This window comes from Pseudoliparis swirei, chromosome 11 (assembly GCF_029220125.1).
Source record: "Pseudoliparis swirei isolate HS2019 ecotype Mariana Trench chromosome 11, NWPU_hadal_v1, whole genome shotgun sequence".
NCBI lineage: Eukaryota > Metazoa > Chordata > Actinopteri > Perciformes > Liparidae > Pseudoliparis > Pseudoliparis swirei.
This window is the reverse complement of record NC_079398.1, coordinates 14,495,249-14,639,427: the sequence shown is the minus strand read 5'-3', so window position 1 is coordinate 14,639,427 and position 144,179 is coordinate 14,495,249. Positions and strand designations below refer to the sequence as shown.

General features: G+C 44.9%; 1 protein-coding gene across 1 annotated transcript; it reads right to left on the bottom strand.

The window, feature by feature from the left end:
- Nucleotides 1–26,239: 26,239 nt before the first annotated feature.
- Nucleotides 26,240–137,235, bottom strand: LOC130201664 (ryanodine receptor 3-like). The gene is given in 109 exon segments (XM_056426752.1): nt 26,240–27,249; nt 28,070–28,121; nt 28,644–28,744; nt 29,551–29,615; nt 29,771–29,927; nt 30,014–30,148; nt 32,232–32,378; nt 32,495–32,555; nt 32,662–32,789; nt 32,893–32,935; nt 33,034–33,164; nt 33,921–34,114; nt 34,186–34,282; nt 34,396–34,567; nt 35,216–35,274; nt 35,385–36,697; nt 36,913–36,994; nt 38,250–38,354; nt 38,471–38,599; nt 38,688–38,776; nt 38,892–38,972; nt 39,602–39,619; nt 40,419–40,492; nt 40,893–40,969; nt 41,164–41,243; nt 41,332–41,431; nt 41,517–41,570; nt 41,656–41,707; nt 42,953–43,062; nt 44,796–44,895; nt 45,651–45,763; nt 46,288–46,422; nt 46,503–46,562; nt 46,736–46,906; nt 47,726–47,740; nt 48,316–48,408; nt 48,507–48,594; nt 48,692–48,932; nt 49,262–49,585; nt 49,853–49,983; nt 50,084–50,165; nt 50,498–50,736; nt 51,564–51,624; nt 52,374–52,423; nt 52,587–52,708; nt 52,812–52,879; nt 52,974–53,089; nt 53,223–53,346; nt 53,646–53,721; nt 53,869–53,931; nt 54,735–54,881; nt 54,984–55,073; nt 55,569–55,647; nt 55,797–55,960; nt 56,551–56,691; nt 57,455–57,545; nt 57,789–58,009; nt 58,692–58,861; nt 59,433–59,553; nt 59,638–59,746; nt 59,889–60,075; nt 61,439–61,574; nt 61,663–61,766; nt 62,627–62,759; nt 63,774–63,888; nt 63,992–64,265; nt 70,743–70,874; nt 71,450–71,552; nt 73,062–73,262; nt 73,647–74,451; nt 74,729–74,955; nt 75,286–75,372; nt 75,938–76,103; nt 76,487–76,647; nt 76,728–76,794; nt 77,084–77,283; nt 77,370–77,578; nt 77,941–78,115; nt 78,390–78,592; nt 78,903–79,050; nt 80,337–80,496; nt 80,729–80,812; nt 82,897–83,000; nt 85,038–85,040; nt 85,299–85,403; nt 85,497–85,713; nt 87,336–87,528; nt 87,785–88,026; nt 89,218–89,351; nt 90,871–90,989; nt 91,274–91,369; nt 92,614–92,749; nt 93,688–93,868; nt 95,004–95,125; nt 95,485–95,649; nt 96,224–96,380; nt 96,940–97,014; nt 97,835–97,928; nt 99,002–99,101; nt 99,447–99,559; nt 100,095–100,173; nt 100,350–100,424; nt 100,856–100,870; nt 103,434–103,454; nt 104,096–104,200; nt 111,117–111,200; nt 111,202–111,234; nt 137,015–137,032; nt 137,188–137,235. Coding segments are annotated over 109 exon segments (14,718 nt in total). The 3' UTR covers nt 26,240–27,153.
- Nucleotides 137,236–144,179: the final 6,944 nt, after the last annotated feature.

Sequence of the window (144,179 nt, the reverse complement as noted above, 5' to 3'; positions counted from 1 at the left end):
TGTCTGATAATACTGCTATTAGTGGGCTGAAATCTAGATAATTGTAATTTAATCATAGGAGGAAAAGAGGGAATACAAGTGTGTGCCTGAGCATCGGTGAACACGCACCTTCGGAACGGCATCAACAAAACAACAAAACAACAATACACAATACAAGTATGCTGAGCTGTGTTTGAGTATATTTCCCATATCACGCCATTGTCATATGCACGTGCGTGTCAGCGTATGTGCTCATGTGCATACGGACGCAGATCCTGTTGAGGGCGCCGTGTGCAACAGGTCCAGACTCCCTCCCTCCACTATCAGGTCGTCCACTCACCATCTGTTTGAATTATTGGCCACCAAAAAGGGTGTCAGGGCTTCAAATGAGCCCGGCCAATGCCGTGGAGAATCTTATCAGCAGAAGCCAAATTTCTACTGTGTGGAGAGGAGAAGAAAAAAATGTTAAAACCTTTTCAACAAAGCTTTCCCAGCCTAACTCTAGAGAGTCAAAGGAGGAGGGAAAAAAGACACTGAAAGAAAATGATAAATATCTGATCTCTCTCTCTCTCTCTCTCTGACTGTTTATCTGGGCACTGCATGCTATCATGTCACGCTGGCTTTGCTGGGCTGTCTGTGACTTTTTAATTACTTTTAATTCAGAACCACCCGCTGAATGCCTCCATCTGCCCCTCTCTGAGGGGAAAGATGGAAAAAAATCCTCAAAAGACAGAAGGCCTGACATCTAACCTCCAGTGAAATCGATCCATCATGATCCACAGCCAAGGAGAAGACACCACATTGCTGCTTATAAACAGGAGACTTTAACTTCCAGTTACTCTCCGTGCTCCTTACTCCTCTGGTGAGATTCATTATTGTGTCCATCCCCAGGTCATTGTTCTAATCTGCTTCAGAGCTGGAGAGGGAACCATCTCTCATGCAGTATCCTGAGGAACAGCATGTTTCAGTGAAGCCACTATTCCTATAAGCCGCCAGACAAAGTTTCTGCTCTGGCGGCTTCTCAGAGACGATGGTTGTCTCCGTGTGGGGAAGTTTTGTGATCATGTTGGTAAGTGGTGAATAAAAAGATGTATTGTGTACACCATTTAGAGCAGGGGTCCCCAAACATTTTCCTGAGAGGGCCACATAACGTCTCCGCGTCTCACTGCAATCTCAACGGCAGCGGGCCAGGTGAAAAAAATAATAAATCGGAACGCGTCTATTGTTCAGGGGGCCGGTCCAAATGTGGAGGCGGGCCCGAATCCGGCCCGCGGGCCGTAGTTTGGGGACCACTGATTTAGAGGTAGAGGATGAAGATTATCATGTCAATGTATGTGAAAATGTATTGATCCATGTCCAGTAAAAAAGGTTTTCTGTCTAGGCAGGAATGTCATTGTTGTCTATATTGTATGTTATATATATTCAAGTAACTTTGCACATCTATCCTCTCATATGTTAATATTAGGGCTGTCAATCGATTAAAACAAATTAACTAATTAATCGCACATTTTGAAATTCATTAATCGCCATTAAGTTTTTTCTTCTTCTTTTTAAAGACAAAACTTCACACAGAGCTGTGTTTTCAAAGAGGTTCCTACCTATAAAGTGCCAGCGAGGTATTTAATATTGTGGATGATAAATTGTTTCTTCAGTGAAACATCAGATTAGTAAAAAAAAAGAAGTATATTGAGACCCCATTGGTCCTGTCATCTTTAACATTGAACAACAGCAGAACCAGTGGCCTTGGTAAACTGACTGACATTCAAATATGTCATGTTAACCCTCTAGAATCAACCCTGACGACACCGAGCTACTATTCTTTCCAGGGAAAGGCTCCCACGACCTGACCACCACCTTCAACAGCTCTGTTAGCCCCGCCCCCTGACGGCCAGGCACCTCGGGGTGACACTCGATAGTCGACTCTCTGACAGCCAACATCACTGCGACAGCGTGCTCCTGTAGGTCCATGCTGCACATCAGGAGAACACGGCCTCTTCTTGCTCTGGTTCTGGTCCTGGTTCTGGTCCAGGCTCTTCCCAGTGGAGTAGCATCCGCTTCACAACATTGGTTCCCGTGCTACAACGGACCGGCCCCGTCTACATCCGAATATTTGGCAATAAATGGCTTCTTGTGACTGTCATTAACCTGTTTTGCACTGAATATCTGTTCAAGATGACAACAATAAAGTGCAACCTGTGAAAAACTAAGACAAAAAAGTTCAAATATTTGTCATTAAAGAGTTTTACTGTGTTTTACACTGCATATCTTTTTCAAAACCACAATAACATGAAACCAAAACAAAACGAGTTCAGATATGCGAGTCATCACGTGTTATCATTATTATAGCTGCAATGAGCTTTTTAAACCGGGGTTGCAGGCTTGATACGGCCACTCTCAATGCTCATTGAGCTTTTATTTTGAAAGGGAACGGCGAAAAGCCGATCTCGGCCGTCTCGCGCAGCGTAACCCGTTAACGCCGCAACGTAAACATTCACACGAAAGTACAGGCATGTCACTCTTTATGTATGAATGACTTCGTTTAACGTCCGTGTACTTTGTAACTAGAGGGGCGCGTCCCACCGTTGAGAACCCCTTAGCTAGGCTAACGTAACGGTTAGCTAGCTATCGTAAATCAAAGGGCACCGTTTAGTGACGTGGACAGAGCGCTCGCGCGTCAGTGAGCGAGGACGTGTTGGCGGGTGAGTGTTGTTGATTCAAGTCTTCTTCCCCACATAGCATCGACTCCGGGGCTCATCCGTTGGTTCTGTCGCCCTCGGTTCGGCCGCGCGCACCCGATAAGCCCCGCCCACGGATCGCGGACCGTCAAACGGCGGATTCTCAAATCGAACGCGCCTTTTCCCCGAGTTTACTGCAGGCAGGCACTTAGGCAGCCTATACCGTTAGGACCCATTTTGGGCAATGAAAGGGGGGGGGGCGGGGCTTTCCACTAGAATACAGCGCCAACATTCACGATCAGAGGCCGGAATGTGACGTCGCACCTACGTCACACATTAAAGGCACGACTTTCTATAAATAGGACTCCCACACGAAGCTACTTTATCCAGCTGACTTCAACATATGGTGAGTGCTGTCATTCTGTATTTACTAGATCAAAGACAAAAAGGCTTTCTAAGTTCATTTACGAGTGTCTTTTGGCTCCAGACAACACATTAACCCTCTGGAGTCTGGGGTCATTTTCTCGATTTTAAAAACAAAATTAAATTCACCTTTAAAAGGCTTTTGCATATGACACATATCCATGTGTTATACATAAAAAATTCCAGAACAATCTCAGCTCTCTATATAATGAGGCACAATTGACCTCAGGTACAAGTGGAAAGAAAAAATATATCCTTAAAGCTGAAAATGTAAGTTCGATTTCTAAAAATTCTTCATATCTCTTCTGAAAACACACCTTTACTCATGTGGACCAACTGTTTTGGTGTTTAAAATTGGTTTACCAAAGGTCATAGGTTCACAAAAGCAGTGAAATATGTGAATACAATGCTAGATACATGTAAATATATGTATATATGCCAGAGGGGGGTGGAGGTGCCAGAGGGGGGGGAGGGGCGCCAGAGGGTAGTGGATGCGGGGGGAGGAGGTGCCAGAGGGGTGGATGCGGGGGGGGCCAGAGGTGGAGGCGCCAGAGGGAGTGGATGCGGGGTGGAGGCGCCAGAGGGAGTGGGGTGGATGCCAGAGGGGTGGAGGCGCCAGAGGGAGTGGATGCGGGGTGGAGGCGCCAGAGGGTGGATGCTGGAGGTGGAGGCGCCAGAGGAGTGGATGCGGGGTGGAGGTGCCAGGGAGGTGGAGGCGCCAGAGGGAGTGAATGCGGGGGGTGGAGGCGCCAGAGGGGGGGAGTGGAGGCGCCAGAGGGGAGTGGATGCCGGGGGTGGAGGCGCCAGAGGGGAGTGGATGCCGGGGGTGGAGGTGCCAGAGGGAGTGGATGCGGGGTGGAGGCGCCAGAGGGGGAATGGAGGCGCCAGAGGGGATGTGGGGGGGAGTTGCCAGAGGGGGTGGAGGCGCCAGAGGGGAGTGGATGCGGGGTGGGCGCCAGAGGGAGTGGATGCGGGGTGGAGGCGCCAGAGGGAGTGGATGCGGGGTGGAGGCGCCAGAGGGAGTGGATGCGGGGGGTGGAGGCGCCAGAGGGGAGTGGGCCAGAGGGTGGATGCGGGGGAGGCGCCAGAGGAGTGGATGGGGGTGGAGGCGCCAGAGGGAGTGGATGCGGGGTGGAGGCGCCAGAGGGGAGGGAGTGGAGGCGCCAGAGGAGTGGATGGGGGGTGGAGGTGCCAGAGGGGGATGCAGGGGTGGAGGCGCCAGAGGGAGTGGATGCGGGGTGGAGGCGCCAGAGGGAGTGGATGCAGGGGGTGGAGGTGAGGGGAGTGCCAGAGGGGTGGAGGCGCCAGAGGGGAGTGGATGGCGGGGGTGGAGGCGCCAGATGTGAGTGGATGCGGGAGGTGGAGGCGCCAGAGGGGAGTGGATGCGGGGGGTGGAGGCGCCAGATGGGAGTGGATGCGGGGAGTGGATGCGGGAGGTGGAGGTGCCAGAGGGGGAGTGGAGGCGCCAGAGGGGAGTGGATGGGGTGGAGGCGCCAGAGGGAGTGGATGTGAGGGGGTGGAGGCGCCAGAGGGAGTGGATGCAGGGGTGGAGGCGCCAGAGGGAGTGGATGCGGGGGGAGGCGCCAGAGGGGGTGGAGGCGCCAGAGGGGAGTGGATGGGGGGAGGTGCCAGAGGGGGGTGGAGGCGCCAGAGGGAGTGGATGCGGGGTGGAGGCGCCAGAGGGGTGGAGGCCGGGGGTGGAGGCGCCAGAGGAGTGGATGGGGGTGGAGGCGCCAGAGGGGAGTGGAGGGGGGAGGGGGGGAGGCGCCAGAGGGGAGTGGAGGGGGAGAGGGAGAGGCGCCAGAGGGGGAGGTGGGGGGAGGCGCCAGAGGGAGTGGATGTGGGGTGGAGGCTGCCAGAGGGGGTGGAAGAGGTGGGGCGCCAGAGGGAGTGGATGCGGGGGGGAGGCGCCAGAGGGGGGGGAGGTGCCAGAGGGAGTGGATGCGGGGGGGAGGCGCCAGAGGGGGTGGAGTGGGGGCCAGAGGAGTGGATGGGGGGAGGTGCCAGAGGGGAGTGGGGGAGGTACCAGGGGGTGGAAGCGAGGAGGGGGCGCCAGAGGGGTGGAGGCGGGGGCGGGCCAGAGGGGTGGAAGCGAGGAGGGGACCATAGGTGAGTGGGAAGCAGAGGGGGGGGGGAGGCGCCAGAGGGGGTGGAGGTGCCAGATGGGGGGAGCGAGGGGGGAGGCGCCAGAGGGGGGGAGGCGCCAGAGGGGAGTGGAAGCGAGGAGGGGGGGAGGCGCCAGGGGGGAGTGGAGGCGCCAGAGGGGAGTGGAGGTGCCAGAGGGGTGGAAGCTGGGGGAGGTGCCAGAGGTGAGTGGAGGGGGAGGTGCCAGAGGTGAGTGGAGGCGGGGGGAGGTGCCAGAGGGGTGGAGGCGGGGGAGGCAGAGGGAGTGGAGGCCAGAGGGGTGGAGCGCCAGAGGGGTGGAGGTGCCAGAGGGGGTGGAAGGGAGGGGGGAGTGCCAGAGGGGGTGGAGGCGCCAGAGGTGGAGTGCGGGGAGGCGCAGAGGGGGGAGGTACCAGAGGTGAGTGGAGGCGGGGGAGGCGCCAGAGGAGTGGAGGCGGGGGTACCAGAGGGAGTGGATGCGGGGGTGCGACAGAGGTGAGTGGAGGCGGGGGAGGCGCCAGAGGTGAGTGGAGAGGGGAGGTAGAGGGGGGAGGCGCCAGAGGGGTGGAGATGCCAGAGGTGAGTGGAGCGGGGGGAGGCGCCAGAGGGAGTGGAGGCGCCAGAGGAGTGGATGCGGGGAGAGGAGGGGAGAGGGGGAGGCGCCAGAGGTGAGTGGAGCGGGGGGGAGGCGCCAGAGGGAGTGGAGGCGCCAGAGGTGGTGGAGGTGAGAGGGAGTGGAAGCTGGGGTGGAGATGCCAGAGGTGAGTGGAGGCGGGGGGAGGCGCCAGAGGGTGGAGGTGCGGGGAGTGCGCCAGAGGTGAGTGGAGGCGGGGGAGGTGCCAGAGGTGAGTGGAGGCGGGGGAGGCGCCAGAGGGGTGGAGGTGCCAGAGGGAGTGGAGGCGGGGGGGGGAGGCACCAGAGGGGGGTGGAGGTGCCAGAGGGGAGTGGAGGCGGGGTGGAGGTGCCAGAGGTGAGTGGAAGCGGGGAGGCCAGAGGGAGTGGAGGCGGGGGTGGAGGTGCCAGAGGAGTGGAGGGGGGGAGGCGCCATAGGTGAGTGGATGCGGAGGCGCCAGAGGTGAGTGGAGGCGGGGTGAGAGGTGCCAGCGGGGTGAGTAGATGGGGGGAGGCGCCAGAGGTGAGTGGGCGGGGGAGGCGCCAGCGGGAGTGATGGGGGGCTGGGGAGGCGCCAGAGGTGAGGAGGATGGGGGCGCCAGATGGGGGTGGAGATGCCAGAGGTGAGTGGAAGGCGAGGGCGGGGAGCGCCAGAGGGAGTGGATGCGGGGGGTGGGGGGGGGGTGACATAGGTGGAGGTGGAGCGGGGAGGCACCAGGTGAGTGGAGTGCGGGGAGGCGCAGCCAGAGGTGGAAGTGCCAGAGGTGGTGGTGGAGGCGGGGGGTGTTAGCAGTGAGGGTGGAGATGCCAGAGGAGTGGAAGCTCTGGGGGAGCGCGCCAGAGGGGTGGAGGTGCCAGAGGGAGGAGTGGATGTGGGGGCGCAAGAGAGGTGAGTGGAGGCGGGGGAGGGTTACAGGCGGATGCTGGGAAGCTGGAGGTGGGGGGAGTGCCAGAGGTGAGTGGATGCGGGGGAGGTGACATAGATGAGTGAGTGCGGGGAGGGGAGAGCTGAGGGGTGGAGAGTGCCAGAGGGGTGAGCGGGGGGTGGAAGGTACCAGGAGGAGGTGGAAGCTGGGGGCGCCAGAGGGAGTGGGCGGGGGTGGAGGTATGCCAGCGGGAATTGGAAGCTGGGGGGCGCCAGAGGTGAGGTGCAGGGGGGGCGGATCTGCGGGGGCGCCAGAGGAGTGAAGGCTGGGGGGGAATTAATCGCATAGATTAACGCGTTAACGCTGACAGCCCTAGTTAATATTATCCATTTTTTATAATCTTTGTTTACCTCTCTGGGCACCCTTATTTCGTCAATGTTTTGGCTTATGTGACTTGGCTGCTGCAAGATTGCAATTTACCGTTATTCATAAAATACTCTCTCTATGTCTATCAATTGATCATATGGATTATTTGATTATAGTTATAGCTTTTTCTCTTTCTTAAGAAGAGAAGCTTGAATCAACTCAATGTTGTCATTCCTACAGACAGTATAAAATGCAGTCAGTTAGCTTAGCATGAAAAGTAGAAGCATGGGGAAACAGCTAGTTTGGGATTTTCACCAACGGTTAAAAAGTTAATTCAAGCACCTCTAAATCTCATAACCAATGGACTGCGTGGTTTTCTCTCAGTAACAACATACTTGGGGATGTTCTTACCCTTCAGTGAGGCGAGCTCACTTTTACATCGACAGCAAATCTTGTAACCCAGTTACAAACAACTTTTTTACTTATTACTAAATCAAAGAAACCTGTTGAACAAAGAGAACTGTTCACTCGGCAGTCTCTGCTTTCCAGTGGATAACACTTTTTAATTTGGATATTCATCCTACAACTTGTGTATGTGGCCCGGATGTCACTATTACTGTTGATCCTGCAACCAAAAACAGCATGACCCATTTTAGAGTTGTTTGCCCCCAACAATGAGAACGCCGGCTGACCCACAGGCCTAGTTCAGTCTGAAAACACTCCACAGTGCTTCGGTGCTTCTGGAGTCATTCATAAGAAAAATCTGCTTACATACCCAGTTAAGCTGTGAGGTAGACCTGTCATTGTGTCATCTGGTGTTGAGTTTTGAGAGAAAAGGGGATACTTGTTCTTCACGTGCGAGTGGTTTCGCTCCATATCCTGTTCCTGACATGAAAGAGCGATGCTCAGAGGGCCATCTGCTCCCGGCTACCTGTGGGCTGACGGCCTGCTGAGTCAGGTGAAGGGCAGACGGGAGGTGCATGACAAACAGATGTCTCACTGACACCTGCATGAGAAGTTTTGAAGTCACCAATACCCAGGCAGGCTGTGCCATAAACCACTTAGTTATAACATGCCATGCAGTGGTGACTAAATGCATGTACTGTGAGTTCCCAGTCTACCACATTTTGTGCTTGTCCCTGTTTCAGAGAATCTACCCACATTTACTCAGGTTCTGACTGCTCATAGGCATATCACTGGTCTCTAATTAAATGAGGGATTGTTTGTTGTTTATATTTAATTGTCCCTGTTTATAACTGATCATCGCTATTGTTCCTCTCATTAGAAAGTCCACTCCACATACTTGCATTGGCTTCGGTGCTTCTGGAGTCATTCATAAGAAAAATCTGCTTACATACCCAGTTAAGCTGTGAGGTAGACCTGTCATTGTGTCATCTGGTGTTGAGTTTTGAGAGAAAAGGGGATACTTGTTCTTCACGTGCGAGTGGTTTCGCTCCATATCCTGTTCCTGACATGAAAGAGCGATGCTCAGAGGGCCATCTGCTCCCGGCTACCTGTGGGCTGACGGCCTGCTGAGTCAGGTGAAGGGCAGACGGGAGGTGCATGACAAACAGATGTCTCACAGCACACTGGGAAGTTTTGAAGTCACCAATACCCAGGCAGGCTGTGCCATAAACCACTTAGTTATAACATGCCATGCAGTGGTGACTAAATGCATGTACTGTGAGTTTGATCTACCCACATTTTTAGTAGCATCCCTGTTTCAGAGAATCTACCCACATTTACTCAGAGTTCTGACTGCTCATGAACGCCTCACACTGGTCTCTAATTAAATGAGGGATTGTTTGTTGTTTATATTTAATTGTCCCTGTTTATAACTGATCATCGCTATTGTTCCTCTCATTATAGTCCACCCACCGCCACTTGCATTGGGACTGTTCTGTTGACACAAACACGTCACTTCTCTCAATGTGACACACAAACAAGAAGAACAAAAACAGCCCATTAGTTTATTCAAATAACGCAGTCCAGATGGACATAACCATGGCACGATCACATTGAATTCAAACATTTATGAAATATAAAACCAGGTTTTATATGATTGAAGCTCATTTCTTTAACCGTGTCTTTAGTCCACTGATTCGGGTATTTATCACAATCTGGTATCAGCTAAACAAGGAAAAATGCCGTAATTGTTTAAAAGAATGTTTTAATAGACAAGTGCGAGATGACAAAATCAATAACACACGTGTGTCCATTATACAGGACTGTCTCAGAAAATTAGAATATTGTGATGAAGTTCTTTATTTTCTGTAATGCAATTAAAAAAACAAAAATGTTATGCATTCTGGATTCATTACAAATCAACTGAAATATTGCAAGCCTTTTATTCTTTTAATATTGCTGATTATGGCTTACAGCTTAAGAAAACTCAAATATCCTATCTCTAAATATTAGAATATCATGAAAAAGTATACTAGTAGGGTATTAAACAAATCACTTGAATTGTCTAATTAACTCGAAACACCTGCAAGGGTTTCCTGAGCCTTGACAAACACTCAGCTGTTATAAATCTTTTTTTTACTTGGTCTGAGGAAATATTAAAATTTTATCACATACGATTTTAGAGTTTTCTTAAGCTGTAAGCCATAATCAGCAATATTAAAAGAATAAAAGGCTTGCAATATTTCAGTTGATTTGTAATGAATCCAGAATGCATGACATTTTTGTTTTTTTAATTGCATTACAGAAAATAAAGAACTTTATCACAATATTCTAATTTTCTGAGACAGTCCTGTATATGGTAGTGGGTTAGCTTAGCTTAGCATACAGACAGGTATCAGGGGGAAACAGCTAGCCTGCTCTTTCCATAGGTAACAATTTGACCTGGCAGCATCTCTGAAGCTCACTAATTAACTCACTTTATTGTGTTTGTTTATCAGCACAACAACAATTGAAACTACGTATAGAAACAAAAAGTTGTAGGGCTAGCACATGTCCATCTGTTTCCACTGAGTGCTAAGCTAAGCGGCTGCTTGGGGAAGCTTCAAATGTAGCGTACAGATCAGAGTGATATCCAATCTTAATAGGAAAGCAAATTATTTAAAAGTAGATGTATTCTGTCACCCAACCAGGGTCATATGTTAGCGACATTTGATCACAATGAATCACTTTGATACAACAGTTCATACAGAAGTCACACAAATGCCTGTGAAAGTGGATCGTCTGGAGCATTTACTGAAATAAATGGTTGGACACATATATTTGGTCAAATTGCTTTTCCTCTTAGAGCATATCATGTCAACCCTCCAAAAATGGCGACAGAACCTAAGAGACACATATAAATGAGGTATACCATGCCTTCACACACAACATGAGAAATACCCTCAGGAACGGTGATAGGATGGCGCCAGGGGGTAGAGGGAGTCATAAATGACACAGCCAGTAACTGGAGTACAGAGGCAAGCAACATGCACCAGACAGAGCAAAGACATATCTCATTAACTTGGGATAATGTGATTGGGAAGTGTTTAAATGTGATTGGCAATCAAAGAGTCAGCTGATACTGAAGTGGACTGCAAGGGCTAATTCTTCATCCATCATTTGTCATTTTAATCAGTGTTAATGAATTGCTTCTCTCTGCTGCCCTGTTGTGGATGAGAAAGAGCAGCGTGGGAGAGGCGCCGAGCACGGCGAAGATACACATGTAAAAGAAAAATAGTCGCAGCCACGATGCAAAAAATATTAAATAATTTAATTACTTATTCTAAATTATGAAATAGCTTTTTCGCGGCTAGGAGTGTGCAACTATTTTTTCTTTTACATGTGGAAAGAAGTCAACCATTTTTTGAGAAATAATATAATCCTCTCATAAGTCATAACGCTGGCAAGGATCCTTTGCAGTTGTTTCTACTCATGTTACTCATCTATAAGAGTTTACCTCAAACATCCCCCAACATCAAGACACCAGATGCTTGAATCCATTTTAAATGGAAAACCTTGCGGAGGAAATGCGTCTTTACAAAGCGTTTCATTTAGAATCGCTGCCAGGATACGATGAGCCAGGACTGCTTTCTGCTGAATGTACAGCATTCAAGAATAAGATAAGAGGTCCTTTTGTTGTGAAATAGTTTCTCCTCTGCGCAAATACATATCGATCATTTGAGAAGAATGTTCTTTTCTTTAGATTATTTTGATTGTGCCACATTGCCTCTGAGTTTACTAACTTCGAACATTGTTTACATTAATATTGTTCCAGATCCAAAGACTTAACGTCAGAGAAAGACTGTTGCTGGTTCTCGTTTGCTCTTCGTTATTTGAGGCTCCACGTTTGAGCTTTAACTAAAAGGCCATGGCGCCTTTAAACAAGGATTTTGTCAACTAAATGCCGACTTTAAAAATGAGAAATAAAGCAGCTGAACAAATGGCACGTACACCTACGAGGGCTCAGATCCCTCTTGAGCAATGCATTCCCCCCAACAGCTTAACATCATTCATCAGCAAACCTGTGGAGACAACGCAACAGTACGAGGGAGAGGAAAGGAGAACAAGTCCAACACTGAATATATACAAGGCATCGTAAAAGGCCTGAATCACGTACTTTGGAGTTTTGCTCTTAATATTTGATACAAAACCAAATCATGACAACTTATGTGTTATCTATTGTGTTTTGACCACATACTCTAATATCACACTATACCATTAAAGTGTCCAACTTGTTTTACGAATTGAATTGTTGTTTATCGGTTTTGTGTTTACTTGTTGTGATATAGCTTACTTTGGGAAACTTTGACTCCAGTTCTGGAGATGCACTGTTGATGACTTCCTTCACTTGAGCGATACCAATGTGTTGTTGGTTCCCTAGAAATGGCCTCGGAGCACGACATTGATGCCAAACCGTGTCGTAGATAGGGTTGGGTACCGAAACCCGGTGCCAATATGGTACCGGTTCCAATACAACCGGTATTACCCGGACCGAAACGCAACGCACATTTCGGTGCTTCTTTCCGGTGCCTGAGCCGATTAAAATTGAAAAAAACTATTGTTGTGAACTTCTCAGGTGACTCCGCCCTGTCAGCAGGTTGCGAGCCTCTCATATTTAACTCTGACAGCGGAGGCTGCGCCGTGTGTGACTAGTGAACCCGTGTGGAGCACACCAGCGTCAGGCTGGACGCGACGGGGAGACCGTCACCGGTCCCCCTGAACACGTGGAGACCGATTATGACGAGCAGCCTGAACTCAGATTAGTACCGTAACGTTGATTGCAAGTCTTGCATTCATAAAAGTAGCCCAAGAAAGAATAAATTATCCATTATAACCATGTTTAAGCTAGCTCGTAGCTAGCGCTAGCTCCGAGCGTGACAGTCTGCTAGCAGATGTGTTGATGTCCAGCGGTCCCGGCTGTATACCCGGTGTTACCGGGAATATAATGACGGAGGAATAAAGACCGTGGGGCGTCACTTTGTTTCAGTGTAACTCTCGCTGTCAGAAGCAAAACTTTATTTGTCACGTGTCATCTTCAGTACCTCTGATTGGTTGTTCTCTTTGCCCATCAAAACAGTGACAGGATTAACCCTATAAGGTCTGCACATGACAATACATATCACATCATATAATGGAGAACATATATTGTGTATGTTAACAGTCTGATATCCGTTGTGTGTCAGTGCTCCATGATAACGGCTTCTATAGGGAATATGGCCAAAGAGGTTTTTAATGTCCTCATTGTGCGTTTAAAAAAAAAGAAATATCGGTTCAGGCACCGTTTAGGCACCGGTATCGTTTTAAAAGTACCGGTTTAGCACCGGTATCGGAAAAAACCCAAACGATACCCATCCCTGGTCGTAGAGGTGAATGCTGAGCTGCAGAAGCAGCCAGTGGAACACTCTGCCACGCTTGTGCTGAGTATTCAAATCACAAGCCAATAGGAGGCTCCGGTCACGCTCGCCGCTCTCAGCCTCCTGGGCTGACATTTTGCTGAGAAGTAGAGTTACGGTCAAAGTCTGGATTAATATTCGTAAATCGAGTGCCATCTCTCCAAAAGTGGCTTTTCCATCACACTATCTGAGTGCAAACGCCACACATCGTACGACAACGTGACAATAGGAACAACTGCATTCGTCCACTGTGACGCATCTCCACGAGAACAAACACAATGTGTTGTGTGTTCTGCACGGTGACTCGTTCACTTTTTCCGCCTCCTCTACCTAGTTCTGTCACTTTCATTCTCTATCTTTTCAACCTCTCTCCATATCTCTGTCCACATTCCCTCGAAAGCATTTCATGCCTGAGCAACGTGTGTCTGCTTCTCTTCATCTATACCCCATTGGCCTGCGTATGGCACTGCAGCTTCCCTGACTCCCAAATCAATGCATGTGTTTCATGCTTTCAAATGGCTGGGGGGGACAATCCATCATTCATGGCAACACTGTATTATGGAAAATAATTCCCGTAATCTTCAACGCCACACCCCAACCCGAATGGTAACACTGGCATTCTAGTATATGCTCACAGTAGCCGGGTTTCCATCCACATGGAAATGTAATTTCCAGAAAATCTGCAAAATAAAAAGAGAATTAGTTTGGGTTTCCTGCTACGACCAAGATGGTTGCTCAAGATAAACAAGTCGGCCGCCATTAAACTCTTGCAGTGACCTAATTAGAAGAACATCAGTCACGTCTAACACATGATGAACATATGGCATGTATGTGTTGTGTATATATTTGAGGAAAGATGATATTCTCCTAATCGCTCCACAGAAGTCTGATTTTTGCACATAAAAAGAGGCGGATGGAAACAACTTAATAACAATGCAAACGTGCAGATCTGTAGCAGGTAGATTGTTCCCAATGCCCACTGTCTTTGTTTAGCTCCATAGCATACACCAGCTGAGAGTAATGTGAATTACTTTTGCATTTGTTTTGCAGGTATTTGGAACAAAAACACAATTTTATTTGTTCTATATTTTCCTGGATGATTTTTTTATTTTTGGAATGAATTGAAATGTACAAATTGAACATGCCTTTTTGTTTTTTTGTGATATTTTTGGTCTATATGCACCTGTGTTGACACAATCTTCTCGGATATCGTATAAGGTCATGACGTCCATGAACTGTGGCTGCATCCCCCACCAGACATCTTTACAATAATCCCTGTTCTGCCACCACTACCACACAAACCTAAAATACATGTTCCTTTATTTGTATCCTTGTTCTTTGTACAAAATGAAAGAATTATGAATTATTTCCAGGGGGAAACACACAGCTGTCTTCACAGATGCCACACCACAGCAGAAGCAGCGAGGTCTTTTGTATGACTTTAGTTGTGTGGTCAGAGGAATGTGTGCAGAGGCAAAATGAAGGCAGCATGGAGGCTTTTGATGTCCGGTGTGTGCAAGCCTCATGGCTTATAATGAGGCAACCTGCCTCATTATCGGAGCTCTCCAAGACCCCGACAGCCACATAGTGGGACTGCCTCTACTTACTGTTCTGAAGCCACAAATTACCGCAGCTTAGCCCCTCACTGGGACTAGAGGCCAACTCGGTCGGCCTTTCTAATGGCACCCGAGGGACAAGAAGTTGTACATACGTTGGACCAGAACGAGCTTCTAAGGCGATTCCTTTGTCAGTCCCATCAGAGTTTAAGATGTGAGACGTAGATATGGGATGCTGTCCTTATCGATTGAGTGGAGGTATTCAGTAAGTTGTAACACAAAAGGAAGCTGTCGACTCTACTGCCTCTGTTGTGACTCGTCTTTGATTTTGTTTGGCAGTATTTTTCAAGTAAGTCTGCGGCCGAACTTTTCATCTTACAGGGACAGTTTACCAACAGCACACTCCGGCGGGGATGGAAATATAAAGTAAAGAATCCAATGAATACACTTAACAGTCTGTTAAATTCCTATTAACAGTTATTAATTTCCTGTTCTGTCAATCAGTTGCTTTAATCAACCTTTTTAAATATAAGTTTGTTCTTTGAACAACATAATTACCCCCATGCTCTGCACACTGAAACTTATTAATTACCCTCTTCATTATTGTATTAATCAAGAATAAATTCAGTTGGAATTCAATTTTTTAAACAAAAACTTGTAACAAATCAATCCAGAGCCTTTTATTTAATTCAATTCAATTCAGTTTATTTGTATAGCCCATTTTCACAAATACTAATTTGTCTCAGAGTGCTTTACAATCTGTACACATAGACATCCCTGTCCCAAAACCTCACATCGGATCAGGAAAAACTCCCAAACAACCCTTCACGGGGAAAAAAGGGAAGAAACCTTCAGGAGAGCAACAGAGGAGGATCCCTCTCCAGGATGGACAGGTGCAATAGATGTCATGTTGCAGGAGGAATCATTACACACGAATTAAAACACAGTAACAACACAATCAATAAATATGACAGAGTGTATGAATAGTTGGTAGTCGTCATATTCCACGATCCAGACCTCGATGATCCGAAGTTCATAAAGTCATTACCACTGAGGTCTATTGGAATACTCGGCTCCACAGAGCTGTGACTCTCTGTCAGCCTGGCTACAGTGCTGAAGACAAACCTGGGGTTGTTCTTGTTTTTCTCTATAACTGATGAGTAATAGGCTGCTCTGGCATTACGGAGGGCCTTCTTATATGTTTTAAGACTATCTCGCCAAACTAAGCGGGATTCTTCCAGATTAGTTGAACGCCATATGCTTTCAAGCTTTCATGATGTTTGCCTTAGTTTGCGGGTCTGAGGGTTATACCAGGGAGCAAACCTCCTCTTCCTCACTGTCTTCTTCTTCAGAGGGGCTATCGAGTCCAGTGTCATTCTCAGTGAGCCTGTGGCACTATCAACAAGATGATCCATCTGGGATGGACTAAAGTTAGACCAGGAGTCCTCTGTTATATTGAGACGTGGTATCGAATCAAATGCAGAAGGAATCGCTTCTTTAAATTTAGCTACAGCACTGTCAGTTAGACATCTGGTGTAGAAACTTTTGACTAACGGAGTACACTCCGGTAGTATAAACGCAAAAGTTATGAGGTTGTGGTCTGACAGAAGAGGATTCTGTGGGAAGACCTTCAAATGCTCAATGTCAACGCCATAAGTAAGAACAAGATCAAGCGTGTGGCCAAAGCTGTGAGTGGGTTTCTGTACTCTCTGACAGAAGCCAATCGAGTCCAACAATGAGATGAATGCAGCACTAAGGCAATCATTATCAACATCCACATGGATATTAAAATCTCCTACAATAAAAACTTTATCAGTTTTAAGAACTAGTAGTAGTGTTTTCCAGGTTGGATGTGAAAGACTAAGAACAAGGCTTTCAAATGAGTTGTAGTTTAATTTAGGTTTAGGATTTATTAATAGGCTCGTGTCAAAGATGGCTGCTACTCCACCTCCTCGTCCGGTGCCTCGAGGAATGTGAGTATTAATATGACTTGGAGGAGTCGATTCATTGAGGCAGACATATTCTGTTATGATTTGGAGTGTTTCCTGTTTTGTTTTGAAGTCCCTGTCTCGTTTGGATCGGATCGTTCTGTTCAGGGTGAGCAAGGCAGGAACCCAAAAGCAGCACAAGGAGTTCTTTCAAAATAAAAAAGGTTTCTTTAATCATGTACTGAGCAGAACCACAGTCTGGCAACAGGAGAGAAACTAACGATCCAACAACATCAAGGGGTGCGAGTACAGGTTAAGTAGGCAGCGTCCTAATTGACGATCAGTCCCAGCTGCTCGGCAATCACCGCCCAGGGGAGGGAGGAGACAGCCACACCCTCTTGGTGAGCCCTAGACAGGGTAAACACACAGGAGACAGAAGGACGGGGAAACAGGGAAAACTCTGGATTGTTTTGATGACAACATGACATATTCTTCATGACTCAGCCAGGTTTCAGTTAGACAACATAAATCAATGTGATTATCTGATATTAAATCATTTACTAACACAGCTTTAGATGACAGATCTAATATTTAGGAGACCACGTTTAATAGTCCTGTTTTGTTGCACTTCTGAAATTATGGTGTTAACTTGTACAAGGTTATTTTGTACGACTCCTATTCTGCTTACTTTTGATTTATTTAATTGAAGTGGCCGTGGGACAGACACAGTCTCTCCTCTAGAGTTGTGGGTGGGTAACTGCTCCAATGGAAGAGCAGAGAAGGGTGTAAGACTACAACTCTGCTCCCGGTTCCTGATCTGAACCCTGGGTTGTCATGGATTAAGTCCGGTGATCAACTTGGTCAATGTTGCGTCCAAAGTGGGATGAATGCCATCTCTCCTCATCAGATCAGGTTTTCCCCAGAAAGTCTTCCAGTTATTAGCAGTGTTTTCCTCATCAAGTAAACCAGCTTGCTGAGAAAACACCACAACATCACTCGTGATTATTTCTCCCCGTATTCAGGTAGGGTAATGTTGTTCTACAGCTTAGTGAAATGCTTGTATTGATTTCCTGATGAGTCCAAGGTGACGAAAGAATGTACATGTTTTAAAATAAGTTCAGAGAGAGAACATTGTAAAGGGTATTCGTACATGTGGCGCTAGCGCCGATTAGCTCGTTAGCTAGGCTCATCACTGTGATGCAGTTATGTTGGTTAATTCATCTGTTAACTAGAATGGGCACTCGGTAGAGCGCATATCACAAGATTGGGCATTGAATTATGAACATTTTGGCATTAGTTGCATGCCAATTGGATAAAAAGTTGACCGCGCTATGGTAAAAATAAGATTTTGACCTTTTCATGACCTTGACCTTTGACCCGATCGATCCCAAAATCTAATCAAATGGTCCCCGGATAATAACCAATCATCACACCAAATTGCATGCGATTCGGTTTAATACTTTTTGACTTATGCGAATAACACGCACGCACGCACGTATACAAATACACGGCGATCAAAACATAACCTTCCGCATTTTCAATGCGAAGGTAATAATGCATCTATGTAACAATGCTGTTTGTTCTGTAAATGTGTATATTGTAAATGTGTCTAAGTGTTTTAAGTAAACCAGCTTGCTGAGAAAACACCACAACATCACTCATGTGATTATTTCTCCCCTTATTCAGGAAGGTAACATTTGCATGTTGTATCCATCCATCAACATATCATCGCTAAACGTGTTAATAAGTTATATTCACGTAAGACTCGAAACATTCAGGTTATTCGTCACAGAGTGCAACAAGTGAAAGTTCTGTGCAGAGCCTCTATCATTAGGTCGAACATTATTTGAGTCCAACGTCAACGCAGAAATTTAATTTAAGAAATCATCTTTATGTAATTCATCTGTTGTCAGTGCGTTCATCAGAGCTTATAATTTATTTTTTTCAGAAACATAACAAGTGACTGTGTTCTGGGAACAATGTTCATAAGAACGGTGAGAGATAATCAAAACAGTTAAGCTGCAGTTGGCTGAATATCAAACATTACAACATTCACAAGGATGCAGGCAACAACTAAAACAGCAGAAGCCATCATGAAAAAGCTCAATAAAACCCGTAATGATCTCCGTCTAAATATCTTCTAACCATCTCACTTTGTGTGTTTGTGCACGGATATAGTCAGAAACAGGTTTTGTTTTGCGTGGGTGCCCACGCGACATGTTTCGTGACTCCGTTGCTTCCATGAAGGGAGTTAATCCAGGCGATGTTGAGGGCGGGAAGCTTTTCTCAGCCTGCAGAAGATGGAAAGCTGCGATGAGGTGGACTGATGCCGGGCACACCTGACCTTCACACTGTGGCATTGCGCCTCTTCAAAGCTCCTTGACCCTCAAGCTGACTCTTACGTATGAAATACGTACAGACTCTCCTGAATGACACTTTGATTGAATCCATCCTGAATCGGCTCATTGTCGTCCTCATCACTGAAGACACCTGCGCCTGGTCTTGTGCATTTTAAAAATCCCACTCAGAGTCGACCGAGAACATCTCCGAGCCGAGTGTGTATTTGAGTGTGTGAATGAGGGGCGTACCGCATTTAGCACACGCCATAGTCACCATGCTTGTTCTTGGTGAAAATTACACTACATTAAAATAGTCTGTTGCCCAAAGCTGAAGGCAAGGTGCCGAATGCTAATTGGGTGAGATGTCTGTCAGGAGTCCTCAGCGGGCTGATGCCTGCAGGCCGTTTCCCCAGCAACACACCAACTCCAAGGTGTTTATTTTGGGCATACAGCCAGTGCCCATCATGTGGTCCCTCATCCTACACACAGACAATTTAGCATCCCACCATCCACCAGCAAAATGACTTTCACAACCTATTTCAGGAATTTGGGATTGGATCACACAAACCCCGCTGAAGTCCCCATTTGGGTAAACCACGCTGCGTTTAGCCCGCAGCGAGTCTTTCTATACAGTTTCCACGATGCCGCGAGCCCTGCTGCTTGATCTTGTGACACACTAGCGAATTTAAATCAGTTAGTACAGTGTGTGAGGTTCCTTGTTGTTCATCAGTCAGATCAGCCCATTTCAACAACCTTAAATAATTCATTGATACATATAATGTAAAGTGTATCCTTGATGAGGAGAAAGATGAGAGAGGGGAGATGAGAGAGACACTCTTAATGGAAAATAAACACAGATGGCCTCCCCCAACTGCTGAGGACTCATGGTGCACCGGGTGTCACAAGTGTGACCTCATACCGCCGGGCCATCGAGTAAAAATGAAGGAAAAAAAGAAAAACGTTGAGGCTAATTCATGAAGTGCTGTTTGATGGTTTGAAGGGTCATACTTGTCTTTTTAGGAGACTCTTAAGCATGAATCTTTCATTTACTTCCTAAATAATGTTCCATGGTTTATTGATGAGATTCACTTTCCTGTGGTGCTGTGTGCTAATTGGTCAAAGTTGCACTAAGCTCCCGGCTGGAGCGGTGAGAGAAAAAAGCCAAGGTAGCTACTTTGGATAACTTATGCTCGGTGCGCTTCTGAAGGTTTTGCGCGGTGTAGGATTTATTTATTTTTTGTCAGACTTCTTTAGAAGTCGTTCAAGCAAACTGACGCTGACACGCTGTGCAGCATAATTTAAATCATGACAGCTTGAGCTCTTATTTTTTTAACTATGATGCTGGTTAAAGCATAGATAAATGTTAAAAGTGTTTTCCAAATAAAATAACATAATTTGTGTTTGTTTAGCACCTGGCTGATGATGGCACACTGTTGCAGTATTCTGTTTCATGTTGTGTTTAATACAGATATTTTCATAGCTTTATAGTTTTTTTTGAGGCATTGTCATTTTGGAATTTGTAATTGTAACCTTATAGTGAGTGGTTACAGCTCTATTAGCACTGAAGCCCTGATGACCCCCTTTTAAATCAGGCTCCCTGATATCTATTAGTCCTTTCCTTTAGTTCAGTTTTTGTTTCCTTCGCATTGAAAATGCGGAAGGTAATGTTTTGATCGCCGTGTATTTATTTATTTGTATGCGTGTTACTCGCATAACTCAAAAAGCATTAAACTGAATCGCATGAAATTTGGTGGGATTATTATTTATTATCCGGGGACCATTTGATTAGATTTTGGGATGGATCAGGTCAAAGGTCAAGGTCAAGAAAAGGTCAAAATCTTCTTTTTACCATAGCACGGTCAATTTTTATCCAATTGGCATGCAACTAATGCCAACATGTTCATAATTCAATGCCCAATCTTGTGATATGCGAAGGTATGCGCTCTACCGAGTGCCCGTTCTAGTTTCTATTGATTTTATTGGTCAAAATCCAAAGCAGCATCAGCAGACCCATAATAGATATTACAAACTAAATAACAGCTGGTCATTCGTCCACTGAAGCGATGTCGTGGTTGCCCATCACATTTCCAACATGATTCATAGTTGCTGTCGTATTACAATTCAAAAGTTTCATCATCAGTCAAAAAATAAAACGAATTAAAAGATTCACAATGTGCAGCCAAGGTTGTACCTTTAATCAATAACTTATTGTTCCATTTATCTCTACGCAAAATAACTGGCAACATAAAACCCATTTCACATAACGACGAACTTTATTACTGGATTTGGGTTCTGGTGACAACTGCCTGCTTGTTTTTATGTGCACAATAACCTAAAGCTGTCTCAGCTAACAGCCAAGTCCTGGGGCACAAAATGTAATAAAGCTGAGTGGAAAAACAACAGTAAATTGCCTCCCTAAGCTGGTGTCATGTGGAAAAGATCTGTGGAACGCACTTGTTGCTTCCACACAGGATCAAATGGCATTACTGTATCTGGTTCCCCTGTTCAGGGCTGTCTGGAGCCAACTTATATAATCGCACGCCACTTTATTAACCTTGGGGCGGCCAGGAGATATCGAGGTGCAGCAGCCCCTCTTCACACATCACTCTCCAGGCGGCAAGTCATCTAAAAAAGAAAAAGACAAAGGGGGTTAAAGAGTTGACACTAAGGAGCAAGATGGCCACTTTGTGTTTTGAATCGTGGTAAATCAGCTTCCCTCAGACGGCGGCCCGACGGCAGCAGCTGCTGTTGCTGCCTCCTCACATGGAGCGTCACGGCGCCCTCAAGATGAGGTGAGTTACCGGTGGTGACCCATCTCATCCACCACTGTTTCACTGTGAGACTAATGACGTTCTCTTCATCCTCATATACTCGTGTTGACTGACAATTGGCCCGTTACCGCAGTAACAGGCTAAACCAAGACGGAAGTATGAAGCGCACGTTGACATTGAGCCGTGATGACCTTCCTCTGTGAGAAGGGGTTGCATCCCGCTCTGAACGCTGTGTTCAGGACGCTCGGTGATTGAAGACAAAAGCAGGATTACCGTACTGATACAATCTCCAGCACCTTGATTAGAGTCATCCATTTCTTTCTGTGTCCGTATCTTTAGGCTGTCCAATTTGGGAAACAACTTTGTTTGCATTGTTTTTCAGAAATGGTCTTTTCTGCATCAGATTGCATGAAGTGAGATTAAAGATAAAATGGTGATATCCTCGATGTGTGGTGTATCTCATATTCTCTCTTATCCTCTCTGAGTCGCTCTCATCCTCTCTGTGCTCGTCTGCAGGATTAAGCCCCGTATCCGTGGATCATATCGAAGGGTTTGTCACCTGCAGAAAAGTTATCAGCATCAGGGACCTGGAGTCCATCTTTTTCATATCAGATTCATCGGAGGAATTTCTGACATTTGGAGAAATATTACTACATTTCTTGCCGAGGGTTAAAAGTGAGCCAGGCTCTGGCACATATATGTAAATGTAAATATAAAACGTTGTATAATAAATCGACTTGTCACAGCACAGCACACAGTGGGCTTTAAGCTGTCCTCGTATCCAGAGCAGACAGAACTTTTCACAGGTTAAACCCGCCTGACACGCTGATCTGTGAGAAAAGATGCCCTCATGACCATCTGTGCATTCTGTGTTTATTGTCTTCTGACGTTAGCCGTAAGATCGCCTTCAACGTCTCTGCACGGCGTTGATGTAGCAGTTGCATGAAGATCCGGGAGATTCACCAAACTCCACGCTGCCATGAACCTGTTCTCGTCGTGCAGTAGCCGGCTGCAAGCTGTCATTTCATATTACAAGTTAATGGACATAAAAGATTGATTTCCTTTTTTAACTTTCAACAAAAAGCATGGATGCATATTTCCCAGAATGACGACGCACACGTACACAACACAAGACAGAGCTCCAAGTTGATGAGCACAGTCTCTCAGCAAAGGTGTGTCCCCCCAATCATAATACACATGCCTGGAAAGTCCCATACCAGCCGTCTTAACAAACTGGTTAGGAAGGCTGGCTCCATCATCGGCTGCCAGCTGGAGCACCTGGAACAGGTGGTGGAGAGGAGGACGTTGAAGAAACTTGTGTCCATATTGGACAACCCGGACCACCCTCTCCACCACCTCCTACAGGGACAGAGGAGTACTTTCTCCAGACGTCTCCTCACGCTCCGCTGCCACAAGGACAGATACAGGAGAACATTCCTGCCGGCGGCTATGAGGCTCTACAACAGATCACCTCTTGCCAGATCATAGTGCAATAACTACAACAATAACTGAATACTTACACTATGTTGATCTGCACTTCACACATCTCATTTGTTTGCACTACACACATACACACACATTTCATTTGCACTGCACACATATACACACTGCATTTTGCACACTGTCTATATTTAATATTTTTGAATTTGATTTGTCATTGATGTTGTGTGTTGTGTATGCATGTGTGTTGTATATGTACATATATATTTTGTTTTGTTTACTTTGTATACTTCTATATCTTTCATCCCTGTTTTTTATATTTGTGTTTTGTTTTTATTCTTATGTGTTTGGTTTATTGGTGCTGCTACTTGTAACGACAAATTTCCCCTTGGGGATTAATAAAGTATATATCTATCTATCTATCATTTGCACATGGCGCTCTAATTTCTCAATCGTCCTCTCCAGTTTGGCGGCCTGATGCCAGAGCTGGATCTGCACTTGACTCGTCCCTTGCCGTATCAGCGCAATCGAACACTTCACCCCTCGCTCAGCAGCGCTCCCCTCGCATCACTGCGCCCATTACAGCGTTCAGTTACTCAGCGGCCGCGGGCGAGAGTGCCTCGGTCTGACCTTGGCCATGTAACGGATCCCCCTGGACAACGACCTCAGACCTGGTTCTCTGCACGAGTCCAAGGACAAGGACATTAAGGATGGAAATATAATTGAGTCAGGATTTCAGAACATCGCGGTTTGTGGTGTCATTTTTTGCGTCAAACATTGTTTTGTCAGCAGCTGTCAGCGGTTTTGAAACTGATAAAATATGTCAGTTCTTGGAGGGGCTCTGTGTGAATCCATCATAGGAAGATGAAGTAAATAGGAGCTGAAAGAAGAAGCTCTTTCTCTCACACAGACAACAGCGAGTGAAGGGTTTCCCACTCGTGCTTTGGAAACCAAAACCACCCTGAAGATTGCCTCAGTGCAGCAGGCGTGTCCCAGAAAAACCACAGAAGAAGTAGTAAAACAACCCAGATCTATCACTGCCAACCGCTTCACAGCCAGAGGAGAAGCTCAGATGATGAAGATACGGGACGTTGTGGTTGATCATTCAGACGGCCAGAGAAGCGTCTGCGCTCCTCTCAGAGCACCACATCGAGCCTCCCGGTGGCCTTCACCCTTCACTCAGCCACGGCCCGAGCAACAGAAGTTAGTTTAGTGAGGTGTTACAAGTGTGACTAGGTGTCATTAAAAGATATCACTTGAAGATAAATGAGGAGGTAATACAATACACGATGTCATTGTTTTAAGTCAAATGAAGTCTGATGGAGTGATGTCCTTCTTGACGTCACACACATGAGGTTTGACCTCATCACGTGGTCTTCATCAGCGGATGGAGTTGCTCAGTTGTCAAAAGAGCTGAAAGGATTCGTCGATTAATCTGCAACTATTTTGATAATCAAGTTTAGTAATTTTTCATTAAAAAAAGAAAAGACTGTACACTTTTCTCCTGTTCCAGCCTTTCCTTAATAGATATCTATGTTGCTCCTTTCTGTTACGTGTTTTACAAGCTTGACATTTTTGGGTCTTTATTGGACAAAGTTAGTTATTTAAGATGTCACTTTGGGCTTTGGGAACATTTTTCTGAACTATTTTACATTTTGATCCTAAAGTTATGAGGATAAAATCATTATAGTGAATGAGCTCCTTGTCAACAGTCCTCGTGATAACTTGGTCCCAGGTAACATCCTGGAGTGACCGTGAAAGCCACTTTGATGCATCAGAGCTGCTCAGGGGAGTCCGACTGACACCGGTGTTGTTGTCACCGTGAGTCCGCGTGTCGTCATGGTCCCCGGTGGTCCTGGAGACACCTGATGTAGCAGGAACCACCAGAGAGACAGTTCTGAGTTCTACGCCAAGGGTTTCTAATTCTGATAAAGTGGCAGTTGTGCAAAATGACAGTAAAAAAAACGTGGTTGGGTTAAAAATGAAGGACAAGTTCAGAGATAGGTGTGGTTAGAGTTAAGGAGCTGGAATGAGGGCCAGGCAAGGGGACTTTAGGACCCTGGCCCATTTTTGGCATTGCGGCTGGGGAGATCCAGTTACAAGATGGTCGTTAGAGGAAATGTTCTTATATTTCTATAAAGCATTTATAGCTTGAGTCTGAATTGAGCAGTGAGTGAGCAAAAGTAGACACAACCTCATCTCTATTGTGCCTGTACAGGGTATATTACATAAAACCAGATTATGGGTTCTCTAATTGTATATCACATTGGCATATTTCAGGTTTGTTGCATGATATGATACTGCAAATGTGAAAAAGTCAAATATTTCTAATATTTGCTGAAAGCCAACTAATGGGGAATAAATTCCACAAAAGTTATTTGAGAGCAAAATTACAGGCCTTACCTCATTGTGCTGCCACCAGAGATAATACATTATAATTGAATAGGTATTATATGTCTCCAGTTATTTGATGGCTTAATTGTTATCATTTCATGTTGAGAAAGGTTTCCCACAGCTTTCATTAAGTCAAATTATTGAGAAAGATCATATCCATGATTTCACACATTATTGTTTTCTCCCATTCCCACAATGGACACATAGGATGCTAAATATTGCAGAAGCTTATTAGAGCATATAATATGATAAGTAAAACTTTCAATTGAGTTTATTAATTCTCTACACAGTGCACCCAAACCCACATCAACAGAAATTAACAGCTGTCATTTCTTCCTCTGAGAAAATAGCTATCCATGGGAATTTACAATCTTGCAGTATTAAGTATTAATTTTTAATTAAGCTACTTTTTTCTCACCATTTCCTGGAACCACAAGAGCCAGCTAACATGCGGGCACAAGTCGAGGAGGCAGAGCCTCTCTCAGCGGGAGGCCGCCGCACCGCGTGCAGCCTGAGGTGTGGTGACATGATGCGAGCTGACAGCTGGCACCACGGGTAATAGGGCTAAAACTTCCACCATGCAGCCCGCTGGGGTCTCGTCCTAAACCTCTCTGACCAAACCAAAACGTGCACATCTACGTATTACACTGTAATTAAAAGCTGCAGGACGGTCACGGCTACTATAGCTGTGAGGGTTGGAGTGAGTCAGATGAACTTAGACCTAAAGGCTGTTTGCACACAGTAGGTATCTTATTTTGAAAAGATTTGGATTAGCTGCAGAGGATCAGCTGTTGCATCTCTCCGATGTTGAGATTGATGTGACTCACTGGCTCAGAGCTTCAGGGCTTGATACAACTTGTTCTGATGCTCATGTGAACGGCGAGGTGAACAGTATAAATGTACTTATTGTATTTAAAATATAAAATCCCAATGAATGGCACACACAGATATTTCTTGCATTGATTTCTTTATTTTTTTCCATCAAAAGAAATGCACAGATCCGCGAAGCTACTACATATAAATGGCCATACAATAGCAATTACATTTTTGTTCTGTTTAAAAGCGATCAGTAAACTTTGTACCTTGAACATTTGCAGTTAGGCTGCATTCAGCGAAACAAAACCTGTCAAATCAAAGAAATGCTGTTGAAAAATGAGAAAGTTCAGCCACAAACTACCTGTTACTGCTCCAGAAGAATTACTGTACTTACATACAATAAAGAAGAAACAAAGGTTTTGCATAGCTTCATTGTAATGTAGATACAGTACTGTAAGGCACTTCATGAAAAAATTAGGCATTTTTTTTATCCTACATTAGAAACCTTTTTGCCACTTCATTCTAAAACTGTATCTCAAAATGCAAGGTTACAACATCTGAAAAAAAAACTTCTCACGTCACTTTTTTTGCGCACAATGTAAATCTACTGAACTCCTCCACTTATCTTTTGGCATTAAGTCTCAAGTTCAACATTCTCAAAACATTGAAGTTGGGTTCTTGTGCATAATATGACTGACACATTGCCCCATGACCCCACACAACCCAGGGCTTCTCAAAAAGACAAAAATAAATAATTGTGCAATGACTCGGGGTTATGTGGAGTAAAAGGCAACACGCTGTCAAAGACGAGTCCCAAAAACTAAAAACTCAACAAAATGTCTGGGAAAGTTACATATCGCCTCCTGTTGGACTGGCACCGACACGGGGAGGAGACGGTTCTCTTTTTCACATTAAAAAAAGTAGTTTGTCTCTCCGTCGGCCAGCCTGAAGCGTCGACTGTGTGGTGTTGTAGTCCAGCAGCTGTGTGTGGAACTACATGTCCCAGCAGCCCACTGAATAAGAAGAGAGGTAACGAGGAGGCGTCGCTCTACCCAAGCTGGTCTTCGTACTGTTTGCGGAAGCAATCTCCCGCTGGGAAGAAGTCCCAGCAGCGCTCCTGGTACATCTTCCACACATAGGACTCCTGGAGGTGGGGGAGGGGCGACAACCAGTTACAACCTGAGTCATAAAACATTTGGACATCACCCAAAGATGAACTATGACATTACTTCACATCAAATTGTGATTTGAAAAAATATATATTTTAATAGGGTGTAGATGTTAAAGTTTAAGTTGATAACTGTTAACTTATCTCGCAAAAATGCAACTGTAATTGTAGCTTGATGTCATTAGACACATGAATGCCTACATTTATTCAGAAGTAGTCAAATAACATGAATTCTGTGAGCTGACAAAACTACAGAGAATGTATTATGGCGGTTGTCTGATTATTATGTTTCAAAGCCTGTGTGTGTACATGTTCGTAAAACAAGTTTCTGTATTATTTTATTTATTTATAATGTTCAATATCAATTTCAGACCGGTAGCAAGCAGCTGCTACGTAGTTAAAGTGGTGAACACATTTATACAAATGTGACAGGTCATCTTTTAAGCACATCATGTGATTGTTTTATTTTATATATATATATATATATATATATATTTATCTATTTGAATATGATTAATAAATGACTGTGTTGAAAAAAAATGTAATATCCAAATAACGGTGAGCTAAATTGATCAATTGTTGTGTGGCACATTGGACTGAAACAACAAGTAACTGCTTCATTTATCTGATTCCATACATGTAGAAACCAGATATGTTTGTGAAATGCGTATCCAACTTATTCAAAACCAGGTAGACAACACATACAGGTGTGCAGTTAATATGAACAACCCTTATAACTCCATTATTTCCGGTTGATTGCAGCCGGCTGGCGGTCTTCGGTGGAGTGGTACTGTACCTGGCCCGTGTGCTCCGTCTCGTCCTTGTTGATCAGGTACATCAGGAAAAACCTTCAGAGAAATCCCGGACAATGAGACAAAACAAAAATGTCACACCGACAAAAAAAACCCTGACAAGCTCTCACATTCTCCCGCCTACATATCCGAGAGTAGAACAACGCCTCTGCTGAGGCACATCGGATTCCTCCAACATCGCATTAACAGCAAATGCCACAATTTCAGACGCGTGTCGAATGAAGCAACATCAGCGCCTGTTGTTTTACCAAATCAAGTGTGAATGTCAATCGGCCCGGGTGTCTCAGTGGCTGTCGCAGCCTGACCGATACCGATGAACACTGGATAAGAGCACGCGATCACGAGCCTATCGCCCAAAAAAGTGCTCAGCATCAAATAGTGATGAAGCAACATAATGTGGATCACTGCGGCCGCCGGTGTCTGTGGTCCTGATGCTGCGGTAACGCGCTAGAGCCATCAATCACGTGGCTCCATTACAGAAAAGATGTCGGTGACAGACGATTATCGTCGTCGTCATGGTGATGATTTGCGTAAAGTGCCTGGGAGCAGGGTACTTACAGGTAGTTGGCCAGGTTGTGCTCTTGTAAGGTGTGCGTCTCGAAGCCGTGAGGCGTCGTGTCAAAGTAGTCGTTACCGATGCCACAGATGAAACATTTGGTCTGCGGACAGAGGGGGAAAAGAGAATAAGAGCAGCTGCTCTTTTATCGACGTTGTGCTGTATTTAAAAAAAAAAAGGGGCACTCATTTTACGCCTGCAGGTCAGTTCACTTGGATAACAGTTGTAGAAAATCTTTCAGAAAAATAACAATTATAATGCTGTCATCCGGGCTAACTTCATTCACTTCACGTCCCCCGTCTCCGGCACCGTGTTCCTAAAGCTTCCTCGTACGAAGAGTTACTTTCATTACAACAGTTCTGAGATTATTTCCTTACAGTTTAAACAAGATCCGCCAACAATTAATTGATCACAACGCTAAGATATTGGTCAACTGGGGAATGCTACAGTGTTTACTGGTTTATAGACGTACACGCCGACCAACGCCGCTCTATAAACGATGAACGATGAGCCGCTATGCCCCGTTGGGATCAAATAGATGAAGCACTTAGTTTAGCAGCGCGGTGCTTCAACGTCACAACTGTCATCATGTGAAGAGGCGACGGCAGCGAGGGGCCAGTGTGTCATGAACATAGCATTCATGAGGACACCACGTCCAAATAGAGACTCGATGACATGTTGTTTCACTCTCTGAGCATGACCACGACGAGAGGGCTTTCTTCTTCCTTTTTGTTTGATCCACCAATCATTAAAATAATGTGTCACACCTTCCACTGAGGTCATGTACAACATACACTAGTGTATATATTAATCAGTACATGTAAAAAAAAATGCAATCATACAATGATCTGCTTTATTTGAGTACATGTCTCGACCACACAGTGAATACCCCCCCCCCCCCCCCCTCACCTCCATGTCCTCTTTGACTTGCTCCTGCTGGTCTCTCAGCTCTCCAAAGGCATCGATGATCAAACCTGATGATCAAAGGATTTGCTGTGAGCACATCACACGCTGGAACTGTGAGGCCACAGCGTTACACACGCCCTCCCCTTCCTAAAGATACGGCATGGAGTGTCACGCGATGAGGAATATCGGCGACGTTGTATTTCTGGCTCCAAGAGCAGCGTACCCTGGATGATGGCCAGGAGGATGACGATGACGAAGAAGAAGAAGGTGATGTCAAATAGGATGCGGTAGAGCTCATAGGGGTCACCGGCCGGGTCCTCGATCTCGTCCCCAATGCCCCCTCCTGCCCTCACCCCGACGTACATGTGGAACAGGTAACACTGTGGACGCAGAGAGGGAGGGCGGGAGCAGAGTGAGTCGGAGCGTCGGCGCCTCTCGCCAGGAACACATGGCGATTGATACCTACGGTCATCATGTCGTCACACTTCATGTCCGGCTCATCCTCATCCTCGCTCTTGTTGTAGAACTTCCTGAAGAAGTTGAAGGCCACCACAGTGTAGAGATAGACCACGACTGCCAGCAGACCCACGGTCAACACCAGCTTTGGAGAGACGCAGATGGCAGTCAGTGAAACGTCACCAGCGACTTCCTGTCCGCGTACTCCGGTGTCGGAACACAGGAAACAAAGCTGCCAGCTCTCATTCGCTGTCTGTGTGCAACGCTATGGGACTGCTGGCGGCGAGCGGAGAGCAGGCGGTGAGAAGGGACGAGTTTAAAGGGGTGGAAGGGATGAGGAGTAGCCGATCGCACACACGCATCGGTTTTATATTTATAGAGCTAAATGTTGTTTCTGTCTGATGTAGAACTCTATTCAGAAACAGTTTCCACACTCATGACACCAGCGGACGCATCGCTAAACTGCGCTTGCGTCGTGCGATTGATCAGCACACAGATTCCTTGTGGCCTCGCCATTTAGAGGAGGTTCCACCCTTTGAGATTGAGGTGACATTGTATTTTGATGTGTGCCTCTGGGCAGTGGACATGAGAATCCCCTTAAAGAACAGACAGTCAGCATCGGGAGTGAGCCGCTTGAACTCAATCGTCAAAGATTACTGAGTCTAAATTCACATTCACAGGACGTATCCTCACTTGTTGCTAATATTCAAGCATATTAAATTTCTCTGCTGGTGAAAAACTAAGCTTTAAGTGAGAACAAAAATTCAAAAATCCTGCAGTTAACACAAATATATTTTAAGTAGGGCTGGGCACGTTAACGCGTTAATCTTGCGTTAACGCATCAATTAATTAACGCCGACAATTATTTTATCGCGCGTTAACGCAGGTTTTATTATTTATTTTATTCTTGTAAGTGTGTTGCTCACAGGCTTTTATTTTGTAAAAGTCTGCTACTGATTGCTGCGGAACCGGAAAAGAAAGTCATTCGCGGTTTAACAAACATGGAGAATCTCAACAAATGACGGCAGGTATGAGACGCCCTCAAGACACACATCACACGGAGAATACACGAGTTGTATGAAAAGGAGAGGACTGCAAAAGCGACAGCTTCACAACGTGCACCCTGTTGCTCTCACTGGGGACGACTGGACATCGGGTGACCAGACGTCCTCTTTCCCCAGACATGTCCTGCTTTTGAGACCTAAAAAATGCGTCCGGCAGGGATTCCAAAAACGTCGGGATTTTGCATCGTCGGATATTTGTGTTTCTCTGGGTTTTCACAAACTAGTATTTACCCCTTACAAGTTTTGGAAATGGTATCTCCCTTACGTACCACCTTCTTGCGTGAGCTCTGACAGAATAGAGAACAGTCATTGGTCGACCGATCTCAGGGTTGCCAGATACACGATAATTATCCTCCAAATACAACCATGTTGAGCCTTTGGTACGATACTTCACCATCTCCAACCTGGCAACACGGAGCACCTTGCCGCCTCCACTAGTTCATTGTTGTTTGTGCTATAAACGACAACCAGCGCCGCCGCTCCCATAGCGCACTACGCGCTGTGCGTAGGGCACCAAGTCCTGAGGGGGCTCCACAAAATAGGCAACTAAAAAATCCTCATAGTTATAATAATTATCATGCCGATATTATTTCAGTCTAGAAATATTTGGCACCTTTTAGGCATGTATATCACAAAACAGGCAGAACCTCTTTTTCACTTTAGTTCATATGGCAGTCCATTTAAAATAAGTGTCAAGTTCTAGGAATTGACAAACTGCACTGAAAGTGTTTTCTGGTGTCTCACTCTAACAGGGACAACAAATGTTATGGCACTTTCATTCATATGGCAGAACATTTAAAATAGAAGTGCGCTATACACTACTTTTGAATTAATTATTGGATTTTGCGTAAACAAATGCGATTAATCGTGATTAATCGTGATTAATCAGGGAAATCATGTGATTAATCGCGATTAAAAATTGTAATCGTTGCCCAGCCCTAATTTTAAGTTGTTTGTTTCTTTTCTTAGGGCTGCACGGTGGTGTAGTGGCTAGCACTGTCGGTTATCTTTTGTGAAGTAACATGAGACTAACAAACGCTATCAGAGGGGCCGGAGTGTGGAGACCGTGAGGGAAGTGTCTTGTGGTTGTTCATCAGGGAACAAACAGGAGGCGGTTACGCCCCCTGCTGCTTGGAGGAAGACCTGCATCCTCCTCATCCTCACCTGTTTGCCGTTATGCGTGACAGAGGAGAGGATGGTGCGCAGCGTCTTGAAGCCCATGGCGATGTCCAGCAGATGAGCAGCGAAGAAGAAGTTGTTGTAATGGCCGAGGATGGACATGGTGGTGTACCATACGAGATACAGGAAGGACTGGCAGAGGAACACAATGAGACGTTGATCAGACAATAAAAATCACCCATTCCCCCCCGCCACCAAATCCTCCACTCATCCGTAAAGAAACGACTCGTCCCAGTATTCAAACTCACATTGTCTGTAAACACCACCCCCATTTTCCACACGTGGTACTTTGTGTCGATTGAGCTCAACCTGGCCAAAAATAAAAGATTGATTATGAGGGTCTCGTATTTTCTATTCGACCTCTATTCAGGCATCTCCTCTAGCCTGACTGCTCTGTATCCGTCTGATCTCTCACCTCGACACCAGTGAAGCCTCCTTGGCAACCGTTTCCTCTGTCGGGTTGAAATCCAGGGCAATCTTATCCATCCCCAGCAGCTCTGCTATCCTCTCAGCTCCATACAGGTTGCCATACTTTTTGATTACCTACAAATAGCAGCACAATGGATCCAAAGGGACACAAATAAGTACCACCAGATGGCTTTGTGGTGTGTTTGCATTACAGATTACACAAAAAAAATAAGCTTACTTTGCGTTTGACAAATTTATCCCAGTAGTTGTTGGGGAAGGAACTGTTAAAAAAGCACACAAAAAAACAACACTTCAGCAACTATACGTTATTTATAAAAGATAATGACTCCGCAGAATAGCTAGACTGCAGGTGACTCACGGAGTATTGATGACCAGTCGGTCCCATTGTCCTTTAATGTCATCATCTGACGGCTGCTCTGTGATGTAAAGGCCGGCAAACTCCAACTTCCTCGCTATCTCCTTCTCCCGTTTAAACACGACCAGGGGCACCTTGGACAGAAAGGGCAACGTGGCAGCATCATGAATGCAGAAAAGGAAAGAACATAGAGTTACATACATTGCAGTGTTTTACATCAACAGGCTGTATACAGGACTGTCTCAGAAAATTAGAATATTGTGATGAAGTTCTTTATTTTCTGTAATGCAATTAAAAAAACAAAAATGTCATGCATTCTTTTATTCTTTTAATATTGCTGATTATGGCGAAAACTCAAATATCCTATCTCTAAATATTAGAATATCATGAAAAAGTATACTAGTAGGGTATTAAACAAATCACTTGAATTGTCTAATTAACTCGAAACACCTGCAAGGGTTTCCTGAGCCTTGACAAACACTCAGCTGTTATAAATCTTTTTTAACTTGGTCTGAGGAAATATTAAAATTTTATGAGATAGGATTTTAGAGTTTTCTAAGGCAATATTAAAGTTGATGCAGTTAATGAACCAGAAAATGAGAATGCATTTTTTTTTTTTTTTAATATTATTAAAAAAAATAAACTTATTTAATATTCTAATTTTCTGAGACAGTCCTGTATATGCAGTCTGTCTAAAAGCGACAGGAAGTGCATGACCGTGTGTGTATGTTAGCGATCACAACAAAGGGCTGATGCTGAAAACAAATCTTGTCAAACATGTTTATTGTTCCTATTTTTGATCAATGAATATAAGAAAATAGCTATTTTCATTACAACAAAAATACAACAAATACTAGCTGTATTTCTTTGGTCAGTGTGTGCTGGTGTACCTTCAGGTAGTAGTACCCCACTACACACAGGAAGGATATGATAGTGTGCAGCACAGCCAGACAGCGCAGCGTGGGCGCCATGTAGCCGGTGCTCTCCTGCAGGACAAAATACTCAAGTGCACCATCATCTTCCTCCCCAGCTCTGCCTTGACCATTCCAGGGGTCTTCATCGTCTGCGTAATCACCAGTTACCTGAAAGACATGACGAGAAACATCACCAAAGCATATTGCACCCTGATGCTGGACACATCATTAGACCTTCATATCAGACTCACTTTGTAGAAGAGCAGAATGAAGTTAATAGCAAAGGCGACAAAGAGCGCCAGGAAGCGGAGGTTGTAGAAGTTTCTGGCCAGGTAATTCTGTGAAAACAATACGTTTAGAGTAAGTTGTATATATGCAACAAGTATTTATTCTCTCATATTTTATCTTATAGTACTCATTCGATGAGTGAGCTGTGAGGGAAATATCTGACCAGCATCTTGGTTTGGTAGACCTCCAAGCCAGCGAAGAAGCTGGCCATGAAGACCTCCGGTAGCTCTTTCTTCTGGCCGATCCTCTTCTTCGGGGCTTTCTTCACCGCTGCAGGCTCAGGAGGGCCTTCGTCTTTAGACTTGTCGGGGTCTTTCTTCTCGCCGTCGTCTGAACTGCAACCGGAATGTTGCTATTAATGGCAGACAAATACATGCTGCTGCGAGGTAATGCATGGAGACTTATGAGGATATGACCGATGAGAACCACAGGACAGCCAGAGTCTTACATCACATTGCTTCAGGACAGAACAGGTTCTGTTAAATATCTGACATTTACTTTGGACGACTTGAACATGTTTGAATGCAACAAAAAAAAACTGTGGGAAACAGCAACACGTCATTAGAAAATGTTTAACCCTTGTGTTGCCTTAGGGTTTTTTTGAAAAAATATTACACCCTCCCCGCTTTAGGATTAATTTGACCCCATTCAATGTTTAATGTCGTGTTTCTTTCGTCATCAAACAAACACATAAAAGCCTCACACCTAAACTTGGAAAACAATATTATTTCTAATAATTTTCTGGAGGGTTTAATTGCTGGGGCCAAATTGAACCCAAAGGTAGAATATGTGAGTAAATATAAAGGAAACAGGAGGGTGAAAATTGAATCGTCAAAAAAAAAAAAAAAAGGCGGGGAGGGGGGTGTGATGATTTCAAAAAAATGACCCGAAGGCAACACAAGGGTTAAAGATGGTCTCGTCACACAGAAGACTAACCAATTGATCCACTGAGGAAGAACAATGAACCAATTAAAAACACTCACTCTCCTTTCTCTGAATCCGACTTCTGGTCTCCATTTACAGGACTCTTCTTCGCAGCCAACTATAAGAAACACATCAATCACTGAAACACGGTGCTCTGATATGTATGTATAGATATGGAAACGATGATTCGGAATATAATATTCAACTGGATTTAACATGGGTACGGACCTGCGCCTTCTTCTGCCTGACGGCGCTAGCAATGGATGGAGCATCCCCCACCACCACCTCAGACACATCCCCCAAACCCGGCTCCGCCCCGTGCTTTCCCTCCTTCTTGGGCTGTATGTTCAGCAGCTCGGCCATCAGGTCGGCCTCTCCTGCGTCCCCCTGCGCCATCTGACCCATCTCCGCCAACGCGGACGCTCCGCTCGCCTCCATCTTTTCCATCTCCAGCACGTCTCCGTGGATCCCGAACTGGGTGGGGTCTGGCATGTTTCCCAAAATGTCCGTGACCTTCATGTTCTTGGCCCCTTCGACGAGGCCACCCCCAAACATAGTGGTCCACAAGATATGGAAGAAACCCCAAACCAGGCTGTAGACAAAGTGGAAGAGGCCCGTGATGATCATCCAGAAGAAAGAAAAGAAGCCTCGCACCATCTCCTTGATGCTCATCTTCCTGAACTTTCTGTACTGCCGCCTCATGCTCTTGAGAGTGAGCAGCTGGCGGAAGTGACAGAGGCTTTTTTTCAAGGAGATGCAGGCAACTGTAAAAGCAGAGGAGGACTCAAACATCACAATCTCCTCCTCTTCCTCTTCCTGGTTTTCCACCACAATCTGCTTGTCTTCCTCGTCTTCCTCTGGACGCTCCACTGGGTCCGGCTCCGAGATTTGAGACGCCAGCTGCATCTCAAAGATTGTGTCCTCGCAGAATTTGACAAACAGTTCCATCTTCTCGCTCTCCCCCCCTTCGTTGACGACATCGAAGATGAATTGCCGCTTTGACTCCTTCACCTGAGGCTTTTCCCACTGGGTGCGACTCGACTCACTGATCTCAAAGTAGACTCTCTCGATGCGCTTGGCTCCGCCCATGATTTCAATACGACCCAGGTAAGGCTCGAAGTAGCTGAGGACGCTCTCAGCCAGGTTGAGGAATGTCGAGAGGCGAGCATCGTGAGGCATATGCTCAGAGAGATTCGTCAGCAGCACAGCTACGTTAAAGCCAATGTCCTTGGCCGGCACATGAAACCTCTCCACAAACTGCTCGTAGTTGAACATGTCGTTCTCGTCAGCCTCGGCGCAGGAGAGAAGAAACTCGATCTCAGACTGAGAATACTGTTTCTGGTTCTCCATGGACTTTTGGAAATCTTTCTTCGAGATGACCCCTTTCCTCTCGGGGTCGTACTCCTTGAAGCTGTCCGAGGTGGTCAAGTCCTTTAACTTGAGGAACATGTCAAAAAACTTAAGGATCATCTCCACGTTGCTGGAAGATTCCACCAAGGTGTCCACCATTTGTTTGCCAATGGTACCATTGACAACATTACCTGTGAAGTAATGGAGAAGGAGACACACAAGGTCAGTACACACCATGACAACAACAAGCCGCACTAAACCACGCAGATTAAGCTGAACTGCTTTGGTAAATATTTAATTACATTCCACACAAACAACGCTGTTTGATGAAAGTCATTTAGGAGACGACAGCAAAGTAGTATTGCTGGGGTCAAATGCATATATGGTGAGCTATCAAAAAGTAAACCTTCGAGAAGGGAGAGCATCATGACGATCATGTCCTTCTGCAGGTCCAGCAGCTCCTTCAATAATTCAATCTGGCTGGAGTCCTGTGAGGAGACGACAAAAGAGAAAGGGAAACCTCGTGACACGCTACAGTACATCATACAGACTAATGATGGCCTTCCTGTAAGAGATGGGCCATCCGGTTTAATATCCCTGAGAGATCAAGGCTGACCCACAATGGCCGCGCTGGGGCCCAAAAAGGCTTTCTAGGCAACGTCCATCCATCGACACCAGAGTTAATGTTATTGTGCTGTCTAAGAGCCGATGGCTAGGTCAGCCTGACTCATTTAGGGTCTCAATGTAGTCGGTATTCAGCGTGCCATAAATCTGAGGTGTACTTTGATCCGCTAAATTTGAACCCCTCCACCTGTGCTCTCCCTCTTACTGGTTACTTCTGTCCTTTCTGATGACCAGAAGATAGGGTTAGGCTGCCGGATTTCATCCCCTTCCTGGATTAATGGGCATGGAGGAAATATAGATGATGGCGTTATACATCATATAGCTGAGTGGAATATCTTATCCGATAGTACTGCAGTAGCCCTGAGGCTATCCCTGAGTGTGGAGAGACCTCTAGTGGCTGCAGATATTCTGGCTGACGAAGACAACATTGGTGGATGAAATATTCAGATTTTAACTTAATTAACAATACTACCATTCAAAAGCACTCTATTACAAGTTAAATTCCTGCACTTAACACTTCTCTTTCTCACAAAAAAATATTACAATGATAAAAACCTAATCATGCAGAGTGGCCTTTTATTGAAATGTTTAATCCTATTTGATTATTATCAAGTATACAATGAATCTTGGGAACATCTGTGAGCCAAATGATTAATAAACATACCACACAGTTAAAGCAGTAGAATGGCTTACGCAGTAAACACTTCCCCAAGAGGAAATATATCTGATCAAACATTAATGCAAACCCTTTCGATTCGATTGCAGCAGGATTCCACCGTCGCATGTCACACCTCCTTCTCTCCCGCTGTAATTTATTTCTATATTTATAAAATAAAACTGTCCAATCGAGACAAAAAGATAATCTTTTTCATAAATTCACTCTAGCAGTTGATGTCGTGGAACTAATATCACCACTTTATCACGCGTACTTTAATCTCCAAAGCAGTATCACATTTAACAAAATGATCATGGTTTGAATATCTTAAACCTCGTAGGTACCAAAGATTGAAAGTCGATTGACAATCAATTTACACAAGTACAAGTACTTAAAAACTGTACTTCAGTGCAGAACAAAAACGTTGCAGCACCACCACTTTATTGCATTGATAAAACACAAACCTGGGATAACTTCATCTGCATGTTGGCAAAAACATGCAAGAAGCCCACCACTGCGTCCCACAGCCTGCTGTGGGCCAGACTCTGTTGGTTCCCAATACATGGACCCTGGAGCACCCGGCATACAGCACGGAGAGAGGAGAGACAATCACAGAGGGTCAACATCAGACTCTCTCCGGGTTTCAATGAGTGCTTGTTTGTGTGCCGTGTGCCGTGTATGGTACCTGTATGTACTCCGTTAAAGAGTTGAAGACCTGCTTGGCCACTGCCAGTGCTTTGGAGAAGTTCCTCTGACCTGCCTCATCTATAATATCCTTACCAGAGTAGTACCAGTAGAAATCACTGATGGATTCCTAAAAAGAGCAAGAACACAATGATTTAGCACATGAAATAATTCATATCATATACATATATGTGTTTTATAGATGTGTAGTAATATACCTGAAGTCTTAGTAGGTAGTCTACAGTACTGATGATGATGTTAACTGTCGTTGTGTTCCCTGTCTGAGTCCTCAGGAAGTTCTGAAAATCTAAAACATTTGACCAAATAAGATGAAACGATTGCAGCCGAGTAGATTAACACCGCCCGGCTTGTAACACACGGTGTTGTTTAGTGACATGCAGTTTTTCTAAGTGTCGACCTACCATTGTTGTGGCCCTCGCAGAGAAGTTGCAGGAACCTAAAGAGATCCTTCGTGAACTCGTCATTCTGCAGTACCTTGGAACCTGAGGAAAGGAAGTGAGATTAACTGCCTCCTTCAGTGATAAGAAGGTCAGAGACCCATCATTGTAGTGTCCGTACAGGCATAAGGGCTTGCTTGGCTTTCACTTCCTTATGAAGCTGCTATCTACCGGAAGCAAATTATGTGCACTATATCTGAGGTTCAGACAACATAAAGCGCATAATTTCACAAATTAAAACAACGTTAGAATAGGAATAAAACTGGGCTTTGTTGTTAAACACCAGCAAAGATGTGTCGTTTCTTACAAACAAAGCTTTGGGAGATTTATTTCTTATTACACGCTGGTTACTACCATCAAAAATCAATAAATAAATAAAAGGTCCCACACAGATGACAAGCACTGTCTTCTTACAAAACAAGAAGTGGAGAGATTTGAATCAGTTTTGGGGCGTCTGGCCGTAGACTGAACAATCTATCCCAATGTCATAGAAGCATGCATGCGTTCCTTCGGTCCAAGGTACAAAGAAAGTGTCTGTAATGCATTCAGGACAAGGCAGAAGGAGGAATGGGGGTAGAAAAGGATTGGAGGGGAATGAGGAAAGGGAGTTGAACGGAGAGCAATCAGGATGTCAGCATTGCAGAGAATGAGTAGAATCTAAACCGTGTATTTACCCCGCTCACTCACGTTGACTGCGACCGATGAGATTTAAAAACATGATCAGAAGAAAACAAACAAAACAAAAGCAGACATAAGCCAAGGAGAAGACATTGATATTCAATCAGAAGAAGTAGGAACAGGAGAGAGTGATAACGCCATAGATATATCTTAACATACTCACATTGATTGGAGACATTGACATGCGGTTACAGTTAAACAAAGACTCAAAGTACATGTTGCCGCTCGGCAGGTGGACTGCAGCTTAGACAGACGTAACAGTCACCATCACTTATGCCTGACCTCATGGAGGTGGAAATGAGCTGGAATATGCATGAGAAAAACATATTTTTAATACTGTATGCAACCCATCAGATCGAATAGACCTCTGATTAAATGTGTATTTTCATGTGTATGTACTTGTAATTGAGTGCTTTTGAGGCCCAGACAGAACTTAGACACACAGTAGGACAGGTTCACCCGCATGAGGATGACATACAACGAGGCACACGAGTGACACACGTGACGTGGAGATGGGTTCGCACAAACGGCGAGCTAAAGAGCAGCTGTTTCGTCACGCTAACGCTGTCATTGGTCCTGCAGCTCATTACAAGCCTGACTAAAAGGACTAACTCCACGGGCTAGAATGAGACACATAATGCCACAACAACGTTTCCACTCGGCGACATCTCTGATCACTGGCGCCGTGGTCTCGACCACATCTGTTAGAAAGGTCAGTGTGCTGCAGAAATACATCTGGAGATTCCATAACCTCTGTTTCAGAGTCAGTTTACAAATATCTCAGTCTCAGAGACGTTTAGTATCCTCACTTACTTGATCCTTCTTCAGTAACCATCCCCAGACCTTCAGCTTTATTTTGCCTTTCAAATGCATTTAAGTCCAGGACACTGGAAGAGATAAAATACCAGACATATAATACATATCATGTCTAAATTTTGAATTTCTGCAATATGCATTTTAAAGAGGGTACTCTCCATGAAGTCATTATCCTGACTTGTAATCCTTAAAATATGTTAAAACACTGGATTCTACATGTTTTCACTAAAGCCCTCCTGATTGGTTAACACCCACAGTCTGTAAATAAGACCTTCTGTTATACTATCCTACTACCAAAGCTCAAACTCAGATTACCAAGATGACATCGTCAGGGTTAATTTCTCAGATCACAACATTACACAACCGTGACAAGTAAACCGACCCTTAGTGTATACGTTGTGGAGTTACATTGCAGCTGCGAAACACGACAACATTTAAACGAGGTGTCTTGTGTGTGATCACCGGTTGTACCTGCAGGACATCATCAGTCCAGACAAACTTTTGAAAAAGCCAACGTCTCTCTTCTCCTTCAGGTAGTCCAGCATTTTCTGTATCAAAATAAAAGCACAAAAAAGTGTGACGCTGCAGATTCTACTTACTAGAGACCTTTTTCATTGCCCATCAGTTGCTGAAGAAAAATGTTTGGTCCAAGTTTACGCCCTGTCAGCAAAAAATGACCAAACATTGCAACAATAAATCCACATTTGGAAGGTTGATGGTGTGCGTGCCGATAGACGTGTACCTGCTGCACCAGTATGTTCCCGCCGTTGAGGACGGAGATACCGAGTTTGAGGGTGAACGTCACCATCGCACCGAGTCGACCTGATGGCCACAAATCAGACATCATACAGTGGCGATACCAACGGTGGAAGTTATGAGAAGACGTACAGGTAAACGTGTCTCTTCCCACCTTTGCTGGCACTGATCATCTGAAGCACCATCTCTGCAGCTCCTCGGTCATGTAGTCTGGCTTGCTGATACAGCATCTTTTGCTTCTCCATTTCCTTTTCCTGTAGGAAGTAAAACAGTCAGCACCACTTCTGAATGATGCTTCAAAAAAGAGAGAGAACAGTGTTCCTGAGGAATCAAGAGCACCTCAAATGTTTTCTCTTTTTCCTCCTCCTCTTCTTCTTCACCTTCATCGCAACTCTGAAAGAGAAAGCAGAATGTCAAACCTGTGGAATTTAGCTGAACAGCACGCATTTTAGGAAAATCAATTTAGAGAATGAAGTACCTTTGCCATCATATCTGCATATGCAATATACAAGGGATCCTCCTCCAAGGAACTAACACAAACAGGAAGATAAACATCTGGTGGTTAACCTATTTGTAACGCACAATCACGTCTTATCCAACCGTAAAGTAAGGACTCTCTTCCTGTTGATCTGATCTTGGGAAAGCTCGAGAAATGCTCAACGGGACACACGACACATAGAATATTAATAAACTATGAAACAAGCAAACAGCGCCTCCAGACTCAATGACTACAGTTCACGATCAAACTCTCCTTCACTTTCCTCTAGTCAACTCGACTGGAGAGCCGACTGCAATCAGCATGAAACCAGACGGTATTCCCCAACGGGATCGTGAGCTGGTTGTGTTCTTCCCTTGCGAGTAAGACTGTATTTCCACTTGGAGTGACCTCCGACCTGTGTGTGCTTTTCAGGGATAGATTGAGTGAATTGGGGTCGCCAGGGAAACGCTCACTTGCTTTTCGGCCTTACTGTAAATGGGGAGATGGGATTGGCAGTGGAAGAAGTAGTAAGAAGTGTTCTAAAGATAAACTATTAATAAGAAAACTATTAATACCACACAGTTAAAGTCCTAAATGTTCACTTTAAGTGTAGAATGAACATTTTACTTATTTTACTTAAGATTTGGTCACGGTGGAGCTGATGTTGGATAGCTTAATAAATAATAATGCGTTATAATGTAATCGGCATATCTTTAGGAACAAATCTTAATCTGTAACCAGGCGGTATCCTCCGGATTTGAAAAGACAAGCGCTGCAGGAGGCGACTGATGCAGAAAGTGATTTGATTGACGAAGTACTGTAAATGAGAAAATGACCCTTCTTCCACTTACCACACTAACTTGTACAAATGAGTCTGCCTTTTGATTGACAGGTGGGAGTGATATGTGTTTTTGTGACTTCAAACAGTTCTTGAAACGCATTAAAGTTTGAGGCGTTATTCAGCATTCTGTTGTCCTGAGGTTCACCTCCTCGTGTTACTCGTAGATACAACTAAAGCCAAGATGACCAGACTACCGAACTCAAGGCTTCAAAACAGAAGTCCACAGGCCGATGGTTGACGGCACGGCGAAGCCTCTGCGATGTTTGTCCAGTAAGCAGCAAGACAACAGAGGAATACTAAAACACTGCTTATGTTTCTGTCCCAGGACAAAATGAAGAGCGATGATCAGACTCGATGCAGCTCTTTATTGGCTACGAGGCCCGCCCAAACTATTCTGTAGCACAGCTTGAGCAGAGTGTGTTGGTGCCAGGTGTGCAACGATGAGTGTGAACTCACCTGCACTCAGTGAGAGCGTTGTGGCTGAAATGCAGAATGAGCTGGTGAAGAGGGTCTGGCTGCTTTCTGACCTCCTCCTCTTCCTCATCCTCCACTTTGGGCTGCGTTTTCTGGACAAACCCAGGCAAGTAAATACTGGAGCACAGGCAGGTCGTCTCAATATCAACCATATGAGCTCAAAATACTTTGCAGGAAGAGGAGTTACAGTAAGATTTAACTGCTACTCAACTATACATCGCTTACCTTTAGAGAACCAGGTGTTGGCATAAACAAACAGTGGTAAGATACTTAAAGCGTGCAGACAATAAACCACGAGCGTGCACATAATGGCAGACACACAAACACAGCGGATGATGTTCAGCAGCGTTAAAAATGGAGTTAAGCATGACTCCATGGGCCCAGTTTGAACTCATAAACTTCTTACCATTTTACATCAGAGCAACCGATCATGATCGCAGACACATCAGAACTATTCTTCTCTTAAGTTGCTGCTAATGTGTATGCTTTGCTGGCTGGATCATAAAGTTCTTCATCTGTCACACCTCTAAATTGTTATGTGGTGCCCTGTGGCTTTCATTTCATATAATGTGGAAAAAGATTTTTTTTTCTTCTTCTTTTTCAATGATGAAATGGCAATAAAGATTAAAATGATGACTTTTGAAAGTCTATACACCCATTGGCACAGTAGGGTGTGTTGACTACCAGCGGGCCTTCATGAGTGTTTCTTATTCCAGAAAAGTGATGTTGTTAAACTCTTTCATTACCTATTTAATAATTATTTAATCAATATCTGCATATTACACTGTAGGATATCATGGGCCACAAAGTGTAGTCACTTGTGTGAAGTTGTAAAGAAACCATCTACGTGTTGTTGTTGTTCTGCTTTCTCTACACATTCAATGCATGGCTGGGATGTTTGATGACAGTTCAAATTTAAGAAAGACAACACAACTTTCAGAAATGTCATTGGTAAGTTGCAGCGCGGAGGCAGGATGCCATCTTACCGACAATGGGTGGGACAAGGTGGTCAAAAATACATCAGCTGGCTCTGACATCAGCGGTGATGTCATGCTTGCCGTAAATGAGCGGCTCTGGTAGAAAGACATGAATGGATGACTGAGTGCGACCCAGTGGTTCATAGAGGAATTGGGGCTTTTTAAGGATGACACGAGTACTTACAGCAAGATCCTGCACTAGCTTCTCCTCAAAAGAGTACTCCTCTGTTTCTATCCATATTCTCTGATAGGCCAGGAGGAAGAGGTTAATAGAGCGATGCCTGAGGAAGGGTGAGAGGAGATTAGCCTGAGTTATATAACAGCAGAGCAGAGGAGGGGACAAGACCCTTGAGGAGAGGTTAATACTGGTTAGTTTAGGGTACTGGTACATCCAACTGGTCACCGTGGAGTGAAGCGTCATGTTGCTTATAAATACATAAATATGACACGCATGCTCTCCGCCAGACCGTTCATCCAGTCACAATAGTTTTTTCATCAGCAGGCAGAAATTGCAATTCTAGCCTAAATTAAGGAATTTATCTGAATTTTGATTATATTATGTACCCATGTATCTGCACATAGGAATAGTTTGACATTTAAGGGTTGGGTCCAGGTTCACATTGAGCGCAGACATGAGATTGGCATTAATCTTCTCATTTAACTCTTACGTAAGCATTCCAAATAACTCCCAAAATGTCAAACTAGTTACTGTACAGATATGGACCAGTGGGAAAACCAGCGGGAATATTTGAAGAGGAGTTACATTTGCAGCATACAAAGTGCCTAAAGGAAAGCAAGGGACAGTTAGGAAAGGCAACAGGACCAACAAAGGAACAGCGCTACGTTACCGTCAGCACGGAGAGCAGACTGTCATAGTCTCTGTTCTCATGCATTATCTCCAGCCAAATATGTCGGTAGGCTTTCAGGAAGTAATTATTATTTTTGTGCCTGAGGGGATGAGGTACAATAGAGTGTGACATTGTGGAGAGAACAAAGGGTGAATAGAGAGACAAGAGGGGAAAGATGACATCTGAATGGGTGAAACTCCGGTAGAGTCGTCACATCTCAAAGCTTCACGTCCAGCCCTCAAACTCACAAATCTATTAACCAAGACAATAAATGCTCCTTGCATTGTAAATACCGTCTAATACTTATTCACTGTGCCGTGTCATATTTCACTGTCAACAACTCTGAATAAATGAGTCATGCTGTCAGGCATGCGGGCGGCCGCGTCTCAGCACATATTGAAGATGGCCACCCCCAGGTTGCCTCATAATTGTTTTCCTCCCTCGTGTAGCTCTCTGTCTGACTTGCTGTGATTGAGTTACAGAGCAGCAGGGCATGAAATTGCTAGTGTTCCTTTTTTCAATTCCTTGATAACAGCTGCAGGCTCGACATTTGTCCTACCGACGGAGGGCGGGAGGTCGTGAGTTAATGCAGGGTCAGAACCCAACAGAGAAAAATTAGGGTTTGTGAGCCGGACCGAAGAAGAACAAAGTGAGGTGGTATTCGGCCAGCAAGGATAGAGGTGGTGTTACAACAATAGCTACAGTTTCCTTTCTACGAGTGAATCCACAAGCAGCTCTCTGCTAACTTTGAACGTGGAGTGTTGGATTCAAGACTATAAGGCTGTTTAAATGTTTTTTGGCTAAACACATCGAGCAGAGATGTAGAGACTGGAGGTGTAATGTATGCAGTTATACCTTGGCAGATTATAAAGTGGAGCCATGCGGAAGCAGGCGACCACCGCTCGCTTCCTCTGCTTGGACAGCAACTTCTGCCAGACACATTTCTTGGATCTCAATGGCTGCTCCACCTAATGGGAGTACAAGAAGTCCGTGTGACGATTACATGATGATCAACACTGGAAGGGCATTCTCCACCAGAACTGGCATTTTCATAAAGGTTTGTCCTCAGCGCGAGTATTTATTTCGTAACTCATTGTGAGCCTGACTGTGTCCGAGTGAAGGGAGGAGCGCAGTAGAGTCAAAAGTACTTTTCTTCCAAGTATTACTGCAATTTGTGTTTTGTTGTCAAACTAAAACACACAGGAAGCAACATGCAGTTGATTCTATGCTTTGTTGAGGCTGCCTCAAACTAAAGTGCACAACAAGGAGGTAAATATTAGGTTAAATGTTTTTTTGATTTACTACTGCAAACACAATAATGTGAATAACCAGACTTTTCATTATTTGCAATGATGAATGGAGAGGTAGGTGTGGAGGTGACTGTATCCCACTAAGATGTCCAGGACTGACTTGCTGATTCCCTTCCCACAGTGTCATTTGCAGCTCTATATGCTCGATATGTTTTGATTATGCACAAATGTTTCAGTCCGACCTGCTCCAGGTTGAAGACAGCAGCAGAGATCCTCTGGATACGGTCCACCACCCTCTCAGGGTCTGGAGGCCCCTCACTTATCATCGCTATGTCCTTGTACAGGTTTAGCTGCCACCTCACTGCAGGGTCCTCTGACTGAAAGCAGGATGTGAAAAACAATAGTCATTACAACTTAATGACCACTTACATTCGCGATATTGAGACCGCACGCTCACCTTTTCTCGAAGGTGCAGATTCTGCCGAATATGATCTTTGACTTCTTCGTCTGTGTCTCTCTATCAAACAGCAGGAACGGGAATGTAAACCTTCGTTATTGTAAAATGTATATTGACGTTTCAAAGTGTTCTTGGTTGAATGCGAGGATGAATCTTTACTTGAGGTGAGCTGTGATCTCATAGGACTGGTTTCAAATGTGTGACCAGTGCATGTCACATGAAAGTTGTCTCACCAGGAGGTAGCGAGTCTTGGCGAGAGAGATGAGCTCCTGGTCTCCTGGGGTACACATGTTGAGGCCGATCGGCAGCATCTTCTTGAGAGCGGCAACAATGAGCGACGTCTGGATAGAGTAGAACTCACCGCGCCTTTTCTTGTGTTTCCTCTCCTGGTCTTGTCCTCCAGACTGAAAAAAAATGTGTTCAGCCGCCAAGTTATGGCGGCTAATGAGCTGGTCTTTTCTTCTGTTAAAAATGTCATTTTTTGCTGAGTTGCACTGAAGCACTTTAACATTTAAACTGATAGATTTACACTATTTTATTGGAGCTTAATTCACACAGGATGTACCGGTACTGCACTCCCACTACAAAAGGCAACTGAGGCAATTAATTTTCAGGCCTATAGCAAAAATCTGTGACTAGACTGAATCTGTGCCACTGAAGCTCTAAGAAGTGTCACACCTCAGCTGAAAAGCAGATGTAGCAGACTGAGGCTGTTAGAACAGCAAGGTGTTACCATTGAGGGGAAATTGCACTGTTGAGCCAAATTAAAGCAGCTGGCTCTGTGAAAATACTAATTTCTATATTAATATATATACGGAACAAATATATACACACACACTGACAGACACACACAGAACCGTATCACACATCGACTACAACATCATATAAATAGCATGAGGTAACTGTTGGCCAAACACACCAGGGTACCACAATCAACTGCAAACACACTGGTGGCATGTGATCACATGATCAGCTACAGAAGGGCTGGGCTACATTACTCCGGATGAGACGTGTTCCGCCCGTAAAGCAATGAGGAATGAGCAACGTTACCATGTAACACATGGTGATGAATGGTGGTCACAAATAATCAGGAGACATACTATTTAACTACTCTATAGACTATGTAGCACAGCGGCACAAGCTATTGGCTTTTCTGCTTAACGACGGAAGCATATAAGCCAATGAGCTGGCAGGTAAACAGCACATGCACTGCATCACTCTACCTTCTCCTTAAAGGACTGTTTGAGATAAAGGGAGAGGGAGAAAGAGAAAGGCAGTTGAGAGGGCAATTAACTGAGGCACACAGTCCTCACATGGACGTGCACTGCAATGAAAACCATTAGTTTGACTTTAGACAGCGAAACAGACAAAAGATGAAATGTTCCAACCTCGGTAACGCTGACAAGGGCTGAAGGCATGAATGTTAGTTTCTGTCGTCTGCTGTAACAAGCGTGCATGCAGAAATTCATACACACACACAAGTCATAGGTCAAAGTTAATTTAATTATTGTAATTTTACTTGCGAAGAGATTATCTACTCTCATTCACAAGCCGGTTTTGTTTGTCACGTGTGTGTGCGTGTTCATTTTTTACATGTTGACGTCAACACAAAAGTGGCGACGTTAACATGGCTGAGGAAACGTTAACATGTATCTTGCTCATTCTATTCATTCTGCTTATTTATGGACGTTTTTCAGCTTTCACACACACGCTCAATTGGCCATCGTGCAATTTCACGCAACTGAAAGGGTTGTAATGCGCTGCCGGAGGAAGGAAATCAAGCTAACATGGTTTAAAGGCATATAAAGCCTACCTTAGACATCTTGGTTTTATTGTCTCCAGTCAAGAAGGAAAGGTTGTTAATTTCATTCTGGACCACAAAGTTCTGCTCTTCTCTTTTGAAATTCTGAAAAAAGACAAACGTCAAAGAAAGATCAGGGTTCTGATGCACAACGGATGCCTGTTGTTTTGTTGTTGAACATATATGGAGACGAGAAAACGTACGTGTGACTTGCACCAGAGGATGAATATCTCAGCGACCATTCTAAAGAGATCATTGGAGTGAGCGTCTGGTTCTTTCAGCCATCTTGACCTGCAGAAAAAAGGCAAGATTAATACATTCTTTATATTTCTCCTGCAGAAACGAACATCTTTGAACAACTCCATCGCGCAGTGCTCAGTGAGCTAACCTGTTGTTGTCCACATAGCGGATAAGCATGGGGTAGAAGGCGTACAGGTCCCTGCAGAGTACGGCAAACTCGTCCAGGATGAGCAGCTCCGCCTCCTGGGTGTCTCCTTTACTGTCGGCCTTCAACAGCTCTTCCTCAGACACCACCTTCACGGTTTTCTTCTTGAGCTTCTCAAGTGTAGGAAGGAAGTGGCTCTTCAGCAGGTCTGCACGGGCCTTGCTGATGATGGGCTGCACATAAACTAAACAGGGCAAGAGAGAGAAATTATCACTTTATTACGGTTTGGTTTTATATTAAATATTCATGTATATCAAAATGTTGCCAGTGTTTAACCAATATTGTCATTAGAAAATGCCCCATTTTCATAACAATAGAATACAAAATGAGCAATTCAACCATGAAAGCTTTTACACATGATACACTTCCTGTTCTAAACTCAGTGATGGAGTTATTTTGCTGAATAAATACAAGAAAATAGGGTAGTTAACATGAGCTAACTAATCAGGAGATGATGCAACTGCAACACTGTCATTTTTTAAAGTGACAAATATAAAAGAAAAGCAAACCTACCTGCAATCCTCTTCATCCAGGAAGCCTCATCGATGCCCAAGTTGTTGTTGAGGATCTTGAGGATGTTGCCAAGAATTAGGCTGAGGTTTTCTGACGTGACGGTGGTGCAGCAGATGCTGCCCCCGCTGGCTGGCTGGTTCTCAGACCCCCTCTCCCACCAGTAGGACAGGTAGTTGCATAGCATGGGCAGCACCACCTCGATAACGTGAGGCATCTCCGTGTACCGAGCTCCCGACTCGGCCATGTCATTGATGTCGTTCATCAGTCCGTCCAGCCGCGGCATCCCAGGACACATCTCCTCCACCGAGTCTGGGATGCCGAGGTCTAAAAACAATTAGCGTTAACATTATATACGTTAAGAAGGGGAGGGATGTTTTCTAACTGATTATTTGAGAACAGCAAGAGTGTCACATAATGTACAAAATGTATGATTACATTAAAAATATACATCAGGCATTCCTCATATGGACATCTACAAATAATAAGATGGTTGTAAAAGACAGACATTTTTATTATCCATAATAATATCTGTTTAATTGGTCCACTGCTGGTAATAAACTTTGATTTTCTAATTATTACGAAATGACTCACTGGCTCGTTCTCTGGCACTCTTGGTATTAAAGACGGAGCAGGGGTTGTAGGTGTTGAGGAGCGGCTCCAGGAAGGCCACAGGCATGGCTCCAGCCAGGGTGGCCAGACACTGACCGAGAGCTGGGAGCTGTCTGAGGGGCACAGGGGATGAGAGTTGGTTGAAAGCTGCACTAAGAGTCGGTTTCTTCACTCAGGTTTTAATGACTTTACGGCATGTTGAAGAGGAGATACCTTTCTACGTAGATGTTTTTCCCAGTACCCAGTGCGTAGAGACTGGTTAGGATTCGATAGCAAGACACTTGGACATCATCCACTGGAATAAAGATAATTAAAAGTCCCTTGTTATTGTGATAATTCATGTTTATAGGGTTTAACTTTTATTTGTGTGAGTAGATAGATAGATAGATAGATGGATACTTTATTAATCCCGAGGGAAATTTAGGCCATCCAGTAGCTTATACACTTAACTTAACTCACAAACATACATACACAAATCACAGTAGAAAAACAATACAGTAAGTGACAGCTGTGTTCCAATGAGTGTCAGGTACAAGCAGCATGCCACCACTGTATTACAATAAACCTTTGAATCCCATGTCTTAGCAGCACAATATGTTGGATCATCGCTCCGCTGTCGGGACTTACAGAGCAGGTCGACTCCAAAGTGATGTTGAGTGATGTGTTCAAACAAAGCGGTTAAAATGGGGAGCAGGGCTACGGTGGTGTAGTTGATATTCTGCGACACCCCTTTCATCTGGGAGCGGGAGTGAGTGAACTTCCCCAGCTTCAGGTTCTCGAACGTCTTCTCCAGGTCTTCTGCAGCATTCTCAAAGAACGTCCTCAGCCCCAGCCTCACCAGCTCTGAGCCCGACTTCATCACCGTCCTGTTGGAGTGAAAGGTAGAGTGATAAACGGCTATCACCAAATGAGGAGATATGCAAGTGCAGGGCTGTAATAAACCACTGGATACCCGTTGGTATGCAGAGGACAACGCTGTGTGCCCAGTCGGACACGGTCATATGTGCACATTCTTCACTCTCGCATACCGGGAAGGTTTTATTCATGAAATATGAGACGTGACAATCAACCCGACCGCCCTCCCACTGCACATCAATTATTTATTTAATGAATTAGGTGAATATTTGAATCCAAGGTGAGTTTGCCAATGTTGTTGGCATACTGATTAATATGATTAGTCTTGCCATCTTCAGGTATTTCACAGTTCATAATATTACCAAATGAATTACTCTTTGATAAGCCTTGACGTATCTCACTGGGAAGGAGAAATAAAAGCCTGTGGGCATCAGCTTCAGCTCTTCAGCACAAACAAGACAATAGTACATTTCCCATCCAGCCTCGTTATGCGTGAGCTGCATTAACAAACAGGACATTGTCTCTAAAGAACACGATGAGCCTCGGGCAATATGTGCCGCATGAAATTGGTCTTGCTTATTTAAATACCAGAGGACGGTTAAGGCCAGTGCCTCCCACAAGACACCGCAGGAATAACTGTTAGAAAAGAAAATGTTCATTTCAAATATGCTCCTCCTGCATAAGGGTCCTACAGGAGTTATTCTACATCATTGCGTGACACTGGACGGATTTCATTTGTTTATTACACAGTCATTATTGAACAAAGATTGTAGTTAACATTTAAGATTTAGGAGAAAAATCAAATGTTCCCGGTTCCCTGTGAGTGTTGAGAGCTCACCTGGTGTCCAGGGTGTGTGCCAGGATGTGCAGACAGCTGACGATGTTCATGGAGTCGCTCCCTACAAGACAACACATCAGACTTAAATATGAGGTGAACACACACACACACACACACACACACGCAGTCATCCATGTTTAAGGGACTTTCTTGACCTGAACTGAGCCTTTCATTGCAGCAATGATTTCATGTGTGTGTATGTAGCGCACCTCAACAACCCACAATCATATGTTGGGTTACGAATTCAGTTAAATTATAGATGTACGGCTCGTGGATCAATATTTAGATCACCACTTCTGTTAAGGGCGAGATGGGTTAAAGTACTGTATTTCGTTTTGTGTCCCTTTAGTTGCAATTACTTAAAGGACTAGTTCAACATTTTCTGAAATATGCACATTTGCTTTCTTATCAAGAGTAAAGAAGACTGATGCCACTCTTGTGTTTCTGGCTAGCCACAGTTAGCTTATTTAAAGATCTTTAATTAACATGCATTATTTGTTTTAAATTGTTTATAAAAGGGCGGTTTTATGGAAAATTCCTCCAGTATTTGGGAGCCAATACGTTGACTACAAAGCTTTCAGTTTGTGGTGCAGTCAGAGCTATATTTTTAGACACAACCGAAAACACGTTTTCTAAACCAACCTAAGACATGATCAAACCTACTTATACCTTATACCTTCAGACTTGATAAAATGATAAGCAATCACTTTTACAAAGCACACACAGACTCACACACAGTCTCACACACAGACTCTCTCTCTCACACACACACACACACACACACACTGCTGTCAGGAGTAATCAGCTTACCAAAGAGAGAAATCCTATGTCTGACAAGAGCTGCCAGTTTACAAAACAGGCTGGAGGTGTGATGGATAGACAAGGAAGGAAATCAGACAGTTACATTGAGTAGATTCTTAGAGAGTAGATTAGTAAAAAGGTTACAAGAGTTTAGGATTTTGAGTAAGGAATGGCAAAGAGTTACTGGCATGCTATGTTACAGTAAGTGTCTTCATTTTGTACCTGGTGACCATCTCCTTCTCCTTGTTGGAGGCGTAACCGCTGCTGCTCAGGTTCTTACTCGGGGAGGACAGGAAGTAGAGAGAGTGGTTCTTGAAGTACTGGTCGATGAGTGGAAGGAGAACCTGAAGGAGGACATCGATGATGACAAGATAAGGTTGATAGAAATGTTATTTTAAAAGCCTTATCTCAATATGTACAGCAGCTGTATTTATATCACATCCTTACTTTGGCAAAAAACTTGATTTCCTTTTCATGAGGGGACCTGTCTGTTTTGCCGCTGGCAGCCATGGCCTCTGGATTTAGAGCATGAATACATATTTAATAGTAAGTAATGAGGCTTCTTCAAGTCTCTTGCAGTCAGGTCCTATGTAATATTACCATACATACCCAAGTGAGCGATGAACTCCTGAGCCGAGTCGACGTACTTGAGCAGCTTCTTGAGGAACTTGTAAGCGAACCTCTTTTCCATGGAAGAGGAATCCTGCTCCAAGTCCTTCAAACCTCTGCCACACATATGGGATATTAGCTATAAATCAACACTTAAAAATGTGCAAGTTGGAAAAAAGTGTAAAACCCGACAAACATCAACAGAATAATTATAAAATAATAATAAAAAACAGATATCCTGATGTTGACCTTGTAATGCTGTAGCCATTGATCTGCAGGAAGCGGAACAGGTCCTGGGCTTTCTCCCGGTCCCGGGCCTTCTCTTTGGCCGTCAGCGTGTCATAGGGCACCAACAGAGGGTGTGTTCCCCCTCCTGCAACCACAGACAACCCAGTGTTATGTAAGACTTGATCCGCCACGGCTCTCTACTGTGCATTTGTGTGAAGGAAAATGGTAACATGAAGAAGATGCGTCACTCAGCCGAACCTATTTAGTCACGTACGGCTAGGTATCCATATGCCCACAGGCACATATTAAAACAACAATGAGCAGGTGGCACCTTACATCCACCCACACACACACACACACACACACACACACATATGGTCTCTTCCTCGCTGCTTTGCAGGTATCTCTGTGGCTTGTCTATGATTTAATTCATAAGCAAATCACCTCTGCTTCCAAGGTCACTCTTTTTCTTCTTGGCCCAGATGTTATGATAATTTTCAGCCACCACCTCTACCATCCCCTTGGACCAAAGACAAACGAGACAATCAGTAGATCTCAGAGGAGCATGTCCCGCACATGCAACTCATTCCTATTCAAGAATTATTTCTTTTCATCTTGTATTCAGACTGAGAGATCGTCTGATGAACACAGAAGTGAGGTCACTGACCTGCAATTCTCTGGATAAAACCACGTTGCTTGTGTCTATGGGGCTTGGATTGAAGCCATTTGCCTAGAAATGTTCAAAAAGATGAAGATTTACAATGAGACACTGTGTTCTTTGTAAAGGTTTTAAAAAGTTGAAAACACAAGATTTGGAATTTGTTAAAATGACAAATCTGCTTTCAGTCTATTATGCGAGGACACTAGCAACACAATCAGCTTTTTGTCCGTGGTAAATAATGTGAATTTTAATAATTGCATATATGCTGACAAGTGGTACTGTTCTGAAAGTATGTAGATATGCACTGAAAGCACCAGTAGGGCTGGGCCAGGGAGCAACTTAACTAAAATGAGAAATTATAATCAGCCAGATAGAATGAACAATTGGTTCTCAAGCTGAATCAGTTGCAACACAGAACCCCACGTGTTACGATTGAGTGTGTGAAAACGTCTAAGCTCGCAGAGAGGCTGGAATAGTTAGCTAAACGAAGCAAAGGAAGGAAACAGACGATATAAATAGCTAAAAGTAACAAATAAACGGTTGAAATAGATTGATAAAAGTAATGGATAAACAGTTTAACAGTTAGATAAAATAAAAAGTTACACAGCAATGGATTAACAAATATTAAGCTAAAAGTAATGGATACATAATTGACCTAGTTAACGTTAGCTAAACATACAAGCTAAACCGTTGAAATTGTTTGTTGTGACAAGTAAGGAAAACTGTTTCAAATGTTGGCCAGAAAATAATGGCTCAAATAAAACGTCAACAAGTAAGGAACAGTGGTTGAAAGTTAGCTAATGCTTTTTGATGATTGGTTGAAACTAATGGAAAGTTAAGCTAGTTAAGTTAAGTCATTCTTTGCTCTGTACCTGTGAAGCCTGAGAGATCTTTCTCATTTTCTCATTCTCCCTCTGTAGAGACATGCTTTCTCCATCTTTGGTCCTGTCGATTCTCCAGCGCATCGCCAGCAAACTCTTCAGGGACTCTCGAATTGGCCATCTGTAAATCTCTTTCTCCTGAAGCACAAAGTTAGAAATGAGGAACAAGGACTCAGCCTAGAAGCTTTTAGGTTCTCTCGTTAATGCTACAATCCTTCACAGATCTCACATTCTTCATACCTTCTCTGTTAGGGCTTTGTAGATTCTGAGCTGAGGGTGAATCTTGGCCTTCTCATCAACACAGTCTCCATATTTCCATCCCCACAGCACCTGAGTCACACGCACAGAGGGATGTACTAGTATGAACAATCGTTATTTTATTTTTTATTTTTTTATTTGAAAGGCTGGGTAAGAGATTAAGTCAGCACAACACAAGAAGGAGTCATAGTGCATTCAGTTTTTGCCGTACTCAGTTTTTGTTTTTTGAGAGAACAATGCAGGCTAAGCAGTTGGCACAAAAGAGAGCAAATGCCCTCGACACAGACGAGCAGAATTATTGTCAGCATTTTCAAAAGATCTATTACAAAACTGAAACCAAAGGAGACAATGCTGCGATATTGGAAAAGAAAAGAACAATCAAAAATATTGAGCTGAAGTATTTTGCATGTATACGCCTGCTTTTCTGCTGCTTTTGAATGCAGTATTCCCAAAAGAACAGACAGTTTTAAGCGTCCGCTGGTTTTCCTACAACACTGAAGACTTGTGTCAAGTTCAACACGTGCAATTTGATACCCATTTTCCCATATTTCTTATCTTTGACCTTACCTTCTCTGCAGACCATTTCTCATGGGAGTGTTCTGCAAATTTGTTGGCAAATTGCTCAAGCTTATCTGGAAGAGCAATGCTGGGAAAATAAAGTGTGTGAGAATTAGTCCGCTTGTGTATGCAAATGCATGTACAGTCATATAATGTGCATGTCATCACATAGTAATGACATGATAAGTCAGGCTTATACTATAAATCTTATTGATGTCTGGCTCCAACACGCCTTACTTAGCAGTACTGATGGGTTTGGGGTCAAAGTTGCCCTGAGCATTTACAGAAACGGGTTTCTCCACAGTGGTACTGATTGAGGTGTCTACGTAGTCCGGTGGCAAAGCTCCAGCTATGGCACTGAGGCAAGGCATGGCCATCTTGAAAAGCTCTGCGTCATATTTCTACATGGTGAGGAAAAGAAAGATTCTGAGCAAATGCAAAACATAGCTCTTAAGATTTAAGTACAGTTATGAAAATGTTATTATTATTTCACAAATACAAGAAATGTGCTAAATTGTTAAATTAAGGTGGGACTTAAATAAAGCTACACAGCCTCTCTAGATAAATTGTAACAGTGCAGTGGGACCAGGAGAAGAGTCGTAAATAAAGAATTATTCTAAAAGACCCAGTGTGCTAGAGGCTTTGGGATCAATGTGCGGATATTGATGTTTTCAGGCCGGCCCTTTGCACAGCCTCCTTTCATGAGAGATGTGCTGAGTCCAGCCACTTGCATCACAAACAGACTTCAAGATACGTGTGTCCATGACTTCTTCGCATACATGCATGTCATTTACAATTGTGGTAAAATAAGTAACTTTTATTGAAGTGTTTATCACTTTTGTGGAGCATTTCTGGTATTACCCTCTCTTACATAATGTTTATCAAGAAGTAGATGTCAGCCTTTTGCCAAACAGACGTTAATGTAGCATAATTAAGTCACAATGACATTGCAAAGGACACACACAAAAAAAAGAATTGAGTGACGTCTCACCCTCTGGGACAGAGAATCAAAAACTCCCCAGAAGATTTTCTTGGTGAGCAGGAGTTCATCCTCGGATGCTGTGCCGTAGCTGCCCCAGCCTGATGGGAGGCAGTAGTACTTCCAGTTCTGCTCGTAGTGGTTGGTTAACAGCTAGAGGACACAAAAAAGCAGAGGTCAACACAAGCAGGGAAAAGATCAACACAATTTAGTAAACAGAGGGATTTAACTGTGTTTTCAATGACATGACACGAGTAAGCAGCCGAACATATGCTCGCCACACACTGGCACTGGGCCATGCATGTATAGGGCACCTCAAAGGAAATCAGTTCTCCCACAAATCAGCACAGATGAAATCCAAATGTGTACATGAAGGTACAACAAGTGTGTGAACCCGTACACAGCCCAATTACATCTTCAGTATTTCTCTTGTGTGTTCCAGACTGATTGAGTGGAGCAGTGAAGTCAACAAGCCTGTAATCACACAGTCCAATACTTCAGCGCCTTGCTTTCCCTCCTGCAGCTGCCCGCTTCTTCCACAGCAGATGATTAATACTGTGGGTGTGTTAGAAATGTTCACCTTTGAGTGTGCTTGTGTGTCTGAGAGAAAGAGGTGTACACCAATAATGTTTACGTTAAAGGTACACCGGCAATAGAGTCGGTGGAAAGTAGCTGTTGGTACTTCACCACCAAGCTGACAATCTAATAAACTGAAGGAGTAAATTGCCACCAGCAGCGACGACAGACAAAACACAGGTTCAATTATGGAGAAAAGTAAAGAAAAGTAAAGGAAAGACCATGATGCAAACAGGAAACGACTAAAACTGAGTCATGCAAGCAGATCAACAAGCAAAAAGAGATACGGCAATATATGAGATGGCAAAGGGATTAAAAAAGTGAAGAAATCATTGCCCACTCTGAGAGGCATCTTGCAGTAATCGGTCAGCAAGGGCACATCAAAGACAAGGCGGTGAAGGAGCTGCTGCAACATGGCGGGACGAAGGTGCCTGCAGACAAAGGTTAAAGATAAGAGTGCGGCTGCCCTGAGCTGCCTTTAACAACAATCACATCTTCAGACTCACTTCAATCCCACTGATTTAGAGGGATTATAAAGGAACAAGGCCCTCAGCTATCATAGAGTTTAGCTAGAAAGCAGATCACATGTGCTGTTGATCTTTGCTATTCTGGCCGGCTGAATGTTTGGTGTATCACCAGTCAAAGAGTACACAAGCTCCTCTAATGCTCCTCACTTGCAGACAGCCAGCAGGCACTCCTCGATGGCGTCTCTCTGGGCCTTGGTGAGTGAGCGGCCTTTGGAAAGGCGGTAGATGGTGTGCAGAGTGGAGTCAATGAGGGTGGCGTAGTGCTCGGTGCCGGCAAAGAGAGGGGCGCAGCGGGTGAGGAGCGGGAGCATGGCTGAGCCGATGAAGCGGTTCATGGCCAGGGCCGTCTCCGTGGTGCATAGACCCTCCTGTGGACAGAACGGTCACAGGCCATACAACATGAGATTACTTCATTTATTTAAGTAAGAATCTGTAATTTAAAAAAGGAAATAACACATTCTCCCCCTGAGAAGAGGTTTTGTGTTGCTACAGCATTACTTAGTCTGGTATGACTGCTGGCTGACGTTCGCATGTTGCTGTTTAACTGCGATGACAGTCATCTGACTTCATAACTATTCTCTCCTTGTACTCCGACAGTATGTGTTAGCATCCTGTAGGTGTTACTTTACTTCAAGATAAATTATATTACCTTGCATGTAAATGAATGTGTGTTTTTGTTGACCATTTTTAAAAGAGTACCATTTAGCACTATAACACTGTCTTGTAAATAACCTTGCGAACGATATTAGAAACTCCACTAACTAAATAAATAATAATGTGTATTTTAAATTTGACATATTATATGATGGATTAATTTTAGCCAAAAGTCTGCACACTATGGATTTGAGAGTTTAGAGAGAAACATCATAAAGGTATTCTTGATAATTGGAGTAAAGAAAAATTAATAATCAACCAATAATCAACTTGATCTGTGGTTAATGAGGAGTTAGTATTAGTATAAAAGGTTGCCCAATCATATTGATCTCAAAAGCCCTTGATGAAGTTCATGTTCCATTACTTCTCCCCTGTGTCGCTGTCAGCTTGACCCACCGTATCCAGAGAGGTGGCAGCCCTCAGGTCCGGAAGGAAGCCGACTTCGAGCAGGTGAAGAAGAAAGCTCTGGTCCTCGATACCATACACACGGTCCAAAAACAGCACCATGGGGGCCTTGTGATCTGGACAGAAGCAGGCCGACATGTCCGGCTCGGTCACCGACCCATCTGAGAGAGATTGAGACAGGGAGAGGAAGGCACAACATATAGAGTTACCCACTCAGGTGTGAGGCAGTGAAATACTCGGAGAACAACCCACAGCGCATAATTGAAAGTCTTCTGTGATTAGGAAAGCCGTGTGTATTCATCAGGCAGCGTGCAGCAACGTGACGATCAGAGTTCTTTCGGAGCCTGAGCCGTGGCACGCCGTCCTCGGTCTTGGCCTGTTGACAGAGCTTCTGTGGCCGTGCTCTGGGCTGAAACTTTCAGAGGCCAGCCCTGAAATACTTATGCAGATCAATCAATAGAGCAAGACAGCTTGCTATAGAAATGATCGGGCTTACTCTGAGCTATGAGAGAGTGCAGTAAAGCGTTGTGCTGATTAAAAAGGCATGAGCAGTGAAATGTAATCAATAACCTTCTGCCCTGCACTGAATGTGCAGACCTTCTTCGGCCGCTGTGCCTTCACATGAGCGAGACACAGTGTAGTAGCACAAGCATAGGGTGTGTCCTCCAATGGAAGTATACAGGTGTGCTGTATGCTGCCTTGCATCTTTCGAGTCCACTTCCTGACCAGTACCTTTGTTGATGATGGGCATTTTGAGCGGTATGCTGATGATTCCCACGAGGTCTTCAGTCGGCACCAGAGAGCGCAGGATGGCACGGATACGCAGAGCTTCACCTTTCCCCTTGTTGATGAGCTGAGGAAGGGAAAAGGAAGTGAAAAAAGGGGAAATCTGTCTCAGGAAAACAACAAATACAATCACAATTTCTCGCAAACATACATGCATCTCTGGAGCGCAACGTCCCAACAGGTCGATGAGTGCAGAGTAGAAGGACATTATGGCGTTGCCCATGTGTACAACCTCCTCCTCATCATCCCCGTCAGCAGACCTAACAGTGGGAAAGGGAGAGGTTTAGGAAGAACAGACGCAGGGTGAACATTTCTCAGGAGCATCACAGCAAAGATGCAAGCGAAGGTGGATCAGCAGCTAATCCTAAAGGCCCCGGTAATGATTCGGTACATTTTGCTTACACGTCAGAGCTGACTCCATGCACAGAGCCCGGCAGGTCCAGGGCTGGCGTCTCAGAGATCTTGATGGCTTCCTTCATGGCAGCCAGCAGGCCGTTCCCTCCCTCCCCCCTCAGGGCAGGTCCAAAACACTCTGGACGACGAATGAGCAGCTTGACCACAACACTGGAGTTCTCCTCGACGCTCTCGCCTGCAGCACAAACGTAACGTCAAAGGAGTACAGACATAAAAGAACATACATCATTAATGTCAGCAAGAAAATACAACACGTAAACACATTGCAGCTCGAACATAAACACCCCTATCCCCAAATATTCGGACAACACATCAAGTACACTTTGCCTATAGCAGCAGAATGCTTCGTTGGGCCTTTGGCCGCTTTTACGACATGTCTAGAGAGAGAGGGAGAGAGAGAGAGAGATACAGTAACAAGAGAGAGAGAGCTACAGTAACAAGAGAGAGAGAGATACAGTAACAGAGAGGGAGAGAGAGATAGTAACAGAGAGAGAGAGAGATACAGTAACAAGAGAGAGAGACAGATACAGTAACAGAGAGGGAGAGAGAGAGAGAGAGATAGTAACAGAGAGAGAGAGAGAGAGATACAGTAACAAGAGAGAGAGAGCTACAGTAACAAGAGAGAGAGAGATACAGTAACAAGAGAGAGAGAGAGAGAGATACAGTAACAGAGAGAGAGAGAGAGATACAGTAACAAGAGAGAGAGAGAGAGATACAGTAACAGAGAGAGAGAGAGAGAGACAGTAACAAGAGAGAGAGAGAGATACAGTAACAAGAGAGAGAGAGCGATACAGTAACAGAGAGAGAGAGAGAGATACAGTAACAGAGAGAGAGAGAGATACAGTTACAGAGAGAGAGAGAGAGAGACAGTAACAGAGAGAGAGAGAGAGAGAGAGAGAGAGAGAGATACAGTAACAGAGAGAGAGAGAGATACAGTAACAAGAGAGAGAGAGAGACAGTAACAGAGAGAGAGAGAGACAGTAACAAGAGAGAGAGAGAGATACAGTTACAGAGAGAGAGAGAGATAGTTACAGAGAGAGAGAGATACAGTAACAAGAGAGAGAGACAGATACAGTAACAAGAGAGTGAGAGAGATACAGTAACAGAGAGGGAGAGAGAGAGAGATATAGTAACAGAGAGAGAGAGATATAGTAACAGAGAGAGAGAGAGATACAGTAACAGAGAGAGAGAGAGATACAGTAACAAGAGAGAGATACAGTTACAAGAGAGAGAGACAGATACAGTAACAGAGAGGGAGAGAGAGAGAGAGACAGTAACAAGAGAGAGAGAGAGATACAGTAACAGAGACAGAGAGAGAGATACAGTAACAGAGAGAGAGAGACAGTAACAGAGAGAGAGAGAGACAGTAACAGAGAGAGAGAGAGAGAGACAGTAACAGAGAGACAGAGAGAGAGATACAGTTACAGAGAGAGAGAGAGAGAGACAGTAACAGAGAGAGAGAGAGAGACAGTAACAAGAGAGAGAGAGAGATACAGTAACAGAGAGAGAGAGAGACAGAGTGGTGACTGCAGTCTTACCGTTGACAAAGACAGCAAACCGCAGGAAGGAAAGGTAGCGCTCCCCCTCAATGGGGTTCCAGCCGATGTCTGGGTAACCTTTAGCCAGGAGGATTGGACAACTCTGGAGACCACAGCCTGCCAAGTAGGTGACCACCTGCATGTAGACCACATAGCATCACATATAGATAACCTTTTCAAATGGTGTCTCTCCTTTTACAGACTACGGCGTCACAAAGTCTCACCTTGTCCAGATCGGGCTCCTCCAGAGCCAGGGCCAGGCCGTTGTTGTCCATCACCGAGGAAGCAGCCACGTCGAGAGGAGTGGAGCCCCTCATTGCTGGGGAAGCTACGACACAAAGCACACCGGTGGGGTCGACCGTTCATTCTGTTGGGTTTCATTTAAGCCTGTGTCTGTGTGCTTATCTCAACAAACAGCAGGGGGTGATGTTTGTCACTCCTTCCAGCAGCTGGTTAACATCCTTGTTAAAGGAAAGTTTCCTCACCAATTTGCTCTGAACACACACGGTCATATTGGACTCCACAGGGTTGATGGGAACCAATGTGTGTCACACTCTGCACACCAACGCCTCGTCTACAAGGCCGCGGTGCAGCTTCTATATTTTAATTGTGAATCTTCAGGATTTAATTCTTTGATTCCATTTTTGTTTAGCTGTCACATGACTTGTTGCAACTTGTTGAATGAGCACGCCTGGCTGCATGTGTGTGTGTGTGTGTGTGTGTGTGTGTGTGTGCATTCAGGGGAGACACCCTGATACTCTGAGACTGTGGCACAGGCGTCTTCTAACAGAACGGAGGATGAGTCGCTCTCTTCGCTGATAGATTCTCAGCTTTCAGACTCATAATTATACGCACGTCTTCTGAGGTACAAGGGTAATATATGTGAGCTCACAGGTCCTATTCTGGCAAAAGGCTGGTGACGATGTATCACCCATACTGAGGAGTAAGCTGCCGTCTATCATCCATCCCAGGGGGGGGTTGTACAGGGCTCGGCCTGCACCATCAATCTTCTTTAAGAATATCCTCGAGCATGTCCTACAGTCTGTGCGCCTTGATTGATTCCTGATTATGTCATGTGGTCTTCACCCAGTAGAATGATGTTTTAGCTCAGCATCGTTTGGCTAATCCTTCAGCAGAATGATGATGGGAAATAGTGTCAGTTGAACAGGGACACGGAGATGGACCCACCGAGGCCCACGCTGCTGTTCTCCAGCAGGTAGCTGAGGTGGTCGAACATGGCCTTCTGGTTCTGACGGCTGATGCGGCAGAAGTAGCACAGGAAGCGGCAGCAGCTGGCCACCATCTTGGGGAAGGCAATTTCCTGTGAAATGGTACATACAGATGAAGTCAAGAATAAGGTCAGACATCTGCCCTGGTTGGGTTTGGTTGAATACGTCTCATGTATTTACAGCCTGAACACAACTAACTTGAGGAGATATTTCTGACAAATTGTCACTGTAATTTGATACCAAGTGGTTTTCGAGAGGTTGTTGCTTTACATTGGGGTGCAGAGTTTATTGTTTTAACTTTCTGCCGGCTTGTTACTGTAAAGTCTCCGGCATGGGTTGAATCCTAATTCACGTCTAAAAAGCTCTCTGCCCTTTCTGCCCTCCTTCCCAGACTCTGATGCCGTCAGCCTGAGGAGAAAGCTCACCTACTGGGTCCACTTCTTCATTAATGCATGCTTACAAATGATAATGCACACAAAAATGCACTCAGACACAAACTTTCTCAGTGAGCCAGATACACTACCGTTCAAAAGTTTGGGGTCATCCAGACAATTTCGTGTCTTCCATGAAAACTCACTTTTATTTATCAAATGAATTGAAAATTGAATAGAAAATATAGTCAAGACATTGACAAGGTTAGAAATAATGATTAATATTTGAAGTATTAATTTTGTTCTTCAAACTTCAAGCTCAAAGGAAGGCCAGTTGTATAGCTTATATCACCAGCATAACTGTTTTCAGCTGTGCCAACATAATTGCACAAGGGTTTTCTAATCAGATATTAGTCTTCTAAGGCGATTAGCAAACACAATGTACCATTAGAACACTGGAGTGATCGTTGATGGAAATGGGCCTCTATACACCTATGAAGATATTTCATTAGAAACCAGACGTTTCCACCTAGAATAGTCATTTACCACATTAACAATGTATAGTGTGTATTTTTGATTAATGTTATCTTTATTGAAAAAACTGTGCTTTTCTTTGAAAAATAAAGACATTTCTAAGTGACCCCAAACTTTTGAACGGTAGTGTACATGTTTGGCAGGATGGAGCACTGAACTCTGTGGAAGCAAAGACAAATATTGATAAAGAAGTAGTTCAACCTGGGACTTGTGTCCTCCGAGCACATTGACCATGACCTCCATAACAGTCTCATGCATGCCCAGTATTCTCATTAGGTTAGGGTGCTGGTAGAAGACTTTATTGTTCATGATGTCACTTGAGGGGGAAACACAGACATCATTGATTTATATTCACTAAAAACAGATAACTCAAATATATTGAACACAAGTAGAGCTCCTTTGAGGCAACCGCAACCTACCCAAGTCCATCAATCATGAGCTTCTCCTCCTCTTTCCCCATACGAACCGACAGCAAAGATCTGATCTGACCGAGGGCAGCCAGGAGGTTGATGGTGTCCTGCACCGAGGCAGCGCTGATGGTGTAAGTCTTCCTCATGGCCCGGAGGAGCTCCCCGATGCTGTCGTACTGCCTCCTCAGGAGGCTGAACATCTTGCGAATCAGCTCTGAGTCCTGGATGTGACACTCCTGGGCCCAGCTGACCATCGTCTGAGAAATCAGCTCCTTCAGATTAGCTGGAAAGAAAGTTGTGTCAAGATGACTTGTTTGGATTCAATTTATTGTCATTGCACAGAGTACGGGTACACAGGAAACAAAATGTATTCTCTGCATTTGACCCATCCTTAGTGATCAAGGCGCAGTGGGCTGCAGTGATGCGCCCGGGGAGTTCAGTGGGGGTTCAGTGACTTGCTCATGGACACTTGGACTCGCAACTAATGGGGAGAGCGGGGATCGAACCGTCGACCTTACCCCACTGAGCATCAGTTGAGAACAAACAACAGATTTCACTAAGTAGGTGGACTTCTAAAAGTAAAGCATGGCCAGTGGAATGGCACTTTAATATTTGGTAACAGCTGTTAACTCCAAGGCGAGATGTCATACTTCCCTTTAACAAAGTTAAAGCAGCAACATTTGTCTTGGTGGCAGCGTAACTAGCTTTAAACACACAAGTGACTTATTAAGGCCTGATGAAGTTGTTTTGGGGAATGTGTTAACAAACAGTTCAAACATATTTAAACATTCAGCAGACATGTTTGGGTTCTGAGAGCAATCACCGTGAATAAAACAGCAACAATGTGGGGCAGAAAAACCTAAAAATAAGCGGAAAGATGCTAACATGCTCAGCAGAGCGGAGGAACTGAAGGACTAACACTTTAATGACATGGAGCCGCTTTAATGATGCATAGTGAATGAACAGAATTACTAATTCAGCTGTGAATGGGAATATTGGTTAAAACAAAACAAGCTTTTACTGATTTACTCAAATGAGATTCACCTTGAAAATAGCGGAGCAAGACTTGTTTTAACAGTTAAGTGTCTCCAGAAAACACACAGACACACACACACACACACACACACACACCACAAAGCTTTATTAGAATGATGTTTAAAGGTCCTCCACTTGACTGGTTGCTCCTTTCTGTATAAGCCATGCTTGAGCAGTACATTCAAAGGATGCATCCCCAAACTGTCTCTGTGATGTAAATAGAACCTTGAGCACAGAACAACAAAAGATCTGAAGCTCCATAAAAGTCTTTTGTGTGGCTTGAGTCAAGCCAATATAACTGCACGCATGTATCTGACTCTTGTACACGCAAAAGCCTCTAAAGGGGAGGTAATCAGCTGTGTTTCAACAATGACAGATGGTTATTTTCTTCAACTCTATCAGAAAGAAAACACAGCTTGCGATCTCATTCATGAAAAGGCATATTTTCAAGAAAGTGGAAGTCCTATTGGCTCACGGCTGAGGGAGGGGAAGTGGAAGTATTAATAGTCCTGTAGGCCTCCAGTCCCGTATTCTGCTTCCGTGGTTAAACTGAGACCTTTGCTTGGACAGCTCCTCTCTATATGGGTTATAAGGCTTCATTAAAACTGGATTTAATAGTCTTGGTGTATGAATACACAAAGGACAGAAAGACATCAATTCATAACTGCAAACTCATGAGGGGTGAAAAAGGTGACAAGGGGGGGGGGTGCAGGTGACTTTCTTTTTTTTTGTCACCACACCACATCCACGTTGTTTGAAGCCTCAAAGCTTTTAGAACCACAACTACAGTCATTTTATTGTTCTGACTACAAATCTAAATAATGATAATAAACAGTTTAAGAACAAAAGGTCCTCCGCTCTGACTCAGCCCTATAATGATAGTAATAACAAATATACATTGTCATTATATATAATATGGTTAAAGTCATTCATGAACCAACTTCCTTTTTTTTTTCCTGAACAGTCCTCATGGACTTCTCCCTGAATCTGTTCTGTCTCTACCTGTTTGTCACGATACTCATATTATAACTTCTATACATATTACATACCTGCCATAAATATCATGATACCCAATACAATACCATAAAAACAATATGGTACCATAAATACGAGACTGGTATATTTATGTATAATAGTAATAAATAAAACATCTGTATGGTTCACTTTTTACCAACTTTTTCAACACTTAACAAATGACAGTAATATTAGTATTAATACAGCCAGATATGAATGAAACTAGATGGTTCCATCATAGCATTGATGATACACTATGAGGCCGTTAGTCTCTGACCAGATGATACACAGTTCATCAGGATGAGCAGCTGGAGAGTTACACAACTTTACAGACTGAAACATTTCACTTCTGGCATCTTTTTATTTTTTAAGCCGAAGTCTCTAAAGCTGCGCCACTTCTCTCGCTGTGAGCTGCGCAGCGCAGTGTGCGCAGACAGCTCGACACGGAGCAGCGCGTGCGCTCTGATCGCTCTCTTAATGAAGTATCGATACTAAAAATATGTTAAATCACATCGTGTTTAACGTACGGGTATTTTGTTAGCATCGCTACACCGTGCAGCGTGACAGCAGCAGATGTAGCGAGCTAACATTCAAGCTAACCTAACTTCCCAAACGCTGTGGACATCTGAACGCTGATTGGCCGAGACGCGACACGTCCCATCAAAGATGTTTTATTGCGAAGAGCACCACTTCACACTTTTCTCCGCGTCTCACTGCAATCTCAACGGCAGCGGGCCAGGTGAACCCCCCCCCCCCCCCCCCCCCCCAAAAACAACCTCTTCGGATCTCCACGATTCACGTGGATGACCTATTTTGAGTTCAAAACGGTGAATTTCACCGAAAGGTGACAAGTTTGCAGGTATGTCAATTAAACAACTCGAAACCATAAAAGATGGAGCCATTTATACACAATTGATTCCTTAAAAGTATTGCAATTAGGTGATTGTGTTTTTAAGACCCCGGTGTCTGTTTGGTTGATTGGATCTGTTGGTTTTCCAAAGACTATTTGACACGAGGCTGTCAATCACTGCAAAGTGTGTGTGTGTATGTGTGTGTTCTGTGTGATGGGTGGGGAGCCAGCAGAATGCCACTGTCAGCAGTAACCGATCCTGCCGCAGAGACGTGTGTGGGTGTCGGAGAAAGGGCAGAAGCACCAGCTTGCTCCAAAATGAGAAGCAACATTTCTTCCTCTCAGCCAAGATGCTTCCTCAGGCTCATTCTGTCACACGACCTCACGCTCTCTCTCGTTCCGCCGGCGTTGCTCGAGACTAGACCCCTCCAGTGTTTTCTCTTCGCTGCCCCCCTACAAAGAAACCGGACCGGTCGACTGGACCTGGAAGCAGAGGTTTTTATGGCGTGAGAGACCACACACCATCCCGATGCTCTCACACACAATTCTTCTAGGCAAGTCATCATGTGCGAGCATTAAATGCTTCTGGTGGATAAACCATTCATCAGAGGAGGAAAGCGACCTCTGCGCCCCTCTCGCTTCATTCCGATGAAATAATGGCAAAGACGACAATGACTTTAGTGTCTTCAGGCTCTCACTGTGCAGGGAGGACAAGTTATAGCTGGCGTAACAGTACAAAATGTATCACGTCATCTTAACTCTGGTCCGTCCTCCTGCATCCTGGCAAGCAATCATCTTATAAAACATCCTATTCTCAAAATATACCACCTGTCCCAGTCGTTTCTTAAATACTATTTGTGATAGGCAGGCTTTCAGCCTGGTAGTGCCACCATGTCAGCATTCCTCTCTCTGGAAGCTCTGACCTCGGCCTCTCTCACCGGAAGACACACACCTGGACATTATTATTGTCTCATCGAGAACTGATATACACAGGAAGGAGCCAGAATCTGTAGGAGCCAGAGATATAGGGGACTACCTGAGTGCTACCAGGATACACACACACACACACACACATATGCTGTTATATAAACATAACAAAACCACACAATAGCGACCTATATAAAAGTACAGTTACCACATCACAGCATCACACCACCCTATTTGTCTGGTAGGAAACATACGGGTAAGAGGGCTGAGGTCAGTTAATGCAGAAATGAAAACATTATTAGCAAACCATTGCAGATGGCTGCGACCTTTCGATAGCTCATCCACCTATTACATCGGCTGGGTTTAGCGGCGAGTCCACAGATTTCACAAAAGTCGTATCACTCCCACCAAAACTCACTGAACTAGCAGCCGAAGAAGAGAAAGATAAGCTTTACAAAGCAAGACCCTGAAATGATGTCTTACTTTTGCCTTTTCATTTTTAAAAGCTGTGTTAGAGGGCATACCTCTGGACCATTCCTGAGCCGATTCCAGCGGTCTGTATTAATTTGCACGGCAAAGAGGAGCATCGTCTCCTCCAGCACCAGCTCGCTCATCACCAGCCGTCCATGACGAATCACAGTCTACGTCTCAATCGGCTGCACAGCCCTCATCCTAAAGACACTGGTCAGCAGATTGGTCCTAATAGTCTCAGCTGATCAAATAGATCAATGGGTTAGAGTTTACTTTAATTGATTGATTTTTCAAAACAAACACAGTTGTATTGATAGTGATATGTAAAAATAAATTAAATGAGTTCTACAGTTACCTGGGAAAAAGTCCAATCACACAAATGGTTCCCAAATGGGCAATTTAATTTATTTAATTAATTTCTACTAAAACCTCTCCAGCGAAGCTCTTTTCACTGCATTGGCATCAGCCTTTGCACAAGTAATGTTCGGATGTGCTTTGCTGAAGGTTTTGGGCTGCAACTAGATATTCACTCTAAATGTGTGAAGCATAAATTAAATATTTCACATATGCTGTGTTTTATCTTAATTTACTTATAACCGGTAACATATATGCTGATGCTTACCCCTCTATTACATCTACTATGATACCAAGATTATTCAAATATAACTTGTAGTTGCATAGATACACTCTATTCATGTTGGGCATGTCCTCTTCTAACTAAGATGGTAAACATTACCTGCGAACAATCAACATGAGCTTGGTAGCATTCCAACTTTAGCATTTAGCTCTGAGTGCAGCTTCACAGAGCAGTTGGTTTGGCTGAAGACTCCTCGGCCTGTTATCGAATCGTAAAATGACATCTTGTGTCTTTACCCTGACCTCAATGGAAAACCTCTTGAGGTCGAGGAAAGATATGAAGGATACTGTTTAGGGACTTAGGAAACAGCTCTTATCAAATACGTCTAGCTCCCTCAGTTTGAGCAAAAAAAAGACTCACAGCCTTCGTCGTAAAATCTGTTTTTTGGAAAGCTCTTGTTGAATATCAATGAAAACATGAATCACTTCAAGCTTCAACACTTACTATCAACATGCATCATGTATACTATAATGATTCAAAGAAAAATCATGTTTGGCAGATAAGAATTTGCCTGCATAAATTATTCCACTGCCTTCTCTTGCCTTGCCGCCTTCAGCTGTTAGACAAGTAGATGTGCTGCTCCTGAGCTGCCGTTGCCACCACACACCACCTTCTCATCAATCATCCCGCACACGAGAGCCTGCAGAGACCATCAGCATCCAACGCACTCTTTTCAGGAGGAATACACACTCCTCTCTGTTCATCCAGCCTTGCTCCTCGGATCTGTGTGGTGGTCTGACATGCTCCACATTCAGGGTCACACCAAATCCCAATGGAGAGATAGCCTTCCAGCATCACGGACTTTAACCCAAATGAACCCATTTGCATCTCGCCCACTTCCTGTTACTGGTACCACTCGTGAATAGACCGCGATGGTATGTTGACGGACAGATTCACTTTAGTTCGTCCGTATCTACAGAAACGTCATTAACCGTATAAGAGAATAATTACTGTCATGAATGAAGATATATGATGATTAATACAACTCAAACACAGTGATGAGTCGTTTCAAATAACACTGTTGGTCTATATTGAAGACCAATCAAACTGGTAACACAATATATTCTAATTAGTTAACTAATAATCTGCAACTAGCTGCTTGATTTGGTGGCCCCTTACGCAGAGTGGTACTTGAGATAGGAAATTCGATACAATTTGTTCTGCAATTATACGGCTGTGGCACCCTGATTATTAATTGCTATGATGGAAATCTGTGTGTGTGTGCTCCTGATTGTGTATTTGTACACATGCGTCTACTGGTTTCATCAGGTGAAGGATTCTCTCTTATCGCTTCTTTCTCATCTTCCGGAGCGGCTGACTGAAGAAGCTCTTCACTCTGGAGCCTCTCCTCCACCCGGCTCCAGATTACCATCATGAAATCGAAAAGAAATTGAAATGGAAATGACTGCCCCCCGGTGACTCAGTCCACATGACACCGGCAGACAAGAAAAGGCAAACCCGAGGGTGCTCGAGGTGCAATACGGGCGCTGCTGCTTTGCTTTCTTACGACTCTCCAAGCGAAGATCACAGACAGAGAGCTCGTGAGAAAAGGAACGAGACCAAAAACCAGTAGAATGTAGTGCAGAGGAAAGGGAGGACGCGTGAGATGCTTTTTTTTTTGACATTGTGACTTCCATCAGTACGTTGCTACGGCGACACGGCTATTATTGGATCAAAGATTTCTTGAAAGTGAATTTACATCAGAAACTAAATGTGTGCATGAAAAAAGCTTTAGTCCACATCCATCCCATCAGACATGTGTGTATAACCCAGAGCCACAGGTACTCTGGTACAGCAGGTATTATGAAGTCATAAAATTTCCTCACATGGTGCGGCTTGCTCCTTCTCTGTGGGCTCCTCCGCTTTGTGAGACTGGCCTTTGATCTTGTTCACCAGCATCAGCAGGCGACCTTTGATGGACGTATCTTGCTCGTATTCGTCTTCCTCCATAGGGATTCCTGCACAACACAAACAGACATGCTACTGTATATACAGTAAAGGCATAGCAACGCCTATTACAGCAATAGCTCTACTATTCCTGTGTGGCTAGGAGGAAGAGTAGAGATATGATGTGGCGTATTGTGTGCCCAGTATCTCATATTTCTTGTTAATTTTAACTTGGTTTTCATAGCCGTGAAGGGTGCCAAGGCAGGTTGGTGCCATTAGACCCTTTGTACTACAGAGGGTTGGGCATTTCAATGATTTATCACAACATCAAGATGTCAGGGCAATGTGAGAGGCACTGGACTATAACTCTGCTGGGAGACAGAGAGAGATGCAGATTGGGGGGGAAAGCATTTCTGAGAGCAAGTACTGGAACAATTCAGCTGATGTTGACATAATAGCAGCGAAAGCAATAGATGGAAAAGGCTCTGTTTTACATTGGGTTTTTCACGCTGCCAGTTCATGCTGTCTATGTAAAAAATCTGTAATAAATTATACAATCAATCCAATTTGATCAGGTTGACTTCAATGATACATGGTAAAAATAACCAATGAAGCTGCACATGAAAGTGTTTGCTCTGTATCTCACCACAGTGGAGCTGCAGCTGGTTGTGGAAATCATACAGTTCCTCCTGGATGTCTGTTGGACACGGACAGTCCTCGCCCACACTGAAAGTCAGCAGCATGTTGATCTGAAGTATGGAGACATAAAAGCAGACATTTACTACATCGGGTGCTTTAGTTTCAACGGCAATCTGAACATGATGTGATTTCATTGTAACGTTCACAGAAGAAAAATAAACTAAACAGCTTAAGTGGCCAATTCTCCCTCGGCACTCACAGACCGAAGTCAAGTAGCTGTGGAGGGCTACTGTGTGTGTGTGTGTGTGTGTGTGTGCGCTCACACGGACTGGTGCAATGACACCACAGAAATGAAAGATGAATTTGCCCTGAGGCGTTGTTCATAGCACACAAAGAGCCTCCATTCACTCTGGAACCAAAATGAAAGAATTCTGGGAGAAACTAAAAAGGGAATCTGAGTGTGGGGAGATAAATTAGCGATGCATGTAGAACATTCCAGAAGTTATATAACAGCTCCCTCTGGATTATCCCGTTTCATGCATCATTTGAATCAATGAGCCTGTGGGCTTTCTATGCGGTCAGTTATTGTAGATTCATGTGTGCGTAACCCGATTCATCCGGGTTAGTCATGCTCAGTTTCTTGCATTTGCCCTCTGTGGGTTAGTTGGAACTTTTAGGACACATAAGAATCGATAAGATCACGTAGCAGAGTTGTCAGAATCACATTAACAAAGGTGCACATTGATGTGAAACTGTGTCACAACAGTAGTTTGAGTCGGTGGAAGGAGCCATTTCATTTCCCAGAGTGGGGAGTGACAGTCTTACTGAAATAAACAGGACCTTCCTCCGGTTGAAAATGTTCATCTTGTCACACACAAGAGAGTGAATGATGTGGTTTTCAAGAGGGTACGCAGTGTTGATGCTGTTTTCCTTTCGACACGTCTCTCTCACATATTTTTTAACTCGGGATGATGATTAGAGCTCTTGTGTGCAGGCTGTGTTTGATTGACATCTCCCTCACTCTTCAGTCAGCTGTGTTGCAGCCGCCAGATTTACAAATTACATTTATATCACCTCATTAGTACATGGAGTCTAATCGGGCCAGCCTCACCCTGAGCAGTAATAAGCCAGGATACGCAGAAACACCTGTGTGGGGCCTTCAAGTATGCGGATAAGATAAATGAATTAATTAATTATGTTCAAAAAGTTAAACTAGCTTCATTTTTTTGTATTCAAGGGCAAAAACAAAAAAAACATTATGCATTCCATATTAGTGCTTTAGGTTACTAATATGGAGATGTCAATGTTTATTGCATATTTCTTTCTAATTTGATATGTCTGAATATAACAACATTATATAATCTCTCAATCATAATAATCAAAATCGGATGGGATACAACTTTAAAATGTAAATGTTCCCTTGTCTTTGGTGTTACAGTGAAATACATTTAAAAAGCTCTGCCTCCTTTGCATAAACATGAGGAAACCAGTGGTTGTGATACAAGAAACTGATGAACACACATGTTACCTGCAATGTGGTGACCTGAAGCTGCTTCCACAGCCAGTGTGAACATATGATTTAGTTTTGCAGATGTAACTAATACGCAGCCTCATCTCACCTGTTCTTGAGGGGGCGATCTAAACTCTTTGGTCTTCCTTGCGGTGACAGCTGCTGACATATTGAGGGCCAGCATCAGCTCGTTGTAGCGGAACTTCTGGTTGTACTGCAGCTTGGAGACAAAGCTGTCAGAGAAAGACACGATCGCCTCGATGCGGTGCTTCAGCTCGCAGTCGCAAAAATAGTGAAGCAGCTCACACATCTGGGGTACAGACAAGGGGAGGAGACAGGCAACAAACAGCGCTGCATCACTGTTTCACACCTGGAAGCAGCTGTTAGGAGCAAAGAACTCAGGAACACATACAAGCAGCGTATGGCGTCACATCATCCCACTTATTAAAGACATTTAAGAGATCATTTGTTCAATACCACTCATTGTATATTTGACTGATTTCTGAATGGGTCTATTGCAGTGGCACGTTTATGGAGCACAGCTGTAGATGAAGGCACTTCATGTTCATTGATTTTACATCTTTTGAAGATTCATCGGTTTATTTTAAAAGCTTAACAAATATATGATGATGACAGATCTGTTGGTGCGTGTGTGTGTGTGTGTGTGTGTGTGTGTGTGTGTGCGTGTTATTACCTGACGTTTGACAGGCTCAGGCAGCCTCTTCTCCAGCAGTCCTTTCATTGGCTGTTTAGCCTCCTTGGCGGCCTCCTCTTCTCCAGCTTCCACTGCCTTCTCCTCCGTCCCTGTAAGTCCTTCTTTGTCTGGGGCCCCTATGGTCCCTGTGGCCCCCTCTCTGAAAACATTTGGGTCAATGAGCAGTAAGATCTTTTGAATGTCCTCGCTGCCGAGTACACCCATAGTCAACAAGGTGCTGATGAGCTTCAAGATTGGGACGAACTGGTACTCCACTCCTCCTCCGACGGGATCTCTGATGTGGTGGCCGCCGCCCTGAACGGCCTCTGTCAACATTAAAATAGATTTCTCCTTCAATGCATCCAGTGGGATTTGGGGACTATAAAGATGTTGCTCCCGTTTGGTGCTGATAAAACAGGGCGGGGCAAAGTTGAGGCGGGGTTTGAGCGAGGTACTAAGCCCCACCCCTGGCGGGAGGTGCTTTTTGGAGGCATCCGAGAAGAGGCGAATGGAGCGCGTCTCGGCCGTGACGGGGATGATGAACTCGTCTTTCATCGTGAGTCGAGCCTCTTTCGCTGTCTCCAGGTGGGTGCTGATCAAGACATTGTAGAAGCCTTCACGTAACATGCCGGACAGGTACTGATTGTCGATGGTGTATAAGAGCTGTGATTGGTCCAGGTGGCTGCAGAGGGCGTGGGCCACACGGGTGTTTCCCAGAGCGCAGAGGGCACAGTAGAGCTTCAGGGTGTGGTAGTGGAACTTCTTCATGTCCTCCTGCTCTGACAGCTCCATGATGTCGACACACCTTCGGAAGGAGTGAGAGACGATTATTAAAATACATGCTGAGGACCGACAGATGTTACGTACCACACAGGATAATACAATAACGATGTTAAAAGGCTCCCTGTAGAGCTTTTGTCCTCTGAGCTGATTGGTTTTTTTAGAATAATTGAACAATTCTGTGTGTGCAAAGGTTTTATGGGGCGAAAAATAGGAAATACGCACACATTTTAGATACAATGTCCTTTGGGATCAACTAAAATGCACTGCATTGTTGAATCACACTCAGCCATGCACTGCACCTGTTCTCCTCAGGTATATGAACGGCCAACATCTGCAGGGGCTCCACACACTGGACCACCCAGCCGTGTCTCTCATTGACCCTGGCTGTTTCCACCTTGAGGAAGGTGTTGGGCATGCGGCTCCACAGCACGGCGCTGATGGTCTGGACATCTAGACGGGGTGGGCACTGAGGCACTGGGTTCTTGTGTTCACTCTTAAAGATGGCGGATGACAGAGGCATTGCATTCTGCAGAGATAATCAGAGGAATATTCCTGTTGTTCAATGCCAAACAAGCAGTTAAACACAAACTGTTCTTCTTTCTCATCGAAAGTATTGACCTAAGCACCCATTGTGTTTGTGAAGCTCTCGGTATCTTGTATAGCTCTAAGCATGCCGAGACATTCAATCCACCTGGCGAGGGGTTTGAAGCAGCATAATCCTGGATGGAGGCTACATCTCTGAACTCAGTGTGAGGTAAAATAAGGTACTGTTGGAAGAGTTCAAATGGAGATCTCGTCCTCTTTGTACAATGTTATCATATTGCGGAGTAAACCATGGACCATTAGGGGACTCTACCTTTATTTTAGCCAGCTCAAACTGGAAGAGGTTAGGGCTCGTGGGTTGCACAAACACAGCAGGGAAAAGCTTGGTGTTGGGTTCCACCTGGAGCAGAAACAAAGAGCAGCACGTTCAGAATAATAACTCCAAACAGGAAGTACACATCAAAAGCTTGAGAAGCAGCAATAGAGCATGACTAGCTAGCGATGCATCAGGACATTTCTCACTACTTAGTATGTGTATGCACCATCATTCAAGAGTGTCGGCCGGCAGAGTGAAGCCTCATAGAGTTTCATTGAGGGAGAACATAAGAAGTTTATATCCTTCTTTAAGATTTAGTTTAGTCTAAATGAGCAAATTCTAAGTCTGAAATTGCACAATACAGACGTTAAAAAGGAAAATATGAAAATACAGAAAATGAGTTAATCTCAAGGTCAACAGGGTGAACGGCAACATTTTTGAAAGAAAAGTGGAAAGAGAGTTAGACATGCAGTGATTGTGACTTACAGGTGGAAGGAAACGTTAATGGCAGAAGGTAGAAATGAAAGAGTGAACAAGCAAAAATCACAAGGAAGTGTACAAGATCTTAAAAAGTATAACATTCAGATTATTCCTTCATCACACACTGTATCTACTTTAAACAAACACATACCGCATATGTATTCAGTACCTGGTAGGATGTGGCTATCTCCTTGCCATTGACAGTGAAGGTCACCATGCCGGTGGCCAGGTCTATGAAACAGCCAATCTCAAGGTCCACGTTGCTGCGACTGGATGCGTGAGCCGCGTTGGTGACATCGCCCCCCCACACGATGTAGCAGTTACTCCTCCGGACACTATGAGTGTGCAAATATCAGTCGACTTCTATGATATACACTACATCAACTATCACTCCAGTGTTCTAATGATATCTGATTATAAACCTATTATGTTAGCACAGCTGAAAACAGTGATATGTAAGCTTTACAACTGGCCTTCCTTTGAGCTTGAAGTTTGAAGAACAAAATCATTATTTCTAACCTTGTCAATGTGTTGACTACATTTTCTATTCAATTTTCAATTCATTTGATTAATAAAAGTGAGTTTTCATGAAAGACACGAAATTGTCTGGATGACCCCAAACTTTTGAACGGTAGTGTACATTACATGTTGATGGAAAAAAATGATTGCTGTTGGAAGTAAAGCACTTTAAACTGTTTCCCCTAAAAAAAGGTCTCACCTCTCGTGGACTCGTCCTCGCTCGTCACCCAGGGTTACGGTGACCGATCGGTTTTTGCTGAGGTTGAAATTGTTGCTAAAGTAATGGTAGTCGGGGGTAACCCATCCAACCCACACACCGGCAGGGTCCTGACCAGCGAAGACCCTCACAGAGTGGTAGTACTGTAATGACATGTGCAACAGTCAGACAACGTTGTCGCCGTTGCTGCCAAATGGTCATAAATAAAACGGTTCTTCAATACCGTGGTGATGCTGCTGTAGTCCACTCTTCTGCTTTCATCACTGTGCCTCACGGATCGCAATGGATACCTGTTGGAAACCGCATTCAACAGGTGATTCTCAAGCACACACCAGTTGACGGATATTTAAATGTTACGCTCTAATTGGAGTAATGTCATTAAAGACATTTTAAGATCAATCTAAAACATCCCTAACTGCATCATAATAACGTACTAATAATAAAAGCATACTAACCAACACTGAATTTGAATGTGCCGAGTGATATTATGCTCGTCAACATTCTAGTAGAAGTGGACCAGCAGATAGCGATGATGCTTTGGAAGGAGTTGCATGCAGTGTGGACGACATTCCTGCTCACCTGTGTTTGACCTTTAGGGCGTCATCCTCGTGGACTCCGTTCATGTCGACAACAGGACTGGATTTGAAGATGGAGTGGAACTCGACCGGCATGCTGAGACGACAAAACACCATGTCAGTGTTGCTGTTCTGGGATCCAAACGTCTTGTGGGTGACTTTAAGACACGGGGGGCTGTCAACGGTGCCGTCGATCCTGGTCACCTGCAAACAGGAAGAACGTCTTTGCATTTATCCAGAGACCAATTTGGTGACATAACCACCAAATATCACACCGCTTTTGTTCCCACCGTGATGTGGTTATGGTCCTTTGGCACATTGACAAAAGTAGGCAGACGCTTGCTGAACCACATGGTGACCTCTCGGTTCATGTTGACAGCAAAAGGCTCGAATCCCTCCTGAAGGCCACACATGGTGTAGTACTTGAAGGAGCTGGCGTCTTTCCCCAGATTCATCCGGCCCACCTGAGCCAGACCGAGGCTACACACTGGAATAAACCCTGAAGGATGGCCGGAGGAAATAAAAGGAGGGAGAGGGAAGAGGAGATAATAAATAACCTCTAAAAACACACACAGCAGGCGGGGAGGGAAAATCAATCCAGCTTTTGCCAAAAGGCAATTTACAATTATCACAGTAAATAAGGGTGATTTTATGACAGGGTGACACTTATTTGTCACTTATATTCCCAGCATGGTCATTCTAGTGTCCTGCTCCTTGCTCTGATTGTGACGGCTTTATTAAAAGATGAGTGAGCAACAGCTCTTTCTAGGATCCCGTCATCAGCCTCACACGCCCAGACCTTTAGAATCTATAACTGGCTCGGTTATCGCACACATCATATTCACATGTGAACTTTCTCACCATCCTCAGTTTCAAAGTCTGTGAAGCAGAGCTCAGAGCCCTTGGTGGTGATCAGGATCTCTCCGTTAAGAGTGAAGATCATGGACTTGTCCTCCATGTTGATCATACAGCCCACCACGTCCCCAGCATGCCAGCACCGCCCGAACAAACGGCTGCCCATATTCAGACATTGACCCTATGTACAGTTCACAAGCATAAACATTAAACACCCAGGAGCAAGTTATGGCCTTCATAGTACAAGAAATGTCCATCTCAAGTCCTTCCTTTTCAAGTAAGTCTATAATATTTATCCGAAATAAGTCTTTATTTTATTTTATTGGAGTCACTTTAAATGATGGAAAATGATAAGTTAGAACAACAGTGAAGAAAAATACAACTTCCTGTATGAATCCCTATGACATGTTGAATTCTTCAGTATTCAGCGACTCATTTTCTAGTTGACAGCTTACCCTGAATCCATCAAAGACGAAAGCGAGCTCATCCGTGCCCAGCTCCACATCGGGCTTACACCCTGGTCTCGCCCAGCCCACTCTCATGTCTCCTCCTGTCACAGCCTCAAATTCAAAGTACCACTTCCCGCTCTTCACAGCGTACGTCCTCTCCACTCTGAAGAAGCGGATCTTGTCGACGCTGAGCCGCTCGACTACTTGTCCTACAGGGGACAGTCACAGTGTCAGGTTGTGGATCGCTGCTTCAAAACCAGCTGAATCTTCTCCAACAAGTATGGAAATCAAAACTGGAACTCTTAATTGTTAGTCGAACTTTGGGTGAGCTTAAAGGCAATCAGTTCACAGCCCTAATCTCTTTCAATGGCAACTGAAACAATCCTTTATCTGGGCTGAAAAAATTAAGTCACACACAATGTTCCCATTCCTCTGTAACAAGCATTGGAACATGTACTATACAGTATCATTCGAACATCAGTGCATTTAGATTGGCATACATCCATGAGTCAGACTCACCGCCTTCCTGGTCCGAGGGCTCGATGTTGTATCCGTAGCCGATCAGAGTACGGATGGCCTCCCGCAGGCTGTCCCGGTTCGACTTCTTGGTGCGCTCGTCCAGCAGAACGTAGGGAACCAGGCGAGGGTTACGCTTACTCTTCAGATCCTGCACAGATGAGAGGCAGTCAAAGAAGAACACATCCAACTATCCCTGGTTATCTCATTGAAAATACTTCAGGCCAGCTCAAACACACAGCTGTTAGGCAAATGTGTGGTCAATTCCTGTAATTGAGTACCGATAGTTAATAGTCCATTTATTGCCACTGTGCTACTGCTGCCCATCACTTCCGATATCTTTCGTGTGTCACTCACTCACCACAGCCGTTCTCCATTTGGGCCTCGAGGCGCACCCAGGGAAGCATCGTATTAATAGTATTTAAGCAGATTTGTGGAGCTTAATTTGAAATCTTGTGCTGGTTGTACAGATCACAAGCTGTTTGTTTGGTCTGGCATCGCAGCTTTTCCGGATATCACTGAAGGGCTTAATTGAATTTTGCATTATCCAAACCCAATCTCATGTTCTCAACAACAACAATATGACCAAACATCTGCCTTCAGGGCAGATCAGGTATATCGTTATCTAGGTAAAATGGCAGAGAAGGGACATATAAATAATAATTGACAAATAAATAATTGATTTTTAGAACTATATCTCTATCTAGACTCTTACTTGCGTTCAGGGACCAGCGTTCATACAGAAAGCCTCTTTTTCCACACAAAATATTGCAAAATGACTGAGCCTTCATTCACTTCATGTGAGCAGAATGGTTACACTCAAATCATGTCGCAATAGATGTTCAACATTAAGTGGAAAGCAGCCGTCACCAAAAGCAACCGTCCAACAGTAATGCAACAGTATTGCATTGAAATATATTTAGTTTCCACCATGATGAAGCATTCGTCACCACATCGTGGGAGAAAACATCTGTCGAAAGAAAATGATTTCAGAAGAGGGCGCGTCATGGCAACGGTACCGAATACACGAAAAAAACTGAGAAACAAAAGCTAGCAGTCGTGTACATCATTCAGTTTTAGATTGTGTGTATTCTGTACAGTGTCTTGTTTCCTCTTACGAGAGAACATCTCGTTGTGTATTAAATAATGGCATATAGCTCGGAAATGTCAGACTAAACAAACGGTCTGACATTTGCTCCGATAAGGTAGCGACTGAATGGGAGGGGGGTTAATGAACCATGAGGGAGCATCTGAGCACAGATAGAAATACAGAAACAAAGCTGGACACAGAAGGAGAATAAAGCTGCATCTTTGATTTAAAAAATAAGAAAATAGAGGTGTGAATTTAATTTAATCTAAAAGTTAAATTAAAACTTTCATAGTCTGTGTGGGTCCCAGTATATTGTACATGAAGACCAACATGTCAACATGCAGTACCTGCTGAATGCCGTAGGTCCATCCCTGTTTGATGCGGTCCTTGGCCCACACGTTATGGGCATTCTCGGCCAGTTTGTCCACTAGCAGCTCCTGACCTGGAGTCAGTTTGATGTCAGACAGGTCCAGAGGAGACGGCTTGTAACCATTGGACATCATGTAGCTAAAAGGAAAAAAGATTATGGAAGTAATAAAGGGAAAATCCTCCAGCACAAATTTACAATCATTTCTGATATTGCGTGTCAACTGATGGTTAAAATATAAATCACCTTTCTCAAATAAAGTCTCTCAAGAACATTTTGTAGAATCACAAACAGTTTATTCTGAGCTACATTTAAATGAGAAACATGTGTTCTGATGGACTTTATACAGTTAATAAAAGCATGCACACTTACTTCTTAGGGAGTTTTATCTTTTTGAGGGAGCTCTCAACATTTGGATTGACCTGAACTACCCGACAGCCCAATGACAGCAGGGTCCTGAGGGGAACCACAGCAGCAAGTGAGAGAGCGAATGCAGCTGCTGAGTGTGTTCAATCAGCACCTCGACATTACTTCTGGTGTCACAGTGCATGCAGATCCAACAGCAGCGATTGAGGTGCTGGGAGTGTTCAAATGGAGCAGTGAGGGGTTAATTTGTGAGTGTCCTAATCTGTCAGGAGAAAAAGGCGAAAGAATACCCAGAGGAATGCAGTGGTGTGAAGTGCTTTGAACAAAGTTTCTTCACACCATGTGTGAGGAAAAGGTGACAGTAAAAAATGTAGTTTGATGTCCCTCAGGAACCCATCAGTGTCACCCAGATGTGCAGATTAATCACAGCAGAAACCAATTTCTCCTGTATCATTTCAAGAGCATTTAAAGAGTCTCACTGGGACCTTTGTGAGCAGCACCAAGTGTTGAGCAGAGCACCGATGAACGGAGAAGACAAGCAAGAGTCGTTTGGTTGAGCGACACTGGAGATGATCATATCTCTGAGCGTGCCTGACTCCACCTGCAGGTGGATCACCGACTTCCTGTCTGACAGGAGGCAGCGCGTGAGGCTGGGGAAGCACGTCTCTGACTCCAGGACTATAAGCACCGGTTACCCTCAGGGCTGCGTTCTTTCCCCTCTACTCTTCTCCCTGTATACCAACAGCTGCACCTCCAGTCACCAGTCCGTCAAGCTCCTTAAGTTCGCGGACGACACCACCCTCATTGGGCTCATCTCTGGGGGGGATGAGTCCTCTTACAGGTGGGAGATTGATCATCTGGTGACCTGGTGCGGGCAGAACAACCTGGAGCTCAACGCTCTGAAGACAGTGGAGATGGTCATAGACTTCAGAAGGAACCCAGCCCCACCCACCCCCATCACCCTGAGTGACTCCCCAGTCGACACTGCAGAGTCCTTCCGCTTCCTGGGCACCATCATCTCCCAGGACCTCAAGTGGGAGCTGAACATCAGCTAGGGAGCTGATGTTCACCAAAAGAGCTCAACAGAGGATGTACTTTCTGCGGCAGCTGAAGAAGTTCAACCTGCCAAAGACAATAATGGTGCACTTCTACACCTGCATCATTGAGTCCATCCTCTCCTCCTGCATCACCATCTGGTACGCTGCTGCCACTGCCAGTGACAAAGGCAGACTGCAGCGTGTCATCCGTTCTGCCGAGAAGGTGATTGGCTGCAATCTGCCATCTCTACAGGACCTGTTCGCCTCTAGGACCCTGAGGCGGGCAGGTAAGATTGTGACCGATCCCTCCCACCCGGGTCACATCCTCTTTGAGGTCCTTCCCTCCGGCAGGAGGCTGCGGTCCATCAGGACCAAAACCTCACGCCACAAAACCAGCTTCTTCCCGGCTGCCGTTGGCCTCATGAACAAGGCCCGGACCCCCACCTGACGTGGTCACCTCCCCTCCCCCACACCTCAAGCCTGTGTTATGCACACACTACTTTGCACACTGTACATTGCACATGCACTTTTGCACTCCTGCCCTGCTTTTTGTTTTGTATTATAGTACTTATTGTGTTTGTATGTTTTATGTTCATTTTATGTTCACTGTATGCACCTATACACCAGAACAAATTCCAGGTAGGTGTAAACCTACTTGGCAATAAATACAATTCTGATTCTGATTCTGATTCTGATCTGACCAAAGGCATATGCGCACTGAGTTTGTTATACTTTATGTTTAGAATTTGAACTCCTTCATTTGGACTGTAGGTGATGTGTATGCCGTGTATGTGATGCTCCTAATTAATGTTTATAGGCGACTGTGGCTCAGTGGTTAGCAGGTCCGTCCTTTAAGAAGAGGATCGGGGATTCGATCTCCTTGAGCAAGAAACTTAACCCCAAATTGCTCTCCATAGCTGTGTCTACTGTGTATGAATGTATGTCGCTTTGGATAAAAGTGACAGCTAAATGTAATGTAATAGGCAACTGTTTAAAAAAAAAAGCAAAAATATCGTCTCTTGTATGTCTTTGTTTACAATGAACATGTCTGTTTCTATCTTTGACTCAGTCCCACACACTTTTTCTTGATAAAAAAAAGAACCGTTAGAGAAAATCAATCCATAAAGCTCAACATACTTCAGAGTTTCTGTTGACATCTGCAGATTGTAGTTCTTTTCCGTATCTGGCAGCTTGGAGAAATCCACCAGGCACGGATGCTGCCGCTTATTATCATCCCTTATCTATAAGAAAAATAAGAAATCAAATTTCAACTTCCCTTTGTTGTCTGAAACTTTGATCCACGGACCCTCTATTTGTCTGTGAATTATGTGGGAAAGTTGACCAAATATCTGCATATGAAATGCACAGCCTTGTAAGTCAGAGTCAGTGAGAACCAACAAGGAGGGTTGGATGTGGCTTAAGTTCAGGGTGCTACTGGTTGCAGTGATAAGACTATCCTAGTGAGAATGTTATGAAAGAGGAACAAGGGAGCATGTTTTCTTGGGGGAGACCGAAAGGTGTAAGACTAGAATACCAAGTGAGAGGTGTAATCACGCTCTGGAGGCTGCACCGTATGCCCAATAATCCTTCTGGCAATGCTGCTGCGAGGAGGCGGCATGGCGATGGCGGATGTTTACCAAGAAAACATGCAGGGCTGCGTACAGCAATGCAGCTGTGTGTGTGTGTGTGTGTGTGGTGTTTGTTTATGTGTGCATGTGTGTGGGTCCAATGAAAACCAGCCAGCTCTTTTGTGAATAGTACAAGAACTCTGCGGGAAAATCACTTCTGGAATTACATTTGTGGAATAAACATTATTATTATTTTTTTATAACGTAGTTTTATGACACCCGGGGAAAATAACAAATAACAAGTCGCTCTGTAGAACGTCTACTGTGAATGCTGCTATAATGAACTACAATGAATGCCAACTACAGAGCACATAATGAGCTGCAGAGTAACCACATCCACAATGAATGTACACTGAAACACTATGTGCAACACAACACATCTCACGGTCCGGAAGAAAAACGTACATGTTCATGCTACACTAAAGATTCTGTTGAGGTGCCGCACCGCATGATGGCCCCTCTAGAATCTGGCGGATTAATGATATAGGGATATTCTGACATACGTTTGTGTAACACCCTGTTAATGTTGTGTCTGTCTCCCCAGTAATTGGTCATTCCCTGCACCTGCCCTCAGCCTCTCCTGATTGTGTCATTCCCGTCACCTGGCCCAGCCACTCCCGTCTCGCTGATCCCTGATGTCCCACACCTGTGTTTCCCCACCTTATATATTCTCCCAGTATTTGCTTTGTTCCCTGCCAGATTGTTGTGTGTTTTGCTCCTCGTGTCAATTCGCTGATGACCAGTCTGGTTTCAAGTAAATCATTTGTTCCTCAAACCCAGAGTCGGACATTTCTTCTGCACTTGAGCTTACCCGTGTGAATCTGTGACAGTTTGTATTATCAACATAAGAGCTGTGTTCCATATTGTGTTTGTGTTGTCATCTGTTCATTGGAGGGCAAAACAGGCACTTTGGCATTATCCTTTAGCTAATGCACAATAAACCAAGAGCCATCAATCAAAACATAAAGGACAAACTATTTATGTTTTTGACTATAGATTACAGGTAATATAATTAGAATTATATAATTTGGTGTAATAATGCATAATAACCACTGTTTTTCAACTGATGGCATTAAAAGCATACAATAGGTGTTCTACTTCTGTGTTTACTTGTAATCAAACTTTGGTGGAATAATTTGATATTTTGGGAAATTCCCTTTCTAGTCAAGAGAACCAGGAGAGTGTTAGTTTACCATAATCAAAAATGTAAAAAAAGAGGAGAAGCAGCTGGTCTGACTCTGGTGTGATTGAACTTTGAACAGAGCCGTTCTCTCTGTTTCCCGTTGCTTTGAGTCTCATGGTAAGCTAAGAGAATAGTATTGATCTGCTCATACAGGTCAAAACAAACAATCCTTTTCCCAAAATGTCAAACTATAGCTGCATCCTTAAACCCCTGGGGTCACATTTGGATGGCAGATTATGTCTTAAAAGAATCAGTTAAACTTCCTTTAAAAGAGGAAGCACTAACAGCAGACTGTTAAAGCACGGACGTTGCTCTTGGTGTATTGCCTCACAGAAATTGCCAAAACACCCTGTTCTGCCCTTTGGTGAAACAAGACTTTATTATTCATGACTTCTACTAAAACACAGACACAATGAAGCATCTACATGAAGAGTATGAAAGGCAATTAGAGTTTTCTTTCCACTTACCCTCTTTTTGGCGTGAACAGCAAATTATAAAAGAGAAAGCAAGATGACGTACAGGCTTCTGACGATTCAGTTCTAATACTACCAACATCTTCTGCTTTTCAGGCAGCTCCGGATCTCACATTTGTCAAGAACATGTGCAATCGTGATGTTTATTTTATCCCCAAACATGGCAAAAAATATGGGTTATGCTTTTTATCTTTAGATCCAGAGTGATGATTTTATTGAGTGTTATATGAGTAAAGGAATCTGCATATTTCTCACCTTGCCGTACATCCAGCCCAGCTCGATTTTATTCATCCCCCACAGTTCATGGATGTTCTCTGCTAGCTTGTCTCGAACCTTCTCTAAATGAGGCAGCATCACGATCTGAGGAAAAAGGCAAAGTACTTATCGGAATAAAACAGTTAAACCGAGAGACGGTTCTCAACACGTCGGTCTGGTTGTCTGCGGTTGGTTTACCTGGCTCGTTTCAACAGGTGTGGGGATGAAGCAGGCCTGCGACATGAACTGCGTGGTGCCCAGCAGATCTCGGACTGCATTCACATCCCTCTTGTACTCTTTCACTGGCTCCACCTTCATCTTCTCTTTCGGTAGCAGAGCTTCATAACACGGAGCATAACTCGACGGAGGCAGGAACTTAAAGTCTCCGTGTCGGCCTCCCAACAGGAAACGCACCCTAACGTGATCAAATGTTATCAGAGCTATTTATTCTGCACAATGCACACACGTTGACTAATAAGGGGGAACAAATGTATAATCAAAAGCGATAATTAGAAAGATATTAATGCAAGAAGCAGTCAGGGAAAATAAAACCTACCATGCAGCTAAATATAAAAAAAGTTCTCCTCTATTTCCGTTTCAATCAGTTCCAGCCTCTGCTCTAACAGGCACACGTTTAGCTCCGAGACGCAGGCCATCACTGTGAAGAGGTTCTCCTGAGGATGCCCAAAATAGCTACTGAAGAAGTAGCGGTGACGCAACCGAGCCCACTGTGCGACTGCAACCCTCAATTATTGTAAATCTGCGGGGATGTTCAACACCCGCTCAGTGGGTCAGTTTCAGGGATGAGCACGGAGGCTTCACAACACACACTAAAGTGGTTGTCAGGTGACTCTTTCCTTTTGAAAGGCTGTAAATCAACAGATATTGAAAAGTCTCAACTGCAGGATGGAAAGGCATTACATGTGGGACAGACCATCATGTCCCCTCTGGAGGAAGTCAGGGAATCAAAGATGATTGTCATTCCTCCAGTGCCGTCATCAATCAAAACTCTATCTTGTCCAACTGTTTGGTTTATAACCACATACCTGCAAAACCAACAACGTTCCCATCATCCTCGACTGTACGTTGTGTTAGTGCGAAATTTGCAAATTTTAGCATGCTAACATGCTAAACTAGGATGGTGAACAATGTCACATTATATCTGCTTAACATCAGCATGTTAGCATTTTCATGTTAGGATGCTGTATACAGCACAGAGCTGCTAGCATGACCGCAAACCTGTTGACTGTTGAAACAAAGTCAAGACAGACACCGAAAATAAATTAACATTCTCGAAAGGCAATGGCATGTTGCGTTTCAAACTTTGAGGAAGATCATAATAATAATAATAATACATTTATTTTATAAGGCGCCTTTCAAGGCACTCAAGGTCGCCGTACAACACATTAATAACAGTTCAATTGATGGACACAATTAAAAAAGCAGAACAATTAAAAAAGCAGAACAGTAAAAACAGTCTTCAGAGATTGTCGAGTCCACACTCCTACTTTCCTGAATCCCATTTATTTTACTGCTCACAAGCCTTCGGGTTTGGAATCACTTTTTGAGAATCCATTTTCATCACGTAGCCTAATAAAGATTTCAAATCGCTTACATGATGAAACCTCTGGGCTTCAAGGTCTGAAAACTGTTACTGCAGAATGAAGCTTCGCTCTACAGAGTCAACGGTTAATCACGGAATCACGGGAAGACGACTGGAGCTTAGATTCCATTTTAAAGTGTTGTCAATCAGACTTGGTCACCATGGCAACAGAGCAGAATATGTGTCTGTATACTTCATATTCTGCTCTGTTGCCATGGTGACCAAGTTTGATTGACAACACTTTAAAATATATATATATGTATGTATGTATGTATGTGTGTAGGGGTGTGTGCATGTGTGTGTGTGTGTGTGTGTTTGTTGGGCTTGTCTGTCTCCTCTGCCTCTGCTTCTCTGTGTCGCCCATTCATCGTCGAGACCCTTCAGGGAGGCTGTTCATCTCAGACAAGACACAGGAGAAACAAACACACACTCACTTGACTCCTGCAGAGAAGCTGACGACGGGGAAGAAGAGCCCGTCTGTGTTGAAATTCTCAAACATGCCCTGAACGGGCTGTCCGTTGATCCTAAAAGAGATGCTCGGAGCTCCCAGGTCCAGGCAACAGCTCACCACATCCTCAGAGGTCAATATGTGCTGGTTTATGGACGCCACAGCCCGCGGGATACGACCTGTTACACACACACACACACACAGTTATGTGAAATATGACCGAGTGAGTGATGCTGGCACAGATCCCGTCACTCTCACAAACACACATAATTGAAAACGCAAACTTGTACACAAAGTCAAACACACACTCTGGGCAAGGAGATCATCCCTGGGGGAAACTCATCCTGTCTCGACACAACCTGGCTGTCGCCCAGGGTAACCACTTATCTTTAATATAATAACACACAAACGCAGAATCGTATTCCTCCCACTGACCTGACCACAGGTGAAGCCCATCAAAGCCATACGAGTAGAGGTCGTCTCCCACTCCATTGCCTCCCCATCCCTCTCCTCCTCCAGGGTAGGGGGCGTAGCCTTTCGCGTTGGCCCAGCCCACCCTGAGGTGGGAGGGCTCGCTGGTCACAAAGTGGTCCACTTGGTCAATCATCAGCTCGTAATACCACTTCTTATACTGAGCCGAGCCATCGCTCACCCCCAGGAAGATGTTCGGTCTCATGCTGGCAATGACATTAAACATGAAATAATTAGTTATCCCTCAGAGGCAGTCACATATTCTCAGATATGCTCATAACTTGGGGTATCTTATTTTTTAATGAAAACTAATGAAAAGTCTGCCCATAGGACAAGATAAGAACATTTGCCTCAAATGTATTTGGTTCAGGAATTTTCGATAAAAATGTTCATTTTCAAGAAAATTATCCTCGGGGATTTGTTAGATTGAATCTCAGTTCAAATGATCTCACCTTGCAGAATGCTTCAGTTCTTTGTACAAAGACAAAACGTCAAAGGAGATGATAGAATATTTAAAGGCAAACTCCCAATCACGTCATGGTTTAGCATGTATGGTGCACAGAAAAGATCCTGTTTTAAGTCTTCATGGTTTATGCTCAACATGTTTTAGACGTGTAACCTGTAAACTCAATTCCACGGTCCAGAGACTTACTGGCCGAATGTACACGCATACACAATAAGATGGTCGGGGCTCTGGAACCGGATACATCAGCTCCTAGTGTAATCAAACTTAACCCTAGTTGTGTGTGTTTTAGTACAGATTTACTCATCACTAAATTAAATACGTTTTTACAAACAAATCACTTTACGAAATATTTACACTCAGTAACTACAGGTGGCGATTTGCACAGCTAACTTAACTAACAACGCTAACTTTGGCTTGTTATTAACGTGTAGAACAAGAAATACGACGAATCTGACCTGAAACTTTGTTTAATAACTATTTAAACTGTGACAATGTCATAAAAATAACACATTGTGATCTGAAATATAAAATGTTCTGCCAACACATTTCTAAATAATTGTAGCCAGTTTAAGTGGATATTTATTGACTTCTTTTTTTTTTTAAACAAGGTCGTGCCCACATTTTAAATATATATATTAGGAATAGGAATATACATTACAGGACAATTGACCTAAAACTAAATTATTTTGACAGTGACTTCCTGTTTATATATTGCTTATTGTTTAATTGGATGTCTTAATTGACTAAGATGTTATAATTTTGTATATATGTTGTACACCAATCACAGACTCTGACTTTAATCACTTGGAAACAAATGAGACTTTAGTTCCTTGTTTCAAATCATTGCATTTACAAATGCAATGATTTGAAATGCAAATTACTTTTTTAAAGATAAGCATGAAGTTAAAAGGAGACACGGTGAGTTCCTAACCTCTGGACATCATTGACCAGCTGGGTTTGCAGCAGCAGATCTCTCTTGGGCAGCAAGTGATCACAGATTAGGTTCTGATTGGTCCGCACAGCGACACCGTTACACACACACAGCGAGCAGAGCACATCCAGAATCTAAAAAAGAATGGAAAATAAGAACCAGATCCCCAATAACTGTCCCTATTAATCTCTGGATATGAATCTAGAAATGACTTTTTATTGTTGTCACTTGTAACTGTCCAGGTTGCTACTCTAGGCTCTTTGCGTGCAACAGCTGCATCATTTCTCAGAGCTACTTATTGGGGGCAAAAACCTGTCCAATAATATCCCTTTGATGCTTAACAAAGCCGTGGAATTAAATGGGCCGTGAAGTTCAGCCAAGGGCGACAGGCCAGAGCACCTAAGCTTTATCATTGGCCCCTTTCTCCCGTTTCCAGAGCTAAATTATACACTCTGACTGATTTACGACCCCGGCCATCTGACTGCCTGCTCCTGATCTCGTTTCATTGTTAAATTGATTGAATCAGGACGGGGACACACTCCAACCAAACCTCCTTGAGCCTTCTGTCAACGATGGAAACTTGAATACTGGTATCACGAAAGCCCAATGGATTAATAGCTAAAGACAAGAAGAGGTGACAAAGGCACAAGGGGAACTGTTATGGAAATTAATGTGCATCCAGTGAAGCATTGTGGTGTGCCTAATGAAGAGACAACTGGAGATATGCTGGATGCGCGATAATTAGGCTCTTTAAGTTGTTGTTGTTGTTGTTGTTGTTGTGTGCTTTCTTGCTTGACGAAAGGATTCTGACGACATACGAGTTACTCAACATATTTCAGAGTATTTTACAGAAAAAGGTTAGATATTGTTGGTAAAATGCACATATTTGCTTTCTTGCCAAGGTTTAGATGAGAAGATCAATAAAACTCTCACATCTTTCGCAAAAATGCAGCTGATGCCAGCATCCAGTTAGCTTAGCTTCTTAGCTTCACCGGAACAGGGGAAACAGCAGCCCTTCTTAAACACACTCATTAACACAACAAACCTAATTTGTTTAATCTAAACAAAAAAGAATGTGTATAAAACAACAATTTGCCATTTAATGAGGGGGGTGTATGCCGGACTATATCTTGGTCAGTAGCAGTTGCCAAGCAACCAGTGGAGCCTCCAGGAAGAAGCTCCTGGTCTTGCGAGCTAAAATCGCCGTTTTGTTATCTTTCCAGTTGTTACGCTAAGCTAAGTGTCTGTGAGCTGTGCACTATTCCTTTAAGGAGATTACAACTTGCAAATGAACATTACATTATTATAATTCATTTAGTTGACGCTTTTATCCAAAGCGACTTACACTCATGTTACATTCATACACTGTAGACCCAGCCACAGGGAACAATCAGGGTTAAGTGTCTTGCTCAAGGACACATCGACTAGGGCGGGGATTGAACCGCCAACCCCCTGACTGAAAGACAGACCTGCTAACCACTGACCCACAGTTTCTTTTCACCAAGACCTTTATTTTCCACTTGGGTTTATTCAACATTCTTCTTGTACCTCAAGCCACATTATCCACCATAACGGAGCCCAGATGTGTCTTACATCTCAGCAGAGACGGTGCCTCAGATGGACACTTTACTTGGAGCTTTATGAGCTGCTCACCTTGTGGTTGCGTCCGTGCTTGTAAAGTAATGATATGATGGACTTGATGTGTCCTCGCTGGATGATGTTGAGGGCCTCGGGGCTCTCGATCAGGATGCAGTGCAGAACCTCCAGAATGCCTGCACAGCCACAAATTCATCAATTAGTGAACACAGAAGCGAGAGACACACCAGAGGACCCTCGTCAGAGAGATTAACAGGAAACACTCTTCACACAGTGCCGCTTGTAACTGTTTTTCTAAGCAAGCAGTGTCATCTTTTACAAATGTGTAAGACTGATGACCACATCGAGCTGTGCTGCATTGCCGTTGAAGGAACTGGATGGCTTTGTGTGACAGAGCTCTGACAAAGACACGTCTGTTTCACTGGAGGCTCAGTATGGGTGAGGAAGACAACGAGCATACCTGAAGAAGACTCCAGTCTCTCCAGCTTGCTCACCAGCCAGTCCAAGTTGTTGGAGAACTGGGTGCAGTTGTTTCTGTTCCCTCTAATTAACGCAGCTGTAGGGTACAAGGAAAGTGTGCATTAGCCAAATGTTATTGGACAGAAAACTGCGTTTTGGTTTGAAGGAATTTGATGGGTGAAACCGAAAGGTGGACGCCTTGGTTCTACATTAAAATAATATACGAGTTAATCTAAAAGATGCCTAAAATAGAGGGAGTGAATGACCCAAGGTGAGAAAAGACATGAACACACGCTGACAAGCACACCCGTATTGTGTCCTATAAAAAAAAATTAAAAAACAGCAGGGTCACCCTACACAGACAGAAGGAAGGAGGGAGGCATCCCAAATCCACTTAGCGCTGTGCCGGAGCAGGTGTGAGAAGGTGGGAGAGAGAGAGACGTGGCTGGAACACTAATACAAGCCAGGAGGGGAAATCAGAGTAAACGGGAGTGTGAAGAACACTCTTAGAGGACAGAGGGGCTTCAGTGTGGCAGGATAAACAATCTCTTCATCGGAATGTGACGTATGCAAAACAGTGACAGGAAGGAAAAACATGCCTGCTCGCAAATGCATCTTTCATGTCACAACTGGTGAAAGAACTATTGCAACGAAGCGTTGTACTCATCAGATACAGAAGGGTTTTCAGACAGAGGCGAAGAGTTCAAAATATATATATATATATTTCCCCTGCCAGATCATTTTCGTGAGATATGTCCCTCTCTGACAGAGCATATGCTCGCGGTGCAGGAGGTTAAAGGGATTTTTTGTAAAGGCTGATGACATTGTGCTATAGGAGCACAGAGAGCGCAGCAGGGACAGGTAAACAACACAGAGAGTGATGAGAATGAACTTTGAATGGCTTCAAAAAAACATTTGGCTGATAAGGGAGTGTGTGTGTCTGTGTGTAGGAGGGTGCGTGCGTGTGTGTTATAATTACTGTGCTGATGCTCTGGAAGCACATCACAGAAACAATCAATTTCTTTTGCAACACGCCACCAAAATCCACAGACATCAGAGTATACAGTGTGTGTGAGTGCTGATGAGATGAATGTAAGTGCATGTGTGTTGCATGTCTGTGTGTAAACATTCAGCTGAATTCTAGCAACCTCAGAATTCAATCTTCCACTGTGTACATGGCTGGTTAAATGCCAAGTCAGCACACTTCATAGACACCATTGCAGCTACTTTATCTTCAAACGACGACTCTCGCCTCTGTGATTGACTACAGTCTTTAAGTGTGTGTGTGTGTGTGTGTGTGTGTGTGTGTGTGTGTGTGTGTGTGTCAGACAGGCTTCTTACCCAGCAGCTCATACAGCAGGTTGAGAATGTCTTTCCAAGCTGCTCCGGCCTCTGACCCCGCACACTCCCCAAAGTGAGCGGCGCTATTGTAGACGTTGAGGCGATCGATACAGTTGGACACCAGAATCAGCATGCCCTAAGAAGTGCACAGTGATCCAACGTATGAATATTACATAAGCATCAGGAAAATAACCCCAAATGTAAAATACACACATTTTACAAACATTTGCATTAAAATTAAAATGTTAGCTCTTTTTGTCACGTTCAATTAGTCGGCCGTCCTGAATGCAGCTCTGTGGCTCCCTCTCTGTCAGGGTGATTTATACCTCGGAGAACTATCTCTAGTGATCAGATATGCTAAAAGTGCGCTGTAAAAAGACAAAATGGCAATTGCAGATGATTTATAACGCCAAGAAAAATCACGAGTCAGCAGTCTACAGTGACAAATTGACCTTCTAAATGTAATATATTAGGACAGGGACAGAGATGTGCCATTTTAGTTTATTATAGAAAGACAAGTAAATAAGATGAAAGAAGAATTGCTGAAATATGCATAATTTGCCAATAATGAAACTGCCATAAATGCACATATATTAACTCATTCACTTTCATGTGTGCTGGCTTGAGGAGACGGTGACGCAGTGTGAAGGTGAAGGGTGGTTTGGATAGTTGACATCACAGCACCCTCAGTAAGACGGCTGACATTTTGTAATTGATGAAAGCAATTTAGATCCAACAGGCTTAGAAGAAAGCTTCTATGCACTGGTGCCAGAAAACTTATAACACCAAAACTGCTGACACCTTCAAATGTAATGCCTCCAAAAACAAGATGGCATTGAAACGCACAAAAAAGAATCAATTGCTTGAGCCGTTCACATACTTTGTCTTTTGATAATGTGCTGCTGCTCTCTGCACACTCATGTGCAGTCACTTCCTAAAATTGCATCAATCACAAGTCAGACTCTTTAGTCTTTACTCCGGGGGGCTTTTCAATTTTTGCTGCACTGCGGAACAGCCCACTGTGTTATTAATGGACATTTCATGGACTGCGCCTTCCTTTCTGGTGAAACTCACTTCCTGTTTGAATAGGTTCTGCCGATTCTTGAGCGAGCGCAGCTTGATCTGCCTCTCTTCATGCTCCAGCTCAGCGTCTGGGAGCTGGAAATAGGTGATGAGGTCATTGAGGGTTTGGAGCACCTCCTCAACAGGCAGCGCGACCAGTGCCCAATTCTTAACACCCAGACAATCCAGGTCTCTGGGAGGGAGCGAGAGGGGGCACAGAAACGTCACCATATCACAAATAACCCGACATACAGACATGACCGTCGTCCCAACTTACATTTGTGATCATGAATAGATTTCAATACACTCCTATTCCTCACAAACGCAATATCCTCCTGGGAAAGACACTCTAATTGGGAGGCTCAGCCGACTTGAGGAGAGGCTCATGACTAATACAATGTTTACCCCACAGGTTCATCCATGCTGAATAACTGATTTCCGCTGGCGTGCTAAAAATAGCTCCTGTCGTACGCGTGGGAGGGAGGTGCGGAGATGTATGTGTCACAGCCGCAGGGGAGGGTGGCAGACTCTCACATGTTGCCGTCATGAGAGCCCCATGAGCCCCACCCGGGGGACAATGGGCCGTTTGATAACAAATAAGAGCAGTGGAAGCATCCACTTACGTTCTCCACGGCTCCCTTTTTCATCGCTGGCAGTGCGTAGCCGCGATGACGCTGGAATGTCTGCCACTGGAAACGCATGACTGCACCATTGAGTGAGCCGTCTGGGGCGTTAGCACCCCACTCAGTCAGAAGCCCCCGGCCCAGAGCGTAACTCTCCAAAGGAATGCGTTGACAATCTGGAGGTACATTGCATCACTTGTGTGTCGATTGCGTGGTCGTCGGTGGGGCTTTGACACGTCTGGTCTTTACGTTACATCTGTAATACGGGGATGTGGTGCAGTTGGGAACTATTGTCTTATCAGCTTTATTAATCATGCTCTACATTTTGATAATGGTAGAGCATGATTAACTAGAACGGGCACTCGGCAGAGCGCATACCTTCGCCGCAGCCACTTTTTTGGTACCTTTTCATGACCTTGACCTTTGACCCGATCGATTCCAAAATCTAATCAAATGGTCCCCGGATAATAACCAATCATCCCACCAAATGTCATGCGATTCGGTTTAATACTTTTTGAGTTATGCGAATAACACGCAAACAAATAAATACACAGCGATCAAAGCATAACCTTCCGCATTCTCGAATGCGAAGGTAATAAAGCTGTGTGGCGCTTACACAAGTTCTACCAATATCAGGACATGTTTCACGTCACATTGCTGTTGCACTGAGGAGGAACAGCGGTGTTCATGCAATGCTGAGCTTACCGGTTGAAGCGCTTGAAGAGTAATGTGGTGTTGCGGATGATTCGTGCGGCGCGGGACTCCTCGTGTTGACAGCGCTGCAGGGTCAACCCGTCATCCATGTGACCTTCAGAATGTAGGCACGCCTAGAGAGGGCATGGCAGGAAGAGTAAGACTGGGAGACATCGTCGTGAGACAATACCGGGGAAGAGGGGAAGCCAGCACTGAGGCACTGTGTCTGGAACACACAGGTGCTGACACTACAGGCCACCTGGCCGTGTTTACGGGGAGGACACGTTGTCACACACACCGCAACAACAGCCAAGAGACACGGTTTATATTTAGTTGAGGCAAGGGTACGAACTAATAGACAATAATGTTCACTCAATCAGGTCATTACCCTCAAAATAATGATACGCTCCGAGGAATCTCATTTATTCATTCATTTGCTTTGTATGTGCTTTAAATATGAAGACCGAGTGCGCGTGTGTTTGTCTCCGCTCACCCGTCTCCTGAGGGGACCCAGACGGGCAGATTTGACATCAGGCGCCTGGTAGGAGAGCCAGAGTCCCGTGGCCACGTGCATGATGAAGCAGAGCGAGTCCCCGTATTTAATCTCCGCCAGCCCCATGCCCTCGATGTCCCGCTTGGGGCTTTGCTCCAACTTCTCCTGCACGGGGGGACGAGAAAACGAACAACGTGATCAGCGTGGAACCACACGAGCGCACTGGCACAAAAACATTCACACATTCAGACACGCTTACGCAGATCTGCTCTTAATCAACCACCAAGCAAATGTATGGCTCAATCCATCACAGTGGGAGGATCGTAACTGCTTTGCTAGGATCAGATATAACTGCAACCCATAATCGACTTGAGGTGTCAAGTGATAGATGATAATGAATGCTTTAAATCCACATTGGAAGGGTCACTAATTGGCTCCAAATCCCTGGCCATATCCAGAACCTCCATTACACAGAGTAAAGCTAAATGAACGGTTCAGTCAGAGTCAGCAAGTTCAACCTTCCACTGCTTCAATCATTTTCATGGTTCTTTCTAAACACTGGTGACTTTCCAGTCCAAGGGGAGTGGGTGGGTCATTTGTAAAGGTTTAGCAGTGATCCTTTGTAACTTCTTTCCAGTGATGTTTTATGAGGAAGTGTGTGGTGGATCTCCTGTGACACAAGTCCCCTTGAGCACCAGCGGGGAGTCAAGGGAATACATGCCGTGCCCTTGTATCTAACCTTCGAGGCTCTGAAGCAGTAGGCGGTGGCGATTGTGTCGGACCTCTCCCGGTCCTGCAGCACCAACCCTCTGTCCTCCGTCAGGGCCAAGTAGTGGCCAGTGGTCAGGTGCCGCAGTCTGAAGGGCTGGCCCCAGCGGATGTGGCTCCCACTCCAGCTGTCATTGTCACACCCACACATTAAAATGAAGCACGCATGCAAAGATACGAGGAGAAGGAAAAGGTGCATTTCATAAGCCCAGGAAGCTTAATATCCGCTAATTAGTTGATCTTAACATTACCGCCAGCTGTTAATTATCTAGCGTGCCATGCGGTCGAATAATTAGTAAATAGCTGAACAAATTTCTCTAATTATGCACTTTGTTTATCGTCAGGGAATTGAAAAACAAACCAGGTACAAGGTAGATGGGACAAATATCATATTTGTCACAGGATTTGAAATGAGAAAAGGAAAGGCAGCGTCCCCGTGAGGACGTGAAGTCGCCAGGCTCAAAGAGTTGACAAAGAAACAAATGAGGGAGGGAGATAGGAGTAAAAAGACAAAGGGGTCAAAGTGCAGCAGTAAATTCTAGGCAGGGAGAGGGAGGATGGGGCAAATGGATGTAGAGAAAAACAGCAGATATGGAGAAACTATACAGATACAAGAATGATCTAAAAAAAGTAGGTATTGAGAAACAGGAAGGAGATAAATAAGGGATCATGCGAAACACAACCCACCTGATTCGGAGCGGCTCCAGCCTCCACAAGGACCTGGCCTTGGCGCCGGCTTTACCCGTCTCATAGTTGACTATCCTGGGGATGCCAGAGAAGCATGAGTGGGTTGTCTGTCTGTCTCGATGCTTTAAATGTCTCGCCGCCACTGATACTGTCAAGGTCATCCATCCTGGCTTCGAAGATCATTTGTCACGCAGATATTCACCAGGAAGATGTATTGATGTGTACACATACACACTGGCTGTATTTACTCTGCCGACTATAGCTTAACATCCTTCAAGCAGACACAGGTGTGCCCTGATAACCCACAGCTTCACTGTCGCTAAGTGATCCGGGTGACTGGGTCCAAAGATTAAATAAATCGCTCATCGCCCGCCGGTGACAGCTTGGAGTGTTTGATCCTCCCCAGAAAAATGTAAAACCTCTAAACAGCTTGCTAATTCGGTTGAATTTCAAGGACAACAATAGGGGGAAAAGCCAAAATCATATCATATTCACTGTGCTCCGTTCTAAAAATAGACAGCATGTGTGTATGCGCGCTTTGTGCCCAGGAGGAACACACACCTCCTGGCACCTGGCTGAGAGGGAATGGGCCTTGCCTGCTGTCTTGACCCACTTTGAGCCCAGTGGGCCGTTTCCTCTGCGGCATACCTTATCTTTGTTGGCAACAAGCGGCTATACCGTGGATAAAAATAGCTCAGCAGCCATTTTGGCTCCTCGGAGGGCAACGTGTAAGCTGGTCAGAAGCATTTTTATGAAGCGAGGTGGCAGCTGAGGAACCGTCGGTAAATCACAGGTCAGTCGGCTTCTCGTGTGTTACACAACGGCTTTGCCATCGTCGAATAGAGACCCCCAACGCTGCAGTGTCATCTCGTTGAGCATTAGCTGGGTTTCGCACCTCTGCTGCTCTTCAGTCTGGTCTGATCCTGGGATGGCCACGACCTCGTCATGTCCATGGAACAGCCGCATCACATGACCACCCAACAAGTAGCCTATTGGAGGAGGAAGGACGGAAGAGATGGAGATGGAGATATGGACTCTAGACATTTTGGTTCCTCTTTTGTTGACGTTTTTGCAACCACTGTGAATGCTCGTCAACTTGTTGCTCTAAATCCTGGAAAAAATGTACATATAGGCGGCACTTTGGAATTTAGGTATTTTAATTGAATTTTCAAAAAAGAGCATATTCGTTTCCACTAATGCTCGGTCACAGCCTAAAAACTGTAAAACAAGATTAATTTTAAACAAGTCTTTTTATGTTTGGGGGTCTATCTTTTACCAATTAGTGAAAACGTGCCAATCTTGAGATATATTTACTAATTGACATTTATCTGACATCCTATATCCACTCCTTTTTATGTATGTATGTTTTCTTTCCTTCTTTTCTATGTTTAATCATAATTACATATATGTATGTATGTGAGTGCATGCGTGTGTAAATACATATATATATATATATACACTTCCGTTCAAAAGTTTGGGGTCACCCAGACAATTCCGTGTCTTCCATGAAAACTCACACTTTTATTTATCAAATGAATTGAACATTTCATAGAACATATAGTCAAGACATTGACAAGGTTAGAAATAATGATTAATATTTGAAGTATTAATTTTGTTCTACAAACTTCAAGCTCAAAGGAAGGCCAGTTGTATAGCTTATATCACCAGCATAACTGTTTTCAGCTGTGCTAGCATAATTGCATGGGTTTTCTAATCACACATTAGTTTTCTAAGGTGATTAGCAAACACAATGTACCATTAGAACACTGGAGTGATAGTTGCTGTAAATGGGCCTCTATACACCTCTGGAGATAAACCAGACGTTTCCACCTAAAATAGTCATTTACCACATTATCAATGTATAGAGTGTATTTTTGATTAATTTAATGTTATCTTTATTGAAAAAACAGTGCTTTTCTTTGAAAAATAAAGACATTTCTAAGTGACCCCAAACTTTTGAATGGTAGTGTATATATATATATACACACACATATATATATTTATGTGTGTGTATTCTCTTGCATTTTTTTTTAAATACTATCAAATCCTGTGTAGTTTCTACCTTCTTCTATGTTGCTCCCGGAGCAGATGGGATGGACGTTCCACAGGGTTTGCATGAAGGAAGCGTCCACCTGGATGTTGCCACTGGAGATGGATAAGTGCTGCAGGAAAGAGAATTAAAGATGTAATGCTTCAACAGCAGGGACAGACCCCAGGTTGACAGTGGTGACTGTAAGGCGATAGTGGTCATCCGACGTAAACACAGCCTGGCTGCAGTCACCACGTTCGTGGATCACAGAGAACAGGTTTTGCACAGTGCTATGAGCTAAGCATCGAGGGAAGAGACACGTAGTGAAAGAAGAAGAAGCCGATTGCTGAAAAGGTCAGTTCAGAAGTGCAATGGGATCATAATCATTATTGATGGCGGTGGGATGTGACCGGGATGAAAACGAGCGAGGCTCTTTTGAAATGGCACCGGCAGCCGAAATCATGATTTCCAAACTTACAAGGTATCGCTCTGAGGACACGCTGACGAGGATGAGGTCATCACCAATCCGCACTTTCTCTCCTTCAGATCGCTGTTTGGAGGCAGGGTGGATTGTCCACCAACAAGCCTCACCTACAAAGACACACACACACACACACACACATGTATACACTGTCTCCACTCTCTAATTTAAATAGCCCCTTATAGAATGTCATCTATTATTCATAATAATGAAACGAGGCGAGAGCAGAAATGAGAACGTGGGACGCGTGTGGACGCACCATGGCAACAACCATCATATCGAGGTGACTGCTCATCTGCTGCATGGTATGAAATCAATAATAATGCAAGTGTGCAGCAGAAATGCAATCAGCGCAGCCAAAAGAACCACGATATTTGCCTACAGTGCTCCACAGGAAATATTAGCTGAGAAAACATAAGCTTATGAGCAATTTAGGTGAAGCGAGAGAGATAAAGAGAAGAGGGCTGGCAGACAGCAAGGAGAGAGAGAAAGAGAGACAGAGAGAGGGATAGTGAGAGAGAGAAAGATTCAAAGGGAGGGACACAGGAACGAATACAGGGACAGACAAAGAGGGGCAGAAGCAGCGAGAATGAAAGAGGGAAAAGAGGTGTATGAAAGCAGAACTGTACGGAGCTTTTGTTTTACCTGTTGAATCCTCCTGCAGTCCGACATCAAAGGACAGCTTATCTGTCTGTGACCTTGATGTCTTCAAACAGGCCAGGTACTGTGGTACACATCAAACCCCCCAGGACACAGCGGTCACACACAACCCTCTGCAGAACACCTTGCTCACACGCTGCTGTTCGTGCAACAAACATGAGTTGCTCGCGGCAATTTCATCTTGATATTGTGTTATTTTTCTTCCACGATGGTGACATTGAGTGCGTCCCGGTCTCTTACCATAGAGCTGAAGGAATGTCGAAGTAGGATGGCGTGTCCATACAGAAGAGTCTTGTGTCCGCCACTCTGCGCTGCCTAAAGAGATCACACACACACACACATCGTTACACGCCAGCTCCAGCTCCAGACAGAACAGCCCGGTGGTCTCCCTCCAACCGCTTCAATCAACACCCAACCTCTGGCACTGAATGTTGACCTCAGCGAGGACCTTCTCGTGCAGCGATAATGACATGCAATCTGACTTGCCGCGGGAGATGGAGTTTCTTGCTCCTGTATCCACGAGCGGAGAGGATACAGGGCCATCTTTCCAGCACTCCGACGACAGGAATGTGGGAAGGATGCACAACTACTGTGAGTCTCCGATGCAATGTCAACATTAGGAGGGAATGACTCCGCCGCTTATGGGGTTGTGTTAAGATGCAGGCGGGGGAACAAATGGCATCTCTAAGAGGACGAAGAAGAGTTCTTGTTGTTTTTCTTCGGCAAGCAACTCCCATTTTACTCACCTTCCTTATGAGCCTCTAGGAAGCATTGAGGTGAGAAAGAGTGTCATTATTCAGAAAGAACCATTGTTCTCCTGAACCTTTCTGCCTGCCTCCGCCTTGGTACAAATCCAGTGGGCACACATGATTGGCAATAAATACATGTTTAAAGAGGGATTAAGGAAAATAAAGTGGCTTCCATTCTTTGATATTATACAAAGCCAAATGCCATTGGGACAGAATCAAACAGACACGTTGATGTCACATTGAACTGAAACTACTTCCTCTGCACAAAGAACTAATGTGATGTAGTCACTTAAAATCCACCAAAGCTAAGTAAATATTTGTTTTAAACCAGAGACTTGTGTGAGAGATACACGCATCACAGCAGCGTTTTGTGGAAACAACCGACCATGCACAGCCTCTCTCTCTCTCCTTCTGTTTTATTTCCTCTCCCTATAGCCCCCCCCGATTGGCCACTGGGATAATAGCCAGCCTGTGTTTGGTGCAGACTGCAGCACTGGCTTCTTCTCTGCTTCTGGCTACTGCTCTATGCTGGCTGAGGAACTGAGCTTAATGCGGCGAGGCACATCCAGCTGCAATCACCACAACCAATAAACCCGAGCCTTCCACTCACTTCCTTCTCCTGCGGCTGGGGAGTGCCTTCCACAAATCGAGTGTACGGGACAACTGAGGGACATTGTGGCTCATATCAATCATAAAAATATTTTTTTTTGCATGTGGAGACACAATGCGGCAGAAATTTAATGCACCACGAGCAACAGAAAAGAGTAAAACTGTATTAGGCTCAGCTTATTGAACCACTATTCAATTAAAGACATTAGAGAAGCAACAAGTACTGTTCCTCCTGTCCACAAGTGAACCAAATCAAACGTTTGTTCATCGCTTTATGAATAAGCAACAACAAATGCACTCAGATTAGTCGCTGGTGTTTACTGTGCTACAGAGGGGGTTACAAGTGTGTTGTCTTTGCAGGTCTTCTTCAGTCTCAGCACCTTCCGGCTAAAAAACACCGTGAACTAATAATTTTCTCCAGCCAGTGTCTATTGATAAGCCCATCTGTTCAAAGACATATTGATTTTAGAGCCTCAGCCGAGACGTATTCAACCTCCATTTCTCCTTTAATGGTGCTTCCTCTGGTGACATTTCAGTGCAGGCGAAGAATGATGAATAGAAAGACAATATTGAAAACAGATAAATGTGAGAGAAAACAGTGAAGTAACACAATAAAAATGGTCAATCCAAGTTATCTAAGCCTCTGGGGTGTTTGCTATCAAGGCACAAAAGGAGTGAAAGATTAAGGAATGGATTTTGGCGATGAGTAAATCTTCCAAGTTGTCTAATAATGAAAAGCTTCAATATTAAAGATCAACTGAAATCATATTTAGTCCATTTAGTTTTTACAAACAGTGGGAACATCTGTCTTGATAGGTCTGTAAATGCGGTTCAAAATAAAGTGATTTATTTGCCTGTATGGTGGTCTCGCATAGCCAAACCTCTCTGACGGTGCCGGGTCATCGTTACCATTGTGGGAAAGGGGGGAAACGTTATTTCAATTGTTTTGTTTTGGTTGGCGCCATGTACAGGATGCAGCAACCGTTCCCTTGCAACATATGGAGCATAAAGGGAGAAGAATGCCACGTATAAAAAGTGCCCAAAGGCCTTGAGTCTCACTCACGTCCTGCAAATGGAAATTCTACAAATGACTGCAAAGATCGTGGCCCAATTATACCAAAAAAAGATGTAAGATAGATTTCTCCCTTTTGATTTCAGATATATTTTTTTCTAAATTGACAACATCGGACATGTGATTTACAGACAAAAAATGCTGTTTAATTTCAGTTGGACCGATGAGGCAAATATGTCGGCAGTGAAGCCAATAGACTTGACTTCTGTCATTCTGCTGCACTGAAAAAAGCTCTAGCCCAGAAAAATACATTGATCTCAGAAGTCGAGTCGATAAATATGAGCCTCAACAACTGAAGATTTATGGACATTCATTAGCTATGTGGCATTGAAGGAGGAAGTGGCTCACAGGGAATTTATTTTTGACTAAATCACTTATGATGATGATTTTCTGTCTTGTTGCAGAAATCTTGGTGTCAGCTGTTTGCATCCCCTCAACGCATACATCAAGAGGGAGTGATTACAATAAGATACTTTGACTAATTTAAACGTATCCTACATGGTGAAGTCTGTATGAAACAAATGACACCGCGATGCGCATCTGTCTGATGCCCCCGAGGGCACGAGTAATGAACATCTGCCGCTGATCCAGCATCGGTGACGCTGTCGTTCTCCACTCAGTAAAGTAACCTTATTGGAAGTCTATACAAACCTCTCTGTGTCTCTGTCAGCTCGGCAGGACACACATCGTCTTACCCAGTGGAGACAAACAAATCCATAAAATCACGAGTTATTTCATAGCATGGACTCTGGTGTTTGCATAACCCACGATTTCTACCGATTTCTGATGTAAAGACACATGTTCAGTGGTTTTATTCGGCAGTTGTGCTGTGTGGCGAATCTACTGCGCCATGCATTGGGGGTGAGATGGTAATGGTACGAGTTGTGGACATACCCATCGGTCGGGGCCACGCGTCTATCATGCAGGAGATGGAGGTCAAACACAGAAAGTAGAAGATAAAGAGGGGAGAATTACACATCGGTCACAGCCATGAGAGGCAAACACACTTGCAAGAAGACAACTAAAACAACATCAGGTGCAGTGATTACAGTGTTGAATGAGTGTGGATAAGCGAATCTCATAGTATTGATTGAAAAAAAGCCAAATCTACAGTTGGCGGCTCTCTTTACTTGGAGAAGGTTTCTTTCAAAATATATGTGCGCTAAATGATGCTGTTTTCCTTCATGCCTGGGTGTGAATCAAAATGGGCTAAAAGGCACACAACACTGAGAAAAGCTGCAGTAATGCCAGAGCATCTCCTTCATCCTCATAAATATTCATAGGGGCCCAGACCTCTACACAGTAGGGGTCCCAAGGACACTGTAATGAGCCTATTCTGCCCAGTAATATCTTTATAGTGACTGATTATGTTCACAGTACTTTACTTAGCTCACAGCATTCATTACAATAAACGTGTTTTAAAACCTCCTCTTTTGAACGTGTGAACAGGGTGGGACGTGCAGTACATGGCGGATGGCTCGTGATGAGTTGGAAGTATGGCGTGTTACCAATCCGGGAATGTGTGTCAGCGTGTGTGCGCGTTCGCCGTCACTCACCCCCTCAGTGTTCTGTCCGCTCTTAGCCAGCATCTCCTGGAGGGCCCGGACGGACAGAGACTGCTCCAGCACGAAGGTACAGATGCACAGGTCCGGAGGAACGTACTGCAACGACAGGCGGGCCTCGGGTTAAAGGGGAACGCCTTTTTAAGGCCCATTTCATTTACTTTAAAGCTCTCAGCGCCCCAATAAGTAGGACTCACAAAGGAATGCTGTAACTTTGCATTACTGGGAGTCTTGTGGAGAGGCACTAAAAGATGTCGGTAAAAGTAACCCTTGACTTTTATTATCTTTTATTTTTTCACTGAACCAATTCATGTGATGATGTCACCACTCCTGGCTCCAGATCTATGTAGCAGCCGTTGCTCCACAAAAAGCCATGAATCAAAATGTGTGTTCCTCCTCATCTTCCTCATCAGCATCTGCTCATGAATTCGCCGGCTTCCACCACACATCAACTAATTGAAACCGTAAACGCTGACCTCAGTGACCTCCATGTTTACTTCTCTGCCACTTCATTTACGCATGAGGGTCATGTCACTGGAATCTGATATCGGCCATATTGAAAGAATAATGTGAACAGCCAAACACAATAATTGTATACGAGTAATCACAATTGAGCACTTGCAGTATGAACGTCGCTTATGAGACCGCTCAAATTAAAAATTGCTCACTGCAGCTTTGGAACTGTCTTAAGTGCTTTTGCTTCTTTGGGGAAGCAGTGAAAACATTCTGCAAAAACAACACTGACGTAATATCACATTTTAAGTGAGCCCAGGAGAGACAGAACAGCATTTGCAGTTATTTTAACTCCTCTGCGTGTCGACCGGATGAATAGAAGTTGGACCTGGCATCTACAGTACAAGCTGTAAAGCATGTCCTCAACTAAAGCCCAAGAAAGTTAAGAATATAATTATGACAGCAGTTGCCTGAGAAAGAACTCTCTTATATTGGCCCAACGTGCTCCCTCGCTAACCAAAGCAGCATTAATGAGATAATAACCAAACCTGTCTTACCTCTCCCGTCAACACTGACTTTGATTTAGTATTTAAAGAACTTTTTGCTGCATAAGCAAAAACATCCACATAGAGCCACAAAAATGAAGAGTGCTTCCTGATTCCACAGGGATATTTTGATCAGATGCCCACTCATAAAACCCGTGCTGACTGCTGCACTTTGACCGCACTTGAACCCAGTTCGTCTTAATCAAGTGCGTGATCATCATTAAAAGGTACTTTAAAAACAGATAAAGAGTTCTCGGGTCAGTCTGCGCTGGAAGGAGATGCCGAACTGGGACGGGAGGGGAGAGGGGCGACTCGCTGACAGAATGAGGGAAGCAGGGATGAAGATGTTCTGGGGAGTGGCTGCAGGATAAATGATATCAACCTAAACACCCACTCCGGCCTCCTTGTGGAGCATCTCAACTCCTCCCTAACTGGTTCAGGTAAATCTAACCTCCTTTGTCACTCTTGCCTGTCTTCAAAACTTGAGAGCCCTGACACTGCCATATCTTCATTAAAGCTGCTGTTATCAATATGTTCATGTTAACAATGGACTTCTAACAGGATAGATATGGCTGACGGTGAGAGAAGTATCGGCTGACTGTGCAGTTTCCCTCCGCTCTCCTGCTAGACAGCGACCCTCAGACTGTACGGCAGCTGCACAGCACCGAGCGGCAGGCAGACACGGCCAGCGAGGGGAATCTAGTTTTCCTCATCGGCTAGTGGAGACCAAAACAGCTGATCAGGGTGAACAATGGGTTTAAATTAGTCATGTGGCCAGAAATGCAGGTCGAAATAGAGGTAATGCGTCTCTGTATCTGCTATGTGTGTCAATAATTATCATCCGTTTGTGTTTTGTCCACGGCTTGTTTACTGCTCACTGCCTCTGTTAGCTTAGCTTAGCATACAGACTGGAACACAGGGGCACAGCTAGCCTGCTGTCACACGAGCGTCTCTGAAGCTCACAAACACATCAGTATGAATGTTATATCTGTCATTATGTCTGGAGTCAAAAAGACCACAACTTACACTGGTAGCTATTATATGACTAACAATTATTTCTCTTTTGTAAAGATGATGAAAATAAGATATAACTTGTTTATTTGTGAGCTTCAGAGGTCTCTTAGGGAGATGTTATTTTGCTTTGGACAGAGCCAGGCTAGCTGTTCATTTCTGTTTTTTTAGTCTTTGTGCAAAGCTAACCTACTCCTCAAACTTTAAAAAGGAAACCGAGAGTGTATTTCCCAAAATGTCAAACTATTCACAACTAAATGTACAACACCTGCACATCCTGCCCCTACAATCTGTGTACAACACATGTTCAGCGTGCTCTTTGGGTTGGGGATGCATTTAGCACTGTCACTGTGAAGAAATCATAATAAAGGGCCTGGTGAGAAGCGATCTGACCCCGCCCTCATCTCTCTGGATGATTAACAGCTGACCTTTGCCCTCCCCGGGACGCAAGCCTGTAACAGTTGGTGGTAAGCTGACCGCCTAAAGAGAGCAAGGCAGTTAAATTAAGGTCCAGAAGAGCTGGAGGGAATAATGAGTGGTGAGCTTGACAGCAGCTTGGCCATGGTCATGTGCCAAAAGAGTATAGCTCCATGGTGGGCAGGGTCAGATAGGAGTCTTTATTTGCCTCCACAGAGAGGCTGGTTGCCCTGAAGAGCTGACCTCGTTCTCTGCCACTCCTTTTCACTTTAATTGCAGGAGCTGCTAAAACTTTTATCTGCACCGGCAAAGACAGAAGCCAAAGACAGATGATTTGAAAATAACTGATGAGTTGGCATATTTGAGGAACTCTGTTCTGATTAGGGTTGGGTACCGAAACCCGGTGCCAATATGGTACCGGTTCCAATACAACCGGTATTACCCGGACCGAAACGCAACGCACATTTCGGTGCTTCTTTCCGGTGCCTGAGCCGATTGAAATTGAAAAAAACTATTGTTGTGAACGTCTCTGGTGACTCCGCCCTGTCAGCAGGTTACGAGCCTCTCATATTTAACTCTGACAGCGGAGGCTGCGCCGTGTGTGACGACGTGAACCCGTGCCGAGCACACCGGTGTCAGGCTGGACGCGACGGGGAGGCCGTCACCGGTCCCCCTGAACACGTGGAGACCGATTATGACGAGCAGCCTGAACTCAGATTAGTACCGTATCGTTGATTGCAAGTCTTGCATTCATAAAAGTAGGCCAAGAAATAATAAATTAGCCATTATAACCATGCTTAAGCTAGCTCGTAGCTAGCGCGAGCTACGAGCTAGCTACGGGCGTGACAGTCTGCTATCAGATGTGTTGATGTCCAGCGGTCCCGGCTGTATACCCGGTGTTACCGGGAATATAATGACGGAGGAATAAAGACCGTGGGGCGTCACTTTGTTTCAGTGGAACTCTCGCTGTCAGAAGCAAAACTTTATTTGTCACGTGTCATCTTCAGTACCTCTGATTGGTTGTTCTCTTTGCCTATCAAAACAGTGACAGGTTAACCCTATAAGGTCTGCACATGACAATACATATCACATCATATAATGGAGAACATATATTGTGTATGTTAACAGTCTGATATCCGTTGTTTGTCAGTGCTCCATGATAACGGCTTCTACAGGGAATATGGCCAAAGAGGTTTTTAATGTCCTCATTGTGCGTTTAAAAAAAAAGTATCGGTTCAGGCACCGTTTAGGCACCGGTATCGTTTTAAAAGTACCGGTTTAGCACCGGTATCGGAAAAAACCCAAACGATACCCATCCCTAGTTCTGATTCACATACTGTACACACAGTCACAGCATCACTGCCATTACGCTGTGGGGGCGTCGACCCTCAAGTGGTCGTAAAATTGAGTCGCTGACAGACGAGAGCTGCTGGTCGTATATTACAATCAACCAGCTCCTCACAGGCTGATTGATGTTGTCATTTAAACGGTGCACACTCAAAGTCAACCTCATCCTGTGGTCCTGGTTCTGAGCCCCCCAAGGAAAGAGGCCTCCTATTCAGGGGCACAGTCCCACTTCTAAATTGCCATCTTGGGTTTTTACACCTCTCTCCATTGTTGATCCCAAAGGTGGGTGAAGCCTTTAAAATTTAAAAAAAAGCTGGCAATGAAGATAAAGTGCCAGATAGGGAGACCATCCATCACACCTGTCAGGTGCAATTACCATCCAAAATGGGTTAAAGCATCACCTGCCTCTGCGCACAATACCCCTCCAGCCCACACACACTCGTTGTGCGAACTGTTTGAGGGCGGGACGGGCTGGTTGGAAGGAGACAAGACAGCAATGCCAGGAGGGACATGGATCTTGCATTTCTTCTTCTTTCAGTCTCTTTTCCCTGAACAACATCCTGGTATCTCTCACATGTGCATGCCTGTCGTCACTGCTCGAGCGAAAAGAATCGAAGACACTCTTAATGGATTATAATTAAAAGACAATCAATGCGGAAAAAGCCCATTAGGCCCGCTGTCAACAGGCTCTGCTGTGGGGAGACGTACGCTCGCGTTGCTCTGCTTCCTGACTGATAAGACGCAGAGCAACGAGGGCCGACAGGTCAGAGGGCACTGCGGCTGTTACAGTTCTCTCCAACAGCCAATCATCGTCCCCACGGTAAAAGTTAGGGTCTTTCCTAACCAAAAGCCGTGGGTTGATGGATCCATCCGTGAAGCTGTGAACGCCCGTACTGCTGCCTATAACTCCGGTCTTGTATCCGGCAACATGGACGAGTACAAGGCAGCGGTCTATGGACTGACGCCGCAGGCTTATGGCGGGGCTACGGACTATCACAGACTACCAGAGCAGACCCGCTATGGTGAGGCCGACGCATCCCTAGCGGACGACCTGAACTCATTTTATGCACGGTTTGAGGCTAGCAACAACAGCGCTAGCTAACAACAACACCGTTAAGCGTAGCCGGTGAGTTCTACCGCTGACGAACACACACTCTGTGACCGAGCACAGTGTGAGGAGGGCTCTGTTGAGGTGAACACCAGGAAAGCTGCAGGTCCAGATGGCATATCTGGGCGAGTACTGAAGACCCAACCAGCTAGCTCCAGTGTTCACCACAATATTCAACCTCTCCTGGCTGAGTCCGTGGTCCTGCCTGCTTCAAGAGATCCACTATTGTCCCTGTGCCCAAGAATGCTTCTCCAGCATGTATGAATGACTACCGACGGTGGTCATGAAATGCTTTGAGAGGCTGATAAAGGACTACATCTGCGCCTTCCTCCCTTGCTCCATGGACCCGCTGCAGTTTGCTTATCGCCCAAGCAGATCCACAGATAATGCTGTCTCCCAGGTACTGCACACCACACTCTCTCATCTGGACAGCCAGAGGGGGCTATGTGAGACTGCTGTTCATTGATTATAGTTCAGCTTTCAACACCATAGTCCCTCCAGACTGGCGGCAAGCTGATTGAGCTGGGACTGAACACCCCTGTGTGCTTGGATCCTGGACTTCCTGACCGCCAGGCCACAGGTGGTCAGGTGGGGGCAGACACCTCCAAATCCCTCACCCTGAACACAGGATCCCCAGGGTTGCGTCCTCAGCCCCTACTGTACTCCCTGTACACACATGACTGTGTGGCCAGGTTCAGCTCAACACCATCATCAAGTTTGCGGATGACACAGTGGTGGTGGGCCTGATCTCCAAACTGTGACAGAAGGCCTACCTGGAGGAAGTTGCTGATCTGTCACTCTGGTGCCAGGACAACAGCCTCATCATGAATGTCACCAAAACTAAGGAGCTGATTGTTGGCTTTAGGAGGGTACAACAACAGAGGCGTACTCACCACTGGGGATTAACGGGACTACTGTGGAGAGGGTGTACCTGGGAGTCCACATCACCGAGGATCTGACATGGTCAACAAACACAGACACTCTGGTGAGAAAGGCAAGGCGGCGCCTCTACCACCTCAGGCAGCTGAGGAAATTTAAAGTTTCCCAGAGGATCCTTCAGTCCTTCTACTCTGGAGCTGTAGGCCTGACAGGAAGCATCACAGCCTGGTTGGCAACTGCTCGAGACAGGAAGGTTTCAGAGAGTAGTGCTGAGCACTTCACTCCCACCCTGCAGGACTTGTACACCAGGAGGTGCAGAACCAGAGCCGCAGGATCATGAAGGATCCTCACCACCCCAACAACAGACTGTTTCAGCTGCTGCGGTCAGGCAGGCGCCTCGGTCACGCTGCAAGAACAGAGAGACTGAGACGGAGTTTCTTTCCTCAGGCCATCAGGACTGTGACACCACACAACTGCCCTCTTCCACACATACACACACACACACACACACACCACACACACACACACACACACACACACACACACACATTATTGTAAATTGTGTACTGCATTGTATTGTTATATTGCTTTGCTGCACATTGCCACTTTCACTGTGCACCCCATTTCACTGCACATTGTGCCAAACAAAAAAAAATCTTGATCTCTCATCTTGAATCTTGAATCATCATGTGCTTCATCAATTGTGTGTTCACTTCACTTCATGCTGCAAGGCAATTGTACTGACAACCTGCTGATTACACAATTCAGTTTAAAACCAAACGTTAGCTCACGGCGGCTCAGCAAAAAGCTATCTGAGATGAGGCAACAACAGAGCTGTTACTAAAAAATACTCAAAAAACACACATCAAACACGTCCATTCTAGGATTATCATCCTGAGGCGGGGGGCGGGCCCGCCACGTCGTCCACCCCCGCCTCCCGGCACTCGTGTGTGAGTGTGTGTGCGCTGGGCTTTGATGAGCTGCCTTGCTGGCTACTGCTTCTTTGCTTGCTGGCTTTTGCGGATCTTAACAAGGATGAACTACATGGATGTTTGGTTTCCATGGAGCTCTCAGCCCGGGTGAATGCATCCTCTCATGCGGTTCACTTTGCTGCAAACTTCTTCATGTGTGTGTGTGTGTGTGTGTGTGTGTGCGTGCGTGCGTGTGAACATCGTTTGAATAATGTCTCTTCACATCAATGTTTCATCAATTCACATCAGATTTCACACAACAGAGAGTGAGTCAACCTGCCTACCTTAGCCTCAGACGGCCTCATGCGTGGGCAGCCCCAGCCCTCAGCAGCCAGGCAGAACTTGCGATTCTCCTTCTGGATTCTGGATGCAGGCCACGCACTGGAGCACCACTTCATCATCCTGTCGAGACAAAACGAACTTCAGTCTGAGGGTCTGTGCGTGTAGACTGTGCGAGTGTGTGCGTCACGTCCCGAAAGAACCCCACTTCACCCACGGTCACGCTCACGGTCACGCACTCGTTTATTGGTCAGGGGAGACTTTTGTGCCTTCCAAGTGTTTTGTCTCTGGTCTTTTCCCACCACAGTGGTGGAGGAACAACAGGAGACTCAACATATAGCCATACAGCGAGAACTGCTCTCTGGGTCTGACAGTGTTGTCACTATTACTTGTTGTGTTTCTTTGATGAGGGACTTCATTTGTAGAGTTTTAAAAATCCAGAAATCATGGCATTTTTGTTTGACAATTGAGTCGTTTCTGAATGTTTACGAGGATCAATAAACTGTCGGCTAATTGGATGAATTTCCTGTTTGAATGTGATGATCAAGCAGACACAGAATACAGTGTCACAAATGTCTAAATACAACAATCTATATGTTCTCTGTCACATGCTGATACAATAGAGAATTACAGGAAGTGACGATTGGACTAGTCTTTTACAGACATTGGGCCAGATTCACTAGATTATTACCTTTGCATTGAAAATGCCAGAAGGTAATGTTTTGATCGCCGTGTATTTATTTATTTATTTATTTGTATGCGTGTTATTCGCAAAACCGAATGGCATGAAATTTGGTGGGATGATTGTTTATTATCCGGGGACCAGTTGATTAGATTTTGGGATCGATCGGTGCAAGGTCAAAGAACATGAACAGGTCAAAATCTTTCGCAGAACTCAAAAGTATTGAACCGAATCGCATGAAATTTGGTGGGATGATTGTTTATTATCCGGGGACCAGTTGATTAGATTTTGGGATCGATCGGGTCAAAGGTCAAGGTCAAAGGTCATGAACAGGTCAAATCTTCTTGAATCACATGGAATTTGGTGGGATGATTGGTTATTATCCAGGGACCATTTGATTAGATTTTGGGATCAATCGGGTCAACGGTCAAGGTCATGGAAAGGTCAACATCTTTTTTTACCAAAGCACGATACATTTTTGTCCAATTGGCATGCAACTAATGCCAAAATGTTCATAATTCAATGCCCAATCTTGTGATATGCGAAGGTATGCGCTCTACCGAGTGCCCATTCTAGTTCATATTTAGATTTGTCCCGTTGTATGAGTGATGTGCAATTATTCTGCTGGTATCCAAACCGTAGTTTCTCATTGATGGTTTGTATATTTCATTACTTTGAAGACATTTTGAATTTTGAAACCCAATATAAATGAAACATTATCCTGTTTGACTGCAATTTGAATAACAGGCTAATATAAGTGTAAATGTATTCATATAGCCTAATAAAATAACTATTAACTTCAATTGGGTATTGAGGTTACGTATTTCATATGCAACCATTTCTTCTTCATTTCGGTGACACTGTTCCTTAATTCTGCTGCGGACTCTGTTCAAATGTACAGACCTTCCTCCCTGGACACCTGGAAAGCAGGACTTCAATAGAGATGGTGATGTTTTATCGGAGACATCATTATTCAAAATTAAAACTCATGAACGCATGCTCATTTATACAGAACCACCACAACCAGTAAGAGAACGCGAGGATAACAATATGGAAATGCTCTTGCATGAGATCCAATATTAACTGAGTGTTGACATAAGGATAATGAAGGACTCAAATTCAAATAAAAAAAACTATTCAACTCTTCGATGCAGATGAGCCATGTGGGTGTTTATCTCTTTGTAAAGGTGTAGCAATTGATGCTGCAATTGTAGCAATTATATACATCAGCAAAGCCCCCCCCCTTCACAACAGCAGAGCAAGTGGAAATCTGCTGATACAGGCTGCTAGGGTATGGGGATTGGGGGGGCGGGGGGGGCTTCTGCACAATGGCCAGCTGCATTATTTAATGTAAGGGGGCTTGTGCTGAAAGCAGAGAGCAGCAGCAGTAGTGGTAACAGCAAACACTCCATTGTAATGTTGCATGACGCACGGGAGGGAAATCAAGATGACTCTCTTCGATGCGTCTCTGGATGCCGGTATAGTTCTGTTTTGAACATGTGCGTGTGTAGAAAAATCACCAAAAAATCAATGTGCTGAGTCTCAGAGCCCTGAAGAAGCATGCACGATGAGGCTCAGGGAGAAGTTTCAATGCAAAGCACATTGAGAGCGTTTGTCTGTCGGGATAAAGGATGGTGTGCAGTGATAACGGGGTGAGGTTATGCCGCGTTCAAGGCATAGCTGAGTTAGCGTAATAATCAGTTCCCACATGTACATTTCACATAACTCCCAAGTTTAGACTCTGCAACTGAAATATGGTGTGGTATACTCCCCAAAAAAATATTTTCATCCCCACACGACCAACTCTGTAATCATTCAACAGTCTTCTCTTGATGCCGTGAAGTCTCACAACTCATTCACATCTCCACCGCTCATTCCAGAGGATATGAACGCAGCGTTAGCTTGGACTCAGATAAGGGGAACCACGAATAGATAAAGAAACAGAAGTGTTCTTTCAGAGAGAAAAATAGACTAGAAATTGAATAATCAGTAAAAAAAAAATGCTGGGCAGCACGGTGGCTCAGTGGTTAGCACTGTCGCCTCACAGCAAGAAGGCCCTGGGTTCAAATCCCGGTCGTCCCGGTCGTTCCAGGTCCTTTCTGTGTGGAGCATGTTCTCCTCGTGTCTGCGTGGGTTTCCTCCGGGTATTCCGGTTTCCCCCACCATCATAAAGACATGCACCGCATCATATGGATGTGAATGAATGTTGGTGGTGGTCGGAGGGGCCGTAGGCGCTGATTGGCTGCCACGCTTCCGTCAGTCTGCCCCAGGGCAGCTGTGGCTACTGATGTAGCTTACCACCACCGGGATGACTGTGTGTGTGTATGACTACTGGACTCTGGACTCTGTAAAGTGACTTCGGGTGACTTGAGAAGCGCTATATAAAATAAATGATGATTATTATCATATATACACTACCGTTCAAAAGTTTGGGGTCATCCAGACAATTTCGTGTCTTCCATGAAAACTCACACTTTTATTTATCAAATGAATTGAACATTTCATAGAACATATAGTCAAGACATTGACAAGGTTAGAAATAATGATTAATATTTGAAGTATTAATTTTGTTCTTCAAACTTCAAGCTCAAAGGAAGGCCAGTTGTATAGCTTATATCGCCAGCATAACTGTTTTCAGCTGTGCTAGCATAATTGCACAAGGGTTTTCTAATCACACATTAGTCTTCTAAGGTGATTAGCAAACACAATGTACCATTAGAACACTGGAGTGATAGTTGATGGAAATGGGCCTCTATACACCGATGGAGATATTTCATTAGAAACCAGAATACCTTGATGGCTGTTCTTTTTGGCCGGCTGCTGGTGCTTGGCAATCCGGCTGCGGCGAGAGCCCACAATAATTCCGAGCTGCCACTGCCGAGAGGGAGGAGAGGAGGAGAGTGAGCGTGTTTGTCTTTGCGGTCGTCGTGTCGTGTGTGTGAGGTAACAAAGAAGATGTCGAACCACCAAACCTCTCTGGCGGTCTGGTGCTGTGGAAAACCTGGGGGTGGGGGACCTCGGGGCTCTACACTTGAATATTAATTTACCACATTAACAATGTATAGAGTGTATTTTTGATTAATTTAATGTTATCTTTATTGAAAAAACAGTGCTTTTCTTTGAAAAATAAAGACATTTCTAAGTGACGCCAAACTTTTGAACGGTAGTGTATATATGTAAGTATTTAATCATATCCTTAACAAAACATGAATGCAATGTTACTATTACTTGGGATCCACGTGTACTATATGAACAGTGGGAAACAGACTTAAATGAGATAATATTGACCGCTGGAATTGATTGTGCCACTCATGGGTCTGTTATGGGAAAGACTTTGTAGAGTGCCAACAGTCTTGGATCAATATGAAAATGTTATTCAACACAGATGCAGACTTAAATGAAAAGCCCTCTATGGTAAATCAACACTTGGCTGAACTGGAACATGCAATCCGTCTCCTTGTTGAGAGAGAGAGAGCACAGCGTTGATTTGGTCAATATCAGGACAATATTGATCCCTGCATTGCAATCCTGCCTGTCTGAGTGCCAAGACACACACACACACACACACACACACACAAGCATCTCAGGAAGCGCTGTGCCAACGGCTGCTTGTTTCAGTAGTGGCGTTTTGCTTTTATTTTATTGTCTTTTTTTGCACTTTTCCTCTCTTTTTCTTTTTCTTTTCTTTCACGTTTGTCTTAGTTACGGTCGGACACTGGACCATAACTACTTTTTTCGATAATTCTACTGTGGCTTTTGTTCACTTTGTCGTGAGTATCGGTGAGCCACAGCAAAACAATGACGGGACCGCGCTACTGCGTGCTCAGCTGATCGCTGTGCAGGCAAGCTTCTGCCTGGAGAAAGACCTGTGATCCCGCTGGAGCTACGGAGGAGGGCTCGCGTTGCAGATCGGGTGTCAAGCGGAGGGCTAAACGAGGAGATACAAACCCTCGGTACCGTCGATCATAACGGGAACGTGAGGTCTTTGGCGAATAAGACGGATGAGCTCGGCGCTGGTAATGACCGAGGATCTTCCGTGAGAGCAGTCTCTTGTGCTTCACTGAGACGACACGCGGACTATCCGGATCACAGCGCCTTTGCCCGGCTTCAGGACTGTTCGGCTGACAGAGACGCTACACAGAGCGGTAAGATGAGGGGCGGATCGCTGTTTATGTGAATGAACGGTGGTGCCATCCGGACCATGTGTGCGTGAAGGAGCGCTTCTGTAGCGAACATTGAACTGTTGGCCGTGGGGATGCGCCCGCATTATTTGCCGAGAGAGTTCACGTCCGCCATTGTGGTTGTCGGTGCGTGCCGCCATCAGCTGACGCTGAGGAAGCTGTGGACACCATCCACTCCACTGTGTCTGCTCTGCTGAATCATCAGCCTGGAGCATTCATGGCTATCACTGGTGACTTTAACCACACCACATTGGAAAAAGCTCTGCCAACCTTCCATCAATACATAGACTGCCCAACAAGGAACAATAAAACTCTGGACTTGCTGTATGCTAATACTAAGGATGCATACAGCGCCACTGCCCTTCCCCCCCTCGGCAGGTCTGATCATGACCTGGTCCGGCTGACACCCAGGTATGTTCCTCTGGTGAAGAGGCTGCCGGTGACCACCAGGACTGTGAGGAGGTGGTCTCTGGAGGCTAACGACGCTCTACAGGACTGCTTCGAGTCAACGGACTGGGATGTGCTGTGTGGACCGCACGGGAGGACATCAACAGTATGACCGACTGCATCACGGAATACATCAAGTTCTGTGAACACACCACCATCCCATCACGGACTGTGCGCTGCTTCCCAACAACAAGCCCTGGATCACCAGGGACCTGAAGGCGCTTCTAACATGAAGAAAGCTGCTTTCAGGTCTGGAGACAGGGATGAGCTGAGGAAAGCCCAGCGCAACCTAAAGGTGAAGCTCAGGAGGGCAAGGACTTACAGGAGGAAGCTGGAGGCCAAACTCCAGCTGAACAACACAAGGGAGGTGTGGTCTGGCATGAAGCAGATAACTGGCTTCAAGGTGGGAGGGAGACAGCCAGGGGCTCCTGGAGAGGGCCAACGAGCTGAACTGTTTTTCAATAGGTTCAGTTCACAGCCCTCCCGTCTCCTCCACACATCACACCTCCCAAACACCTCCTCCCCTCTGTCCCCCTGCTGAGCTGCACATCCACCGAGCCCTCAATAACAATGGGCTCCTCCACCTCCCCTCTCTGTGACGACTGACCAGGTGAGAAGACAGCTGGAGAAACTACACCAGCGCAGAGCTGAAGGTCCTGATGGCATCAGCCCCAGGGTCCTAAAGACCTGCGCCACCCAGCTGTCTGGTGTCCTGCAGCGCCTCTTCAACCTCAGCCTGAGGCAGGGGGAAGTCCCGGTGCTGTGGAAGACATCGTGCCTGGTCCCTGTCCCAAAGAAGTCAGCACCATCTGGCCTCAACGACTACCGAACCGTCGCCCTCACCTCCCATGTGATGAAGGTGCTGGAGAGGCTGGTCTTGGCCCACCTCCGGCCGCAGGTGAAATCATCGTTGGACCCTCTGCAATTTGCTTACCAGCCTCATGTGGGAGTGGACGACGCCATCATCTACCTGCTGCAACGAGCTCAGTCGCACCTGGATGGAACCGGTGTCTCTGTGAGAGTCACTTTTGACTTCTCCAGTGCATTTAACACCATCCAGCCACTGCTGCTGAGTGAGAAGCTGGGTGGCGTGTGGACGCGTCCACCATCTCCTGGATCACTGACTACCTCACAGGCAGACCACAGTTTGTCAGAATGGGCCGTGTGCTGTCTGGAACGGTGGTCAGTGATGTTGAGCCCCACAGGAACTGTTCTGTCTCCTTCCTCTTCACCCTGTACACCAGTGACTTCCAGTACAACACGGAGTCATGCCATCTGCAGAAGTACTCTGATGATTCTGCAGTGGTCGGGTGTATTAGGGATGGACGGGAGGAGGAGTACAGGGCAGTGGTGAGTGACTTTGTAAAGTGGGCCGATGAGAACCACCTGCGGCTGAACGTGGCCAAGACCAGAGAGATGGTGGTGGACTTCAGGAGGAAGGCGACAGCTCCTACACCTCTGAGTGTCCTGGGAGTGGACGTGGACATGGTGGAGGAGTACAAGTACCTGGGCGCTCCATCGACAGCCGACTGAACTGGAAGGCCAACAACAACGCTGTGTACAAGAAGGGGATGAGTCGACCCTTTTTCCTGAGAAAGCTTGATCCTTCAACGTGTGCAGCAAGATGCTGGAGTTATTCTACCAGTCGGTTGTCGCCAGTGTGCTGCACTTTGCCATTGTCTGCTGGGGAGCAGCATCGAGCCGTGACACCAGCCGCCTTAACAAACTGGTTAGGAAGGCTGGCTCCATCATCGGCTGCCAGCTGGAGCACCTGGAACAGGTGGTGGAGAGGAGGTCGTTGAAGAAACTGGTGTCCATATTGGACAACCCGACCACCTCTCACCACCTCCTACAGGGACAGAGGAGTACTTTCTCCAGACGTCCCCCCCCCCCCCGCTGCCACAAGGAGAGATACAGGAGAACATTCCTGCCGACGGCCATGAGGCTCTACAACAGTTCACCTCTTGCCAGATCACCCTAACCCTTCTTATATTTTGTGTTTTGTTTTTTTATTCTTGTGTGTTGCTGCTACTGACTCGACAAATTTCCCCTTGGGGATTAATAAAGTATATATCTATCTATATCTATCTATCTATCATCTATCTTAATCAGAGAGGCGACCACTCCGTTCTGACGAGCCCCTTTCCCCCCACACTGAAGTACAACTACCTATCTGATTGTGTCTCTCTCTTACTCTGCCTCCCTCCATCACCGACTCTCCTTACTCAGCCAGCCCTGTTGCACCTGGCTGCTACAGAGGAGGAGGAGGAGGAGGAGGGGGCACTCACTGCTATCAATCATTCATAAAGTGAGGCACTAAGTGATGTCAGTCAGACTGCAAGGAAAGAAGACACTCTCCTGAATTTGGAGATGGCTCACTTTACAAAATCTGAAGAAAAGAAAAGACTTCTAGTTCTGCTACTTTTGACCGACTGAATGCAAAGATATCGGCAGCGACAAAGAGAAAGGTCAAGAATCAGAGCGTCGCACCGAGAGCCAAAGAGAACATGGATGTTTCTGGCCCTGTCAGAGGTGAGGAAACCCACATTCTCACTTTTGTGATAACATAACAACAACATAACCGCTCTCAACATTATTTTGTGTGGTTAACTTTTTTTGTTTGGTTTTTAGGCTGAAACAAGCCAGAGTACAGCCGTGTAGCAACTGTGTGAGGTGGTACTTTGAGCTAACGTTACCACGATGACCAGCATTGTGCTGATGTTTAGCATGCATAACATTGACCTCGTTCCCTATCTTAGTTTAGCATGTATTCATCTACACCAGGGGTGTCAAACTCATTTTCACCGAGGGCCACATCCGCCTCATGGCTGCCCTCAAAGGGCCGGTTGTCACTAACACGGAATTCTAACTACTCCAGAACATATTGTTAAATAACTGTCTTTGCATTTGTTTATTGTTTATTTAGGTGTACTTATATAAATGTATAACTATATATGCAAATGTATTTAATATTATAAAATAAATCTATTTAATTTCATTATATTTATTTTAACCCACATTACTGTATCAAAGATCAAACGAACATTATTACATTAACTTTGTTAAAAGCTTTGTCACAGTTGAGACAGGTGGTTCTCCACTGGTCTGGGCAGTGGTTCTCCACTGGTCTGGGGCTGTGGTTCTCCACGGGTCTGGCTTTGGGACGCACTATCACCCCTGAATGACAAGCTATGACCGAAATCGAGGGACAATTTTAACTTCTCAAATGTATTTAATGAAAAGATGGTGCAGTTTGAACCTGAGAGTTCAGAATATCACAGTATGCACAACAAAACTATTTAGTAATATTCCCTTTTACAGTCAATTATGAACCAACAAGTGAATCTTAAGGACACAAGGTAATACAACATACATTACTACTCAGTAACTTCGGACTTTAAAACATGTCGAAACAGTGCTTTCATGCATAAACATGAAATAAGAAAGTCTGGTTTTAAAAAGCCTCAAAAGATGTAATTCATGGCTCACTCACTGAACCTATGACACATAAAGCTGCTCTACAAGTCAGAGTCTTGAGGAGCAGCTTTTATACACAAACTCTAAATAAATTAAACAAGGGTAATTAAAAAAGATTCACATATTCAACATTAACTTTTCATATTATAAATACTGAAAAACATGAAGCAGCACTCACTTCAACCTTAGTGACCACTGACGTAGACCTGATGGAGGAATTCATAATAGGGGAACTGGGGATGTTTGTTAATACAAAGTCAATGTGGTCACGCGCGTCTGGATGTCCGCCGGGCGCGTGAATGACAGGACGCGAAAAATGCGCCTCATTCGGGCTGATTTTTTAAACTCGGGCGGTAAAAGTAGGCGAGACTGTTGAAATGCTCCGCGTAACGTGACAAATAGTCCGGCGAGTGACTCACGCGAGTACATTTAGTAAAGCAACGCAAGGGTTCGCCTCTCCTCTGGCGTGCACGCAGCATGAAGGAGCGTGAACAGACCGCAGTCCGCTGCAAAAAAAATGACCTTCAGAATAAGAGCACAAGCTTTTTTTCCTCCCTTTTTTAAGAAAAGGCATCATATTTATTTCATGCCGTCGCGGGCCACATAAAATGACATGGCGGGGCACATTTGGCCCGCGGGCCTTGAGTTTGACACGTATGATCTATACGTAAAGCTAAGAAAGGCTGGCAATGAGATTGTATCAAAGTGCAACGGGCCAGCCCAGATGGGACGTCAGGGCATTGGTCTCTATAGATTAAAGAACTCTTTCAGTTGTCCTTTAATAATGTGAGGAGTGAGCAGAGCCTCCAAGGGCATCTTGAGATTGAATTTTATCACACAATTTCATCATAATACTCCCTCTCTCATACAGTGCTCTCTCGCTATTATGCCTATGTTCAGTGCACCATGCATTTGTCATCCCCAATTACAGTATGTGTGTGTGTGTGTGCGTGTGTGTGAGAAGCAACAATGGCGTAAAAGTCCTCTGAGACTTGTGTGAGTAACGCTGGAGCATATGGATGAGCAGGCCGCCCGTGATGACGCCCCCCGTTATTTTCTTGGTTTCAACCAATCACGCTCTCTCCAGGTGGGGAATAATGACATTGGTGCAGATTTCTGCATCGTGACAGCTCGGCACACCAAAGGTCTCCGTGACAGGGCTGCAGTGAGCCAATCGACCGATGAATTCAGGCGCGGATTGAAGAGACGTTCCTGCCAGTGCTGCCCAACAGGCCTGACCTTGTGATGCTGCTGCCGGCATGGACTTACACACCGCCGGCTTCTGAATAAATGATCATCATTGATGATAGCGAGGAGTGATTACAGCGTTTATAGGCATGTAATGGGTTGTTATGTAATGGGTAGTGAAAAAAGAAAATATTGGCATTAGGCCTCTTATAAGTGTGCAATTATTTAAAGAGCATTCCCTCGTCTCTCCAATTCACTTTTTTATTGAATGTATGTGTACATCGGTTTTTTGATTCCAGCCCTCCAGACAACAAAGATGAAAAGTCCAGGTTGTGTGCAGTGGAACTTATTCCTACGTCGTGGAGTTAGTCGAAGCAGTCGGAACCAAAGCGCTCTCAGGAGGAGTCGGGAGTCTCTAAGCAGGTAGTGCAGTGCAAGCCGTCAGCTTACGGAGAGATTTACCACCGCATTGTGCGCTGCGCAGGGCTGCATCGCTTTGGAAAGGTACATCCTGGAGGCGCTACAACAAGTACTGTAAAGCTAGAAGCACACAGTATCATAGAGAGACCAAGCAAGCTGGAAAGAATGAGAGGAAAACAGGATTTATTTCCTGTTTTTGAGAACTGCTAGTCTGTGTGTGATGGCATCTGAAGTGCTCCGGTAGTTCATGTGTTGCTTCAATGCTTCCCATATGGCTTGTATCACAACTGCTTGCACTACGTTACACCTCGCACTCATGACGTAGTATACCATTGCTCATTTTCTTTCATGCGAGATATTCTACCTCAGGTTTTAAACATCCTCGCTGCAGAGAAAATAAACACTGCATAAAAAGGACTCTGGGAGTTACAGTATTACAACTTCCAGAGCGCAGGAACAACATGACAAGTCTTCATTCATGTGCCTCCTGTTTGAATCCCTGAAATGTCGGGTTCTGAGATGCCTTCACACCCGTCAGTCATGCATCAACGTCAACAACGTGTCTCTTGAAATGTGGGGGGAAAAAAGCGTACACATGAAATTACATTGATAAAATTGCATTAACCAAAATTACCAATTGTCAGTGTGCACGCCCAAGTCTTACTCAACTGGATTGGGGCAAGAGGGTTTGTAAATATAAAGGAATATAAAATGCAATTCCGCCTCCTGTTCAGAAGAAATTGCCCGATCAAAGTGAAGGCGTCTGGTAGTAAAATCCAGACTCGCGTCCTGCTGCTGCAGTCGCTTCCTGCTCCCTGCTTCGCTCTTTGAGGTCATATTTGTTTTGTCTTCTGCACCAAAGACTCCACAGCAAACTGATCTGAGGGTGGCACTGAACGGCCTTCTGGGAGGAGGTTGAAGAGCATATGGCACCACGGGCGAGAGGAGAAGACGGGAAAAAGACCCTGCAAGCAAAGTCGATGCAGCACACACACACACACACACACGGCAGTCCACAGCACTTGCCTTTGTCCCCGTGTGACACCGCTCTACAGTGTCCTTGCTAATGAGTCTCCATCATCACCAGGGGCCTGCTGCCAGTCAACACCTTCCAGAAGCCGGCTCACGCACCGACAATTTGTTCTGGACAGATTGGTACAGCTGGCCGCACGGTGCGCAACAAGACACAGCCGGGCAGTTGTTTCAACTCCTACATGCTTTCACGACCGCCTCGTCTTCCTCCTCTCACACCCACTCAGTCAGTTTGGACAGAAAAGGACCAGGTGTGACCCCGGCCTTCACAGAAGTAACGGGAGGAGAAGAGAGGACTGCAGTCACTTAGGTACCACATTCCTTTCTATCCTTTAATGTTCAGTCTTGGATGATGCGCTGTGAGACTGTACTCCTAGATGCGGTATGAATGATCAGAATTCAAAAGGATTTAGACTTTTGAACCGGTTGCTCCAGCATCAGTTCCCGTTAAGTGTTTACTAAGTGGACATTTACGCATCACGTTGTTGCTAACTCAACCGAATGCCAACACTAACGTCAGCTTGCTAATATATGACCTGTTAAGGGGAAATGTGAAATATGGAATAACACATTTGAGCTGATGCTTCGATAATAAAGTTTGGATAAATTCCCCAATAACATTGTGTGATTGGATATTTCCTTTTCTTACACGACTGCATTCATGCTGTTAATTAACTCTGAAGAACATATTTCCTCATCCATGCATGTATAAATATAACCCAGGAATAAACTATATAATAAATATAAAACATATTTGCAGTTTAAAATAACACATCACCCTCTAAATGTGTTTTTGGCAGCTACAGATTGTGACGCTCCAGTGACTTCCTGTTTACAAAGTGTACAGCTTTAATCAGACGGGGATACAAATGTTTACTAGTAAGTAATTTACACATAACTTGAGTCTTGATTTAATATTATTGGTACAACCAAATTTGAGAAAACCTTGTTTGAAAGAACTTCAGGACGTTACACAACCTTACTGATGGATTTATGAATCGCTGGTTCTTCATACTCTAATTGCTAATGAGGATAGATTAGCACCAACACTTGTACTCAAACTATCTGCATGGCAAAAATTGTCGAATGTGTATTTCCTTTTTTCCATCCTAATCTAAAATGATCCTCCAGTCTCAGAGGAAGCACTGGAAGACAATACATGTTTGTTCCGGAACATTCGAGTGGAGATTACACATGTTTTCTGTTGGCTCCCCGTTGAAGTGATTCAGAGACTTGTATCATAATGCTCTCTGGTGCGACACCAGCAGAAATGGAAAGAGATAGAGACAGAAAGTTGGACTAAAGAGAAGCGAAGCTTTGTTCTCGTGACTCGGGGTTTCTGTGTAGATGGCGAAGCTAATGCTCATCTTGAGGCACACTGCTTCCCCTAGAGCACAGGCAGAGCAAGAGGGCAAGAAAGACAAACAGAGCAATGGAGAGCAAAAGGAACTCTCTCTCTACCACACACACAGACACACACACACACACCTTTTAAATCCACAGGCCAGAGTTACACTATAAATTAATCTCGACACCATCTAAAATTCCAGCCTCCTTTGGAGGCGTTGGAGCGGGTTCTGAGGATGACAGCTTTACAGCTTGTTATTGGACACAGTGGACCGGCACACAAGGCATGCAGCTGCAGTGTGGACTGCTCTGGAAATCATTAAAACAGTTCCCTTTTGTATTTGTACTACCTGTCGATCTAAACGTGAGTTACGCAAGTAAATCCACTTTATTTCTGGATATAAAATGTGCAGTGTCTCAATGGAGGTTAATGTTAGCAACAGTAGCTGTACCAGTCCAATCTCGTTACACCAATATCTACAGCAACTCTTAGTATCCACTGCACACTGAAGAATAGCTCAACTGCTATGTTATCTCCCTGTTGCAGCTTGTTTTGAGGCAGGCAAATGGTTGCAAAGTCCATTGATGCACAGTCGACTTTCTAAGAATAAATAAACAAGAAAACACTAGCAAGGCGCTGCAAAGTAACCTAATCTGCGGTGGTTCAATAGCCCTATCCACATGTAATCCTCTCAGGTTGTTTGTGTGTGTAACAATCACCTGGCGCATATTGCCTTATCACTGTAATCTAATTACTTAATCACCATCCACTCTCACTATACAGCTGTGAACAGCAGCAGCCATATGGCCAGAGGCAATCCATCGTTCGAGATTGGACAGGTATGGCGGTCGCAGTGAGTCAAATAGCTCAGGGTGAACATTTTTTAAATGTCACAGAATTTCCAGAGCTGCTGTTAGCTTTGCAAAGTCAGAATCAGAATCAGAGAATGTTTTTCACAAAAGAACAACACATTACACAAACAACAGACAAACACAACAATCAACGGAAAGACAACAACAAATCATGTGGTGGTTTTTTTGGTGTGTGCTTCAAGTTAATAATGTGAGAGTGCATGTTTGTGTGGAGTGTGAGTGTGGAGGAAGAAGGGAGAGTGGGAGGAGGAGGAGGAGGAGAGGAGGGAAGAGGAGGAGGAAGAAGAAGGGGAAGGGAAGAGGAAGGAGGAAGAGAGGGGAGGGTGTGGGTCAGGAGGAGGTCAGTGGTCCATCGAAGAGGTGGAGTGACGCCGGGTCCCGGCGGAAAAGTGACAACTTGGGGAGGAGGGATGAAATGTTGTTGCGAGCCCTCCCCGGGTGGGGAGGACTCAGGAGTGAGGGAGGTGGTGGGTGGGCAGGGACGGAGGTGGGAGAAGGGGGAGGGGAGGACTGGCAGGAGGGAGGACCTGAAGGGAAGGCAGATTGGAGGGATAACCCTGGCGGGCCGGATGATGCTCTGCTTGCTTGTCTGGCCTCTGCTGGGCCCGCAGTGGAGGTGCAGATGGAGTGCAGATGATGATGATGCTGTGATGATGTGCCGGAGACGCGATGCCGGGCCTGAGAGGAACTTTCCTCAGCTGCCTCAGGAGGGATCCTCATCTTCCCTCTGATGGGATCCTCAGCCTGGCGGGCTCCCATCCCGCTCCCTGTTCAGCTGGAGATGAGGTAACAGGAGGCGGTGGGACGTCCTGGGGTCTTGAGGCGATGGAGGGAGGAGGGTGGGGCTGCAGAGGGAGGAGGGTGTCACCTGATCCCAGACTGGTGGGTTGCATTCCTCCTGAAATCTTCTCTGGCAGGTGTCAGTGGGGTGGTCACCTCCCAGGTCCTGGTCTGGTCTGTCCAGGTCACCAGGTGAGTCCCACCTGAGCAGAGATGAGTGAATGAAGGTGATGAGGTGGGTAGTTGAGGAGGTGGAGAGGTTGGTGCCTGGAGAGACGAGCACAGAGAGGGCACAGGAGTGCCTGGGGGGACAACACAGGGAGGGGCACCGTGCTCCGGGGTCGGGATGCTGGTGGTCAAGCTCCTGAGGGTCACATGCTCTTCAGTGTCGTCACCGAGCCTGCAGTCCTGCCGTCAGGGCACCTGCATGCGTGCAGCTGGGACAGCTTGCATGCAGAGGGGCAGGAAAGTCTGTGATAGGCTTGGAATCCCAGAAACCAGCAGGAGGGGCGTAGGATATGGTGGTCAGATGCTGGAGGGATGTGGAGGTGTTCGGCTCTGTTTCTGCTGCACACCTGTGCTGGCTGGGCGAGGAAGGGGGGTCAGTGAGTGGTCCAGAGTGATGGTGTGAGGGTGTGCAAGGTGGGTCCAGAGACAGAGGATCAGAGGTCCAGGGAGGATGCCAGCAGGGTCTGTCGGTGAGTCCTGTGATCTTGGGTTTTGGGACAGGGGGATGGTGGGAGCTGAAGGAGGGACTGAAGCAGGGCGTGTTGAAGGGGTAAGGTGGATGTCACGGTGAACAAAACACAGCACGTCACAGTGGGTGCTTCAGAGTGGAGGGGGGGGAGGGCTGCCCGCTGCTGTGCTGCTTGCTTTGCTTTAGCCAGCCTGTTCTCCAGGGCTCTCCAGGATGGCGAGGGGTCGCTGAGGAGCTCAAGGCCCCTGTGCAGAGGGGTGGGGTGGAGAGGTGGGCTGATGGTCTGTGGCTTGTGGTGGGTTGGTGGGTGGTGGGGGGATGGTTGGGTCTGTCTTTCAAAGATTGTCTGTTTCATGACAGTAGCACTCATTTCAGCTCATTCATTGGAGTGGGGTGATTTGGGGTGTGGTGTGGTGTTTGGGCCCTAGTTGGTGAGAAGCAGAGTCGTTTGCAGAAGTCGTTTGCTGAGCTGCTGCAGAGAGCTGCAGCTTAGCTCAGACATGCCGCCTTGCTAAACCTGTATTTCTGTATTGCTGACTCTCCTGTCTGGTCCTCTCCCCACTCTCCCCTCCTGGTTGCCTGGTCCCTGAGTCTCTGCTCTGAACCAGGGTTTGTCGTTGTTATAACTCACCCTGAGTGGGATGGAATGGAGGCTGTCCTCCAAGCTGATGTGAGGAAGACAGCCTCTCTGTACTGCTCTGTACAGGCTGTTGGTAGCAGTCTCCTGACATCCCAGTCCCAGTCCAGTACAGTCACGCATAGATCAGATCTCTCCTCACTGGTCACACTCCACTCTTGAACTCTCACCACACAGCAGAGCTTCTGTCTCTGCCTGTGAGAATCAGATGATCATGAGCGTGGTCGGAGTTTCAGTTTTCCCAGTGCAGCTCGGGGGATAGGCCCCTCTTTGTTGTTGTTGTGTAGTGTCCAGAGAATCTCTCTCTCTGGTAGGGCATTTAATTAACTGTCTATATTTAGGGAGTTCGTGGCTGAGGTTTGTATTAGAGCAAGTAGGTGTGTATTAGAGCATAGACATCAAAAAAAAAGTTTACAGTCTTAGTCTATTCAAAATGAGGCCTGCCACAGGCCATGTGAGGAGAAAGTTTATAAAAACAAGTGTTATTCACGGGCAGATTAAACCCCTCCCAGGTCTCGAGGTATTAAAGATGTCTGCATGCTTCAGTAGCAACGGAGCAGGGAAGCTGTAACATGTCTCCTTGCACCTTGCAGCATTACTTCTCCTCCCCGGCGGTGGCTTTAATGTTAAAGGCTAAATAAGCATTTTCATCACTTCCTCGCTTTCGGCTTCCACGGTCCATCCATACTGTTGAACAACATAGAACATCTCTGTGATGTTGGAGGTGTTTTCACATGAGGCAACGAAGATTTGACTAATATTGTATTTTTCCCCAGCCTACATGACGGCATTGGGGATGCTCAGGGGCAATATGTGACAGTGTGCTACTGAGGCTTGCACCGGTGGAACAAATTGAACAAACTACTTCTCACTACTCTGCATCCTTTCCACAAAGTAGCCTCAGTTACGTGGTAATCGAGACTTTCTGTGGGAGAACACAGAGAAGGGGACGCAGACTATTTCTACTTTCTGACAAGCAGCGTATTGCATTTCTAGGGGAAGAGCCCAAAGGGAGAGCAGCACTAACGGGTAATATTTGTACCCATCCGGCAATCGGGAAACAAAGCCTGACATGCTAAAAAACTGCTGTGGAGATAGAAATGAAAGCTTGAAATGAAAGTAGGACTAGCCGACTGCATGTGTGACCCAAAAGAACAAAGGTAGCAGAGATCGCAGTTTCTCCGCATTGCAAACAACCTGTGCTCAATGCACAAGAAAAGGATGTCACGGTATTTGCTGCATATCAAATGTTCAATCAAATTAATTATCGCTTCCCCCAAACCACTTTTTTCGGGTGAAAACCAAAGTATATTGCATGGCTCGATAGTCTAACTAGATTAAGTGTTTACAAACTGAAGAAATAATTGTTATAATTGGTGTTTTACCGTGTTCTGCTGAGACGATTAACAGTATCACATTAATCCTCTATATGCAATAACAGTAATCGCAGTGTCAGCTTCTCTGGGATAAAAATACCCATTGTCCTTTAAGACCTGACCTGACTAAAATTCTTCAGAGCCCTCGTCCACATGCTCCCACAGAGGAGAGCTGAGAGCTGGGACGCCGCTGCGTCAAACTCTATTTGTTCAGGGACTGGTGATGATGCCCAGGTGAAGAGTTCTGGTGTCAACGCTAAAGTACAGAGGAAACTCAGAAAGAGAAAGTGCTGAAATAGTTTGACTTGATGACAGTTGCCAATTTGAGGGGCATATCACCCTGAGCGACATGTCAGGAAAAAGCAGGTGGAAAAACAGACTTCTTGTCTCCTCGAGACAATTTTTTACTGCATCAAATATTAACCTGCAGCACCCTCATGTGTCATACATTTCAGGAAGAGGCCATTAGGAGCTCGGTGAGGTAGTTTTCAAGTGTCAGCTCCTCAGCTATATGGCCACAGAAACTCTTTTCAGCGCTACCAGAGGCAGAGAAAAAAACTGAGCAATGCTGCAGAGAAACTCAGGAGGGGGAATTAAAAAACAAAGCTTGACTATCTATCTGCATGCGTGCTTTCTCCTGCAGAGCTAGACAAAGAGCGAAGCTTCAAAAACAGCTTTACTGGAGAAGGAAGCGTGGGTTGAATGTGTGCTGGCATGCGTGTGGGTTCATGCAACCGCCATGAATCTTCAACCGTGCTTGCTGGCGGCATCGTGGTTTTTAAAAATAATACACATAGTTGACTCTGCACCAACAAGACCCAAAGAATATTATAATAAATAAGAGTGATATTGTCTTGTTTTGTCTTTTTTAGCGTGGTGCAACACAGAAGTTGTTAAAGATGTATGAATATTTTATAAGGTGGGAAACGCCACCATTGCCAATATCCGATGAAAAGGCTGAGACTCCCGTCTCGAGGGAGAACTTCACTGGAATTCAGCACACAGCATATGGTGTAATGTCGCAGGTACAGATATGTCAAGCAAATTACTCAATTAACCCCTTTTCTGTGAGGAAACTTGGTGACTTATGTTCGTGGGCGGAAGTAGAATAATGTGTAAGTTAGCACTGGCTAGTTTTGGTGGCTTGTTTTTTTAAATAATGGCGAAACAAAGAAAATACGAGTTCCTCTACAGTCACTCCCTCTCTGGGACCGCCAGTGTTACTTCAGTGTTTCCCCTAGGTTTACAGCTTCAGGGGGGCGGGACTAGTGCCACTGCTCGCCATGTTGGTGCCCTAAGCTTAACTCCTTCACGATGCCCCCCCTGAGATAGGAAAGGAACCCACGGCGAGCGGTCGACGGTCGATGGGGGGGGGGAGGTGACTTCAATAGTAGGTAGACGATCAATAGAGAAAATTACAGGGTGGCGGTCGGGGCGCCACCCTGTTATAATGGTAGTGGAAACACTGTACTTGATAAAGTTAACATGAACTAACACGACCAGATTAGCTGTTACCTACGCCGCAGGTACACAACTTCACCAGGAGGAGAGCAGACACGACAACTAGCGAGCTAACTCCTCCATCTTTAGTGCTGGCTGGTTGGCTCGCTGTAGTGTTGAGCTCCTGTCGGCTCTCGTCCTGGCAAAGTATTCTGCTCGTGGTGAGGTGTGAGCAGAGGGACCGTGACGGCCTGGGCAGCCGCACAGCACCAGCCCGCTGTGGGGCCAATTTGTTGTCGCCAGTGTAACGTTAGCATGAAAGCATGGCGTTTAGCTAACTAGCATGCCTCTAAATACATACAATGTTAACAACTCCTTGACCCACACACTTTTGTCTCAACGTAGGAATATACACTTTGTAGTTGCCAGATAAGTGTCAACTTTGTTTGTATATTTGTCTGTAGCCAGTGTTAAAGTTTGGCGGAATTAGCAAGCTAGCTAACTGGCCAGCAGACAGTTTGCTACTTCCACAACGCGTGGATGCTACACTGGTTACGGCGGGCCATCCTTTCATCTCGTAGTTTAGCTTTCTGCGGTGCAGCAGCTGTAATGGCTGAGGAGGCTCAGCTAAACTATTTGTCTCCATCTTTGAAATGCTCATATCGTATCTCTCTGGAGCCTAGAATCAGTCCATCGCCTTGAATCTAGGCTATAGCGACTCTAGCACACAGCGCGATGATATCTTCAACGTGTACGTTCAGCCCACTTCTCAGAGGTGATTTGTGTTTGCCTAAAGCTAACACCATGACGCAATGATGATGTCGGCTGTGAACGGGTCAATTAAACGTTTCAGGAGACTGTCAAGGTTTGCCTCAAGACACAGCAAACTAAACTTAACACGTAACTTTATGCGACAAAGTGGGTCTCAGCGGCAGCAGATTGCAGCAGTAAACACTCCTCTAAATGGTCTATTAAGGGCACAGTGGGGACACAGTACATTGGACATAATTACGGCAGATACCAGAGCTGCTTTATGTGGAAGGAGGATGATTCACAAGCACGGCCAAAAGTAGTGAGTGTTTTTCTGCTTTTTATCCATGGTAAAAGACTGACACTGTTTCCATGGTAACAAGTCTGTCGGTTCCGCACTTAGGGAAATCCTCAAATGTTTCAGTTGCACATCATTCACCATCACGTAAGAAAGATACGTCTCAGGAAGTGAACCAATAGATACGATGGTTCCTCTTGGTTTGGTGAAAACTATGTAAGGCCCTAATAATTCTTACATTTACATAACCATTTAATTATGTTCATTTAAGTTCCATCTCCAGATGGCAGACACAACTGAGTCTGTGCACATTACAATACATCTTCCCAGAAAGCTGTACACTATTCTGCCCACATTTTCTTGCCATCCTTTCTCTAATTAGAAGGCGATACTTTGAATTGTTTGGGGTAAAATGGCAGTGACAACTTGGAGGAGGACATAGTTGATGCAGAGCAGCATATCCCACAGTGTAGATACTATAATTATTGAGAAATATATATTTATATACTGCGAAAGTCTGACAAGACCGGTAGACTGCAAGCCCAGCATATTTATTCTTGTCTTGATTAGGAAGAACCACTAGAAGCATAGCCCTCCTATGTGTAGCATATACACACACACACACACATATATATATATAAAATATATTTGAAAAAATGAATATGCATACTTCTGCCACACAACATTCATATAAAAAAAACTGAAACTGAGAATCGAGTTGTCCCGACATTTTGGGTAAATATTAGTACTTGCATTTTTGCTGAGAGTTGGATGTGAAGAGGGAAAGGTGAGAAAAAACACACTAGTAGAAATTAGTTTAGGACACATATGTTCTCCAACCAGTGACTAATGGATACCCACAACCTTTTTCGAGTACAACATATTCAGAAATAAAGTCTTGTATGTGTGAGCCAATATTAACTGCCAAGAAGAAAAGGCAAAGTGAAGCGGAGATGCCGAGATGGCCCTGCTCGCTACGGAGGAGGCAACAGCTACCAACAGACTAACAGCGGCTGGTGGTGGTGGAGGCGACACGACACGGGCACACACGTGGTATTTGTGGGGTTAAATTGAAAAAGGACGATAAGAGGTCAAAACAAATGGAGAACAGCCCTAAAGCTTTGAACCCCACTGCAATACACTGCAGGATACATAGCGCTAACTGGCTAACGCAGAGTGTGTGTGTGTGGTGCTCAACATGTCTTTTAAACATTACCTAGACCAAAACAGCTGGTTCTAATGTCCCCCTTTGGCAACACGATGAGCAGCCCTCTTTGGCAGTCACAGGGGTGGTGTGCAACAATGTTATGTGTGCATGTTTTCTCTCTGCTGCCAGTGGACCTGGCGGGATTCATTAGATGCATTGTTGTTGGCCCGAATCAGCCGACCGCGGATATCAGGAGCTGGCCGGAGCACAAAAGAAGTTACAGACAATCAAAAGGCCTGTGACTCATCGACATCAGCGCTCTCTGTAAACATTAGTAAGAAAATCATGATACCTCTGAATGAAGTGAACGGTGCAAGGGAGGGATTGGTCTGTGGACAATAGCTATTGTGTCCCTGGTGTGAATAACAATTAAACGTGTTACACACAAAGGGGAATCAACCGGTGGGTGTTATTTATTTCCATGTAATAGGAAACATATTTGTCAACACATTTTAGTTGTCAGGTCTTTGTGACGGGGTGAGGCTCAGGCGCAGAGAGACAGGCTGGACGCAATATAAATAACAAAAAAGCACTCTTTAATGAGGCAAAACAGTTTACAAAAAAACAAGGTCCAAAAGGGGCAGGCAGAGGATCGTCGGTCAGGGCAGGCAAGGGAAAAAGACACAGAACTAGAGACGACAATCCGACAGCAGACAAGGGAAAGACTGACACAATATATAGGGGGGTAAACAGGTGTACGACATCAGACTAACGAGACAAGAGTGGCTGAGGGCAGGTGCAGGGAATTAAACAATTAAGACAGAGAAGACACAGAGGAGACATAGGAGACACGGAACACAGAACCGGGTGTTACATTCTTAATGCATTTGTGTAACTTTCATGACTGTTGTTGACGTTTGATCGTTTGTTCAACATAGACGTTCACATAATTTTAGTAGCACAAATCAAATGTATCAAGGCTTGCCACCTACTGATTCTATAGTTGCAAACATAAATGGCAGACATGTTGGAGGTCTACAGCCAAAGAGAAAAGAATAGGAAGAAGCTTCTTATACCTATTAAATATTCATCCTCTGAAACACCAGATCAATCAGGCCTGCTTACTGCATGCCACTGACATTAACGGAGAACATTTCTTCATTTGGTGGCACGATCAATAGCTCATTACAGGAGCTTTACACTCGGTCTCTGGGCAGGTCTGCTGGCTTAATTCCCTCTCCATCCCAGGCCTATCTTATCTGTCCATCTTCATCCCGCAGCAGAGACTCAGCCTGCTGCTGAACCTCACGCATACGTCACTTTCCTGCATGTTGAGCTGTTGAATGAGTCTCGGGTTATGTTAACTTTCGTTTCGATGTCAAGGAAATCCGTTCTGCAGTAGAGATATAGAAGTATATGTGCAGTGCAGAAAAAGAGTATGTACTTGATCGATACCATGCATGCCTTATACGTGATATAACTTTTCATTCCGTGTAGTTTTAAATGACTTTAGAGGAATTATTTTTCACCTTTGCACAAGACGATATGTCAAAAATAAATACATTATATATCAGTAACAGCTAGTAAAAACATGTGCAAAAAACATCAGACAAGACAATATTCTCTTTCACAATTTGCATAAAAATATATATATATACTTTTTTGTTTTCTTGTTATTTCTGAGTGATTCTCTGCGCACAAATCTGCACAATTCTGCTCAGAAAGCCTTTCGGTTACTAAACTGAGCTATTACTTTTTTAATTCAACCATGAAATAATAGCCAACCTCATCATAATAACAATAAGCTATTCTCCTTAGTGTCTAGAATGTGATGATGTGCTGAACAGAATTACCATCAGTGGGAATCATTTCATGGCGCTCTCTAATAATTATACACAGGACAAGTGATAGTAGAGTCAAATATGAAGCAAGTTAGGCGTACTTGTAGAACTAAAATATGCACAAGTATCAACTTATTATATTTATATATCGTTTTTTAGATAATCGGGTTTTTAAAATTATTTTATTCTGATGAAAGCTAAGTCATAACCTGGAAACCTGTTCTTTACAGTCTCTGCTTCAGTGATGTGGTCTAACTAAAGACAGTATACAGTTACATAAGAAAGAAAGTATATAGTGTACTGCACACATACACATATTCAAATAGTACACATAACATGCAAAGACGCATTAAATCGATGTGGATATGAGAAGCTCAAGAGACACAAGGAGACGAAAGTTAAAAAAATGGAAAAGCAGAAAAAAGTGAAACCGTTAAATGCAAAATATGTTCAAAGGCAACATAAAAAGAGCAACAAAATAACAAGAAAGAGTTGCCCAGCAGGTGTTCACAGAGGCAGCCAGCTCTGGCACTGGTGTCACAGGCATGTTGCAAAACCCAAATGACACTTTACCGCTTTGTGGTCTTGTGTATTTACTCTGAAGTCGTCGCCTGGACGCATACCGAGACCCGCGTCACATAAACAAGCCAAAGGCCGCCACGGTGCATTAGTCACAGCCCTGCCTGGCCTTTTCAGAGCCCTACTCCCACTCAAACTGCTAATAGATCACCAGAATCTGATATTCACCTCGCAGGGATCCTCACAACAGACAGTGCACAGTAGGCGAGCAATTCATTTAGAAAACTACTAATGAGCAGCCGGAGCTACTGGAACCACAAGCTGATATTTTATCCACTATATTGCTTATTACAAAGTCGGTGCTGCTCGAGCTTGTGCATCTGAGGACGTATCCAATTTCCGAACAGAAGGAATAAAGATCCTGTAGAATATGCAGCCTTATTAAAGTGTTGCCGCGGCCCCCTCGCCCCTATGACATTAAACAGCACTTTGGGGGGGGAGCATTTCTCTGACTCTCCTGGCTCATAATCAGCACAGTTCCTCTTCCTGTAACATCAAATTACCCATGGCTGGCATACCCTCACTCTCTCTCTCCTCCCTTCCTTTCCTCCCACTGAGTTGGCAGTATAAGCACCACTCGAGGGAAATTACTTTGTGGACGTTGGGGAAAAAAAGGCAGTTTGTGAACTGCTTTATCAAGCTCCTTGACTCCAATAACAAGCAACATTTGGATGCTAGCAGGAAATATATATTTCTCACACATCCTCACGGCCACTTAGTGACACCGCTGTAAAAGCAAGTGTATAGCCTGTGTATGCTGTATGATTTTGAACAGGCATATGTGCATCCAATCGAGCATTTGTGTACGCAGGACTGGCTTTAGTCGTGTACCATACATACATTTATGTCTCTGTATATATAGTCTGTGTCTGTGTCTGTTCCTCTACACTGAGTAATTCAGCTGTGCCTTGCTGGGACTGATGAATAATTTCTGCAATGTGCTCTGCTGTGGCACGTCTGGTGCAGCCTGACTGCACCACACAGCTACAGCTCCGCATTTGCATTCAACACACACAAACACACAGTCACACACACACACACAGTCACACTCGTGAGGACCAAGCTTGCTCGCTGCGCTCCCATCACAACACCATCCAGCCTGTCAGCTGCTTCCCTGTGTGGACGAATGCAACAAGCTGCCGCGAAGCCCTTAGTAAAGCAACAGCAGTTTCCTTTCGTCAATGTCATCTGAATGTTTCTCCCTTCTGGGGGGAAAGGCTCCCTGTGAATCCAACAAATGGGACCAGAACGGCCAAGCAAAGGAAAAACAGTTAAATCCACGACTCTCATGAAGCTGGTTCGTGAAAAGTCCTAATTGTGAATCGGTGGCATTTGCGTTCAATCCCAGAAATGAGGAGGAGCGGTGCTGAAATGTCAGCTCCATGTTGGAGCGGCGGGCATGCTGATGTGGTGACCTCTATGTGCTGTGGTTAAAAGGTTGGGGGACACATGAGGAGGAGGAGGTATCATCTTTCTCTGAGGGAAAGAAAGGTACATTTAAAAAAATCAATGTCACGCCTTTCTGCGCCAAAACACTGCTTTAGTCAAGAATCCATCGCTTACTGTATGCGCTGTGTTTCTGGAACCTAAAGGTAGTGGTTTGGGTCTGCATTGTGTCTGCTTACATGACTCTGGGATTTGTTGGGCAATATATGGTTAATCGGCAGGAGATTTTTGGAAATGTCAAAAAACAATACCTCGGTTACAAACATTTGCATTAAAAACCAGAACATCCCTGCTCCGTTTACCTCAAAGTAAACAGCAGGTTGCGCATCCGTAAGCCGCTTGATAAAGAGGGAAACCACAAACAGCAGTGCCAGCAATATGTGCAACCAAACACCTCCGACTGTCTCGGGGTCTCTGTGGAAGACCTCCAGCGTTCTGCTCCTTCACCCGTCCGTGGCGAGTAAAGGTATTTTCCGACTTGATACGCCTCTCAATGCGTTTCACCATGATCAGATTATGTCCTTGTCTATCTTTGTCAACAGAGGAAAGTGTCCTTCTTTGTACAACTAATGCCAAAAAGTGTCCAATCTTTAACATGCATTTATTAGCTGAAGAAATACTAAATAAAAAAGGCAAATAGTTTCACTGTAGTATAGCCAAGGAGGGCAGCTTTAGCTCAGTGTGGTCCCGCCCTCCCATTAGTTGCAAGTCGAAGTGTCTAATTTCCCCTTGGGGATTAATAAAAGTGTATATTCTATTCAAATAGTCCACAGTCTGTTTATTCCTGACTTGCAGCTTCTTTTTGATGACCTTACGGTCTCCACTGGCTTCATGTCAATAAATAAGACAGCATTATAAACCTGACTCTGATGCAGCAATACTATATTTATTACTAAATCTTGTCGTGGGTTCATTTACATAGACCTGGCACCCTGAGGTGAATCTGTACACTGCCAGGCTATATGTTTGAGAATATTAAAATACAGCATGCACTGCTTAGAGCTCCATTCGCCCTCGACGAGATGTAAACGAGTCTCGAAGAACAAACTATTTGATTCCGTGTTGATGAATGACTTATGAAGTGAAGTCACAGTGTCCGTGCTACTGTCCACCTGTCAACATTGTGGACAACTGTGACTCCGGCGGCGCAGCCAGGTGCATATGCAAGTTGTGCATGGGGCGTGCAGCGCTGTCAACTTCTTGAGACGCAGACTGCAGGAGAAGACAATAGGTGTCAGTGAGCGATGCGCAAAACAACAGCGCACTATCGCCGCCTCAAACATCTGCAAGAAGACGAGAGGGTTACCGGAGGCGAGAGGATACGATACGGTGGCAATGAACGCGACAGTAATAATCAAGACACGTGAAGAAAAGAGCAACACGCATATAAATCCTATACAGCAGCGCCTCAAGTACGAGGTCAAGGAAATGTACTTACAGTTCGGAGGAACTGGATTTCATCCTCTCCTTCTCCACCTTCAGCCATGGCTGCAAAGGAGCCTGTTCAGACTCGGGAAGCCTCCGCTGGCTCCTCTCTCCTCTCGATACTAGCATGTAGCTAATCCACGGCCATGCAGCGGGGGCACTACCGCAGCATCAGTCACTCAAGCCCCTGTGCTCAAGCCCCGCTCACCGCCCGGAGGAGGAGTGCGCGTCAGCATCGGCGGGCTGGAGCGACTTGGGGGACGGGGGGGGGCGGCGTGGCGCGGGGGGAGAGACCGGGAGAAGCCACGTCGTGTAGCCGGGATACGGCGGCGGGGTCTTTTATCTTCGACGTCACCGGCGGACCTTATTAGGTTAATACAACCGCGAAAGCGCGAATTTTCGAACAAAGAGTTTTAAACGCGTTGAGATGGTCACCGCCTCACAGGTAGTTCGTCGGTGGTTCGTCGCCCTCCCGCCACATCGCGAGCTCCGGATTCACAGGGAACATGCTAATGAGGGGAGAGGAAACCGACAGCGGGATCTGGAGGATGCAGGGTGTTCATGGGAGCTGCTGTTTCCCAGTGCTGGTCCATATCAGCACCATGGTCAGCACCCGCTGTTAAGGGTCTTCTAACGGTGCACGTGTAGCATTAGTGTCCACGCATTTCTACACAGACTATGTGTTATAAGCACTGTTGAAGTGGAAAAAGGCACAAAACACTATAATATCTACAATTACAAATCACATTCATTTGACATTAAAACATAATATGCACACGGTGTTTGCTGTAATGTAGCTGATCCTTCTGATTATTATTTAGATACGACATTATGCGAGAATTTATTTTAATAAAAATAATATTTATATATATATATATATTATAATTATCAAAATAATCAATGTTACATTATGCGAGAATTTATTATAATACAAATTAAATTAAATAAATTATTGCATAATGTAATGTATGTATATATATATATATATATATATATATATATATATATATATATATGTGTGTGTGTGTGTGTGTGTCTTTAAAGGCTATATCTGAGATAACTAAGATTCAGTGGATTTCTCTTAATTTCATGAAAAGAGCCTTAAAAGCCATATAGTACATACCAGGTTGCACAATTTACTTTTAGAAGTGTTTAACTATTTAAAACGTTAGGTTTGGATCAATAGCCATTCAATTATTTAAATTCAAATTACAAATATATATATATCTTTTTTAAATGCATTGTCAATTATTTAGCCTTTTTTTCTGTGCACTAAATATCGGGGTAACAGCGATCAGTCTGGCCTCGCTGTTAAATCAAAGATGACCCTCAGCCTTGACATAACGAAGCCTCCATGCTCATCTCTACTACGTTAAATATACACGAGTACTCCTTTACTATGCGATGCCGCCCCCTAGTGTTGACACTCTGGCATGACATCTGCTCGTTCCCTCATCTCCTGCCTTGCGGATATCAGACAGACGTCAACTCATATACGGTCGTCTCTAACTCAGTGGAGTGGGCGGATTAAAAGCTCTGGACCCGGACACACTCTCACCCACAGTTAAACCGTTTACCTCCATCATCCTCCTCCATTTACTTTGTGAAAAAATGTATTTTTCTCGATATGCATTAAAAGTGACAGTGAAGAACAGGACATAAATAGGTATGTAGTGTACATACATACATGCATACATATATCCACACATACACACATACAGACATACACACATACATACACACATACATACATGCATACATACAATCAATTGGCACATGGTAGTGGTCACACCTGCAGGCCATCAGGTGATTAGAGGGAGCATATATTCTCTGCACTGGAAAGCATCAGGGAAGAGCTGACTGAACAGGAGACGACAAGGAGCTGTGGACCCTCAGGAGACGAGCTGCATCGGACAGGAGTTAATAGAGACCTCTCTCCTCTGCCCACACAGGAGAAAGGAACTGTCTCACAACACCATGAGACCGAAGGCTAAAGACCCCCACCGGGAGGAATCCTTTGTTGACTTTGTACATTCATCCCCTCTTTTCCCTACCCGGTTTATTAAATGACACTTTATGTTACTTCACGACTCTGAATCTCCTGGTTTTATTCTGAATCTTCCCTCTAAGTCCCCCAGGTTGCCTATATATGTATATAAAACATGTGGATGAAAGAGCTAACGAGCCCTTTTGTACAAAGGGTACAGATTACAGATTATTTTCATTAAGTTTTTGGTGTAAATATAATGGAGATGCATCGACTGATTCTGTTTTTCTGGAGGTTCCAGCTATACCTTTCCAAATATAATCACAGTCCAATAGCACATTCTCCGTCATGTGCTAGAGGTCTTTGGCCCAGACCTGTTCAACATGCTCTTCCTCCTCCTCCTCCTCTGTCTTTATTACCCAACGGGCCCTTTTCACAGTCCCCGCATTTCAGGGTGAACACAGGTGTACAAATCAAAGCATTAGTTATGGTGTCGGTGGACCAGGGCCCTGGTGTTGCGCAATGACTGACACGCTAGCATGGGAGCATAATTAATGTGATTAATTACACCTTGCCTTGCTATGACATGTCAAAAATAGCTGCTGTGAAGATGGCCTGTTGAAACGACCAGGCTAATGAGAACATACATATATCACAACCCCCCACTTCACCCGTCAGTTTAAGAAAGTGTACCCCTGCGCTATTGGTTGGTTGCACCCTCCGGTCCATGAGCTCTACTTTACTGAACTGTTGCACACGTTACTTTGACAATGTTTCACTCACCTGTCCGGCGCAAACCAATCACAGGTAGGAACTGAAACTAGACTGTTACGCTAAGGGAACATGAAACGGCAGCATCAATGGTACGTGCGTAAATATATATTTAAAAAGAATAAACCTTTAGCTGTACATGACATTAACATGCAGAGCATAACAGCCAATATATAGTGGAGTAATATGTATACCTGAAAAAAGAATGAACAACATGGAAGCCCATTTCCAGAAGAAAAAGAAAGAAAGAGATGAAAATGTAGCTGTGATAACAAAAATATCACCATAGAAATTCAAAATGATGAGATAAAAAGGCATAATTATGAGATAGTAATATTATTTTTTCCTTCCTATTAGCTGAACTACCTCAGGTCTCATATTAAGGTCTCTTCCTCCTCTCGTGATGTAACTATGCAAATGATATGCAAAAGATAACTATTACTGTTGACTTTTGTAAATATTAGATGTAGATATCAATAATCAGTCCAATGTTTTAACTAAACAAATCCTAACATTGATATTAATGTAGCTGTTGCATGTGTTTCTCCAAGGGGGCTAACGTTGCATCAGACTCCACATGGCCCTTTAAACAAGATGCAATAAGTGTCATCACACTAATATCCTCCTCATGTAACCTTGTGCTACATATGTTGAGAAGTAATGCAGATATTTTAACTGTGCACTTTGTTGTCCTCTGTTGTTCATCATTGTTATTGTGTTATCAAAATACAATTTAGAGAATGAAAAACAACGGTGAGGCTTCAGCATATTTAATGTTCCAGCTCAACTGCTGGAACCTTAAATGCAATTTATGACTTGGAAGACACTTTGATGTGGCTTATAACATTAATTATTCCATATTGCTATACGAATAATGTGTGCATGTCACCTTCCTGAGTCACTATACTAGTGTGTCTCTACACTGCCATGTTTTGCTTCTTGTTCAGTACACTTATAGTGAATTGACTCAGGCATAAGCCTTTAAAAACACATAGCAAAATCAACAACAACAAATACATATTAAATAATAAATACACAATAATCGAATGTTATTCTAAGTCTTCAGTCTGATTGCGGAGAGGCGGTCTTTTTTTCCCCTCCTCTCCCCCATGACCTTCCCCCCTGCTTGGCTCTCTCTCGTCCTATAATAGCTAATTGTAGAATAACATATTAAATCAAACCAGGTACAAAACAAGTTTGTTTCTCTTTTTACTTAATTCTGAACCAGCAAAAAATGCAATAAACTATTGTTCAAGCCCCGAACACTTCGTTGAGATGTCCTGCTCAATTACATAGACAAATATTATAACTTGACTAAGGAAATTGCGTCCTTGGCAGAGATTAGTATACATGTCAAAAAGAATAGTTGAGTTGATATAGCGCAGTGGTAAACAGCAATGCACATGTTGGCCACTAGGCGTCTCTGTTTCGTCGTAAATGGCTCCTCTGGGCCTTCAAACAGCAGGTACTTTCACATACTCCTACCTCACTGCGTGTACAACAAAGTACTAATGTAAGTCTAAGAAATACTTAACACTGCAAACGACTGTTACATTTTATTAATTTCATCCATTCTCCGGCCCCTCTCTCTACGATGCTCAGACTGAAACCCATGACATGGCCCACCTGCGAGCTGCAGCTGCACCGACTCAAACTGTGGGAAGTGGAGACATGCACCAGAACCAATCGCATTGCGGTGAGCCGGCGCTGAGCGTATCTATTGGACCAAACTCCTGTCAATCACGACAGACCAGCTCAGCGAGGCAGCGGTGAACACCGGCTGGCTGCAGTACAGAGATGTGAAGAATGATTTGCCATGCCGCTAAACCGGGTAAGTAACTAACTGTTAAACGATGCGCTGCTGTGCTTTACCTGCTGCAGGTGCAGTTGACTGACGCGCACTTCCAGCCTCTAATTAAATGCATGACATTGACGTGAAGCTGTTATGTTGCTAATGCAGAGCTTTATGGATTATATAATTTATAGATCAAATGCAACTGAATATTTCTCGGTTTCAGTTGCAATGGGCAGCAGGAATCTCCGGAGGGTCGTGTAACTATGCTGCCATTTTAACACTGACAAATGCACTCGGGCTTGTTGCAAGGTGACAGTTACCCACGGGATTGTGTTGTGATGTAAACAGTTCAGATACGCACTGTCACATGCTGAAGGAATCCGCGCATGCACAATGTGCCCCTGTTTTGCTTTTAAACATCTCAAAAGGCAGCAATAGCTGTGGGCTCTGCGTGTGTCGTCACCCTGTGTGACACTCAGCCTTCATGCGGCAGAAGCTTTACAAATGTTGATGAAATGCGGTGTGTGTGCGCGTGCGCGCATGTGTGCGTGCGCTGTCTTGTTTAATCTATGCAGTATTGGATTTTATTTAGATTTGAAATGAACAAATAGGGTTCACAGTGAAATACTAATGTCTAATGTAGGGAAAGTTGCAGTTTATAATGTGCTTGAAAAAAAATTAAATCTAGCTCTGCATTATCATTCAAATAATCCATCTCCACAGAATCTAAAGCTGTGTGCTACTTTCTCACTGACAGTATCTGGACAGGCCAGGTGATGAATAGCCGGAGATCTTCCAGTTGCAGTGCGAGCCCAGTCACTCCGTCTGAGGGCTGACCACTTACTCGGAGTGCCCGAGTGATAAACGTTGCACCCATCATGGAGAGCACACACACTGTGTTGCTCCTATATGCACCCATCTGTGAGCGGAGCAACATCAGCCTATATTTCGCTAAGAGGCGGGCCTCGGGCTTCCAGTACAAGAGCCGCGCCCCTCATTCCAGAGTAGCCTGTAATGACCATGACCGGGGAAAGGAGGATCTCGCCGTGTCCGAACAAAGAGGCCAGTCTTCCGGCTCCTCGGACGAACTCCTCATCACCCAGCAGGCGACGAAGGAGGCAGTTGCAGAGCTCTGCTGGCTTGCGGCGGAGCACCACCAGTTGCTAGCAGATCTCTTATCGCTGTGTAGGGATTGCGCCATCAAAGTCAGGATGGGTAACCAGGATGGGAAACTCCAGGATTACATGGAGGGTCCGGAAGTTCACCGTGGAGGTCGGGTCCTCAGCGGCGGCAGCTTCACGGTGTCTCCAGAGAACAAGAGAGCTACATCCAAGAGCAAAAAGATGAAGAAGTTGGGAGGCAAGAAGCATGGTGGCGGCGAGAATATCCTGCACAGTAAGAGCAAGAGGAAAGGTCCGAGTGGAACTTCATCTGGTAAGCTTTGTTCCCACAACAGTGCACCCATGTGTTCAGCCTCAGTGATGCAGCAGATCCCTGGTGCCTCAGCTTCCGGCCATGTCACCGACAGCCCAGTCCGCGGCTCTTGCGTCAGTGCAGCCAGTAATCCCATCCTGCCCATGGAGGAACCCTTCCAGGTCACTGGTGAGGGTTGGGACTTCATGGAGGACAACCGGACGTTTGACCCCGACGTTGATTTCTGCAACGACTTCTCCGAGTATGACGGTGAGCTGGGTTACGAGTCGTCGTTCTGCAGCCTGATGGAGGGTCTGACCCGGCGAGAAAACGGGAACAACCTTCGCCCAGTTAAGAGGTCCGATTCCCTGGGCGGGACCGTTTTGGAGACTGAATCAGCAGCCGTGTCCGCTCAGCAGATGTATGGGGAAATCAACCAGATTAATAAAGGGGTCAGGGTGGTGGCCAAAGTGCAGGATGTGGAAGGGAGAGTGCAACTTGTCAACCATACAAGCAGCGACCGGGCAGGGCATGCCATGCTCCATCCAGGGAATAGCAGCTGCCAGCAGGGGGCCCCAAACAGAGGTCACCTGGGAGTCAATAAGACGGGTATCAAGCTCCCTGAGGGGCTGCAGTTGCCCCCATCGCATACCGCCCACCCTCACCCCGCAGCTAAATCCCACACAAAGAGCCCTTCTTCACCATCTCTCGCCGGGGTCTTCAACACATCTTTCCCTGCCTCCAACAGTCTCCAGAGCATGTCCCCAGTCCTGTCCCCTCTGTGCTCCAAGCTGGCGAGCCCACAGCTCAACCACCGCATCGTGCTGCTGTCGGATAAGGACGTGGACCACGAACAAGACGGCTCCAGTCACACAGATGAGCCCAAAATCTCCTCCGAGGTCATCGACAAGAACGGCAACAAGCGGACCGTCGCTCATCTGGAACTGAACCTCAGCAGGCGGCCCAGCAACTTCAAGTGGAACAACTCCTCCAGCAACTCCACGACAACAGGTGAGTCATTAGAGATCACACTGACCCT